The sequence below is a fragment of the Haliotis cracherodii genome, unplaced genomic scaffold (assembly GCF_022045235.1).
Source record: "Haliotis cracherodii isolate W230 unplaced genomic scaffold, xgHalCrac1.p SCAF_18, whole genome shotgun sequence".
Taxonomy (NCBI): Eukaryota; Metazoa; Mollusca; class Gastropoda; order Lepetellida; family Haliotidae; genus Haliotis; species Haliotis cracherodii.
Genome location: NW_027266273.1, coordinates 9,875,827 through 10,020,005, shown reverse-complemented (window position 1 = coordinate 10,020,005; position 144,179 = coordinate 9,875,827). Strand labels below are relative to the sequence as shown.

At 40.6% G+C, this 144,179-nt stretch overlaps 3 protein-coding genes across 5 annotated transcripts; 1 reads left to right on the top strand and 2 right to left on the bottom strand.

Annotated features, from left to right (window-relative positions):
* Nucleotides 1-37,298: 37,298 nt before the first annotated feature.
* Nucleotides 37,299-37,838, bottom strand: LOC139466031 (uncharacterized). The gene has a single exon (XM_071248047.1). It carries the CDS (start codon nt 37,836-37,838, stop codon nt 37,299-37,301), a length of 540 nt encoding a protein of 179 aa, XP_071104148.1.
* A 27,845-nt stretch (nt 37,839-65,683) lies between these two features.
* LOC139465247 (contactin-like) lies at nt 65,684-107,087 on the top strand. Its single transcript, XM_071246923.1, has 24 exons — nt 65,684-65,747; nt 66,899-66,993; nt 69,959-70,044; nt 70,729-70,883; nt 78,408-78,518; nt 79,019-79,351; nt 80,494-80,589; nt 84,274-84,507; nt 86,075-86,180; nt 87,420-87,607; nt 88,869-89,141; nt 90,780-91,073; nt 92,132-92,292; nt 94,122-94,248; nt 95,421-95,585; nt 96,349-96,489; nt 98,523-98,617; nt 100,418-100,501; nt 101,118-101,265; nt 102,281-102,402; nt 102,879-103,062; nt 103,510-103,625; nt 105,731-105,905; nt 106,948-107,087. The coding sequence occupies exons 1-24, from the start codon at nt 65,684-65,686 to the stop codon at nt 107,085-107,087; spliced, it is 3,693 nt and encodes a 1,230-aa protein (XP_071103024.1).
* Nucleotides 107,088-111,179: 4,092 nt separating this feature from the next.
* On the bottom strand, nt 111,180-134,682 carry LOC139465758 (UDP-glucuronosyltransferase 1A8-like). Of its 3 annotated transcripts, none has more exons than XM_071247627.1 (2): nt 134,622-134,682; nt 111,180-115,770 (listed from the first exon to the last, which is right to left on the bottom strand). In XM_071247627.1, exon 2 carries the CDS (start codon nt 115,762-115,764, stop codon nt 114,163-114,165), a length of 1,602 nt encoding a protein of 533 aa, XP_071103728.1. In that variant the 5' UTR covers nt 115,765-115,770; nt 134,622-134,682; the 3' UTR covers nt 111,180-114,162. The 3 variants fall into 3 exon arrangements, with proteins under 3 accessions (XP_071103728.1, XP_071103727.1, XP_071103729.1); XM_071247626.1 differs by lacking the exon at nt 134,622-134,682 and adding an exon at nt 128,460-128,581; XM_071247628.1 differs by lacking the exon at nt 134,622-134,682 and adding an exon at nt 121,193-121,276.
* Between the last annotated feature and the right edge of the window lie 9,497 nt (nt 134,683-144,179).

The window sequence follows — 144,179 nt, the reverse complement described above, 5'->3', positions numbered from 1 at the left end:
CTTCCGGCTTCGTGTTTATCTTAAATGAATATATCTGCCCAGGCAGCCGAGTGATAGCCTGGTAGAATTACTCGCTGCACGTATATTAACAACTAATCAACTAGACACTGAACAGCTTTTATATGCTTATCTTGACATTTTCCTATTTTGACTTACGATACGATCCCGTATTTGTTCAGGTGAACAATTGACTTGCCGTTGCATGTGTTTGTGAAGGGTGCCACCGGTGAGGCAGGATAAGATCAATCTTTTCTCGAACACATGTTAACCCTTTTTGATAAAAATTCATAATTTATGCACATGCTTAATATGATTTAGTTGGAATCGTACAATGGACTCTGCTTTTAGCAGGGTTTCTTATGATTAAGGAAAGTGTTTCGTTGCTTTTATTTATTATCATAAATTCACAGATATTTAAAAGAAAGGCGAGAGGAACAACATTGTTACCGTTATCTAAAGTTGATGAAGCTACTTACAGAATATATGTATTGGTGGGAAAAAAACCTCACATGGCTCGTCGTTTCCATATACTTACATACATGTACGTCACTCGGGTGTTACTCGGATAATGATATCCCTTGATTTATTTGAGGTAGTACTGTCTTAAATGAATGGTACATCGTGAAGGACCCGTTAAGATCCGGGGTAGAATATGTCTTCAACATCCCATGCTTGGCAGAAAAGGCGACAACGCTTGTCGTAAGAGGCGACTAACGGGATCGAGTGGTCAGGCTGGCTGACTTGGTTGATGCATGTCATCGTATCCTAATTGCGTGGATCGATGCTTATGATGCCAATCACTGGATTGTCTGGTCCATATTAACATATGTTACAGGATAAAAACTGTTGTCAAATTTTAGTTATTGAATATAATGAATAAGGAGCCAAGAGACTTTCTTACTTTTCAGACTGACAATTAAGGCTTGCCTAATATTAGAGACTTGCATTGGCTGAATTTAATACATTAGGGTCTGTATGACAGACTAGGTTTGTTTGTTTTTTCCTTTGTTGTTTAACAGCGCAACATTCCAGCAGCATGTGCATAACTTCTGAAAATAACTGAGTGTGGACCAGACAATACAGTGATTGATCCCCCGAGCATCGAATCTATAGTATTCAATATCAATCACCGGCACACCTATAGTATTCAATAGCAGGCACCGACTCAGATACAGTGTTCAATACAAATCACCTGCACGTATACACTATTCAATCAAAAAGCACCGTTATAGCTATAGTGTTTCAATATCAAGCACCGGCACATCTATAGAATTTCAACATCAAACACCGGCACATCTTTACTATTCAATATCGACAACAGGCACGATTATACTATTCAACGTTTAGCACCGTTATATCTATAGCATTTAACATAAAATACCAGCACATATATACATGAAGTATCAACAGACTAGCTCCTTCACATCTATATATTCAATATAAAACATAACTGTTTAGTTGCCATCCCTTCTTTAGTGTACATTTCATCCCAGACACAAACGCCTTTTAAGCTCCTAATCCCATGTATTCTTATCATTCAAGCATTAAACGTGATCCAACATCACCCTGCCAAGCATAAACATTTATTTCCTCGGGGCTTAATGGCATCTATTTACAATCCAGTAGCGGACATACATGCTGCTGCGGGAAGAGACCTGCGCGGAGCTTGGCCAGCTGCATAAATTCCATTCGTGACCAACTCCCCTCTCGTGGACATGTTTGCGACTTGGTTCCGTCTTTACGCAAACGGGCATACCTTAAACAATTGTCATCTCGTTGCGTAATGGATCACATAGATACACTTAAAAAAAAGAAACTTGACATAGATGTAAAACCACTTTTTGCCCAATATCCAAAATAATTACATTAAATGAGAACCAAATAAGTCAAACACAAATATGATGTGTCTATAATTCGCGAAAACACATGCAAAGCACATAAACGTAGCGTTTGGGGATCAATTTTACAGCTTCATCCAAACGCAACCGCCTGTAAAAAACGTGCAGCACAGGATTCTGCATTTAGGCATGCAGCCCCCCCCCCCCCCCCCCCCCCCCCACACACACACACGTGATGATGGGCGCGCACGTGTCTACAGACGTCGGGTTGAACGTTACGCCCCCAACTGTGTGCAACAGGTTGTCCCATTTGGCGGCGGGGGTGTCATGGTATGGGCCGGAATTCATCACGGTGGTAGGACGCCTCTCGTGCATGTGGCAGGTGCATTGACAGGTGTGTGTTACAGAGACTTGATCCTACAGCCTTACGTTCTTCCTCACGTCAACGTTCATGGCGGACAGTTCCAGCAGGACAACGCTCGACCGCATATTGCACGTGTTTGGCAGGACTTCTTACACCACAACAACATCCAGACATTACCTTGGCCTGCCCGGTCACCAGATTTGTCCCGATTGAGCATCTGTGGGACCGACGCGTTCGCAGAAGGAATCCAACGCCCCAATCACTTCCTGCGCTTCTTGATGCATTTCAGCATGAATGGCAGCACATCCAACAGCGTGTTATTGACAACTTGATTGCATCTATGGGTCGTCGGTGTCAAGCGGTGATTGATGCGCGTGGTGGGCACAACCGATACTGACATTTTCTGTACCCCTGTATCGACATTAACTGTATCGTGTAAAAAATAATAATAATAATTTTTTTATCGAGATTTATTGTAAAAATGTCCATTAGAATTAAAAATGCTAGGTAATCACATGTTGTTATTAATTGCCATCTTGTCTGCTTTTTGTACATATGCATGATTATTTATTGTAATATGCTCTTGTACCACCTTTTGTGGTTTCTGAGAATAAACTGATTTTGATTCTGATTCTGTGTACGTGTGTCTGTCTAGGTGACACGATTAATGTTTTTGTTTTGTGGTTTGAACATTGTGTACATTGATCTACGAACAGTGTTTCAATTATGGTTTCTGTGTCCTATTTTGAAACAATCGCATTATATTACATTTTGAAAGTCAGTGTCAAGTTTCTTTTTTGGAGAGTATATTTTCCCATGTATTATATATATTTCAGATGCAATTTTAAGCAAATCGGGACGTGCGGAATTATACAGTATGATTGAACACATTTAACTGTGTCTTGGTTATATGTTTAGATGCAAGACATACGTAAAATCAAAAATTATTTCTGACGGAATATTTGACAAAGAACTCGAAATCATACGCGCATTCTGATTGGTTTGTCGTATTTTCACATAACATAACATTCATCGCTGAGGTCCAAGGGTCCAAGAGTCGATTGACATCCATTCCAAGAACAGTTCCGAATTTCTGTATTAAATATTTTATATGTATGTAAAACATTCTTGTTGTCAAGATCATGACAGAAAATCCAATTAACATTTTCCATTTTTGTAAGAGGTGTGTATTTGTTAGGTTTAGTAATGTGCATGTATTTATGTAAGATCAAACTCTGTTATAGTTTTAGTTGGGTTGGAGGATCTAAAGATCATCTTAGGACATTAGCTCATATTTGCCGCAGCAAAGGGTTCAAAAGTTCTCAGGACAGACATGTGGAGGACATAACCATTTGACGAATCAGTGACAAAAATTATCTCCGATGTTATTCACTATTTTGACTTGAAGGATATATTCCAGCAAATGGTGACCAGGTGAACAATTGACTTGAGTTTGCATGTGTTTGTGACGATGACATCAGTGGGGCAGGATACGCTTACCATACGCCATCACCTGGTATCATCACTATTTGATAGCGGTTCATAAGGCCATGCTTATGAAATAGTGGGAATGGTTATGAAGATTTCTTATGATGATTCTTTTACACTTTTAAATTTAATTTATTCTTAATCATTTTGTTCCGACTGTTACGTTGGTTCTATTCCCTAAATAAGCTGACACGCCTTGAAATGCAATGATTTACGTAAACCCCACTGTCCCACAATTTCGATTATTCTTGTGTGGACTATTACGCACTCAATATTTCAAGAGACTCTTCAGGTCCAGAAACATCTTCTCCGAACAACGCCTGATAATGACATCGATTTGCTGTGACGATATGCTTTGTACATTCTAATATTCTCAGGAATTACATGAAATTCGACTTTTTGATTGCATTTCTGCCTGGAGATGTTATTGCATGCATACGTGTGTCAGAGTTATATATCATTGAATATTTCCCGAAGTAGGCGAATTCTGAGAATGACTACTGCAATGATACGTCTTAAATTGTAATCAAAGGAATACAAACATAAGTGATGTATGGTAACTTCAGTAATAAATGTGACTTTACAGAATTTTAATCTGACAAATGTACATGATGCATTTAACATTTAACATTTAACATTTAACTATTGCAAGTAATGATTCAGCTATTCTTAGACACTTTGTAAACAGATGCAGTGGCGGCATTTAAACTTTAATAACTATAATGAAAAAAATTTCTTGACTTTATTTTGCAGGTTGCGCAGTGTGGTATTATGTATATGTTCACTAAAAGGGCCAGCATGATGATTGCATCTGTTGTCTGCTTGAGACAAAACGTATGAATGTATTGAGCGTATGTTGAACGAGGTTGACACTGCCACACATTTGGTGCCAGGCAGTCGGTGGACACTGTCCGAGATTTTGTAGTGTTTCCTCCATACAGTTCAAGGTTTTCAGTGTAGCTTTGTCGGGATCATCAAACACAGTGGGTAATCGGCATCGACATAGTCATCAGTCGGTAGGGTGAAACTAGTTCACTGCTCCCCTTGTGTACACGGAATCTTTACTTCATTACATCAGCGTCAGATAAGTTAACAATTAGTGGTCGGTTATATTCTAACATACTCTCAAAGTGGGATACACATGTAGACATTCACCCGTGAAGATACAGATAGATCTAAGATTGGTTGGTTGGTTGGTTTGTTGTTTAACGCCGCACTCAGCAATATTCCAGCTATATGACGGCGGTCTGTAAATAATCGAGTCTGGACCAGACAATCCAGTGATTAATATCATGAGCATCGATCCACGCAATCGGGATCGATGACATGCATCAACCAAGTCAGCGATCCTGACCACCCGATCCCGTTAGTCGCCTTTTACGACAAGCATAGTCGCCTTTTACAGCATGCATGGGTTGCTGAAGACCCATTCTACCCCGGAATCTTCACGGGCCGATAGATCTAAGAGGCGACTAACGGGATCGGGTTGTCATGCTCGCCGACTTGCTTGATGCATGTCATAGTATCAATAGCATAGATCGATGATCATGATGTCAATCACTGGGTTGTCTGGTCCAGACTCGACTATTTACAGACCGCTGTCATATAGCTGGAATAATTCTGATTGCGGCGTTAAACAACAAACAAACAAACAAAGCATATAGACTTGATTGCCAGTGAGTCAACTTGCGCTGGGGTAGCCTTGAGGTTAAAGTGTTGGCTCGATATGCCGATTAACTCCATTCCAGACAGGGTTACAATAAAACACCCATGTCATTTCAGGGAATGTTGGCAAAAATGGCGTTAAACCTAATCTAACATTTTGTCCCTGACAAACATAGTTTGAGAATCGTTCGTTCCTTCGTTCGTTCGTTCCTTCGTTCGTTCGTTCACTCTTCTCCTTGCACACAGAGGGTACTGACTCCACGGACTCAAGAACTGTCTCATTGCTTGGTGACATCAGTGAGCCATTCATATGCCAAATTTCCCGTTAATCCATGCCCGTTGATGTTTCACTGCAGTTATCACTCTTCAGATTTAACTACATGTAAATGTAAAATGAAGACATTTCATACTAAAGCCGAAGCATTGAATACTGACGAAACCAATGGTCACGGGATGATGACTGAAATGACTCGGAGCTATTTCCAGATGATCACTTCAACAAAACCAGATGCATCAGCAAGTGATACTTCTGCATGTAACTTCAGGCTAGTTGTAATCATCTCTGACCGAATTGGCAAATATCAAGGAAATCACGGGCACAAGAACTGGGACTGATTTCTGGAGATTTTAACAACACTTTAACGTTACGCAATCAGTTGGGAGACAGGTCGAACTTGAAGCCAGATGAATGAATCAGAATTATGCCTGTGAGAAACCACATTATTTATGACAGTTGAACAAAATTTCAAAAATAAATTATCACTGTGGCCCCATTGAGCGATGTATATTGGTGATGGAATAATACCAATTTTGTATTCTTAATTTTTTTTAATGTTTTTGACCATTGTACAAACAATACCAATAGCATCCCAAAGGGGAACATTTTAGCAGCAAATGTCAAAGGGCGAAAACCAAGGCTGTTGTTACATTAAACACATCTTTACCTGTAAACCTAAACCCAATCTTCTTAATGCTTGCTGTAACCGTCCCTAAGCGGATATAAATACCTTGTTTACTGTGATTCCGTGGCTACCTTGACGTTTGACATATTCGAGGTCAAGTGAAAAAGTCGTTTAACGTCGCGTCAAAATTACGGCACTTACATAGCGACATGCATACATGTGTGTGTGTGTGTGTGTGTGTGTGTGTGTGTGTGTGTGTGTGTGTGTGCGTGTGTTTGTATTTGTGTGTATATATGTATTATTTATATTGACCACATGGGTAGTATATATGACGAAAGAAAGTATACAGACATGTTTGATAGTGGCAATTTTGAAGTATTACAAACTTTCTTTGGCCCGTCAGTTTAAATACCAAGGACACCATCGAAAGGTGTCATTATTTCATATATTAAATTACGCATCAAAAGAAACACAATGACAACTGTCATATAATTCAAACAATGTAATATTGGAATATATTCTGAAGGTATTCATATTTTCTACATAGTCAGCAATACTCATCACTCAATACATTCTCATTGGACACATTCACAATGAAACCTGACCTTAAAATAATATATTTAGCTCCTTTCATCTGTGAGAACTCCACTTCATGTCTTTAAATGTGATACTACACCTGAATATATATCTTAAAGTTCAAATGAAATCAACATAACACCTTTGCAGTGTCAACAACTTATATTACCTTAGTAACATCCCTGAAGATACCTGATTAATCCCTGACGGGTTTTTATGTGCGGAATAGGGTCGAGGGCAGCTGATGTTTTATCATCCAAACAGGTTTTTGTGTTTTAGTAATTTATGCAACAATAACACAACAAGATGTAAACTAAATTATGATTTATTAAGATGTACATATATACAAGTTTGGCATACATGGGGGGCTGTATGCAGGAAAAGTGAGATGGTACCCTGGGACTAAGTGGTAACGCGCCGGACTGTGTCCTAGGGTTACCCTGTAGCGCGCCGGGTACTTGTGAATTTTTTTTTGGGGGGGGGGGGGGGGGGGGGGGGGAATGTTTTGAGGTCCATATCTGCATACAGTCCCGAAGTAGGAGGTAGTTACAAGAAAATGTGAAATGAGTAATAATAAGATGATGGTGCTGGCTGCTGCCATGAGTGCCCAAATTAAGTAGTTGAAATTTGGATGGAGTAGAATGGCAAGTAGTAGATGCATAGTCGGAAAATGAGAGTTGTAAGGTTTGAATGCTGTCGGCGTCTGGTACATGAGACATGTGTAGAAAAAGTGTAAAGTTGTAAGGGAGGTGGGTGGGTTTTCAAGTGTTAGCAGCGTACGTATAGACAAGATGGCGATGTGAAACAACAATGGAATGTGAAGACGAGGCTGGAGGGAAATGCAGTGCATTATGGGACAATGTTCCAGTGTAAGTATTTATTAATAGAGACAGGAATACAAGAAATATTAGGCCATAGTGAATTGTAATGTACATGATGCATGTGGCATGAAGGTAGATAAAAAAGAAACTCTATCTGCAATGTATAAACAAACAAGTAAGTTTAGTACCCGACGGAATGGGGTAAAGAAGGGACGTAACTCTATGTGACACATGTGGTTGAAAGTAAGAAAGATAATATGGCAAATACGAAAGTATAGATGCAGTAGGAATGTTATTGTTGCATAAACTACTAAATAACTATATTGACATTTAAAAACGCCAGTTACCGATTCAGGTCTTTGAAAGTCTTTTAGAAGTGATACACATAATTAAGTGAATTTATGGATGTCAACTTGTTTATTTTGAGGAAAAATATGTATATATATGCTCTCTGCCTCGTGGCATTCATTCACCTGATGAAGGAGTAAGCATGTACTCCGAAACGTCGCGTTCCTCATAATATAGAAGTTGACATCCATAAATGTTCTTCCTTACCGATTGTTTATTGTTATTTTAATCATTCACAGTGTCAAGATCAAAGGTCGTTTCATACATTAAACAATGTATGCAATGTTATGTTTGTAGGATTAACAGACAGCAGACACAGTATATTGATTATGGCTATGGATTACAAAGTAGATACACGCGGCAAACTATCAGCCAATGAAAACAGTTGTCACTGCTGCGCCGGTAGCTCTAGGTCACTCCCCGCAATGAGTTTGTTTTGGAAGCCGATTACGGAGCGTTTGATTTCAGCACATGGGCATTTAAATACTGTCTACGAATATTATGAATTTTGAACCATCGGAAATTAACAAAGTGTATCTTGGAAAATCTATATTCGCAAACAAAATCGCAAAAAATGTTTTCACTTTACTTGCCCTTTGAGTTAATTTATATAGATGTGTGGCCTGGGTATTTAATGCTGGGCAGTGCACGGGTGGCCTAGACGTCGTTGTGTAGAATTGCGTACCAGAAACTCATGATCTTGATCTTGATCATAATACATATCAATATAAGAAATACAAAATCGAACATGATACTCAGTCACCATACACTATCGTAATACATATCAATATAAGACATACAATATCGAACATAATCGAGTGAATAGGTGGGTCGGGGATGGGGGAACATTGTATATGCCTGTATAAATACGATTAGTGTTTTTCATATGTGTGGAATTGTATTTGACCTATGTGGAAATAAACAATATAACTATATATAATACTTAATCATCATACTCTATCATAATACGATATTAATATACATACAATATCGATCATAATACTCAATTAGTATAATTACTCCATCATAATACGATAATTATATACATTCCATATCGATCATAATACTCAATGAGCATAATTACTCCATCATAATACGATATTAATATAATTATATACCATATCGATCATAATACTCAATTAGCATAATTACTCCATCATAATACGATATATATATACTTACCATATCGATCATAATACTCAATAAGCATAATTACTCCATCATAATACGATATTAATATACATACAATATCGATCATAATACTCAATTAGTATAATTACTCCATCATAATACGATATTAATATACATACCATATCGATCATAATACTCAGTGAGCATAATTACTCCATCATAATACGATATTAATATACATACCATATCGATCATAATACTCAATTGGCATAATTACTCCATCATTATACGATATATATATATACATACCATATCGATCATAATACTCAATAAGCATAATTGTAGAACCATCCACTGTTCTAATCCAAAATGTTCCCTTTCCTTGTGTTATCATTCGACCCGTTTTACAACATTCGCCATTCAGCTCTCGTAGCACCTTTAAAAAGAATTATCACTGTGACGTAAGTACTTTTAAGTAAGTTACACACGAAGTTCTTATTTCCTCAGATAAATATTGTTGAAGAACTTGAACTAACTGATTTTCCAAACCGTATTACTGCTCATGAAGAAGATGGCATTAAGTACACTGATGGTTGTTTTCGAGAGAGAGAAAACAACATCTATAGGCAGCGTTTGATCTTTCTTTTATCTACATGTTGTAGATAACCTTTCATGGCGATGGCCATGGAATCTATTACAGGTACAATGACCGCCTAAGCATTACTAATGCCCACAGCTTCCCCTTATCTATATAGGCAAGGTAGGCGTGGTTTTTTCACCAAGGACGTTCGGCTATGCCTTTGATGTAATTCTTCTTCTTTTCCAATTTGCCACAATGAGAGAATTCAAAGGATGTACTCGCTACTGTAGCTCGCCTCCTCTTATCTACATCCACTGGATCAGATGATAAAAAAGGATGCCCGTAATATATTGTTTTTAAACGCAATGCCCCAGAGTTAATTTTCTATATTGTTTCAAATAGGATATAGGTATTGTAAATGAAGTCGGAACATATATATTGTATGCTCATGGTGTATTCAAATAAACACCTCTAACTAGGTTTGACCTGGTGACTCTGGTATTGAAAGGGCAAGAGTAAATGTTTTTCTCGTGGTAAAAATAACAACTTGATTATACGGTTTCATTTAAGCTGTGTTATGTGCTTTAAATCTTGACATTCTTTTCTCTGAAAACAAAACAATATTTCACAACGTCCATCGATTCATCTTGGGGGTATAACTTAAGGACGATTGATTATTTTCAACCATTTTCAGGAACAAAATGTCATTTTCAACGTCCCAGACCCCCATCCCTAAATACTGCACGATCGACCCCTAATACTGAATTATTGTGTGTGCTCGTACAACACAAAGACACGCATCATATTATATGAAGAAGCAATCTATGTCTATGGTGGCAATCCGTGTATGATGTAAGACATAACAGTTAACCAGTTATGAAATACTGCGGGCATTCATTACCGAGCTGATCAGTCAAAGCAGCTTAACACACATGGACCTGCAATGATCTCCATACTTACCAATTCCCGACAATGTGTGAAGCCCATTTGTGGTGTCCCTCCGCCGTGATTTTGCTGGAATATTTCTAAAAGCGGCGTAAAACCAGACTCACTCACTCCATACGTACCAGCTGCTGTGAAGATTGATTGATTGATTTGTTGTTTAACTCCGCACTCAGCAATATTCCAGCTATATGACGGCGGTCTGTAAATAATCGAGTCTGGACAAGACAATCCAGTGATTAACATCATGCGCATCAATCCACGCAATGTGGGATCGATGGCTGCTGTGAAGAAAACTGAGTAGTGTCTTCTGTACGGAACTCCTAGAAAGGTCACTCATTCAACGCTACCAACTCCTAAGCTTGCCTAGATGTTTAAACAAAATAAACGCGACAATTTCCATAATCATAAGAAATGTCCATTGTACGATCCCGACGAAGGATGTGTTTATGAATCACTATCAACTAGTGTTGGCAAAAAGGTGAGCACCTGTCATTAACATATGAAAAGCAAAGTCAGTTGTTTACCTGAAAAAACAACAACACGGGAACAAACGGTACAATTCAAAATAGGGAATCGCATCAGACATCAGTCTGGTCAATGATGGCAAAAAATGGAAATGTCCTGCATATGTCACAATACAACTTTGTGAAAGCTTCACACAGGCCTCGAATGAAACAAGTTTTGAGCAAGAGTCGCATGACGCTCGTTGAAATCTAAACATAACATTTAATCTCCTCAAAATGAGACTTTGAAACATGACCCCGTTCTCTTTTCAAACATAATACTCTCAATGGTTTTAATTATCAGTGAAATTTGGAAGATATATTTTATTTATCTTGTGTTGTTTCAATTACTGATATTGATATCAGTATCAACATTTGTCTTAAATTGTTCTGTAAGTTTTATACTTTACATATTAAATATATATTTTCATTTGAAATGGATATGATAAAAAAGATTACCTGAAATTAATTGACCGTTTCTCATATATAACTACATGTACGTAAGAACTTTTCACGTCATTAACACAAGTTACTCGATTTTGTTTGTTTCTTTGTTACATAACGCCGCACTCAGCAATAATCCAGCTATATGACGGCGGTTTGTAAGTAGTCAAGTCTGGACCAGGCAATCCAGTGTTTGGCATCATGATTTGGTTGGTTGGTTTGTTGTTTAACGCCGCACTCAGCAATATTCCAGCTACATGACGGCGGTCTGTGAATAATCGAATCTGGACCAGACAATACAGTGATTGATATCATAAACATCGATCCTCGCAATGTGGGATCGATGACATGCATCAACCAAGTCAGCGAGCCTGACCACCCGATCCCGTTAATCGCCTTTTACGGCAAGAATGGGTTGCTGAAGACCTACTCTACCCCGGATCTTCACATCGATCCACGCAATTGGGGTACGATAAAATGCATAAATCAAGTCAGCGAGCCTGACCACCCGATCCGTTAGTCGCCCCTAACTACGACAAGCATTGGTTGCTGAAGACCAATTCTAATCCGTGTGTTCACGTTTGTGATGTTTTTTGTCAAATCCAAGTTCTAAGTGTATGCTTTCCTTTGACCGACATGCTCTGATTAAAGGATTATGGCCTTTCCAAACACAGGGTAGAAAAAGTCATATTTCTTTATTTCAAAACTATAACTGTATCACAATTTCTTTTGTTGTACCTGTAAACGTAAGGATATCGATCACTGGATTGTCTGGTCCAGACTTGATTATTTACAGACCGCCGTCATATAGCTGGAATACGGCGTTAAACAACAAACAGACAAACTCACTGTTTGGTCAGTAAAGTCAAAGACTTTTCTTCTGAGCTCTCCCTCTGAAGAAAGTTTTATCCTTGTGTTGGATTCAGGAGGGAACAGTTTTTCAGTTATATCACGGCGTAGTCAGCTTGGCGTGGGAGGAAAGTCCAAAGAGACGCATGTCTCACACGTTTACCACTCTGTTGAAACCCACGAGCACGCGTGCTGAAAAACCTTGAAACATAATCTGGGAGAACAGGGAATTCAAAACGCCAGGATCAAAGGTTTTTGACACGCCAAATGGACACAGCTCTGTACAATGAGAGGGAAGCCAAACAATATTTCAATGAGAAATAATAGATATTCTTTTTGTGTGATAAATCCTTAAACAGTAAGTAAAAACAAATGCTTACATAGCCAAGACGCTGCATTGGAACAGAAAGAAAGAGAACTATTCGAAGGAAAAGACCTTTATCAAATTAAACAGGAAGTCACGCGTATCTCAGACAGTTGAAAAACGTACAAAAAATGCGAAACGAAATATTCCTAGATTCAGTTTCGGTGGTAAATGTAAGTTCTCAAAGTTCAAAGACTCAGGTTGTAACTCCTGTCATGTGATTCCATATTATTCAGATAACTGAAATTAAACTGTCAAAGCAGTCAACCGATTTGTTGTGTGTAGAAGGGAGGCCTCGACACACTCCATCAATTTGACGTTGAGGACTAGAAAATGCCTACCCAGAGGGATATGGTGTATCTCGTCTTACTTAGTTACTTGATTTCAACTTAAAAGCATCGAAGATACATGGCATTACCAACAGACTCGCTGTGTGCTAAATCTCTGAGCTAAGGGAAAACGCATCAGGTGTATAATAACAGATTGCATTAAAAGCCACCGTTGTATGGCAGGAAATCGGGCAAAAATCACTTACTGTATTCGACGTAATAAGCGCCCACGGCGATATTTGCTAATATATTGGCTAGTGAACAATCCCAATTAGCACCCTTCCGATTGATCAATGTACACAAGACTTATTTATTCGCGTATAGTACGCACTCGTGTGTTATATGCACCCTCAACTCTGGGCAATTAAATTCTGGAAAAATATATCTCTCGTATATAAACATTTCAGGCTGTCAGCATACACCACGAACTGTATCTTTCAAATCTGTTTTTTTTCACCAAAATAATATTCTAATAAGAGCCCACTATTTCTAATTTTGAGAGCGCCCTTATTACGTCGAATACGGTACTGTTTTATACAAATTGTGTGAGTGGTGGGTGCTTCCGGTAGAGCAGGACAAACTTACCCTTTTCGCGAACACCTGGTGTCATCACTATTTTCAGTGATTCATTTATACCATGACCACACTGTTTTGTCCTTTACAACCGGTAGGTGGATAATAGAAGCGGACTGTTCCCTGACGTTGAAATTTTGAATTGATTTAAAAAAATTCTCGAGATCTTGATTATGTACTTTACAGGACCACAACGAATTTATTACGTGTTATTAATCAACGATTTCACACATCGTAACCACATGCATGGAAAATGGATTTTGACTACCCGGCAATCCCCAAGAGGGTTTAAAGCCAGGGATGGATTATTGTAATATGTATGTGATGCAACGCTCCATTGAGCTTAATCCAGTCGTTACTTCAGGCCTATATCGATGTCTGATATAACTGCAGTTTGAAGCTGGATAATTAATTTAGTTTTGACGTGACCTTAATGCCTGCAGTTGAGCGGATTATTTTCCAACACAGCTAATGATATGACACAAAACGTTTTTAATCTGCAGTCTGCGTCAGATCGCCATGTTTAATATGTTTGCATCGATACCGTTCTTTCAAGATGCCTGCAAATACCATAGTCTCTCATTGAATGTGTGCTTGTTTGGGGCTCAATGACTCGATAACAAATTTGCCTGTTTTCAATGTGAAAATGTCAATGACTCATTTCAAGCGTTTAATCATTCAAAATGTACTGAGTATAATTATACCCTCGGCGTGTAAGTGTCGCGCATACGAAACGTTTTATTGATGTGTGCTCTAGCTTGCCTTCTTCTCTATAATTCCAAGATGATTCTACTTCAGCGATTGACACATGGCATTTGGTACATTTCACGCCATCGTCAATATTTAAGTAAAACATAACAAACGTGAAAGGGTCTAATTAGTATGAAACTGCTACGATGGCGTTCCGTCGTATTCCTGGTCAACAAGAACAAGAAAGGACCATAACTACAGTATTTGCAGGTCCTGTTTACTTGGATCCCTAACCGCGTTGGGGATGCTATTAGCACGGAATTAGCTACAAAACTCCAAAACAGCTTCATATAAACAGAGTGAGTGAGCATAGTTAACAATATTTCAGCAATATCACATTTTACCCAGATGGGGAATCAAACCCGGGCCTTTGGCGTGGCGATCGAACGCTCTAACCACTAGGCTATCATACCGCCCCCACCTAGAAGTTACAGCGCAGTCTGTTACTAAACCTCACCTTACATTCCGTAAGGTCGTATGGGTCGACTTATTCAGATATGATGTTTATACGTACTATAACCGACCGCCTCCGTTGTGTAGGGGTTGAGCGCCTACCCAGAGAGCGGAAGGATCGGGGTTCGATCCCTGACTGCGTCATACCAAAAGACGTCAAAAGATGGTACTTGTTGTTACCCAGTCTGGCGCTTTATATTAATGGGTATATAACAAGGACTGGTCGACTCGGTGTCGGAGTATACTGTGTCCGAGTGTGGTATTTTAAACTGCGGCATCTTATATCGATGGGCTAGCGCTATTAAATCGGCATTAGTCTGGACTATTACAATCAGCCACCCACCCCACCCCCACCCCCCACCCAACACACACCCCACACACAGACACACACGTGTACACACACCTCACGTACTGTTACCAGGACGATGGGTTCTTCCACACACCGACTTGTCGATCTTGTTATCGACAACCATATTCCTAATCCAGACAGTTTCTTACCCTATTCGCGAGCAACTGGTGTCATCACTGATTTTATTGATCCATTATAAAACTTTCACCACTGATTTGCCTTTAATGACCAATGGAATCTGTTTCGAATGATAATCGAGACTGGTTATTCTCTGGCGTTGGCGGTTCTTGTTCATATTTACAAGCCATGATATACTATAATATCGGGTGGTCTGGCTCGTTGATGCATGTCATCGTATCCCAATTGCGTAGATCGATGCTCATGATATCAATCACTGGATTGACTGGTCCAGACTCGATTATTTACAGACCGCCGTCATATTGCAAGGATATTACAAACAAACAAACAAAAACGATGTAAGCCCTCCATAAAGATGTCGAGGAAAAGACAGTGAACTCCTGGTTCATCAGATCATACGAAGAACAGACCAAGTTCTCTGAGGATCAGACGTGTGTCACGTCCGTAATGGTTACAGTGTCACCAACTGATTTCATTGACAGCTATCTTATTCATTCCACTCACATCTTTTGGAAATTGTGTCCGCAGCTAATTGTGCCTACATTCTCCATTTGCCTCCACCGTCACAGCAGCTGGTGACAACAGCTGGATATCCGAACCTGGATTATCCTGTGAAAGTGAAAGCAAAGCGACACCATGAGCGGACAAATTGAATGAGGTGAGGTGAAATTGGGTTTAACGTCGCGTCCAAGATTATTGCACTAACATAGCGACGTGCATGCACGTGTGTGTGTGGCTGCTTGTACTAGTCCGGGCTAATAGTGCTAGCCTACTGAGATACCATGCCACTGTTTAACATGAATACCCTACTCAGATACAGTATACTGACTCCGAGCCGACCCGTCCTTGTTTAAGCCCTTAATGCCGAACGCCAGATAGGGTAACAACAAGTACCATCTTTTAACGTCTTTTGGTATGACGCGGCCGGGGATCGAACCCCGGACCTTTCGCTCTCCGGGTGGACGCTCTACCACTAGACCACGGAGGCGGTCTTATTTCAAAAGTAAAACTTTAAAGTTGTTCAATTTCTGTGTTTGTTATTCTGATACACAAAGTCATTTAGCCACTAGGGGCATGGGTAGACGTCTAAGGCGCCGCAACTCGCCGTGCACGCCCGATCCATATGGTCGTAGGTTCGAATCCCAGTTTGCCCCGATTATGTTATTAGGTTTGACAGCACATACTAGTGCTCGTGGGTTTCACCAAAGTGCTAAACGTCTGAGACCTGCAACTCATTAAGCTGACACGCCGTCATATAACTGGAATATTGTACTCATCGGCGTTGAACTCATCTTCCCGAGGCAAGGGAGTAAACTGACTATAAAAGTCCAGTTTCCACCCTTGCCGAAATAGGCTGGAATTTCGGAGTTATAGTTTGGTTGGACTAACGAGTCTGTGCACAGTCCAATCTAAATCGTGTGACGAAATCGAAATCCGGTTCGTTAACTGCCCTGCAGATCTCGGTGGATTGCGGGATTTTCAAAGCACGTGTACCGTCTACTCGGCGTCGACAGATATTATCCAAATCTTTTCATGTCTTAAATCAAGGTGTTCAAGTAAGTTAGTGCACTTCGCGAGGTAAGAGTCGTTTAATCACAATATCGATCTTGATCATCGATAAGATCGTTTTGACTTATCTGACAAGTGATATGAGTGGAAGCTGATTGATCAATAGGAGGCACAAAGAGAGGGGGATAACAGCCACTGGAGACACTACGATCGAGCCACGACATTCCAGCGTAGGTTCTACTACACCAAATCAGAATCACTCGTTCGACAAGCAGTTTTCGTAGATAACAGAAATTCGCATGTTTAGACACCTAAGAACATTAAAAGAAAGAATTTTTTGAGTTCCTGAGAGTATTTCAAAGTCTTAACAAAATGAATCTATAGACTTAAGCGTAATTTTCTTTCACGATGTGGTTTCAAAGCGCTTTCTTCGACTTGAGGGGCCTTTTCCCTTCCTCGGCTTCGATATGGTTTACTGGTCAATGTTTGAGATTGCTGGCCACAATCCACCCTTTTACTACATACTTTCTGGTGAAGTTCATTACATGGCCTCACGTGAATGGGGACTTTAAGGCAGCTTAATGTGTTTCTTCCCAATATCTGGCCTGAATTCCATGCGCTCTGTCCACCTTTGACTAATGTCTCTGGTTCCTCACCGTGTGTACTCAAGCCATCAACTTAAATCATAGGGGCATAAACATTTGATTTGGGGATAGTATACATAATGCAGGGATGTAAGTTCGAAGTAGGAATGTAAGAATCATATTCCATGAATGTAACGACTCTGGTATGATCTGCTGATATCAGCCCAGGAAGGCAATTAATGAATTATGTATTGTCATTGGTTTTAGAGGTTTAAAGATTTTTTCATTTTATATTTGAAAATATATTTTAGGATGATGTGATCTAGGCAGCCTCAATGACCCCCTTCTTCTATGAAACATAAACTCCCATGGTCTGTGTATGATTGTAGAAACATCTTTTTTAAAACAGAACATTGATGAAACATCCGGCATTTAACTCTTACAGCTCTTTTGGTGCATCAAAACATTGTATTCTGGTGCCATATTGACATGTTGGATAGGAAATAAGTATTGAAGTTATGACCAATTTTCATTTTTGTCTCCGAAATTGCATTTATATACAATACATAAATAACAGGTTCGTCAGACACAGATGTTTTCTAATTTGTCTAGAGGTTCCACTACACCAAATCAGAATCAGTTTTCGGTGCAGATTGAATCATTTGGCAGCTGTGATTGGATTATTTTTATGATTTATGAAGGTACACCCATCCAGTAATTACAACTGACCCTGTTTTTATGATATTTAGTGCTGTCTTTTTAACATGATAACTTATGCTGAATGTCACCAAAGAGATTTTCAAGCAAGTGACATTTGGTGTGGAACTGGAGGTGGTGTGTTTAGCTTCCTGGACTCGGAAAAGGAGCCAGCTAGGCTATAAATTATTTTTGTTTTTTTATTGCTGCTTTAAGGCAAAACAGTGCACACATTGTTATATGGCAGTGTATTTTATTTTGTTTCTGTTGTGATTCGGTAGACGCTTTTTGCATTGTGTTTGGACAGTGATAAGTCAGGAATGTAGTACTATTAAATGTAAGCAGTCGTCAGGAAGTTACTATATTAGGATGCTAGTGTGGTTTGTAAACTTCCGGTCCAGTATACCGCGGACGGTGATAGTGTGTTATAGAAACATGTGAAATGTTCTCGTACCGTTAGGCTGGTGAGGGCACTGTGTAGAAATTTCCAGTACCTAGTTAGGCTAAATATAAGGGCACACGAGCTTGTTTACGCACCTCTCACACTTTTCATCACAACAAGACCAGCTTTCGTGCATGGATCACTCATCACCCCTGAATCCCTGGCTATGTCCGTGGCGGAAGCTTGACCAGTGTCGCCGCTGGGTGAATATATAGTATTATCACTGACTTTTGCTATCACCACTGTATTTTGATATTTGATACTGACCACTGACATCATTTTATGTTTTGCCAGGAAAATTGTTCTACCACTCTATTGTGTACTACCATTGTAATTGATGAAAACTATGAATATGTCGTTTAGAAAAAAGCATATACGTGAACACTAGTAACAGTTATACAACATGACAAAGATTACAGAAAAAAATGTAGATTCAACGAATATGAAAGCCTCGTTTTAGCATTAAGCAGTACAGTAAACTACGGTTATAACGAACTCAAAGGGACCACTAATTTTAGTTCGTTGTAGCCGTTGTTCGTTATATGCATATATACAGCATAACTACAGCAAATAGTCGGGACAAAAAAGTAAGTTCCTTATATCCGTCAGTTCGTTATAAGCGTGTTCGTTATAAACGTAGTTTACTGTATTTGGAATTTAACGTTCTATGTCTTCCTTTAGAGTCAATGTCAAAACGCAAAGAGTCCTCTCAAAAGTAAATTGAGAATGAGATGTGTGACAAGTCCTTTCGTGAAATCGACAGTAATGCACCGTGGAAAATGTCACGACATATATGAAGTGAGGTACCAACAAACGCCAGTGTTAGTGAAATCGTTGTCCTAACTTACATCAAATACAGCAAAGCAGTATTTCTATGTTGGCGATGTTTAAGAGCTCCATAACAATCCGTACAAAGAGAGATATATTGTTTGGTCAAGTATATGTACTACTCAATTCCTGGCTCAGAGATTAACCATAATCCACAATACAATCGAGGGAGGACTTCTTTCTTTGTATTCACAAAAAGTATTTGAGACAGGTGGAATTTAACACAATGTGGATTCTCAAAAACGCAAAGGATTTGCTTGAGGGTTTTTTTAAGTCTCAAAATAAGAATTCACTTTGTCCAAACATTTGATGTTTCAAGTTTGTACACCACTATTCCACATTTAAAACTTGATTCATGGGACTTTTGGTACTAAACGTGGTGACCATAGATACAGTTACATATCTATCTTCAGAGGTTCAGGACAATTTGTCAAAAGAATTCAATGCCACCTGAAGTTTACTGCGAGAACAGTGTGTGAACTGCGGGACTTCCTCATTGGTAACATCCATGTAAGAATTCGGGATAAGGCATGGATGCAAAAGGAAGGCATTCCATGGGCACCATTGTGCTCCCCTTCTTGCGGATCTGTTTCTTTATGCATATTAATCGAAATTTCTGTTCGGATTGACAAAGACAAAACAAGGGAATTTGGCAAAGAAGTTGAACTGAAGATTCAGGTATATCGATGATCTAATATCGTTCAATAACGGTCAAATAGACAATTCCCTTCCACTGATTTACCCACCTGAACTAGAAAAAAGGAGACAAAGGTGACCGCCTCATCTAATTCATATTTAGATCTATGCATAAAAAATTAGAGTGACAAAACACTCTCCACAGTGTGACAAGAGGGATGACTTCAACTTTCCAAAAGTCAACTTTCCCTTAATGTCAAGCATTATTTTCAGCAATACCAACCCTTTGTGTTTACATTTCACAACTTCTGAGGTACAATCGATCATGCTCGTTCTACCAAGACTTCAGAGAACGTCCTACGACTCTTGCTCAGAAGTTGTTTGGTCAAGGTTACACCATTTTTTATGGTTTTATGGTGGTCGTGTAAAGGACATTTGCAAATATGACGCATCAATGATAAAAGATTATGTCCCAAGAAATTCCCTAGTTTGACCGTACCATATGTTCCCGTGTTCCTTTTTCAGGTGAACAATCGACTTGCCTTTATTGTTATTTATGACGGGTGCCATCTGTGGGGCAGGATCTTCATCTTTTCGCGAACACCTGGTATCATCACCATTTGATGGTGATTCATAAACACGTGCTCATGATAAAATCGGAATCTTACAATCGACTCTGATTTCAGCAGATATTTGTAATAATTATGGAAAGGATATTGTGGCTATTACTTGTAAGTGCACAGACAACCAGGAAGGACGGCAAATGTGTGTAGTAAAAAAATGAACGTTTGAGCTGACTTGATTAAAAATGCGTCATGCCCCCACGATTGCTCAAACATTCGGATTGGCATGGTCCCAATTTAATCTCCCAATGACAGTTTGTCTCGTCCACTCCTCTCGCAGCTAGATGCCCAGTTCGGCTAACGTATAGGGCGGCCTTTAAGGTCGGCGTACACGTCTCCCGATCATGCCCGAGAAGTGCTCTATGGGGGAAAGGGGATGGCCCGCGATTCGCTGTGCAGAGCTGCGTCCCTTGTGCACGCCAGAAACCTATGATTGTGGGTTCGAATCTCGGTTCGCCTCGATTATGTTTCTAGGTTTGTTAGCACTATACCCGTGCTCGTGGGTTTCACCGAAGTGGTAAACGTCCGAGACCTGCATCACTTTGGGCTTTTCTCCCACTTTAACCTGACACGCCGCGATATAACTGGAAAACTGTTAAGAGCGGCGTTAAACCCAACTCACTCACTCTATGGGGGAAAGGTCGAGACTCATGGCTTGCCATAGCATTCTTGTGATGTTTTTTCCCGCTGGAGATAGCTACAATACGCGCACGGTGGGCACGGGCGTTATCGTCTTGAAACGCCGGTTGTATTGTCCATTGACTCTTCCATGGACAATTTTCAGTGGCGTTCTGTAAGTCATAGTGATCCTGCCCCGTATCATAACAGAACAACTCCCAAATCTGTCATGTAGCATGATGTCCATTAGGGAAAGTGAACAGCGGTTTTGTTTTGGTTTTTTTGGTGCTCGATTTCGTAAAGCCTGGTTTCAAATTAATCGATTCTGGTTTTAGCGCTCTGTGCAGGGCCGATTAGTATCATTTTATGTTTTCAGAAACTTTTATCAAAGTGTGCAAATCGCAGACTGAGACACATTGCAAACTTCCCCGCGCTGAGTTCTACCAGTCTAAAGCATAGGCGTTCATTACATTGTAGATGATTACGTTCTCAATCTGTAAAAAGTATACTGCATAAGAAAGCAAAAGTAGACAGCATCCTTGTTATTGTGAAATGAACACCAATAATACAAATGGCCCAGAGCATTTTGACGACCATAAATTGAAGTACCAAAACCAAGAATAACTCCCTACATACGTGCACGGAGAAAGTACAATCTCCACGTGCAATGGTTTTGTTTGTTGTTGTTTTTTTGTTTACTTTTTGTTGTTGTTTTTGTGTTGCTTTTGTTTGTTTGGTTTTTTTTGGGGGGGGAGGGAGTCGGTGGGGATTTTATAAGAAGAACGCCTTGCAACATCATAATTTTACTTTTCAAGAACTTTCAGGGTCAATTTAATTTTTTCTATAAAATCCCAGGACAACACACTCCCGCCTAGGAATATCAAATGGTCGGTACCTTAGATGTTGGTTCCGGGCAACATGAACGCTGATCTCTCTTCTCACGACCGATCATAACATAACATTTACATTTTGTAATCCCCTACTTTTTACGGGGTAGAATAGGTCCAAGACAGATCGTGTACAAGTCCCAACACTAATGACATTCTTCTAGAAGGCCATGCATTTAACAGGTTTTATTTCAGCACTTGTTTAATAGAAGAAAAATCTTGTTGTTTAGTCCAAGACTCAAACACTTCCGTAATCCTATAGTTTGCTGCGTTAACATGCATAAATTCTGCTTCCTGGTCCCAAAGGGAAATTTCTACGAGAAGGAAAGTAAACATATTGTAAATTCTGCTCCCGATGCGACGTCATACTACCATTACGGAAACCTATAAGGGCGTGATGCCAACCTCATCAGAGACATGTACCATAATCTTGGTCTTCCAGGCGCTCAGATAGATGATGAGGAACCACGCTGATGACACACGCCTTTATTGTGGGATTATCAAGTTGATTTGCAACCATGCCCGTCCATTAGGTATTATGGGGCTGATACATATGTGTGTTGATATAGCATGATTTTGTGTTCCCTTTCGGAACAAATAGGTGAAATCGTTGTCAAGGTTGGTCAGTACTAGTCTTGGACTAGATCACACTCTCACCCTCACGTGAATAAAGGTATCACCACCCTACTGAACACAAAGTTAAACATAAATGTCTTTATTCAGATAAGGATTCAGGAAACTACATATTGTCTCGTCAAAAAAACATGTTCATGAAGGTAGATTTGGTGTGTAAATTTTATTATACGGAATTGGGATCCCAGATTAAAGATTCAGTTTTCTCATAACGCCTACTTGGAGCCTGGGGAAATACAATTAGCGTACATACAAGCTTTACAAGCGGAATGCGTGTTGCCTTGACGGATTACAGAAATGATGAGAGAGTTGTACTTTTATGCCAGCAACAGCTATTTCGAACTAATCTGGCAACAATGCACAATTTATTAGCTCGATGGGGGCACGGGTGGCCCAGTCGTCTAAGGCGCCGCGATTCGCTGTGCAAAGTTGCGTCCCTTGGGCACGCCAGAAACCTATGATTGTGGGCTCGAATCCCGGTTTGCCCCGATTATGTTTGCAGGTTTGTCAGCACCATACCCGTGCTCGTGGGTTTCACCGAAGTGGTAAACGTCTGAGACCTGTATCACTTCGGGCTTTCCTCCCACATTAAGCTGACACGCCGTGATATAACTGGAATACTGTTAAAAGCGGCGTTAAACCCAACTCACTCACTCACTATTAGCTCGAGATTTGACAGAAAACTCCACAAATCCGCCATTAAATAACATAAATGACGCCCATCAATTCTGTAAGGTCATTAAAACACCGTCAACATCAGATCATTCACACATAATCGTGGGAGAAAAATTGCATAGATGTACTGAATTTAGCGGTAAACACACTTTGAAAGCTTCCATTTAGCTGCATTTCAGTGTTTATTTCTCGTTTAACGCCTCACCCATGATCGCTAGTATTCCAGCTTTATGGCCGCGGAGTGTAAATAATGGAGTCTTGACCTGACAATCCAGTGACTTACACCACGGGCACTGAACAGCCAGTATGACCACCCGATTCATTCAGAAGCATCTTACTCCAATCATAATTTACATTTTTTACCCAGGTATGTAAGCTCGAGGACGTGTTTGTTTATTTGTTTGTTTTAACGCCACACTCAGCCATATTTCAGTTGTATGACTGCAGTCTGTACATAATTGAGTTTTTATCATACACTCCAGTGATTGACATCATGAGCATCGATCTACGCAATTGGGATACGATGACATGCAGAAACCAAGTCAGCGAGCCTGACCACCCGATCCCGTGAGTCGCCTCTTACGACAAGCATGGTCGCCTTACGACAAGCATGGGTTACTGAAAACTTATTCTAACCCGGATCTTCACGGGTAGCAGGGATCTACGCAATTGGGATACGATGACATGCAGAACCAACTCAGACAGCCTGACCACCCGATCCCGTGAGTCGTCTCTCAGGATAAGCATCGTTGCCTTTCACGGTAAGCATGGTTTGCTGAAGACCTGTTCTTACCCGGATCTTCATGGGTGTAACCAAACTGAAACAGGCGATACAGACTCATTCTAAACAAATTCAGCGTCATTATTGGCATATCAAGTTTTTAATTAAAAATGGTTATCAGGGGCGTGGATAGTTTTAACATTGCATATAAAACATGTAATATTATATACAAGACAATGGGTGGTATAGTGATTCGATAACTATCTAGACGGCACGCCCCAACAACAAATCCTCGGAGAGACGATGCCTCACTGGTAGCAACGCTCAATCTGTGTTGTCTTACCAATTCCTAGTCTAATCTGGAAAAGAAATTTAGCGACAACTGTAAGGATAGATATCTCGAACAGCTTAATGGCGCGTACATCACAGTGTGTCTAGATGGGGGATGATGAGAGCGTCCCAATGAGAATGTCTAAGATTATCCGTTTGAGGTGCTTTCACAGCCTCCTCACACGCCGCAGGGAGGTAATGGACTGGCTAGGTACACTGTATTATGTACTAAAGTGAGATGCAGACGCTGCTGCTGATTACGAGGCTTAAAACATCATAGCCATCATATAATCAAAGTGGATGCATAACAAGTGTCGTATTCTCAGTGATAGGGATGCTGAGAGACTGTTGTGGTTAATAAAGCAAAAAGTTTTTTGGTTTTTTTTTTTTCAATCAAACTGTTTCAAGAATAACTCCCTACAAACGTGCACGGAGGAAGTACAATCACCACGTGCAATGTTTGGGGGCGTTGAGCCGTAAGGGATTGGGTTGGGTTGGGGATTTTATAAGTATCAAGTATAAGTTTTATCACCCATCCCACCCACCCCCCTCAGAATATCCAATGGTCGGTCCCTTAGGTGTTGGTTCCAAGCAGCATGAAAACTGATCTCTCTTCTCACGACCGATCTTAACCTGACCTGAAGATCTGGGGTAGAATAGATCTTCAGCAACTCAAGCTTGCCGTAAAAGACGACTATGCTTGTCGTAAAAGGCGACTAACGGGATCGTGTGGTCAGGCTCGCTGACTTGGTTGAAGCATGTCATCGATCCACATTGCGTGGATCGATGTTCATAATGTCAATCACTGTATTGTCTGGCCCAGACTCGATTATTTACAGACCGCCGTCATAGAGCTGGAATATTGCTGAGTGCGGCGTTAAATAACAACAACAACAAGCATGTCATCGATCCCAATTGCAAGGATCGATGCTCATGATGTCACTCACTGGATTTTCTGGTCCAGACTCGACTACTTACAGACCGCCGTCATATAGCTGAAATATTGCTGAGTGCGGCGTTAATCAGCAAACAAACAAACAATGTAATCTACTTTTTTCACAGTATGTAATAAATCCATTGTAGAATAGGTCTTCAGCAACCCATCCTTGCCGTAAAAGGCGACTAACGGGATCGGTTAGTCAGGCTTGCTGAATTGGTTGATGCATGTGATCATATCCAAATGGCGTTTTATTTCCAGACCGCCGTCATATAGCTGAAATATTGCTGAGTGCGGCGTTAGACAACAAACAAGCAAACAAACAAATAATTATCCATCTTTAACACTCTTATTCAACTGTACCATGACATATCCACCAACTACTGAGTATCTATCCACATTATACTGCTTGTATGCGGAGGTTCCTCCAAGACAGATCGTGTACAGGTACCCAACACCAATGACAGTCTTCTAGAAGGCCATGCATTTAACAGGTTTTATTTCAGCACTTGTTTGATAGAAGAAAATTTTTCTTGTTGTGCCCCAGACTCAAACACCTCCGTAATCCCATAGTTTGCTGCGTTAACATGCATAAATTCTGCTTCCTGGTCCCTAAGGGAAATTTCTACGAGAAGGAAAGTAAACATATTGCAAATTCTGCTCCCGATGCGACGTCATACTACCATTACGGAAACCTATAAGGGCGTGATGCCAACCTCATCAGAGACATGTACCATAATCTTGGTCTTCCAGGCGCTCAGATAGATGATGAGGAACCATACTAATGACACACGCCTTTATTGTGGGATTATCAAGTTGATTTGCAACCATCCCCGTCCATTAGGTATTATGGGGCTGATACATATGTGTGTTGATATAGCATGATTTTGTGTTCCCTTTCGGAACAATTTGGTGAAATCGTTGTCTGGGCATCCCCCGCAATGACAAAGACATACATAATGGATATAAATGCATGAACGCGAGCTTGCATTGTATCCTTAATTCTATCCTCTTATGATTTCCTGGGCAGCAAGGGGATAATACTGTGATGAAGCAGGTTACATATTGTTGGTGGCACGACCTTCAACTACAAGACCAATAGCCATTGCGATGTATGGAGATTGGTCAATACAAGTCTTGGGCTAGATCACACTCTCCCCCTCACGTGAATAAAGGTATCACCACCCTACTGTACACAAAGTTAGACATAACTTTCTTCATTCAGATAAGGATTCAGGAAACTACATATTGTCACATGTTCCTGAAGTTGGATTTGGTGTGTATATTTATTATACGGAATTGGGATCCCAGATTAAAGATTCAGTTTTCCCATAACGCCTACTTACTGGAGCCTGGGGAAATATAATTAACCTACATACAAGCTTTACAAGCCGAATGCGTGTTGCCTTGACGGATTACAGAAATGATGAGAGAGTCGTACTTTTATGCCAGCAACAGCTATTTCGAACTAATCTGGCAACAATGCACAATTTATTAGCTCGAGATTTGACAGAAAACTCCACAAATCCGCCAGTAATAACATAAATGACGCCCATCCATTCTGTAAAGTCATTAAAACACCGTCAACATCAGATCATTCACACATAATCGTGGGAGAAAAATTGCATAGATGTACTGAATTTAGCGGTAAACACACTTTGAAAGCTTCCATTTAGCTGCATTTCAGTGTTTATTTCTCGTTTAACGCCTCACCCATGATCGCTAGTATTCCAGCTTTATGGCCGCGGCCTGTAAATAATGGAGTCTTGACCTGACAATCCAGTGACTTACACCACGAGCACTGAACAGCCAGTATGACCACCCGATTCATTTAGAAGCATCTTATTTCAAACATGATTTTACATTTATTTACCCAGGGTTGTAAGCTCCATGATGTGTTTGTTTATTTGTTAGTGTGTTGTTTAATGCCGAACTCAATATATACGCCGAGCAATGTTTCAGTTATATGACTGCGGTCTGTAAATAATTGAGTTTTTATCATACAATCCAGTGATTAACATCATGAGCATCGTTCCACGCAATGGGGATACGATGACACAACCCAAGTCAGCGAGCCTGACCCCCAGATCCCCCGAGTCGCCTCATACAACAAGCATAGTCGCCTTTTACGGCAAGCAAGGGTTACTGAAAACCTATTCGAACCCGGATCTCCACGGGTAGCAAGGATCTACGCAATTGGGATACGATGACATGCATCAGCCAACTCAGACAGCCTGACCACCCGATCCCGTGAGTCGTCTCTCAGGATAAACATCGTTGCCTTTCACGGTAAGCATGGTTTGCTGAAGACCCTTTCTTACCCAGATCTTCATGGGTGTAAGCAAACTGAAACAGGCGATACAGACTCATTCTAAACAAATTCAGCGTCATTATTGGCATATCAAGTTTTTAATTAAAATGGATATCAGGGGCGTGGATAGTTTTATTTACATATAAAACATGTAATATTATTTACAAATAAGTAAGACTCTATGGGTGGCATAATGATTCAATAACTATCTAGACGGCACGCCCCAACAACAAATCCGCGGAGATGATGCCTTAATTACTGGTAGCAACGCTCAATCTGTGTTGTCTTACCAATTCCTAGTGTAATCTGGAAAAGAAATTTAGCGACAACTGTAAGGATAGATATCTCGAACAGCTTAATGGCGCGTACATCACAGTGTGTCTAGATGGGGGATGATCTGAGCGTCCCAATGAGAATGTCTAAGATTATCCGTCTGTGGTGCTTTCACAGCCTCCTCACACGTCGCATGGAGGTAATGGACTCGCTAGGTACACTGTATTATGTACTAAAGTGAGATGCAGACGCTGCTGCTGATTACGAGGCTTAAAACATCATAGCCCTCATATTATGGATGCATAACAAGTTCCGTATTGGGTTGTTGAGAGACTGTTGTGGTTAACAAAGCAAGTTGTTTTGTTTTTTTCAACCAAACTGTGTTTCTTGTATAACGCCGTACATAGCAATTCTCCAGCTATATGACGGTGGCCTTTAAACGATCGATTCTTGACCAGAAAATCCAAATATTGATATCATGAGCAAAGATCCAAGCCGTCGGGTTATGACGCCACGCTACCAAATAAGTGACCGAACCTGACCACCCGACTTAAGTAAGTGCCAATATTACATATTAAAAGCAACAAAACCCCTTCCATATTCGACCCGTAAAGATTCCGGGGTAGAATAGGTCTTCAGCAACCCACGCTTGCCGTAAAAGGTGACAATGCTTGTCGTAGAAGACTCGATTATTTACAGACCGTCGTCATGTAGCTGGAATATTGCTGAGTGCGGCGTTAAACAACAAACCAACCAACTGACCAACCTTCCATATTAGTAAGGATTCTCTGCTAAAAGCAGGGTCGATAATACGATTCCGACTATATCATAAACATGTATTTATGAATCACTATCAAATAGTGATGACACCAGACGTTCGCGAATAGGTGATCGGATCCTGGCCCAACGGTGGCACCCGTCACACACACATACAAAGGCAAGTCAATTGTTCACCTGAACGTGAAGGCATTCGATCATTCCTATCAACACCATAAGGCTGGTGTTCCACTTCGCTAGTTTTCTTCGGATACACTCTGGATAAATATGTTATACTGTCATTTATATATTACCAGGATTCGATTTGGTCAATATATTCCGGATAATAATAGCGACCCATTATCCAAATATGTTGGTTGTAACAGGCGAGTAAACAAATTGGTCTCAGTGACTTATTTGCTTGCTTGCCATCGTTCCCCTACGTCGTGGATCGTTGCTCATAACATCAATCACTGGTTTGTCTGACCAGCCCTGATTATGTGCAGGTCGTCGTCAAATAGCTGGAATAGTGCTGAGTTCGGCGTTAAACATAAAAAGCATCAATCAATACAGCCCGAGTTTTACCAATGCTTGCCACCAGTAATGGGTAACAAAGTCCGAAATAACGTCGAGCGTTCAGTGACGCCGTGCCCTGTAAAGCCTAGAACAGTCACTCTATGTCTGATAGGGAAATTGCCTGTCAGCTGATGCTTTGACTATCTGTGACAGATGATGTCATTGGGCACTTTTGCTTGTTTTTCGACAGCACCGTGTTCAATTTCATGGTGAATGACGTTAAATTGCGGACGTTAAGGATTTCAACCGAATTCTGCTCCACAGAAAACGAATTAATTATCCCATTTCTCGGACACCACGGTGATGCAGCTATAAATACATTTTGTTTATTGGCATTTAAATGATATCAGCTGCAAATTATTTTATTTTGACTAAACAAAGACTTCATATTTCTCAAGCGTTTAACCAAACTGCCACGACACAGACTCCCTGGTCTGCCACTGGAGGCCTCTCGTGGGCAAAATGTGCATAAATTAGCGGAAAGATCGAATATTTATGACTTGGTCAGTGTATTTAGTATGGGCTTCCAACATATCCGACGCCGGTTACATCTGCTAGATGAAAGTAACTGGTTCCGTGGAATGACCAAGGCAACAAACTCCGGACATTCCGCCTCCCAAAGAAAGACTTGAAGGCGAATGGCATGATCTTATGATACAACTCTACATTAGTTCAAAGTTTATGCACCTCTTAAATACGTATTATTTATAAGCTCAACTGTTATGTATGTGGTCTATGTATGTATGTGTGTGTGTGTGTGTGTGTGTGTGTGTGTGTGTGTGTGTGTGTGTGTGTGTGTGTGTGTGCGTGCGTGCGGGAACGCATGGGCTTGTATTGTATTATAAGGGTGACGCTATTTTCAGGGCATTATCATTTGCAGAAGCCCGAGGTCTTCCATTATCTGGAAAGACCTAGGGCTTCTGCAAATGATAATGCCCTGAAAAATAGCGTTACCGTTATTATAGTTTAAATGGGTTGAATTTGTTATCAAATATAAAGAAACAACAATATCGGTTCTGAAACATTTGCTGCAATCAACACGAATGCCACTGACCCACTTTTACAGATATGGAAACGTCATAGAATAAACCAGATGACGTCACTAATGAACGTGACGTCACCTATCCCTATCCTATGGCGTCATCTAACAACGGGCGTGATAATGGCCCGTCGTCAAGCAATATGAGGGCATTATCAAGTTACAGTGGCCCGCTGATTTCTGATAACATGCGGGCGGATTAATGATAAGTCTATCCATTTTAGCTATAATATATTGTATTCAGTATTGTATTGTATTGTATTGTTGTCTGCATCGAACTGCTTTCATTGATGTTAATAGTCACTCATACCCTCTCGGTAGTTATGTACAATTTAGGAACTATTAATCTAGTCTAGTGCCAAGAATAATCTGTGTGACTTAAGATGAGACTTAAATAAACCTCTCTCGAGGTCGACGTCATTTATCTGGAATATAGTTTCCTTCAACGTAAAACAACATTCACTCGAAAGATCAAGAGGCAATAAATGTGTCTAAATGAAAAGAATGCGTCAATTCTAGATTCAACTGCTCTCACAATATATAACTCAAATAAGAAACGTCACATAAACAAATATCAATGAACACCCTGCACGTTTTACCTTTCTCCTTCCCACATCTTCCCCGTTATGGCCCCTGTGAAGATCCGGGGTAGAATAAGTCTTAGGCAACCTATGCTTGCACTGGAGGGCGACTATGCTTGTCGTAAGAGGCGACTAACGGGATCGGGTGGTCAAGCTCGCTGACTTGGTTGAAGCATGTCATCGATTCCAATTGCGTGGTTCGATGCTCATGATATCAATCACTGGATTGTCTGGTCCAGATTCGATTATCTACATACCGTCGTCATATAGCTGGAATATTGCTGAGTGCGGCGTTAAACAAACATAAGAAACAAACCAATCCCCGTTATGAAATGCTGCAAATCGAAGCTGCAATAAGCTGGAAATGTCCTCGAAATTTAAAAAGTCAAGGATTTTTACAATTAGTAATACCTTACATTTCAAAGAAGACAAACGTTTATGGATAACATCTTCTATCTTAGACTGTAATAGCGTCGTTTCGGTGTAGATCATTAAACTGTTGTCAAGAAAGATTTACTTTGTTATCCGTCAACTTCTAAGAAATTTCTAAAAAGTATGTCATCACGTAGATAATTGTTGACTTTTTGACAAATGTCGTTACCTGAGAGAAAAGTATCGGCTGTTTTTTCTTGGTGGTAGAGAAAGCCATGTTAAAACCAAAAAGTGGCGTCCACGATGGACCATGGTGATTCGGCTCTAGCCCCGTGCGTCAAAACGGGTCTTTCAATGCCTTATGAATGAGCGAGTGAATGTGTTTGGTGTAACGCGCTTTTCAACAATAGTTATTTTATCGCATGACTGCATTTATGGACGATGAGCCCGATTGATGAAAAACACAAGCATGAGTACTGACAGATCGAGGTTCAATACCGGGATGAACCAGCGGATCCTTGCACGGGAAGACAACTCTGCATTGTAAATTGCGACGCAGGCGACCAGAACCTGCCAGAACCACGTCTGAGATGACAAAGAATATAGGTAATATAATAGCATTACTATTCAAGTACTAAACCATGACAACAAGTTAAACAAGAGAAATAGAAATAGACCATTGATATGACTTAAAATTCAACTGTCCCAATTATTATACGGTGAAGATCTGGGGTAGAATAGGTCTTCAGCAACCCAGGCTTGTCGTAAATGGCGCCTATGCTTGTCGTAAGAGGCGACTAACGAGATCGGGTGTCATACTCGCTGACTTGGTTGATGCGTCATCGTATCCAAATTGCTTGGATCTATGCTTATGATGTCAATCACTGGATCGTCTTGTCCAGACTCGATTATTTACAGACTGCTGGAGTGCGGCGTTAAGCAACAAACAAACAAACAAACAAACACACAAACTTAATTACCCAGGAGAAGAACAGACGTTTGCTGTGTCAACGCGCATTTGTTGACGGGGAAATTAGCTCAGATTGAAGACGAAGAATTAGAAATATGTCGAGCGGAGATTCCAACTCAACAAGTACAAGTGAAGTCCAGCAAGCAGGCGTATCCTACTCGCGGCTGTACATACAGGTGCTGTCGGAATACCAGACTAACTAACAGTAAGGATGTAAACATATATATACACTATTGGAAAACAATAAACAGACAAAGAGACAATAGCGTTGCCCTTGACATGGGGCTTATGGATGTGATTACAGACACGGCCCGGGGAAAATGGATTAAGGCTATAAATGTCATAATGTGAAATGCTGTGTTAGACAAAGGTTCAACTGACCGCCTGGATTACGCATGGATTACATCATGTTAAAATAGTTCAGATTTCCTAAACGATACTGTACAAAAAAGGGTTGTTGTTCAGAAGCTACAATTCTTTAACATTGCGTTGTCCAGAGTGCAGTTAAGTCACTCTGTGACAATTGCCGCCCTCTCGAGCAAGACATGTCCACATGTCGAGATAAGTCGCTATTCAAATGTTCAAATATAAACGTGAAATTGTCAGTTATCATAATATTGAAAATAATTTTCCCGAATGCGAACGATCTGTTGCACTCTGGCCCGGTGTTCCTGCATGTAGGCCACGTGGGCATCATATGGGGATTCTTCATATGGTTTAGGCCCAGGTACACATTTTTCATTAGTGTCCAGGTATGCTACGGCGACACTGTCAAGCTTAGCCTCAGGGATCCAGGTGTTTTTGTTGTTGGGTAGATTCTGCCATTTGATGAGAAATTCGGGTTTGTTGTTCTTGACTCGCCGCTTAAGAACTCTTTCTGTAATTCGGGTAGATCTGGGTTGGTTGGGAGGCGACTGTGTAGTTGTTTTAGTTTTCAGCACTGACGTTGCAGTTTCCATTTTAGTTGAGGTCTGAGAACCAACACTGGCAAACGAGACCGGGTTCGTCATGGTCCCAGTGTTAACTGATGGGGACTTCTCAGATTGACATGACGTATCACTGTACGTAGCTGTTGTCTTCTTGTTGATACACTTGGCAACTGTACTGACACTATTTACGTTTGGGGTGCTCAGCGAGGGACATTCATCAGCATGGAGTTGGGCACATTTCTCTTCATATAACTGTAATGGCGTTTCCTATCTCGCTCCATTTTGGCCCGCGACTTCATGATTGACGACTTTATTATGACATTACTCACTGTGGCTGCTGGCTGTTTCCTCCACTTTAGGTTCACTTGAAGGTTGTCCATACTTTCTTGGATGGTCCATTCAAGATGAAGGTGCTGGAGATCCATGTTGATCAGGACGCTAGCGATTTCATGGGGTAGACACAGGACTTGGGGATTCATCCTCGATATATATACACGTATGTAGATGGTAGGCAAGTGGAGAGGTTACGGGATCGGGAGTAAGCTCAAAAGTTACTCCAGCCGGATTCTAACACCAGTTGTCAACGCGCATTTGTTGACGGGGAAATTAGCTCAGATTGAAGACGAAGAATACGTTGAGTCCAAACTTTTTTTAGTCGGCAATAAAACAAAATACAATTAGAAATATGTCGAGCGGAGATTCCAACTCAACAAGTACAAGTGAAGTCCAGCAAGCAGGCGTATCCTACTCGCGGCTGTACATACAGGTGCTGTCGGAATACCAGACTAACTAACAGTAAGGATGTAAACATATATATACACTATTGGACAACAATAAACAGACAAAGAGACAATAGCGTTGCCCTTGACATGGGGCTTATGGATGTGATTACAGACACGGCCCGGGGAAAATGGATTAAGGCTATAAATGTCATAATGTGAAATGCTGTGTTAGACAAAGGTTCAACTGACCGCCGTTACGCATGGATTACGCATGGATTACATCATGTTAAAATAGTTCAGATTTCCTAAACGATACTGTACAAAAAAGGGTTGTTGTTCAGAAGCTACAATTCTTTAACATTGCGTTGTCCAGAGTGCAGTTAAGTCACTCTGTGACAGCTGCAATAAATATCGTACATGGCTCTAAGGTATTCTCAGCATCACAAGATGAAGCAGACTGTCTCGTGCTGGACGTTGGTGCTTAAGCAAGTCCATGTGCTTAATCAGCAATAAATGACAGCAGGCACATCTTGGCATGGATTTCCTTGACCAAACTGCACTAATCAACGCTTGACAGCCACCTGCATGTACAGTTTATAGAAGTCAGATGAATTACAGTCTCCATGGCCAATATCAGCGCTGCCTGTATATTGCAATCAGTAACATTCTAAGCAGAAAGGTTTGATAACAATCAAGCTAGTATATGTTTCCGGTGACGTTTTTGTGAGTTGTATATGTATACTACTCAACAGAATTTAAGGACTACCTGATTCTTTCATATTACTTTTACTATGCCATAACAGATTAACTAAAGTAATATAAAAGAATCGGATGGTCCTTAACTTCTTTTGAGCAGTATATTATTTGTAGAGAGAACGTCATCAGCTGTTGGACACGATTTTATTTTTATGTGCAAACATAACGCCCTCGAGAACGAAAGATTAATAGGTTTGGATATATATTTATCATTTATGGCCAACTTTATGTAATTATAAACAACGTTTACATAATTTATAAGTACTGAAAAAGTGTAAATTCATACAATTGATATTTACGACTGTAAACATTAGATAGCTCTACGTGCATACCGTTATACCATCCTAACATGTGTTTTATGAATATATCCTTAAAAAAGACGGACAAAAGAAAATTTACCATAGCTTGACATCACTTTTATTTAAAAGCCACAAAAGATAGATGCATGAAGTAAAATGTATTGAACAGATTCAAATCTCAACGAAATCAACGTTTAAAATGACAGTAATACGTTTATAACATATAACATACGATATTGGCTTGCCAGTTGACCGAATTGAATTGTATCAAAAACAAGCTTTCAACGTCATGGACAAAGGGCAATCACATTTAAAATCGCTTATGTTTAATGGCATGTCACAATAATAGAGTGTATGACCACCCCCTGCTTCAAGACAAGCGAAAACTCTCGTCGCCATACTTCTTGGAGGGCTTGAACCACGCTGTCTTCCGTCAGCTCTGAACAGACAGAACCGGCTTTCATCAGTGAAGACGACCCTCTACCAGTCACGTCATTGCCAACGACGTACAATCCGGGCCCCTCTTAATCTCTGACAACGATGTTGCGCTGTCAATAACTGTCCTCTGTGAGGGTTGTAAGCCATAAATCCTTAAACCTAAGCCACCCGGCGGCTGTATGTCGACTAACCATATGCCCGAAGGCATTCGTCGCTAACAACGTCACTGCCGGGAATCGATTCCGAATACGCAAGTATCGGTCTTCATTGGGCGTAGTTATCCTGGATCTGCCTGTTCTTGGCCTGGATGATGTCTGGGTCTGTCTGTAACGTTGCACCAGGTTAGTTACAGCAACACGGGAGCTACTAAAGGTTCCAGCAATGTGGGCATGGGTTGCTCCCGTCGGTATCCCACCCGGGGCCCACTCGCGTTGTTCGGGTGTCAGTCGCGGCAATTCTGTGGTGTGTTTTTTTATCAGTGTGAGTGTCTGACAAGCCGTCCATATTTTTATATGCCCTTATTGCACATGTATAAAATTTCGGCTGCCCACGCGTCACGTGTTTTCCCCTTTTTTACATTTTCTACAAAAATTCGTACCATAGACGTGTATCATTGTTGTGTTTGGGCGATGTGTTTTACATTGATTTAGTTTGAACTTGTATTCATATTTTTTGGCATTTCATTATTAGAGTGGTTACGTTTCTCTTGGCCGTTAGTTTATGTAAAATATGCTATTGTACCACCGTTGTTGGTTCTTATGAGAATAAAGGCTGATGAAGGCTGCGTGGATGTATTGTATTCATGTGTGGTTAGTGTGCTGGATGAACACTTGTTAGCGGTTGCAGTAGTAGCTGTTATATACCTTATAGAGTGGTAGCTAGGCGGCCATGGAGGTGATAGGTTTTGAGACAAAAAGACATCAGAGGGTAATGTTAGTGTGGCACAGAATTAATTTCTAATAAGATAACTTTATTTCCGAGACTAAATGTTAGTCTGGGTACATATACTAGAAAACCTTCACGAAGGACCAGCTGTATTACTACATTATGCTTTCGTGTTGCCCAAGCTATGGTACAGGTGAGATGAGGTTAAATGGGGTTTAACGTCGCGTCCAAGATTATCGCACTTATGTAGCGACATACTTGCACGTGGTATGTGTGTGGCTGCTTGTACTAGTCCGGACTGATGCCGATTTATAGTGCTGGCCCACTAAGATACCATGCCACAGTTTAACATGAATACCCCACCCAGACACAGTATACTGACTCCCAGGCGACAAGTCCGCCAGACAGGGTACCAACTAGTACCATCTTTTAACGTCTCTGCCACTAGACCACGGAGGCGGTCAGCTACAGTATAATGTAATCATGGTACAACAATCTTTTCGGTATTCCCAACTGCATTCACAACACACACATACGTAACACTACCTCCCAGGGTACGACCAGTTTGACAGGCAAAGTTCACACCTAAATAAGGCACTTAGGATCAACGTGTGATACCACTTGATAGTTTACAAAAACGGAAAACGTCATTCGCAATCTAGCCCATTACCAAAGCAGTCATAATCTTTCTCATGGCCGTTTGACTTCAATCACAAAAAACCTACTGACATTGTTATTTATTACTGCCTGCTACTTGCGTAAGCAGGTTCGATTTAATTTCATTTATCGCCAATTGGAACTAAAACAGTTTTCGTGTTGGAGTGATATAACAAATGAGACGTGTTTGATGACAACCATGGTGTTAAGTAGGGAACGCTTTCTGTAAGCTTGCCGTTGATAATTTCCGCTTTTGACGCGTTGTTCTCCGTGATTGTTTCTCCTTGATTGTTTCTCCTTGGTTGTTTCTCCTTGGTTGTTTCTCCATGATTGTTACTCCGTGATTGTTTTTCCTTGATTGTTTCTCCTTGATTGTTTCTCCTTGATTGTTTCTCTTTGATTGTTTCTCCTTGATTATTTCTCCTCGTTTTTTTCTCCTTGGATGTTTCTCCTTGGTTGTTTCTCCTTGATTGTTTCTCCTTGATTGTTTCTCCGTGATTGTTTTTCCTTGATTGTTTCTCCTTGATTGTTTCTCCTTGATTGTTTTCTTTGATTGTTTCTCCTTGATGTTTCTCCTTGATTCTCCTTGATTGTTTCTCTTTGATTGATTCTCCTTGATTGTTTCTCCTTGATTGTTTCTCCTCGATTGTTTCTCCTTGATTCTCCTTGATTGTTTCTCTTTGATTGATTCTCCTTGATTGTTTCTCCTTGATTGTTTCTCCTTAAAGCACACGTTCACTTCCATCCTTTCTCCTTGATGCATCAACTCTAAAAAACAAAAACAAAACCAGCGGTCTCAATCCCGATAACTCCGATACAAGGTGCGCAGCAGTTTGTTTGTTTTCAAGAGAATGTGGGGGCACGGGTGGCCCAGCTGTCTAAGGCGCCGCGATTCGCTGTGCAGAGTTGCTTCCCTTGGGCACGCAAGAAATCTATGATTGTGGGTTCGAATCCCGGTTCGCCCAGATTATGTTTCTAGGTTTGTCAGCACCATACCAGTGCTCGTGGGTTTCACCGAAGTGCTAAACGTCTAAGACCTGCGTCACTTCGGGCTTTGCTCCCACATTAAGCTGACACGCCGTGATATAACTGGAATACTATTAAAAGCAGCCTTAAACCCAACTCACTCACTCACTCATTCACTCACTCACTCAAGGGAATGCATATTTGTGTCAGTGCCTCAGTTATATTCTCCCCGAACATAAAAACATAAAATAACTTTGCATTGGGTGCGTAACCGTTAAGGCTCTGGCCATTGATCGTTGTAAGGTATTCTCAAAGATATGCATTCGCATATTACGTACGTTATTTAGAGGTATCGGAAAACAATATTCAACAATATTCTTTTAATACTTTCCGGGTAAAATTGAATAAAATGGGATAACTGACATCTGTTGCTGTGTGTGAGTGAGTGAGCACAGTCCATCATGTGACATCAAGAACAAATTGAGATACCCAGCCAACCGAGATCATTCTGTGTTAGGTACAGAGGTTGCCCCTCATCTCAATCGCAGTTTCAGCCTCATTATCTTCCTTTGAATTAAGCACCATTGTCGTGCTCTTCGATTTTATCAAAATGGCAAACGGCTTCTTTCACCCCATTAGGCCTGCTCTGCGTGATATAAACAATCAAGTGTTGAAAGCGGCGCAAAAACAAGCCACTGACTCAAATGACTGAATTTTAACAAGTTACATTACAGAGTTGCATTCCTTATGCGTACAAGCGTCCGATTGGGTTTGAATCCCAGAATAAGTTAGTTAGAGGCGGAGATTAAGAACATGGCACTGCTGCTAATTGTCGATGTATTACAGTTTGATATCAACATATTAAACCTATCGTAGAATGGTCTTAAAACTTTCTGGGCTACGTTGTTGTCGGTGATTGGAGTTAACAAAAGGTGACACTCATTCTCCTCATAGACAATGTAAGATATCTTATAAACCTTATAAAGATATCTTATATCTGATCTCTTGGAGTATTGTAATAACTCCCTGTTTCAATATGAAGATAATGTCAGCTGCAGCGGAATCACGCTCACGCCGATCTAAATGTGTAGACTCTACAATCACGGGGAATACGAAATATTCAACACACCAAAAATAATTTAAAAGAAAATAGTGACGTATCGTAAAGCCAGTGACAGTTGTATTCATAAGATGATTTCAAGCGTGTTGCAAACTCACGTTTGGATTTTACAAATACAACCAAAAATGTTTAGCTGTACAAAAGCAAGTTAATTTAGAATGCGCAGTTTCATCAGCAGCTTCAAGATACAGCACCTCAAAGCTCCTTGTACGGTAGCGAGAGTGTCAAGCGTGTTAACACTATTATCAAATACAGCGTTTGTAGACTAAAATATAAAACAGATATTCTCGGCTTGTCCCCATAGTAACCATGCTCGGAACGTAAAGGTCTGCATGACTTTGGGTTCTTCCAACAAGAAGTTGACACGCAATGATATAACTGTAATAATGTTCAAACCAACCTACGTAACTGTAAACTGCAGTTGATCGCCCGTCAGGCAGCCCCAAACCCAGTTTCAAGTATTCGCTTTGTTACTTTTAATCAGTTGTAAAAGAAAACCTATGGTGTCCATAACTACAGTGGCATCGGGGCGTTGGAACTAATTTTGAACACAATTTCAGAATGGCATCGCAGTATCCGAGCGTCCAGTATGTAATTAAAATCACAGCTCATGCATAGTATTGATGTGTTAACGTCATCCCCAGGGTAAAGGCAATAACGACTGGTTGAGATGAGTGACTCCCCAGACCAAGAGGTGCATTCAATGTTCATATCACCAGAAAATGAGGACAATATAGAATTAAAACTATTGTATAATATTTTCATATTACCACTCCTTGCATTGTTAAAAGTTTAGATCAATTTAAATTCTGGTCATAATGCCATATTTTGCAGCTGAAAGCTTGTTTTAACAACATCCATTAACGGCCTTTGATGATTTTGAATTGTCCTATTTTTATGTTATACTTCTTCATAAATGGATCGTAAATCCCATAAGGGTGTTTTGGCATAATAGGCATTCGTTTGATTGTGTTTAACTGACAAAAAATAATAATACTGACACTGTTGAGTTTTCTTTTTTTTATTACCAGTGTTGGCTGTCTGGAACGTCTGTCTATCTAATACAATCGAATTGGAAACAAATCGTTATTGTGCATCTCATGTCAGTCGAAATGGAAAGCATATGAAGGAATACAAGTAAAACTGTTGTGGATTTTATATAGTTTCCTTTGAAGAATTAAGAAAGACCATTACCACACATTTCTTTGTTGTTACGTTAATCAGTTTTATTGTTGATTGTCATTTAAATGTTTTCGCAAAATGTTCTTGAACGTGGGAGTGATCCCGTAATGTAATACAAAAATGTTACTATCGATGTTGCGATTCATACTTTCTAGCAAAAATACATGATTATCTCATTGTGTGATTGGGAAAAATCCCCAATAGCAAGAGTTCCCAGCCATGTTTGCAAGTGTGTACCTTTTCAAATTCCAGAGAAGGTATGACTTTTTACTTGGCACATACTTGATTGTGTGTTTGTTGTTTAACACCGCACTAAACAATAGTCCAGCTATGTGACGGCGACCTGTAAAGAATCGAAACTGGACCAGACAATCCAGTGATTGACATTGCGAACGACCTACGCTGTCGGGCCATGCTTCAACCATGTCACCGTATCTGGTCACCCGATCCATTTGGTCGCCTCTTGCGTCCGGTATTGATTGCTTGGGACATATTCCTGCCCGGAATCGCCACGCGGGTATTACAAACTCGATGTCAAAAGTTTCAAAACGTGTTGATTGAAGGCGCCTGTATCTAAATGCACCCAACTGGTGAGGTGAAAAGGGGTGTAACGTCGTATCCAAGTTTATTGCACTTATACATGTACAGCGCAGATTAACATGAATACCCCACTCAGACACAGTATACTGACTCCGTGCCGTCCAGTTCTTGTTTTAGCCCCTTCATGCCGAGCGGCAGACAGGGTAGGACAAGTACCATTTTTTAACTTCTTTTGGTATGACCCGGCCGGGGATCGAACACCGGACCTTCCGCTCTGCGAGCGGACTCTCTACCACTAGACCACGGAGGGGGTCAAATGCACCTAACAAAGATGCTAGGTGCTCTCACAACCCATGATGTCCTTAATTGTCCGATGACGTCGCTACGTTCTTAACTGAGGTCATTGCTTCTGTAGGGTGGTCTGGTAGCTAAGTGGTTAAAGCGTTCGCTCGTCACGCCGAAGACCCGGGTTCGATTCCCGACATGGGTACAATATGTGAAGCCCATTTCTGGTGTCCCCCGCCGTGATATTGCTGGAATATTGCTAAAAGCGGCGTAAAACCATACTCACTCACTCATTGCTTCTGCAGGCGGTGCTATCTGGTATCACCGTTCTGCAATGATACGGCTTCGGTGCCATAATTGATTGGGTATCGCAATGCCAAGTATGTAATAAATAGTGTCAATATCGATATGTCGATTTAAAATATTAGTAAAACCGGTATTCATCATAAATAGCAGTAGGTCATGTGGTTTTATGATGTTGTTAATGATGGTCGTATAGATGGGACTCGTGAAGATCCGGGATAGAATAGGTCTTCAGCAATCCATGCTTGTCGTAAAAGGCGACTATGCTTGTCGTAAGAGGCGACTAACGGGGTCGGGTGGTCAGACTCGCTGACTTTGTTGTTGCATGTCATCGTATCCCAATTGCGTGGATCGATGTTCATGATGTCAATCACTGGATTGTCTGGTCCAGACTAGTTTATTTACAGACCGCCGTCATAAAGCTGGAATATTGCTGAGTGTGGCGTTAAACAAAAAAAACAAAACAAATCATTTGGTAAAAGTCATAACCTATGGCAACACGAAATCCACTTCTTCACACAAACATATAGATGGCGCTCTGGGAAGCACCAGATATCCTGGCAACAGCCGGTTACGATTTCGCAGATGTACGTTTTGACAAACGAGCATGCGTAACATTAATACATACTTAATTTATTCTTTTCCCTACCGTCTTTTTGCCGATGACAGTCTAATGATTAGCCGCGCTGGGGACTGGGGCTGATATCTACTGCAGTGCAAAACGTGAGGAGATGCTGCAAAGATTAGCTTGAGAGGTGAGGTGAGTGGTAGCAGGTGCAAGAACCCGATCGACTTATCCTGGCTTCGACTATTCAAGTCAAACACTTTGAAGTTTTTATTGAAATGGTCTAGGGCCTGGATCTGTAGATATTTATCACAATTACTAGGTCACCAGCAGGAAGCAGAATCACCTACATGACGCATTACTACCCATATTTGGTTTTAATCCGCTTTGAAAGGTAGTTCAGTCACGGCATGACAGCTATAACAATTAGTGGGGCACGGGTTGCCCAGTCGTCTAAGGCGCCGCGATTTGCTGTGCAGAGCTGCGTCCCTTGGGCACGCCAGAAACCTATGATTGTGGGTTCGAATCCCGGTTCGCCCCGATTATGTTTCTAGGTTTGTCAGCACCATACCCGTGCTCGTGGGTTTCACCGAAGTGGTAAACGTCTGAGACCTGCATCACTCCCGGCTTTCCTCCCACATTAAGCTGACACGCCGTGATAAAACTTGAATACTGTTAAAAGCGGCGTTAAACCCAAGTCACTCACTATAACAATTAGCTTAGCGGGAGGAAAACCCGAACGATGCGGGTATACGTTTACCAACCTGGGAAAACTAAGGAGCAAGGGGATGGTGATGACAAACGCAGGAACATAGCAACAGCGCGAGTCTAGGATTCGAACAAAATAAAACACAGGTTTAGGGCATGCCACAGAGACACAACTCTGCTCGGCGAATCGCGGCGGCTTGGATAACTGGGCACCTGTGTCCACTACCAACCAGAAGAACTTTCGTGAAGAGATTTTTTTTAATTGAGTGCTATCATACCCAGGCCGCCTGGGTCGTTTGATCATTGAACTATTCCATTGTTCGCCTGGCCCGGTCTCTGTCATTCACAAGTCGGTGTCATCAGCGTAAAATATAATTCACTCTCATAGGCCATGGTATTGTGATGGATATGCAACTACGTAATTTTGTCTTTCGCCCTGATGGATTATATAAATATAATTGGAACAGCGTGTAATATTTTCAAAAGTACTTCGACTTTCTAGGGGGGCACGGTTGGCCCAGTAGTCTAAGGCGCCGCGATTCGCTGTGCAGAGTTGCGTCCCCTGGGCACAGCAGAAGCCTATGATCGTTCGGTTCGCCCCTATTTTGTTTCAAGGTTTGTCAGCACCATACCCGTGCTCGTGAGTTTCACCAAACTGGTAAACGTCTGAGATCTGCATCACTTCGGGCTTTCCTCCCACATTAAGCCGACACGTCGTGATATGCATGTAACTGGAATACTGATCAAGCATCGTTAAACCCTATAATGAAGTAGGAGGTGGTGAAGTTAAATGGGGTTTAACGTCGCATCCAAGATTATTGCACTTATATAGCGATGTACATGCACGTGTGTGTATGTGCGTGTGCTTGTAGTTGTCACGACTAACTATTTTATACTGCTAGCCCACTGATGTATCATGCCGCAGTTTAACATGAATACCCCACTCAGACACAGTATACTGACTCCGAGCCGACCAGTCATTGTTTTTGCCCCTTAATGCCGAGCGCCAGGCAGGGTAACAACAAGTACCATCTTTTAACGTCTTTTGGTATGACGTGGCCGGGGATCGCACCCCGGACCTGCCGCTCTCCGGACGGACGCTCTACCACTAGATCACGGAGTCGTTCATCAATAAATAAAATAATGTCATTTATTATTAGAGGTGAGGTTAAATGGGGTTTAACGTCGCGTCCAAGATTATTGCACTTATATAGCGATGTACATGCACGTGTGTGTATGTGTGACTGCTTGTACTGCGTGTCTGCTACGATTTATAGTTCTAGCTCACTGAGATATGCTGCAGTTTAATAGGAATACCCCACTAAGACACATATACTGTCTCCGAGTCCTTGTTTCGTCCCCAAATGCCGAGCGCCAGACAGGGAAACAACAAGTACCATCATTTAAAATATTTCGGTACGGTCTTTGTGATGGAACCCCGAACCTTCTGCTCTCCGGGCGGACGCTCTACCACTAGACCACGTAGGCTGTCTGATGGAGTAGGAATAATTGTGGACAATGACAAACAGATTGTTTATGTGACTTTGTCACCTGTCTCCATCACGTAACAGAACACCTGCAAGAAACAGGCTAAATAGCGCAACGCCAAGACATTGCGTGCAATCTTCACCATTGACAACACATGTAAAAAATGCAGTTAAGCTTCTTCCACACATAATCATCTTATAATTTTTTAAACCATAGCCCGAAGCAACCACTGACATCTCTTATCGTGTATTTTTTACCGATGAATAATTATAACTGTTCTCTTTCGCCTTCATTCATTAACGTTACACGAGAAAATAAAAGCCACAATCCACGAGGACGATGGTGCTCAAGCATTTAAAAGTATGGGTACACATGTACCTGTTAGGCTGAGAAATTGCAATTGATGAATCCTCTTGAATAGTGATGCATGGAGACGATCTTGGAAAATATATTGTTGAATAGTCTTATGACTATATTATAATTGTTGTGTACTTAAACTCTGGTACTTTGCTGGGAGGTTGTTGTTTTTATCAATGAGGTGAGGTGAAATCAGGTTTAACGTTGTGTCCAGGATAATTGCACTTATATTGCAATGTGCATGTACATGTGTGTATGCTTGTAGTTGTCACGACTAACTAACTATTTTATCGTGCTAGCCCACTGATATACCCTGCCGCAGTTTAACATGAATACCCCACTCAGACACATTATACTGACTCCAAGCCGACCAGTCATTGTTTTTTCCCCCTTAATGCCGAGCGCCAGGTAGGGTATCAACATGTTCCATCTTTTAACGTCTTTTGGTATGACGTGGCCGGGGATCGAACCCCGGACCTTCCGCTCTCTGTGCGGACGCTCTTCCAATAGATCACGGAGTCTTTCATTAATAAATAAAATAATGTCATTTATTATTAGAGAGTAGTTGCAACGCTGTTTTCGAATAGTGCATTGACACGCCGTGTGATTTAGTGCTGTTTTATTATATACTCAAGCGCAAAAGAAACGCAAATATATTTCTACTTATTGAACTTATACATAACGTAAAGAATCATACAACAACTATTCACAGCACTTGCAAAGTCCGTACCACGGCTGGCCACAATTTGCATCACAACAAAAATTTCTTGCAAAAGGAGTGACCCCTTGAGAATCCGGGTTAGAATTGGTCTTCAGCAAATCCTGTTTGCCGTAAGAGGGCGACTAACGGGAACGGGTTGTCAGGCTCGCTGACTTGGTTGGTGCATGTCATCGTGTCCCATGTCAGTTACGTAGATCGATGCTCAGGATGTCAATTGTCTCATCCAGACTCGATTATTTACAGACGTCCGTCATATAGCTGAATATATTGCTGAGTGCGGCGTTAAACAACGAACAACAACAAAGAGTGACTGGTGATTAATGTGGAATACTGGGACAAGGAGCCATGTCCGTGAAATGGCGGCATTTCGGCTTCGTTGGAGATCATCCCCATTTGTGTTCAATATATATTGGACGTGGTGTCGTTCCCGATGCTGTAGGGCGACCAGTAAGATGGGCCATATCTGTCAGAAAGACGTATTTTAGTGTCGAGTATAGATGAACACAACATGGGCCCTGAGGAGTGACGCCATTACCATTGTCTGGGCCAATATTCTGGAAGATAATGGGTCCATTTCGATGTCTCGGATCAACTGTACCCCATGTGATGATGCTTGGAGTACCCTATGGAGCTCTGCAAGACAAGCATCAGCATACCAGTAGCCAGAGCCAGCTCATGTGTAAAGATACTATCTGTTCTCATCTATGAAAAAGGGCCCTTCTTCTCGTATGTTGTATGTGTGTGTTGCGTGACGACGGCCATTAAAATGGTGTCTCAATAGGAATCATTAGCCTTGTGAGTTTTTTTCATTTTTTTCAAAGTAAATGGACTAGATGAGTAATATGTTGAGAATATGTAAGATAAAAACACTTGAGCAGGCATCAGTATGTTGTGCCTTATATATTTATATTGGAATTATCGAGCACTGGTGGCCAAATTGGGTAGTTGTTCAGGGTTGCGTCCCTTACATTGTCCAGGAACCTAAGATTCACTCCGACTATGATTCCTTTGTTGTCAAGGTGGTCGATGACTGCTGTCGGTCTTTCCTCCCACATTAGTCCAACACGCCTTGCTATGACTTAAATTATCTTCAAAGAGACGCTTAACTCACTAACTCACTCACTCACCCACCCACCCACCCACTCACTCACTCACTCCTGGTTTTTTTCAAGACAAAATCGCATCTGAGGAACCCGGGTTCCTACATTGTGAGACAAAGTATCAATGATTAAGTGAGTGAGGTCGCTGTGAAGTTTTCAGTTATATCACGATGCGTCATGTTGATGAAGGTGTAGAGCGCGAAATGATGAAGGTTTCTCGCTTTGGTGAATCCCCCGACTACGTGTACGGTGAAAACAAACCGAACAACACAGTCATTGAGGAATAAGAATTCGAACCCGCGATCACAGGTTTCTGTCACGCATAAGGGACGCAACTCTTCACGGTAAATTGGGGTACCTTATAATTTTGCTTCTAATGGACGGATGGGTAGCTTAGGGGTTAAAGTGCACGTCGTATGGGTATATACAACTTTGCAAATTTGGAAAGATCGTTACATCTTTGATGCAAATATCGTAATCAAAACATCGAAAACGGCGCGTAAATAAGGTTTATTTGGACTTTAGTCCGGTCTACAATCTCATTAAAATCAGATCTTAACAAAGATCTGAGGACATCCCATTACGGGTCATGTCAGACCGACTTTTCGCGAACTTTGGAATGACTGACAAGAAATCGACATAAGCCAATCAGGAGGCAGTTTTCTCGTGCCTTACGGCACTAGTTTCAAACTGGCGACTACGCTTTGAAACATATTTTGGCAAATTCCCGATTACAAATTTGGGAACGAAACAAACGAACATTCTGGAATGGCTAAAAGGTTGATTGGATGGATTCAGTCATGAAGCCCGTCACTCTCGTTCGGAATACGCAGTGTTAACGCTTTCAGACAATCACATGCCAACTGTCACTTTCATGATCTGGTAGGCGACGCTCTGATTGGTCGGGTGGTCTTGTTGGGGGAAATTACCTCAAACTAACACGTTTGACTGCACAAGCTACCTCCAAAATTACACGCTTAATCGCACAACAAGACTATCCCTCTGTTCGCACTCTTGCAGGAGACGGGCTTTCCTCTCACATATAACTGGAATACTGTTAAAAGCGGCGTTAAACCCAACTCACTCACTCACTCACTCACTCACTTTATCAGGCAAACATCCGTTCACGGTCATGGTCGACTGCACACGTTCTCGGCGAAAGCTAGCCTATTCATCATCCTTTTAAACCGTTAGACATCATCCTTTCTACAATTAGCAATGACCATGTAAAATGTGACAACGGCCATTTATATCACAAATTGTCATGGAATGTGACATCTTTCCGAGGCAAGAGAGTTTTCTGACTTTAAAAGTCCAGTTTCCACCCTTGCCGAACAATGCTGGAATTCCTGGGCTCGATCGTAGCGCCACCATTGGCCAATACGAGTTATGTCCCTTCCATGCCTCTCCTATGGACCAATCAGATTCCACCTCTCGTATAACTTGCATTTGCTTCATACAAAACGGCGGCACCCTGTCAAGACGATCTGATCGATAATCAAGTTTTATATTGTGATAAAACGGGTCTTACATCGAAAAGTGCATCAAATCACGTGAGTACCTTAACTAAAACATGGAAAGAATTGGCAAATATCTGTTGACAACAGAGACCATATAATAGAATTATATGGTCTCTGGTTGACAACGAGTTGGCTGTGCACATGCTTTGCAAATCCTGCAATCGACCTGCATGACAATTAACGAACCGTATTTCGATTTTGTTGCGCGATTTTGATTGGACTATGCATAGACTCGTTAGTCCAGCCAAAACATAACTCCATAATACCAGCCTAGTTCGGCAAGGGTGGAAACTGGACTTTTATAGTCAGTTAACTCTCTTACCACGGGAAGATGGGAATGTGCATGTTTTTCGGAAGATGAATTGGTGATTTGTGAGGAAGACGTACAAGCGAACCATGCTTGAACCGTAGACCGACAATAGTGACGAAAATTATCAGGATGATCCCCATATTGGGCGCATGGATTACAACTGATAAAACACAGATTGATTCGTTTGTTTAGTTTATTTCGTCTAAATCACAACATCCCGTTGCAGTCTTAAAATAGCACTACAAAGATGAATACGTACTTATAATTAAACCCAGCAGTGCTTAGTTAACGTTTTCACACCCATCTTATTGTACATCATACCATCTTCCCGAGGCAAGAGAGTTAACTGACCACAAAAGTCCAGTTTCCACCCTTCCATAATGATTTCAGAATAATCTATTACTTTTTTTTCATGATACTTGCACTTTAAAACGTTCGCCTGGCACGCCGAAAGACCCGAAATATTTGAGCTCACTGGGAGACATTAAGGTAGGCAGTGTACCATGTGAAGTATAACGATGGTTATTTATGGTCAGATTAACAGACTGCCCAGGTAAACATACACTTCATGACGACTTTATTAGTGTGCAGGTCGATGACATGTGTAGTTAGCTGGTAGTTTACTCCAGACTTGCTCTATAAATGAGCTACATCTGAACCAGTAATTTGCCTCACTAAAGGCTAGACGGGGAAATTATAACCACTTATCGATACTTACTTTCAGTGCTAGGGGATAGTCCATTTTATTTTCAGGGGAGGGAGGTTGAGAATTTAGAAGCTAATCAGTTTCATCTTTCTTTCTACGCATAATTTGTTTTTGTCCATTTTGACATAATTATTTTGCATCCATTATCAATTTATGTAAAAAAAACATATAATCCTGAAGTGAAACAAAAAGGCTTGCTTGACAACGGTAAAAAGATCTATTCCGAAACACGCCATTGTCTTCTTTGCCATGAGACAACTTCTAAAAAATGCCTGTCAAACCTTTCGTCAGTTGTCAAGCATTATATTTTATGGATTTAACAATCCAATTGTTTTATTGGCTCTTAAAATGACTGACACGCAGAATTTAAAGTGACTTGCCGATGCCCGAGAAAAATTCCTGTTTTTAGTCTAAATATGACGGGTATACTGCGGTATGAAATGCTATCAATGCTACGGCATTATCGCTACAGGTCGTTCGGGCTGAAGAAGGTTACAGAACCTGTTTGATCAGATTTGCTGGGTTGGTTAATTATGTAGTCAGGAATATTCAAGCTGTAGCACGGCTGTTTGTCAATTATCGAGTCTGGACAAGACATGAACAACTGTCTACAATAATTGGATATGATGACAGGCATCAACCAAGTCAGCCAGCGTGACCACCCGATCCCATTATTCGCCTCTTACAACAAACATGGTTGCCAAAGACCAATTCTAACCCGGATCTAGTCCATTTGGAGACACGGGGGACAAATTGGTCGAAGGTGTTGCAACTCACTGTCCGGAGTTGCGTCCCTTAGCCGTAGCATCATCAGCAGAACCATACTCGTTGGTTGCTGCGAGGGGAAGATGTACAGCTATTGTCATTCAGAGCGTTGCCCAGTATCACCGACAACTGCAATATGATTAAGAGGAGAGTTTAACTGACACCTCTTTTCCAAGACGCCGTGAGTCCACGATGCTTCTCGTGAATAGGCGTGATATCTTTAACAACATGCATGTTCATTCTTAGCGATAATATATATACTCACACGCAAAAGAAACGCAAGTCGAGTATGCAGTATACATGTTATTTATTTTCGACAGTAAAGACAAGAAATACTATTAGGGCAAGATTGACTAAATTGTGACTGAAGACAGTTAAATGGATTAAAAGGCAGATGACACAATTGGTTTTTTTTCAAATGTTCAGGGCTTAGACAGTTTCGGATCAATACCCCAAATGTCAGGTGTGACTACCATTAGCATTAGCATTGATCACTGCCACACATCTGTACATTGTGTGGATCAGACGATTTGTGAAGGCCCCAGGGATGCTCCAGAGCAGCTGTGCGTAGTTCATCGGCAGTTGTAGGGACTGGGCGCACATTGTGCAGACGCCTTTGAACCTCATCCCACAAGTGTTCGATGGGGTTCAGATCAGGGCTCAGGGCTGGCCACGGTAGAACACGGATGTTGTGCTGGAAATTGTGTTGTTGATGTTGTGCAAAAAATGGAACAACGTGGGGTCTGATCACTTGGTCGATATACCGCTGAGCAGTGACGCCGTGTCCCCGACCTTGACCAACATTCAGAAAAGACATGGGTCCAAGTCTCGCATTAAGTCCAATCCCTGCCCATATCATGACGCTAGGTCCACCCCATGGATCCCTTTCCACAACGTTTATGTCAGCGAAACGATCACCTCGACGCCGCCAAATTCTGACTCTTCCGTCTGCATGGGAGACACCAGAGAAGATGACACGCATCCACTCACGATGACGCCAATTGTGATGACCCTGTGCCCACTGAAGTCGTGCTTGTTGATGCCGTGGATAGAAAACAGGACGACGTGCTGGCCGGCGACATCTGAGGTTGTTGGAACGGAGACGTCGGATCACAGTGTCCCGGCTAATGTGTCGATTATGTGTTCCTATGGTCTGTCGAGCACTTACACTTGCAGTAAGGAACGGATGTCGCTGGTAATGTAAACATATAGCATATAGCGGGAAAACTAAAAAGTTGCCCTTTCCACATGCATCTAAATGTTCACTGAGTGGAATCGTGCGGTTGTGTGCCTGCTTTATTTGTGAACGGAGAAGGTTCATTCTTCTTAATTTTGATGCAGTAGGAAACTCTTCAGTTCAGCAAGGCGAGTAGTTTTAACATCATTCCCGGAAACAATGGTACAAATACGTCTTGCGAGACAGTAAGGGATATTACATTTTGTATGATACGGGTGACATGATCCAAAATCCAAATATTAGTGCGTATCAGTATCTTTATAAAAGATATCAGTTTGTACAAATCTCCCAGACATAAAATTGATTCTTACATAGAGAAAGGTTAAACTGGATTTGCTTTTTTCCAAAGTGAAATTGAGTGACGCATTTAGTGAATTTAAAATTTCATGAACAGCTGTAAGTTGACTGATATATATATATGACATTTTGAAACAAGGTTAAAGATATTAACGTTTTAGTAGAGGAGGCAGACAGAAAAAGCAATAACTGACATTTTTATGGTGCTGTTAATGTTTATCTTCCCAATTATATTTAGTTATGAGGTCATTCTAAACAGTCATTTAATGTAAGGACCAGAATGGCATGGGTTGTAATCCTATCCTGATTATTTTATTTGTTTATTATTATTTTTATTTGTTCGGAAACACATTGTCCGTGCTTCTGGCTTTCACTAAAGTCCATAATATCTACTCAAATCAGAATCCATTGCACGATTATAACTACACCATAAGCACGTTTGTGTGAATCACTAATAGTGATTCTACCAGGGGTTCGTAAAAGGCCATCGATGCCACCCGTCACAAACACATGCAAAGGCAACACAAGTATTCTTCTTTTGCTATGATAGATAAAACCAATTACCAAATTATAAAAAAAGAAGTCGCGTTGCATTTTATTGCGCACGGTGCGCTAGCTAAACCCTTCGCCAACTTGGGTAAAGCACACTTTCTCATTTATTGAAATGATGGCTATAAATTGGCACCTATCCCTCGACATCCTTTCAACATACACCGTAGGGGTAATAACAGTTAGTGGGTGATTAGATTTATCAACATTCATCAAGAAATAGATACAGATCATTTGTGGTAACGAATCATATTTCAGCACCAATGACAACAGACCTCACACCTATGGCGAGTAATACATACAAGCAGTCATTAATTGTTTGAACTGTTGCCATGCTTCAGGACATAAGGAACAAGTCACTATCCAACTACAGGGTGACGGGGAAAATCGAAGCTCGTGTAAATATGGTTTAAGGATGTTCGTTGATCTCCATTTGAATAAAAGGAACAAAAACATGTCCATCATCATACAAAATAGACTGGTCTTTTTCTAAACAGGTTAAAACAATCACCAAATAAAAAAAGGGAGAGTCGCTGTGAATTTTCGTTCTGCACACTTGAAAACCACTTCATATATATTTTGCATAATTTTAAAATAGTGCCATATTTTGTATTAATGTTTTAACAAAACTGCTCTACATGTTCTCTATATCTTAAGGTGAACATTTACGTCATCCCCAACATTCTAACGTGCAGCGACATTCCATTGAAGACGTCATACAATGTTGTGACATCCCACAACGAGGCTATAAATGCGTTTTAAAATGCTGATGTACGGCAATTACTTTTACTTTGACGTGTCGTAAATTGAGAATTAATTCAGTTTATCTTGATATATGACGACGTATATACGAGTATAACCTTTAGGCAATGATTCGGGTTCGTACGCCTACATATTATCGAACCGCCGTCATAAAGATGGAATATTGCGGTTTTAAAAACAAAACACAAAAAAGATATGGACGATATATTACTTAAATTAACGTTCAATGCCTCCCAAAGGCAACGGTCAGAGATAAAGAGTTACAATCCAGAAGACATCTTCAAATAAACGCAGTTTTTTATTTGCTTACTTAACCACATAATCTTCATGCAGAGATGTAAGAGGTGTGAGTTAATGTGGGATAGTTTCCCTCTGCCTCTTACCTACATAGGGTGCACGGGTGGCCCAGTTGTCTAAGGCGCCGCGATTCGCTGTGCAGAGATGGGTCCCTTGGGCACGCCAGAGACTTATGATTGTGGGTTCGAATTCCGGTTCACCCCGGTTAAGTTTCTAGGTTTGTCAGCACCATACCCGTGCTCGTGGTAAACGTCTGAGACCTGCATCACTTCGGGCTTTCCTCCCACATTAAGCTGACACGCCGTTATATAACTGGAACACTGTTAAAAGCGGCATAAAACCCAACTCACTCACTCACTCACTCACTCACTCACTCACTCTTACCTACATAATACCCCGAGTAGGAAAGTCTCTCTGAGAAATGACATGATTTCACTGTAATTTAAACCGTATGCCGACCAACCCTTCCGCATATAGATGTAATTCACAAGTAACACAACAGTCAGTTTCTAGAGAAACTTGAAATTTTCGGTTGATAGAAATAAACGCAATTAAAGTATGGCTGACTACTCACGCCAGATAGTGTCGTGTGGTGTAATAGTCACGCGGACTAGTGAAACTAGTCAATCAAGTGACAACATGGAACGCCCACAATGCTAACCGAGATGACTCATGGGATTGTGGTCAGCCGAATGAAATGGAATAGTGACTGACATTACCGTTAACCGCTCCCTACTGACCCTAGCTGTTCTTCAATTCCCCACCCAGCCACGCACTGCTTGGCAATGTGTATATCTGTGTGATCATCACTAACGAAGAACCCAGTCTGACACTAACATATACTGAACAACAAACGTTCCTGTGACATTGAATAAGATATGTAATGCAAAGTTAGTGAAATGCATGAGGCTTGTATCATGGACTGTTATGGGTGAACAAAACCTTCCAAATGGCGTGCTGGTTGGCTGCGACAACATTTACTGGTACTGACTGATAATCCTCTTCATATTCAAAGGTGACTGACCAATGTGTTATCTGTGTGTCGGATTCTAAGTGATTGACAAAAGGTGTGCAAATATCCTCAGTCTGAGTTGTCTGTGTGACCTGTGTGGATGAATAGGTGTTTGGCAAGATTGTGGTACTGCTAGTTGATTTGCTTTGCTGAGTTGGAGTTACTGAGAAGACGGTTTTCTCAGCATCTTCTTCTGTCTAATCTTTACAGTTAATATTTTCCTCATATTCCCTACGTGAGAGAGCATCGGCATTCCCATTGGCTTTGCCGCTGCGGTGAACAATGTCAAAAGTGTAGGTAGAAAGTTCCAAAGACCATCGCCCTAACCTACCCGGATTCTCCACCAAATTATCATGGACTGTTATGGGTGAACAAAACCTTCCAAATGGCGTGCTGCTTTTCTTGGGGGAATTAGTCAGCAAAGAGCCGGAGTCACAGGAGACTAATCACAATTTAATTTTACAAGAACAAGTAACAATGAACAATTTACGATTACTTAGAAAAAAGCTGAGGGTGCCACAGAGAGTCGGTACAACCCTCTGGGCTGTGGGAGAGAGGTCGCTTGGTAAGAGAGTCAAACCCCTTCTCTGCTAACATTTTGCTACAGTGTGTATTTAACAAAAATTTGAACAATAAAAAGGAATGTGATTGGTTGATACACGATCGGTTGTGCCCTATGCTAAATGAATGGCTAGACGGAGGGAAATACTTGATACTTGCAAGGTATCCTCTAGAAATTCAACTAAAAGTCAGAATGACTGCATTTTGGGGAAAGATCATATTAAATTCTGAAAAACTGTCCAGTAGAATGTATGGGCTTCTTTTTCATATCAATTCCACAAATAATATACATTTTGGATGGTTAACAACAGTAAGAGATATTTTGTATAAGGTTGGTTTGAATTGGATTTGGGACACCAAGTCCTTCCCCAGTTTAACTTGGTTAAAGGCAAATACTAAAGCCATATTGTTAGATAACTTTTATCAAAAATGGAATGAATCTGATACTTTATCCTCCAAGGGTAAATACTACACAATGTTCAAAGATAAGCCTCGCCTTGAGGAATATTTATTATCATTTCCATACAACTTAGCGAAGTGGATAATCACAGATTACCAATTGAAAAGGGAAGATGGTTCAATGTTAATAAAGATCACAGGTTCTGTACATTATTCAACAGTTATATTGGAGACGAATTCCACTTTCTTCTACAATGTCCATCACTTCATGATTTAAGAAATAAACATCTCCCGAGTTATTATTGTAAGTATCCCACTATTGAAAAATTTAACCAGCTTATGGTTTGCTCCTACAAACCTCTTGTTATAAAGCTGGCGAAATACTTAAAGGATGGTTTACAACTTTTAAAGTAATAATTCAGTTGCTGTATATACTATGTTTGTAATTACTTTATGTTTATGCACACTGATACACGTCTGTAAATATAAATATGTATATCGTATGCTCTATATCACAATACGTGATTAATGAGTAATAAACTTCTGTTCTGTTCTGTTCTGATCCTGTTAATCCTGTTGGACTGGCACTAATCTTGTTGACATATTTACTGGGTGCTTTGAAAGACATTATGGTATCACTATAGACGAGCTTGTATTGGGGCTAATCCTTAATGCACTATAGACGAGCTTCTACTGGGGCTAATCCTTAATGCACTATAGACGAGCTTGTATGGGGGCTAATCCTTAATTAGTCTAAATTGAAGTAATTGCTGAATGTTATTCTAATATAGGTGATGACAGATGTACTTAAATAAAATAGTTCAAGGTAATATGTAAGACTATGTAGACATATCTTTTGTCTGGGAGATGGGATCTTGATACCTTAGGCTAGTATTTATCTAAAAGCTTCAAATTTATTAAATTGCTTAGGCAGAAGGCGACCTCTTAATCACTTAATGCAACAACAACATTTATTAAACTATGGAGACATAACTCTTGTCTTATTGAATAGTATGTCTAGGAGATGTGCTCCCGTTACCTTAGGCTAGCATCGTTATCATGGTATAACATTTATACTAAGTTATCCTATAATGATTAGATCCACATCAAGTGTTTTTATGAGTTATCATGGTGTATTATTTATACATCATTTCATATAATTATAGTTTAGCAAAGTAATACTTATCATCAGGTAAAATGCATATATAAAATATCACTAGTTTCAGTTATAGCTTTTTAGATGCTAGCTAGCCTAAGGTAATGGGAGCGCATCTCCTAGACATACTATTCAATAAGACATTTAGCATAGGGCACAACCAATCGTGTATCAACCAATCATATTCCTTTTTATTGTTCATTTTTTTGTTAAATACATACTGTAGCAAAATGTTAGCAGAGAAGGGGTTTGACTCAATTACCAAGCAGACCTCTCTCCCACAGCCCAGAGGGTTATACCGACTCTCTGTGGCACCCTCAGCTTTTTTCTAAGTAATCGTAAATTGTTCATTGTTAATTGTTCTTGTAAATAAAATTGTGATTAGTCTCCCGTGACTCCGGCTCTTTGCTGACTAATTCCCCCAAGAAAAGCAGCACGCCATTTGGAAGGTTTTGTTCACCCATAATAGTCCATGATAATTCATAAAGGCACTTGATGTGGATCTAATTATTATAGGATAACTTAGTATAAAAGTTATACCATGATACTTGCATAAAAGTCAACTTTTGTATGGAATGCATGCTTTTCTGTAGCAGTTGCGTTTTTGTGACTTGATTCCATACATGTTCTACAATATTGAAAAACGAACTTTATTTGTTTGAAAAATAAAATAAATTATTGGTGTCACAGGAACTTTTGTTGTTGAGTTTACAATACACCCATACAACAGGCGGCACAGCACGAGTAGATACCTCAAGACAATCTAGGCACAGTTTTATAGATGCAATAAAGGCCCGTTAAACCGGGCTGGATTAACAAATGCCCCTGGATTAACGAATCTTGGGTAATTTATAAAGTTTGTATACTGAACCGCAAAAGAAACGTCACCATAGAGAGATATATGAGGAACCTTATTTGTCCAAACACTGTAAACATACTTTGAGACATATTAAAAAGAAGAAACTTTGCAAATCAAGGTTGAAATTAAAGTGTCAAATGTTCTTAAAGGGAAACACAACACTAGTCTCTGAGAAAATGGCATCACAAGTCAGAATCTCGTGTGTCCGCCGTGTGCATTGATGACTGCCGTGCAACGTCGATACATGGAATTGTTGAGGCGGTTGATGAAGGCCATAGGCACTTGAGCCCACACTCTGAGGAACGTATGACTCAGTCCAGCTGCAGTTGTCGGCCTTGGTCGGACGTCATTCAGCCGTCTTTGAATCTCATCCCACAGGTGCTCAATGGGATTTAAATCGGAACTGAGGGCAGGCCACTGCATGGTTCTGATGGAGGAAGTCTCTTGTTGCTCTCGCAGTGTGGGCACGGGCGTTATCATGCTGAAACTCGTGGTTCCGGCGACGTGCCAAATGAGGTATTGCGTGTGGTCTCAAGACTTGATCAATGTACCGAGCTGCTGTGACACCATTGCCTCTCGCTGGACCGATGTTCTGGAAGACCTTTGCGTTGTTTTGTTGTCATCAAATTTCATTTTTCCGGACATCGTAATGTTTAATTTTAGAAACTTTGACAAAAATTACCCATATATGTAAATGACAACTTTTCATGCAATGTTACTTGGGGTGACGTTTCTTTTGCGGTTCAGTATATATCATAATATAATAATATATATAACGAATCTTGGGTAATTAGTAAAGTTAACGAGCCGACATTTCTACGTTAACAGAGCATCATATTAATCTACCGTATGTAAAACGGACATTGTAAATTCCGAACACCGGCTAGGTTACATGTAGGTAGGGCAGGGCATGCCAACCCGTTTTGCGAACACCTGGTGTCATCACTGGTCTTCAGTGATCCATTCATATAATGTTCACGTCTATTTTTTCTTTTACGCCCAATGGAATCTGATTCGGAGGGTAATCGAGACTGGTTATTCTCTGGCGTTGACGTTTTATATTTAGTACAAACGTTTGGCAATAAGACATGAAATTAAATGGACATGTCGACTGTGCGGATTTCAGCAATACATTGCACGAATCTTGCGTATATGGACCGTTGTCCAAAGAGGCCAAACCCAAAAGATGAAGAAACAGTTAATAAATTGCAAGAGTTTTTTGTGTCATTTGATTGCTAAGCCATATTTTGCGTTTATGTTTCGAAGATATAGCCTTCGACCACTAACAGACTGTTGTTTACTGATTGGCTGATAATGGAATGGGCGGGCCATGTGTTGCATTGTTGCGCCGAACGACGTCACTGATGTCAGCAGTATTTTTAGTATTAATGATGAAATAAGCAGTTTGTGAAAATATTATTATTGACGTATTTTGTTGGTCCAAAAGTAAAAGACTGCATCCGTGGTCCAGTGGTAGAGTGTCCGCCCGGAGAGCGGAAGGTCCGGGGTTCAATGTTCTCTGTGGACCAGAGCTGTAAATCGGCATTAGTCCGTACAAGGCTCGGAGTCAGTATACTGTGTCTATGTGGGGTATTCATGTCAAATTGCGGCATGGTATCTCAGTGGACTAGCACTATAAATCGGCGTGAGTCCGGACAAGTACAAGCACGCACACACACACACACACACACGCACACACGCACACACACACACACACACACATGTATATACACGCGATGCACGTCGCTATATAAGTACAACAGTCTATGCCGCTAGACGTTAAACCCCATTAAAAGTTAAGAGCGCTGTGCACGCTTTGCGTAAATATACAGTATGTACATAGCTTTAACGTTTACACATTTAAAACCGCAAAAAAACTGCGTGGCAAAAGAACGTCAAATATTTAAAAATTGGATTTGGCCAAAAGAAATATTTTAAAAAAACATAACAAAGCTGAAAACAGTCGCCGAAACATTGCAAACGGTTCCAAAACACAGCAAAGATGCATCTATCCAGTTCTTGTTTCCTTCTTTTTTTTAGCAAGTTGAACCATCAAACATGGGTGTATATCGTCTTTTGCCGGGCAGTTTGTAGTGAATTCAGTTCTTAATTCCACTTCATGAACGCGCATTTTGCTTGGGATAGATTTCATTTTCCCCAGTGCAATAGTCCCACATTCAATGTTAGACAGTCACACACATAAACGTGACTGTTCATTTCAGTCACAAATCTTACACCCAAACCCCAGCAGTGCGGCGGAAGGGAGCTAACTCATGCGACAGTGATCTCAACAACTGCTCTTTTTTTCGCGCCCAACGTAAGAGCGTGGGTTCGAATCAATGTTTTTCAACTGTGTTCGCGAAAGCACTCACTTTTAGGATATGATTAATTTTCTCTGTACAGGTTGAGTTAGGGAAATATGCCGTACAGTCAGAACAGTACGTTGGAACAATAATACACCTGCTATAAATTGTTTGTCTTCTCTTAAACTCAAGTTACCCCGCCCTGAAAAAGCTGAAATACTGTTCAAACAGCTTTGAACCCAACTCACTCACACTTTTGTGATGTAGTTCACAGGCTTTCAACCTTCACATGGGAATTGAAAAAGTATCAAATAACAACAGTGAAAGACAACAACGAACGAAGGTCACATTGACCAGAGCTCTTTTACAGACGATTAAATTGTAAAAACAAAATAATCATTCATTTTCTTGCTTTATAGTGTGAAAAGGTTGAGACAACATGTCGATTGGATATATTGCGCATAGTGAGCTCGCTCTTTCCGAAAGATGTGTTCTATTACTGTCACAATATTGTAGAAATACGTGCAAACAAATAATGTACTATTGTCAGTATGAGTATTTTGTATTTGATTTGTTTATTTGCTTGTTTTTTGTTTGACGACGCATTCAGCAATATTACGGCAGCCTGTAATTAATCACATGTCTACCATAAAACCACTGACACTCACCGGCTTACCGTGGTAGACAAAGCTGTGGTGAAAATATTGAATGACACAGAATGACACTTTAATCAAAATCAACGACTGGTCAATACCGAATTGATAAAATGGGTATTTCGGGGACTGTCATTAGCAGGATTCTATACTACAGTTAGATATATCACATGAACTTCTTGGAAGGAAATATATGTTATTAGTTTCGCTTGTATACCGACGGATCCTAACTCGTTTTGACATCAAGTATTGTACAAATGTTTGTTTGTTGGTTTATTTATTTGTTGTTTAACACCGCACTCAGCAATATTCCAGCTATATGGCGGCGGTCTGTAAATAATCGAGTCGGGATCAGAAAATCTAGTGATTGACATCATGAGCATCGATCCAAGCAATTGGGATACGATGACAAGCATCAACCAAGTCAGTGAGCCTGAACACCCGATTCTGTTAGTCGCCTTTTACGGCAAGCATGGGTTGCTGAAGACCCATTCTTCCCAGGATCGTCACGAGTCTTGTCAGTATGTAGTTTATTAACATCTGCATGATGTCTTCTTCCTTTGTTACGACGGGGTGCTTTGAAGACTTTGTATTTACTTAGCACACGTATATAAATCAATAACACCAGTCACACAGAGGACGCCAGATCGAACATCATTTCTAAAGGTAAATATGTACACTCTTCACAAAAAAACGCACAGGTAGTATGCAGTTCATTGACCCTGACTACACAAAAAATCCGGTATAGAAATCGAATGTACATGTATATACCAATGTAAATATAGCACGCCGACGCCAGAGAATATGAACCAGTCTGGATTATACAATGTTGACATACATAGTGAATGAGACCTTCTACCTCAATAATGATCTAGAATTTCCATTGTTCATGTCATTCTGTCTGTTCGATACTGACAGTAGCTTCAGCGATGACGTCCTTTATCCGCCTGCGGCAAACCCCGTCCTTCGCTCTGTATCCTTAACAATGTAGTCAATGCATGCTCAAAACAATAGCCAGCGATCCATATTACATACACTGGAATCAGTTATCGTGCTGATCAATCTCTGCGTCAAAAACACTCACTATTTACTTTGCTGTGCTATCTACAAGTATCTATTTAAATATTTCATAAAAGTAAAGCCTTTATGAAAAATTATTGATTTTTTATTATTATTTTAAAATGTTTCTTTTAGATTGTCGGGATAGACATTAAGGTTTCTTGGTAAGTCGATTTTGGAAAAATCCTCATCCCAGCAATTAAGAATTCGTAAAATTACATTCATTAGGAGAATGTCCCCGCGTCCATCCATGCTACGGTCGTTGTGTGCTGCTGTATAGTAAACAGGACATCGTATTGTCACCGTTTCATTTGCCCCGTTACAATCTAAACGCTTGAGTTTCCTCCCTTTGTTCATGTCACAATGATCACGATCTATCCTTCGTTGAACACCTGTCCCATGGCAAGTGAGTGTGTTGTGCTTGACGATGCTTTGCACAGATTTCTTCCAGAGACATAAAGACCATATATATATATATATATATATATATATATATATATATATATATATATATATATATATATATATATATATATATATATATATATATATATATACATACAATAAGATAATGTTGTTGTACACTGTAAATATTGGACACTTGTTAAGAAACAATATATATATATATATATACAATAAGATAATGTTGTTGTACACTGTAAATATTGGACTCTTGTTAAGAAACAATATAATTATATATATATACAATAAGATAATGTTGTTGTACACTGTAAATATTGGACTCTTGTTAAGAAACAATATATATATATATATATACAATAAGATAATGTTGTTGTACACTTTAAATATTGGACTCTTGTTAAGAAACAATATAATTATATATATATACAATAAGATAATGTTGTTGTACACTGTAAATATTGGACTCTTGTTAAGAAACAATATAATTATATATATATACAATAAGATAATGTTGTTGTACACTGTAAATATTGGACTCTTGTTAAGAAACAATATAATTATATATATATACAATAAGATAATGTTGTTGTACACTGTAAATATTGGACTCTTGTTAAGAAACAATATAATTATATATATATACAATAAGATAATGTTGTTGTACACTGTAAATATTGGACTCTTGTTAAGAAACAGTATAGGAGTGTAAGCTTCAGCAGATGACACTTGATGATGCAGATAGAAAAACTAGTACACCTTTAAATGAGTGAGTAATATATATATATATATATATATAATAAAATGATAAAGTCTACGTTAGTCCATCGACATTGTCAGTAACACTGAAGAGCTGTCATAAGACAGCGAACGTACTATGTATGAAACTGATATAAAGAAGATGATGGACTAACGTGGACTTTATTATTTTATTATATATTACATGTACACCGAGTGAACATTTATCTCATATATATATATATTTATTAAAAATAAGAAAATAAAATAAATGAGTGAGTATGGTTTTACGCCACCGTTAGCAATATTTCAACAATATCAAGGCTGGTGAATCCATAACTTGGCTTAACACATGGCACAAACACGTGGGGAATTGAACCTGAGCCTTGAACAATATAACAAAACTTTAAAATACTTGGAAAAGGAGCAAGTTCAGCACTTGTTTAATGTTTTGAAAACAATTTTGGAATCAGTGAATGGCCACACACGATCAGTTGTTCATTAACAAATAATACTGAAACTAAAGGTAGATAATCAAAGCATGCAAAACAATGGGTGAAAATGTTGTCAGCAGCAATAAGTATAAGGCTTTATTATAACACGTGTATGTCAGTGAACACGTGAACACCGGAATGTGTCACTGTCCGATATCCTGAAAGACACCCATGCTCCGTTCTTGTATCCAGAACATGGTTGAAAGCTAGCAGGAATTCGTGGTATATAATAGTGAGTGTGTGAGTATGGTTTTACGCAGCTTTAAGCAATATTCCAGCAATATCACGGCGGGGGACACCAGAAATGGGCTTCACTCACTGTACCCATGTCGGGAATCGAACCCGGGTCTTCGTCCTGACGAGCGAACGCTTTAACCACTAGGCTACCAGACCACCCCGTATATAATACAATAGTGAGAGAGCGAGTATGGTTTTATGCCACTTTTAATAATATTCCATCAGAAATAGATATAATACAATAGAACAATGATACAGTCGCATGTGGTTGTATCGTAGTCTGTGATTTTATTATGTTATCTTGTGCCCTCTGGTGTTTTTTTTTGCTGTTTAATGTTGATTAAAGGCGACGTAAAACCAAAGTTGTTTATTCAGGTTATCCCCGATGGAGCAGGATACCCTCATCCTTTCACGAAAACCTTGAATCATCACCAGTTGAAGTTATAGAGAATCTCACCCGAGTGTCTTTTGATATCAAATATATCAACACGAGTTGATAAAAGTGGAAGAATTCCGAGGCTTGCCGAGGATTTTTGCCACTTTTATCAACGAGTGTTGATATATTTGATATCAAAAGACACGAGGGTGAGATTTTATATATCATCCAACATCATTCTTCCAACTTTTTCAATTTGTAGACAATAATTAGCAGTGTTTTCAGTGTAAAAAGTACTGCTAACAGCTTCAGTAGCAGAGCCATTAGTGATGTCATTTGATTGTGACGTCATGGTAACCAGTGACGTCACAATGGTCTGCAAAGCATTGTGATGTAATTTCACTGCAGCGATATCTACAGTTTAGATATCGCTTGATCTCATTCAAGCGATATCTCCTGCGGGAGCCAGTTTTGGATGATAAAGTGTTTTCATAAACACATGCTTATGTTAAAGTCGGACAAAGTTGGACAAGAGAATGTTGACACTTACATCGTTCTAGATATATATGATGTCGCAAAACGCCCTAGTTTGCGTTATTGTGGAGATATTTTAGGGGATTGAATTATTTTAGTGCTATTGAAGTGGTTCACGTGTGTGCATGTACATGCAAAAATGGTCAGCATCATTGATGGTTCATGGAAATTCCACTCTTATTTCCAATACCGCTACTTCACAGAAGTAAGAGTACATCCATTCCGTGTGGCATCAGCTGTAAAGTTAAAGTTCCCATGAACTTTAGGGGGAAAGGGCATGTATGGATGAATGAAAACAATGGATAATGCAAAATGTGTTAGTTAATATGTATCGAAGATGAATATCATTATTTCCTTCTGATTTGCGCCCAAATACTGATAAATCATACCTCTTCCTAAACCCCAACATTTCTAACTGTTATGAATACAAACTCCATATACTTCGCCACATATACCTGTTTGTCCATCAGGAATAGCAAATAATTGATTGATTGGTAGAACTACCGTAGTCATACTCCCAAAACTAACTAGGCAATATCTTACACTCATTTTCAAAAATATCAAACAATCAAAATTGTTCATGTCAAATATGATAATATACAACAAACTATTGCATTATCAGTGGTCAAGTTGATAAAAAAAAACGCCCATTCTCAAACACATTTCAATAACCATCTTAATTTTTATAGTACAGTGTGTTTTGGCAGTATTTTGGGCGCGTGTATGTCAGCCTAGTTACGCTTTGATAACATTTGTAAATATTCCGTTAAATCCAATTTTCAAGTGTTTACTTTCTTTTGCCCTGTAGTTCATTTCTTTACGAATCATAAGGAAACATCTCCTACTCCATGTTCTAAACAAACTAAACCCAAACCTAGTTTGTATAAGAATGTCTACACCAAGTTGCCGATGTACGAAATCTACCAATTGTTTCCAGTTGATACAACGAAAAAGAGCAGGCATCAAATTGTCATAGTATTGCAAAGTGAACGACCCCTGTTTCAGAACCAGAGCATAAAACAGGTTTAAAACATGCAGTCAAATATCTTGAACAACTGATATAACAAGCTTCTTGAAATTATTAATAGAAAATATTGCTATGTTATAGTGTGACAGGTTTTGGCTTTTCTCGAAATTAACTTAGGAGTTAATCCAAGACCCAAAGTGTTGATGAAGTTTCGATAGGTTTTCAATCATAAACACAATTTTCATGAGAATTCAAGGGACAAGCATTTCTAAACACTATAGCCCCAGTGACTTTACAGGGCGAGGCGTTTACGACTTAATAACACCATAACGTTTTATGAGAGTACACCACCCTGTCGATCGGTTTTTGCACCACCTACAACAGAATAATGTCGTCATAACCTACGGTCAGTAAAGCATGGGCTAGAAATGATTAACACATATTACACTATTTGACATATCAATAATTTCTCACTACCACTGCAAAATTCCTGTTCTGATTTTGAAACAAATACATCAAGATGGAGGAAAGCGAAATGCATTATGGGAAAACTATGTCAAGAGTTGAAACTGCTGACGTCTGGTTGTAAACCTGTCGATGGAGCAATAAAAGAGTATTTTTAAAAATGATCTCAGACCAAGGCTGTGGGATTTCTGACTAAATAGGAGACTAAATGTGACCCTCACGGTAAGCATGTTCACACAATATGCCTCATGTAATGTACAGTTTTCTGTATTCGTTAACGATAAAGTATACAAGAGTCGAAAAAGGTTTATACGGTTTTGATGTGCATGTATGCTACCCAAAGTGAAGCCATGTTTCCGCCATTTTGTTTTACATTGTTTTTTTAAATTTTGTTTGATATGGCATGAAGGTGGGAAGGTAATAATCAGTATCCATAATCATAATAAATATATACAAAAGCAAAGTCCACTGTACGATTCCGCGAATATAATAAGCCAGTTTTATGAATCACTCCTAAATGGCGATGCAATGTGTTTGAGAAAAGGTGTAGTCGATCCACTTCCTACTTCCCCTTTTCAGATGTTGCTGAATGCGGTCATTGTTTGCGGGATTATAACGGTTGGATTTGGCGATGTTATTTTCGGTAAGTTGCTTATCATCAACATATTAAGGCAGTGAACGTTTCCAAAGTCACCATGAACCGACTGAATATGATGATTATTACTAGCATCGAAGGGAAAATATTGGCCCATGAGTTTTGCCTACATCCAAGTATATATATATATATATATATATATATATATATATATATATATATATATATATATATATATATATATATATATGCCAAGTAATAAATATACAAAATATGCCAAATATAATCTACATAAATTGAGGGGAAAAAGAAAGTATACCGGGTCTGTTTTTATGTAATTAAAATTGATTTTGATTATGTCTTTTTAACCATCCCCCATTTCTGCAACAGTTTGTAAATAAATAATCTGTGACTGGGTAATTGTGTGTAATCATAATTAGGTTCAATGAAGACAGGGGTAAAATGTATTTGCAACCAAATGACCCACACCGTGTTTGAAATGTAAATTTGTGCCGAAAAAAAACAACAAATTTATATTGATTTCCAGTGATAACATTTCTAACATTCCCAGAGCAGATCCCAAGCAACTGTGACTGGTCGTAAGTGGCGACTAAATGAATATATTAGGGTGATATTGCTGGGTGATTACATGTCATCGTAGGGGGCATGGGTGGCCCAGTCGTCTAAGGTGCCGCGATTCGCTGTGCAGACTTGCGTCCCTTGGACAGGCCAGAAACCTATGATTGTGGGTTCGAATCCCAGTTCGCCCCAATTATGTTTCTAGGTTTGTCAGCACCATACCCGTGCTCGTGGGTTTCACCGAAGTGGTAAACGTCTGAGACCTGCATCGCTTGGGGCTTTCCTCCCACATTAAGCTGACACGCCGTGATATAACTAGAATAATGTTAAAAGCGGCGTTAAACCAAACTCACTCACGCACTCACATGTCATTGTACCCCGACGGTGAGGATCGTTGCTCATAATATCAATAACGGAATTGTGTTGTCCAGATTCGATAAGTTATAGGCCGCCTCCGTATAGTTGAAATATTGCTTGATGGGGTATTAAACAACAAACACACATCTTTAATGTACCTTTTATGTAAAGTTAACCCTGAATCTATCAAGTCTTACGTAATAATATAGTTTACAATCATAGACAAACAACAACTTTTCAAAACTGTTCCTTTTTTTCCCCAGAATGTCCGGACGAATGGCAGCCTTTTGCAGAAAAATGTTATAAATTTGCTTTTTATCCTTCTCTCACATACGAGGAAGCCAAAATGGACTGTGGGGTAGGTTAATGTATAGTATAGTGTGATAGCTTGAATCAATAACTGATAAGGGTTTAATTCGAACAAGGCATTCATTATCAATGCGCTTTTAAATCTCTGCATAATGTGATTTCTTAATCAGTTGGTGGTGAAAGGAAAGTGTTACTATTTAATATTTATTTATTATTGGAACACTACAAATGTAATGTCAGTGTAAGGACATCTACTTCACCGTTATCCTTCAGGCAACTCCTCTGACATCAGTAGTGAAGTCAGGAGTGTGGGGTAGCCTAGTGGTTAAAGTGTTCGCTCGTCACGCCTAAGGCCCGGGTTCGATTCCCGACATGGGTACAATGTGTGAAGTCCATTTGTGGTGTTCCCAGCCGTGATATTGCTGGAATATTGCTAAAAGCGGCGTAAAACCATACTCACGCACTCTGGTGTCCCCCGCCCTGATATTGCCTGAATATTGCCCAAAGCGGCGTAAAACCATACTCACTCACTAGTAGTGTAGTCTGTTCGTTCAAGTATTGACGAGGAAACAACAATTGACAGTTCAAGACTCACAGCAATATGAAATCCATTATGTCCAGATGGATTTGTTGACAGACAGATCCTATCACAAATCAATGGGCGTCATTAGGCATTCAGCAGTTACAGTAAACTACGTTTATAACGAACACGCTTTTAACGAACTGACCGATAACTTATTTTTTAGTCCCTACCATTTGTTGTATAAATTTTGTATATAACGAACTACGGTTTTTACGCACCACAATTAGAGGCCCCTTCGAGTTCGTTATAACCGTACTTTACTGTAGTAACCATACAGTGATTATCAGTACGATATCGGGGGCACAGGTGGCTCAGGCGTCCGGGGCGCCGCAATTCCTTTTGACACGCCAGAAACCTATAATCATAGGTTCAAATCCATGTTCGCCCCGATTATATTTCTAAAGCTTGTCAGCTTCATATCCGTGCTTGTAGGTTACAACAAAGTGGTAAACATGGTAAACGTCTGAGACCTGCATCACTTCGGGCTTTCCTCCCACATTAACCTGCCACGCCGTGATGTAACAGGAATAGTGTTAAAAGCTGCGTTAAATCCAATCACTCACTCACTCAGTACAATATGTTCGCGTGAAGGGTCACGTGGCTTCGAACTCTTCACATAATCTAAGCACAGCAGACGCAAACAATGGAGCCATAAATCATGCAATGATTCAGCGTCACTTTTATCTTTATAGTATTCCGATACGTAGACACTAAAACTATAAATCCTTCCCATATCCCACTCCCGAGCCAAGCACCAGACCTAGGGCACAGGAAACAGCCGGTTGTGTCGGTTAAACAGCGCCAGGGTGAAATGCCATACTGTGTGTATAGTCATGACACACCTTCCTCATTGCAACCGACGTCAAACAATTCATCTTATAAAGTTGCACGAAGATGTTTTTCCTGACATCGAAGGCAGAACAATCTATAAAGAATGTAAAGCTTTGTTTTCCGCTTGTTTTTCGTTGTCATGATGACGACACATAATACAAAAAAGCAAACATTATCTATCGAACTATCATTATTTGTGTTGTGTTTTGCATTAATTCAATCCCCGTACCGGATACATTTCGTCATTTTACATTAGCATGTTTCCGTTAACCACTTTCAGGATTGTAGACTCAAAACATTGCAAGGTTTACGTGGGTTATTTCACACTTTTATATAATGTCTGTGTGTATAAAGTTTTATGCACGGAGACTAACTCTATCTGTTCTGTATGTTTCTCGACGTCTTTCTCTATATAAATGTACGTTGACTTCTGTTTCTACAGGGGGCACGGGTGGCCCAGTCGTCCGCAGAGTTGAGTCTCTTGGACCTATGATTGTGGGTTAGAATCCCGGTTCGCCACGATTATGTTTCTAGGTTTGTCAGCATCATACCCGTGCTCGTGGGTTTCACCGAAGTGGTAAACGTCTGAGACCTGCATCACTTCGGGCCTTCCTCCCACATTAAGCTGACACGCCGTGATATAACTGGAATACTGTTTAAAAGCGGCGTTAAACCAATCTCACTCACTCACTCACTTTGTTTCTACTTTTATAAAGGGGCGGTAGGGTAATCTGGTGGTTAAATAGTTTGTTCATCGCACCAAACACCCTGGTTCGCTTCCCCACATGAGTACAATATGTGCAGCCCATTTCTGGTGTCCCCCGCTGTCATTATGCTGAAATACTGCTAAAAGCGACGTAAAATCATTCCCACTCACTCAGTCTTATGTCTATTTGAAGATGTACGCAGACTTATGTATCTATAATTGTGTACGTAGACTTATGTTTCTATAAAGATGTACGAAGACTTATGTCTCTATAAAGGTGTACGTAGACTTACGTCTCTGTGAAGGTGTACGTAGACTTATGTCTCTATAACGGTGTGCGAAGACTTATGTCTCTATAATTGTGTACTTAGACTAATGTCTCTTTAAATGTGTACGTAGACTTATGTCTCTATATAGGTGTACGTAGACTTATGTTTCTATAAATGTGTACGTAGACTTATGCCTCTATAGTTGTGTACGTAGAATTGTGTCTCTGTAAAAGTGTATGAAGACGTATGTCTCTATATTTGTGTACGAAGACTTATGTCTCTATAATTGTGTACGTAGACTTATGTCTATAAAGGTGTACGAAGACTTATGTCTCTATAAAGGTGTACGTACACTTATGTGTCTGTAACGGCGTATGATGACTTTTTTCTCTATTCATATGTTAAGGCGCTGGTCTGACCTAGCAATTAGATACGCTTCCCTACATATGTCTGACTGTTGAGATTTTGCAAGTAAGGATTTTCAAAAGTTTTTCAAATATATTTGGGTGTAAATAATAGCATATAGTCTATATTTAGTTACACGTGTGTAAACTGCCTGTCTATGTACACATTCATTCATTCATTCATTTATTCAATCATTCATTCATGTGCTTTGTAATTTCAGATTCATGGCGCATCCCTGGTTGGAGTCAACCTACATGCTGAACATGTTTTCATTAGCAACTGGCTTCTCATGAATGACCTCTCTCGGTAATGTTTTATTCTTGTTCAGTGTTCTGACTTGAGTAGCTTCCAGTTTTTCAGCATCGTACCCATGCTTGTGGGTCTCACCAAAGTGGTAAACGTCTGATACCTCACGTCGGGCTTTCCTCCCACATTAAGCTGACACGCCGTGGAATACCGAACTACTGTTAAAAGCAGCGTTAAATCCAACTCACTCACTCACTCACACAAATGACTAAAAAACGTGTTCAAAAATGTTTTCAGTAAAGAAAATCTGTAGCAAAGGCCATAAACCAAAGGTTTGCATAGAGTTAGAAATTCGGCAAACAAACAACAATGGTTACAATTCAACACATAAAAGACATTTGTTTTTGTTAGTCATAAATACGTCACTCGAGCGGGAAGGATTCAAAATATTAATATCATTATTATGATTTTTTAAAATTCAAATATTGAAGAATTAAAAGTACTTTTAGCGGTCAAGTACATGCAATCATGTATTATTATTTGATCTGTTGGGAATAGGGCGGTCGGGTAGCCTAGTGGTTAAAGCGTTCGATTGTAACGCCGAAGACCCGGGTTCGATTCCCGACATGGGTACAATGTGTGAAGCCGTGATATTGCTGGATTATTGCTAAAAGCGGCGTAAAACCATACTCACTCACTCTGTGAGGAATATAATGAACCAGTTATTTCTTCCTGTATCATTAGCGGCACATGGTTCACCTCTGGTATCGTCAACAACATGAACACCGGCGATCTGGTGTGGGAGAGTGACGCCACCGTCATCCTCCCTGACAGGCAGTACTGGCTAAATGAGGAACACAAGAATATGACCGGCAGGAACATCGTCTACATGTATGGAGGTCTGTGCGACAACATTCCGGTATTGTCTCCAACATTCTCGAGCCTTGTTTTAAGTTATATTACAAAGAATCTTAATATTTTGTGTTAAGAATCAGATTTTATGAACATTGATTATATATCACTGTGAAGCATTTGTTCAGGTCAATTTGTCCAAAATGAAAGCAAATGCAATCTGAAGTTTACTTAGAAAACGATATATGAAAAGCTGGACTTCCACATGATAACATTTATTTACAATGTGGGGTTAAGACATTAAGGCAAGAAGTATACATCCCAATGAGTACCCATTATGCTACCATTCATGATGATCTGTTTCTTTATGCATACGCCCAGACTGTCAAAGTCAAAACAAGGTACTTTTGGTCAAGAAATTAGACATTCAGCTTCAGTTATATTGATGGTCTGATATGGTTCAATAAACATTAATAGCCCATTCCATTCCACTGGCCTGCACTGCAAACACGAAAACGTCGTTTTTTTCCGTATATGGTCATTGGACGAAAAAAAGACGTTATTTGGATGCTTTCAAACCATCGTTTTTCCGTCCAAATAACGAGAACGATGTTATTACTTCATTTTTATCTAAAGGCACCCTGTTTTCTGGATCACGGCTCCGTGACTATCCATAACAATTAAGATAAACATTCAGATCAAGTACATGAATGAGTTTTTGTGACGCCACAGTCAATCAAAGACCAATTCGGTGCGGTTTGTTAACACACTTTTACCAGGTCGAACATCGTGGATCTTTATTTTCTACATAAAAAGAATCATAGTTCATATGCTAATCCATCTACGAAAACCGTCTCGCTCAAGATGATCTTACTTGTTGTTAAATCCATCATCTATCCCCCCACTCTCACCCCAACGCTCCCCCGCACACACATACATACATGCACGCACGCACGCGCGCGCACACACACACACACACACACACACACACACACACACACACACACAAGGGATCTAAATAACCTGGACAGGAAATACTTTTGATAGCCTCTTGTCAACACCGCTGCGCTACCACAGAATGTTCGTCCAACTCTGCAGGGGGCATTCTCAGTAGCTTCAAACGCGCCGAAATGTTTTAGCCTTGCATCCAAGATGGTGGACAAGTGAAATCGTATGATTTTTGGCTATTTTAGGTCGATATGTCTTCTTGGATTACCCAATAAAGTCAATTCATGGTTACACGGTCGTGAAGAAGCTTTATAGAGGTTATCACGCGAGTGTGTTTGGGGATGGTAAATATCCTGCATTAGGAATAAACATTGTGTTTAGCGAGCCTTGGCGAGCTAAATACATAGTGTTTATTCCTAATACAGGATATTTACCATCCCCAAACACACAAGCGTGATAACCTCTTTATCATATAATGTCATTCTTTAATTCTGTGCTTCAAAATCGCTTTCCCTCTCTCACAAACATAACCGAAACATTGCGAGTTTTCCTGGAATGCGCGCATTAATAATTATTACGTCACAGGGTAAGTGATGTGTCTGTCAGACAGTGACAGTAGCCAATATAGTCCAACTGAAATAGGTTTCTTATACAGAGGCGAAGCAACATATACGCAAAACAACAATTGTTTTTAATTGCCTTTCGCGGCAATCCATCGGTCTGTCCGCTAGAGTAACTGCCCTTTGTCAAAGGGAAGCTACTCTAACCCTATACTATGAGACGTCACGGCCACGGTCAGATGTTGTTGACAGTCGGTCTGTCCTGTCATAACGATAAGAATTGTAGTCAAATGTACACACAGCGACAAAACGAAACAAGGTAACAATTCAAACATATTTCCGCCAAATCCAACTATTTTAATTTGTGGAGGAGGTTTTAAGCCGCAGAGGTCTACAAGCACAGATATGGCTACTGATCCCACTTGGCTAGGCCTCGTGCCCTCGCCAAATTGTTTCGAAATTTATATCTCCAAAGTTGCCAAACTTATAAAATGCCTTAGCTACGTCACAGTTAAACACAGATTTTCAGTATATTAGACTGTTCTTTTGATAATGATTAGCAATTATCCCTGTAGTTTATCCAGATTCACGATGGTTAATTCTGACTCGATCGCCGAATGACAAGTGCGACGCCATGTTTGTTTATAAACACTGAAAGTAGTCCCTACTTGACCTTTGGTATTTGCATCTCTATCCGCATATGACCCCAACGGATATCGTTTTTATCCGTTGGCTTTATCCTGCCGAGAAACCTACCCATTGTATGATAAATAACACTTATTCATCTCCATCTCCAATAAAGCTACTCGTACTCACATAAAGTTGTAGTCACTTTTTCATTTCCTTAAAAATATATTACGTGTTCATCAATAACAATTAAGATGAACATTAAATTTCCGATACAAGTAAATGAATAAGTGTGTTTTACGCCACAATCAGTCGAAGACCAAAGTTGTCCGGTTTGATGACACACAATCTACCAGGTACCGCATTATGTTAACCCGATCCCCATTTAAGTCTCCTCTGTGTGGAAATTCCTGCCGAAAACGCCCCATGTACCTGGGAATCTCATTGATACATTCATGCGCGGCATTCTTTACCTTAAGAAGATCATAGTAAACATGCTTATCCAACTCGAACTACCATCCCGCTCAAGATGAATGTTTTATGTAATATCCAACAGACACACACACACACACACACACACACACACACACACACACACACCTCGAGAGTCAGTAAGAAACTAGAAATAACTGCCTTTGTTCTGTAAATCTCACCAAGTTTCAGCTTTCGCCTCTTCCTTCGTGGAGAAGGAATACGCCTCTCCTTCAAACCAGAATCATAAGTTATAATGTGCCTACCACAATAAGTTGTGAATACGTAGCCTTGCTGTGGCCAACACACACACACGTGCATGCAAATCGCTATAAAAGTGCAATAATCGTGGACGCGACGTTAAACCCCATTCCACCTCTCCTCACTGTGCAATTTATAATTGCGACCACCATGTTCCAAATAGTCTCAGTGACCGAACGATTGGGAAGTAATTGAAACTTGTGTAAACTGCCGGGCAAAAGTAAGTATACACCCATGTTTGATGCGGGTTAAAAATGACACAAACAAGAAATGGTTATTCGATGGAGATATATTTGCTTCGGGTATCTTAGGCGATACTACATGCAACATATCAATTAGTGTCTCACAACAGGTGACGTGCACATGACCACGGGGATCGCAATTTCACTGGACACAGGAGTGATATTAGAATGGCAGGCATTTTCTTTTGCCCGGTTGTGTGTGTATATATATATATATCCTGGGAATATAATTTTAAACAGTTTGAGAATTGGTGTCGTTATTGTTTTTACTGTTCTAATATATTTGATACTGTACAGCAGTAATGAATAGTTTCCTAGACAGAAAGTATGATCTATGAAACGGTTTCTGGTAGTTCGTAACACGATTTGGGCGACATCCACCTCGTGTCTGCAATCCGACTATCCCCTCTCCCTGGTAAGTTACATCATGTCAAGATGTCTTTGTGTGTCAAGGACGTAAGAAAATCAGCTGATGCCCGATGCTGAAGAACCGTGTTCACAGCTGACCGACTTGGTATATTTCTGCACTGACAGAAACTGGATATACTGACACACAGCCATTATAGATATTTAAATAACCCCTGATCAAATAGATGCCCTTCGTTAGCCTCTGTGTGGAGTACCGTATATACCTGTGATAACGATACGGGTGGCGATGCAAATGCCGACCAAGGTTCTGCAGATGGCACCGGAGTATGTCAAGATTCAACTCTCGGTTGGTCTTCTTACATTATATCTCACAAGGTGGCACTACTGGCCTCGCTAGGTCGTTCATTCATCCACAGGGCTGTGTACATGAATGGCGGCACTTTCTTAAAGCGGTTGTCAAGTCGGGGTTTATGTCATAGGAATTTGACCTCAACCGATTCCAGCAGTCCTGCTTTTATCTGATCCATTGACCGAAGTTTGTGGCTCTGTGACAACACGTACAACAGAAAGTCTTTGTACAGGAGATGCAATGGGCTATTCATGACATATCACAGGCTTTTACGGATTGTGAACCGGCCTCGCGATGTCTAATCCGTTGTCCTCGCATAAATATTAACATATCTTCGAGATCTGTCTGAATGAATGGCGTGACAACATTCAAGAAGTTCTTTAACGGTTATGAGAAATATTTGAATGATTCCTCCACAGAAGCCAAATCTTTAAGTTGTTTGATTCTTCGGTAGCATTTTCAATAAATGTTGTTCACGAGAGGTTCCTGAATACATTAATCGAGATTACGCTATCCGCATGGATGACCTATTCCTGCATAGATATATCTAGATCGGTTACGCCAAGCCGGTGACCCGTACCCAGATAGATCCGGACATACCATTGGAACAGGCACTCACTCACTCACTCACTCACTCACTCACTCACTCACTCAACAATCAATTGAACAATCAATCAACTTAATGAAACAATCAATCAACTTAATAAAACAATACAATCAATATAACAAGTAAATCAATCAATAAAACAACTCAATCAAACAGTTTAATAAAACAGCTCGATCAAACAATTTAATAAAACAACTCAATCAGCTAACACAATCAATCAACCAATCAATTGACTTACTCCAACAATTTATCAATCAAACAATCAATCGTGCTTTCTAAATGCAAGAAAATGGAAATCGAGTGACGGATGCTTGACTCATTATAAGTCTTTGTACGCCATTGTATCGTTGCTAGTGGTACCAGTTACCAGTTTGGGCGAGACGAAGCATTGACGAAGCAAAGAGTTTAATCAGACGTCTCCTTGAGGGGGCATGGTATCACACCTGGTACCTGTGATCCCTGACTAACGGGATGGGGTGGTCAGGCTCGCTGACTTGGTTGATGCATGTCATCGTATCCCAATTGCGTGGATCGATGCTCATGATGTCAATCACTGGATTGTCTGGTCCAGACTCGATTATTTACAGACCGCCGGAATATTGCTGAGTGCGGCGTTAAACACCAAACAAACAAAACAAACAAACAAACCAGGCCAGCAGTTAGACGTATCAACGTATAGTCGTAAATTCTCCTCAGCGTATTATATATCTTGTAAGTGTGTAAACAGGGTGTGTTTGGTAACTTGAGTAGGAAGCACAAGTGCACGAAGGGATGTTATTTCAGATGACAAATAAAAGAGGACAGAATGATTGTGACGCAAATTTAGTGACTGGTGGCCGTGTTGGTTTTCATTATTCGCCAACACACACACGGGTTGAGTCCCGTCGTGATGTGAACCTACACTGTGAGTGAGGCACCCAAACACCAGCACACAAAGTCAGCGATCTAATCCAGCCACCGATGCTTTCACCAAAAATAAAAGTCAGACAACTGTTAGTCCAGATCACGTACTTTGTGTACCCCTCTGACAAGTGAAAAATGGCACGGCTCCCATGACCGAAAGCTTCGAACACACAATGCCATTAAAAACGTGGTCAAATGTAACAAATGTTATATTTGGATAATACTTTCTCAGTAAAGCGTAGATTCTCGTACTTTTTAAGGTTGAGATAATAGACGTTGACGGTTGATTATCAATGGACAAATTAAAGCCAAAACATATCTTATGAATTATTGGTAATGGGCAATGGACAATGGGCAAACGGGAGGCCGGGGTAATTAGCGCCAATTACCTGTTGGCTTCCCTTGTTACGTTCCCTCCTTTGCTATCTTTTTACTTTTGTTGTTTTTACAGGTACATATATATGTTAATTCACCTGATGAAGGAGTAAGTTTTTACTCCGAAACGTTGTGTTCCTCATAATAAAGACCTTGACATACATCCATTTTCTTACTTGGGTGTTATCACTTCTTAATGCCTTCAAAGCCCCCTTGTTTTTAAATGTGGAGATATTTGCGTGGAATATAATATGGTCAGGCTTATAAACTGGGTCTTTGTCTACATGAGCATTTAGACATAAATTTTAAAGCTAAGGAAATTGCTATATCTGCAGTGATGAAGTACACTTTATAGCAAGCTGTTATTTACACTTTAGATGTTCGTAATGGAGATCTGTAACTGAAGTTTATCGTAATTTTCCGCAACTCTCACCTCTTGACCTGCTGAACGTCTTAAGTAGTGCATTCTGATGCCATTGAAAAATTCCAGGCTGCCCTTCTTTCTGTGATGTTTTGACGGATGAAATCTATTGCGTTATAATACTCTCTGTTTGCTGATATTTAATATGTACATATTGTAAAATATTTACGATATTTTAAACGTGTAATTCGATGCATGCAATACAATGTGAACATGAGTGCGGATGCATGGAGGCGGTTATAGTTATAGTTATAGTGCGATGGATGTAGAGGGTAGGAGGGTGTATGTATGTAAGCACGAATTCCGATACATGACGGCGGTTATAGTAACTGTTATAGTTATAGTGCTGTGGATGTAGGGGGTAGGAGGGTGTATGTATGTAAGCAGCACGAATACCGATACATGAAGGCGGTTATAGTTATAGTTATAGTGCGATGGATGTAGGGTGAAGGAGGGTGTATGTATGTAAGCACGAATTCCGATACATGACGGCGGTTATAGTAACTGTTATAGTTATAGTGCTGTGGATGTAGGGGGTAGGAGGATGTGTGTATGTAAGCACGAATACCGATACATGAAGGCGGTTATAGTTATAGTTATAGTGCGATGGATGTAGGGTGAAGGAGGGTGTATGTATGTAAGCACGAATTCCGATACATGACGGCGTTTATAGTAACTGTTATAGTTATAGTGCCATGGATGTAGGGGGTAGGAGGGTGTATGTATGTAAGCACGAATACCGATACATGAAGGCGGTTACAGTTATAGTTATAGTGCGATGGATGTAGGGGGTAGGAGGGTGTATGTATCTTGTTTTAGCAGGGACTTTTTATGAATATGGAAAGGGTTTTGTCGCTTTTATTGTATTGTTTTATGTGGCACAGTGAAGCAGGTGTTGTCTTACAGCACATAAGTTATGAAACTTATGTTGTGTCATTACACAATGAGGCTTGTGAACCGCTAAGATTCATTTGTCAAACGTAGAACGTCCTATACGCACAGTGTGTTAGTGTGCTGTATACATACCTTCACATCTGGTTACACCTGATTCAGCTTTAAATATATGTTTGAATACTCTTGCTTTATGTTTGTTTGTTTGTTTGTTTGTTTGCTTGTTGTTTTACGCCGCACTCTGCAATATTCAAGCTATATGACCGCGATTATATAAATAATCGAGTCTGGACCAGACAATCCAGTGATTGACAGCATGAGCATCGATCCACGCAATTGGGATCGATGATATATATCAACCAAGTCAGTGAGCCTGACCAGCCGATCCCGTTAGTCGCCTTTTACGACAAGCATAGTCGCCTTTTACGGCAAGTATGGGTTGCTGAAGACCTTTTCTACCCCGGAATCTTCACGGGTCTCATGCTTTATACTTTATATACATGCAGCAGTTAGTGCTTTTGTGGAACAATGTGTCTTACCATTTCAGTGACCCAGTACGGTTGGAGCAGGGTTCAAGGGGACAGCAGCCAATCCTCCTATGTGTGTGAGATACATCTGGATGAAGCCTACCGCATTGTGCAGGAGGAGAGAGACTTTGGTAAGCTAATTAGAAGCTTATATATGTAAGGCTTTATTAACAAGCCAAACATTCGTTAATGAAGGCATTTGTTAATCCAGTCCGGTTTAACGGGGTTAACGTTTGTCATATTCATAGTTGGGCACGGGTGTCCCAGTCGTCTAAGACGCCGCAATTCGCTGTGCCTAGTTGCGTCCCTTGGGCACACCAGAATCCTATGATCGTGGGTTCGAATCCCGGTTCGCCGCGATTATGTTTCGAGGTTATTAGCGCCACACCTGTGTTTCACCAAAGTGGTAAAGGTCTAAGACCTGCCTCACTTTGGGCTTTCCTCCCACATCAAGATGATAGGCCGTGATGTAAGTGGAAAACTGTTCAAAGTGTTAAACTCAACTCACTCACTCACTCATATTCATAGTAATATTTTCACAAATGTTCATTTCAGTGTAACGGTGGAGTATTTGCCATGCATAGAATTACATGTTTTCTACTCACATTTGTTTTTCTCACACATATATCAGATTATGGTACGAACATCACGGACCCTAACGATGTTCCCCGAGGGCCCCGACTTATGACGGAACCTTACGATCTTGTGGAGATCGGAGATGCGGTGACAGCCTCCATCGAGTGTGTAGCTACGGCTGTTCCTCCACCTATATACCGAATGTATCACACCTTACAAAATGTCACCATACTGATAACCCCCGATCTCGATGACCGGTACTCGCTAACCAACGGGAAGGTAACAATCGCTGATCCTCGCGAGGACCCGGATGGAGGTCGATACCACTGCGAGGCTGAAAACGAATTTGGAATTGTTGTCAGTAAACAGATGCAGCTGTCCTTCGGCAGTAAGTTTTCGTTGTGTCCTTAAGTTGACTATAATTTTTTGTTTAACGTTGCACTCAGCAATATTCTAGCTATATTACCACGGTCTGTAAATAATCGAGTCTGGACCAGACAATCCAGTGATGGATATCATGAGCATCGATCCACGCAATTAGGATACGATAACATGCATCAGCCAAGTCAGCGGGCCTGGCCCCCCGACCACGTTAGTCGCCTCTTTCGACAAGCATAGTCGCCTTTTACGTCAAGCATGGGCTGCTGAAGACATACTACTTTTAATTTCTGGACGAAAAACATGAAAATAGAAAAGTGCGTGGATCCAGATGTGGGGGTGCGGTTTGGAGGGGGCGCATCCCCATCCCCATCCCCTTTTTTTAAGCATCCTAATGATGATGAGGTATAACATACATCTAAAGCATTTAGTGACTGATGGCAGCTCTTTGGCTAACAAACGCAAAGTTTTCCCAAAATATTTCCATTCATTTTTTTAAAATCTTTTCCCCGATTGGACTTGTACCATATGGTCCCATTTCTGCCCAGGTGAACACTTGACTTGCCTTTGCATGTGTTTATGACGGGTGTCATCGGTTGGCAGGATACTCTTACCCTCTTTTGCGAACACTTGCAATAATCACTCTTTTATAGTAATTCATTAACACATGCTTTTGTTAGTATTTGGAATTTATTTGGATTCAAGTTGGAACCGTACAATGGACTGTGCTTTTAGCAGATGGAGCAAATTCCATATACATTTCTCATAATTATGGAAAGAGTTTTGACCCTTATTTGTACAGAACTAAGATTTCATCCCGTCAGTGACAAACAGGATGTCGAATGCAATTCCCTATTTTGACTTGTATCATATGTTCCCGTGATTTTTCATGTGAACAACTGACTATCCCTTGTGTGTATTTGTGTGAAAGGTCATTTTTTTCGCGAACACCTGGTGTCATCTCTATTTGATAGTGATTAATAAACACATGCTCATAATATAGTTGGAATTGTACACCAAACTTTTAGCAGAGATTTCTAGTGATTATGGAAGTAAATTTGTCGGACTGTGCTGTTAGCAGATGGAGAAAGACATTTCTTGTGCGAAGATTGTCCACGGTTGAATAATTATAATAACTTCATCTTATTCCAGACTTGGCCGAGTTTTCCAACATTGGAAGGGAGCCTGTCCGTGCAGTACGACATAGTTACGCCATAATTAATTGTGTACCTCCCTTGGGAAAGCCAGGTTGGTTAACAGTCTGGAGCTGGGTGTCCAACGATTGTATATTCTGAGTTTTCTGGGTTTTTTTGTTGTTTGCTGTTGTTGTTTGTTTGGAGTTTTTTTGGTTATTTATATATTTATTTATTTATTTATTGATTTATTTATTTATTTATTTATTTATTTATCTATTTATTTATTGGGGGGGGGGGGGGGGGGGGGCAATTTCCTTTTGTTTCAAGAAAGATCCTTATTAGAGTTTCAGTGCTGGAAATATTGGGCTGAAACTGATTTTCAAAATAAATTGAAAAATAAACCTTAATCATTCACACTTACACACAGACTAACACATTCGCACCTAGAAATCATACATGAGTGCCATGAGACAACTATGCAGTACACAAGATTTGTAAAATACAAAATTCAGTAGTTAGTTGGGGAAGCAGTACATAAAGTTAACCAGCAAAAAAACAGTGATACAGTGCCCACTTAGTATGAAATTTCGAAAGAGAATTTTTACTTACATTATATTTCTTTAATGTAATATCTTTCATTCAATTCCTTTTTGAAATGTTTAAAAATTGGTTCTACCTTATTACATCTGCATTTATAAATGTAAAGTTTTGATAAAAGTAAAATCAGATATAATGATATCATCAGTATTTATAGCATTACTACAGCCAAATATTATCGGATCACAATTATCAGTTAACCAAATAAAAAATAATTCCAAAAACATTCCATATTTCTACATTCCGAAAATGAAATGGTTCAGATTCTCTTCGTTTTCTTCACAAATAGTGCAACAAAGGTGGTTAGCAATGTACAGTTTATGCACCCATTTGTTGTCAATATTATGTGTTAAATTCTAAACTGAAGCCATCTAAGCCTAGTGTCCTGTATTGTCTTAAAATAATTCTTATATTCCGTTTAAATTCACTTTGAAATTGTCCTTTCCCTTTTGGCCTGGTAATACCAACAACACGTCGTAGATATATTATGTGTAATAATCTACTTTAGGTCTTTTTTACATGAAAAAAGCTTCCTTTTAGTAGGTGTAAAAACATTGGAGTACTTGCATTAACTTAATCAATATGTAAATGCTTCAGATAACCTTTGATTCAGTTTAGAACATCATAAAAGTCAAGAAAAGACACATTGAGTTGAAGACACATTGTGTTGAATCTGATAGGGACTAAAATTCACCATTCTCATCAATCTATTTCTGTTTGATGGTAGTAAAGCGTCCCTTGAAGAGAGTGTAAGTACATTAAATATGTTTGCTTGAATTCTGGACTGAGGATAAAGTTTGATAAATCCCAGGTTGTTTGGTTGGGTTCCATGAAAAAATAGTCACGTGCGTCTTTTACATGACTGCAAACTTAATGGAATCCGTCGATTTTTAAAACATTTGGTGTTATTTTTAGTACAAATATGTAAAAAAAAAAATGGGTGAACTGAATTATGATAAGCTCCGTGCGATAAATAATAATAATAATAATCATCATCATCATAATCATAATAATAAGGGCATCATCATCATCATCATCATAATCATAATAATAAGTGCATTTATAATGCGCCAGATTCCATTCACCAAGTGGATGCTCATAGCGCTACACTATTATTACCCCGGTCAATGGATCGATTACACAAAATATTAATAAGTGGAAGAGGAGTATCATTACCCCGCTTGGTAGAATAGCAATAATAAGGTCTCAGTAGATTTCAAAATTGAATTTTTTACTGTTAACTCTTCCTAACCCTCTGCATGTTTTTCTAAGCAACTACATGGGCGCTTGTTTAAAATTCTGAGGAATCAAAAGAAAGAGAAATTATTTGTAAACCTGTTCAAAAAGGTGGTTGGGGAATGGTTATTTTTTCATCATGTCAATTAAGGCTCTGAAGGTTTCATTTATCCGAACAGATTTGAAGAATATGCCAAATGGCAAAAGATGCTAGTGTCCTAGTTTCCAACTTTCAAAGACATTTTGTTGGACTTTTTCCAAAAAAACATATAAAGTAGTACGAATTACATTTGTTTGGAAGGATTGTTTGGTGGCATTCCATGAATTTGGTTGAGCAGTTGTTACTTGTTTTCTTACAGCATTTTCTGGCAGGACGAATAATTCTCACGTTCCCATAAGCAAATGTCCATTTTTCAAAACAAAATGGGTAGAGAGAGGTATTTTACAAATCTGTATATTCTTGGCTGAAAACATAACGATATAATTGTTATTGTAATTGTCTTTCCCAAGAACAGTCCTGTCCCTACAACCAACAATGCGTGCGATACCGGTTGGCCTATTGTCTCTACATTTACTGAAATGCGAATGGCTGCATATACGTGTATCTGATTCTGTTGCATTGCTGTTGCAATGTTTACCGGGGCGACGGATGACCCAGTTGTCAAAGGCGCCGCGATTTGCTGTGCAGAGTTGCGTCCCTTGGGCACGCCAGAAACCTATGATATGTTTCTAGGTTTGTCAGCACCATACCCGTGCTCGTGGGTTTCACCGAAGTTGTAAACCTGCATCACTTCGGGCTTTTCTCCCACATTAAGCTGACACTCCGTAATATAACTGGAATACTGTTCAAAACGGCGTTAATCCCAACTCGCCCACTCACTGCAATGTTTAACAGGAGGGATTCGGGTCGCGTTAACGTTGGAGTGAGTTGGGTATTACGCCGCTTAAGCAGTATTATATCAGTATTCCAAAGGTATTGCAAAGGCAAGATAGATAATGAAACAACTAATATAGTCACCAATTTGGTACGATCCATAAAAATGATTTGTTGAAAAGGTAGAAATAAATCCTCTGTTGTTGGTGTTAACCAGACAATCAGTGACAGAAGCTCAGACTCTAAACATTCACACCATGCAGTACTATTGGAATCAGTCAAAGTGCACTGTTTTTACTCAGAACAGAATGTACGACCCAACAATAAACGTAGAACTTTATATTTCTTTGTTCATACATGATTATGCAACGGGTGCCACCGGTGGGGCAGGCTACGCTCACCTTTTCGCAAACACCTGGTATCATCACTATTTGAGAGTGTTTCATAAGCACATGCTCATGACATAGCCGGAACTGTACAATCGACTTAGATATGTCTTATGAATATGGAAAGGGTTCTGTCCTTTTTCTCATGATCTGCATGCTGTATGAACTTAGCAATACACAACTGTCTGTATGGATTAGAATACAATTTTGTTCAGCTCAACATCAGGATGTTTTGGACTTATAACACCAATTTGAATAAGACTATAAGCTCTCAAAATAGCGGGTTTTAAGAACCGTTTTTTCTCTCTGATATTTGAATACGAGCAAGTCTTTGACCCAAGTTAATTCTGTGAGGCGATGAAGATAAAGGCAGAACTCAAACATAGTGAGGCCTTATTTTGGGTCACGGTCTGGCTCGAAGTCTTTTTGGGATTTATTTGTTTTACCAATAATCTGATCAAGCGAAAGGTCCAACACTTACACGTGTTAAAAAGACAAAAAAAATGGCTAGTTGTCACCCAGTTGAACAGGTCCGATGATGCCCATGCCAATATATCACAGTTTTTCAGACATTAAGTCTTTGACATTTCCAGTTGGCCAAATTGTGCTCTTATCCTACCGTCCTTTTGGGAAGAAATGCTACCATAGGGTCCTTATTAAAGAAAGAATGAATACTTCATAACCTTATGCATATTGTTTAAAGCTGTAGCCTACAACTGGCTGAAAAGCAGCGGCAGTAACTTCATCCGCACGGACATCAACCCTCACATCTTCATCTCCTACAACGGCAAGCTGTACTTCAGTGAAGTGACGGACACTGACGAGACGTACTATAGGTGTGTGGTGAAGCTGATCTCTGACAGCAGTGCCGTCATTGGCTCCCACCAGCCTCCCAGTCGACTCAGCATGCCTATCGATCTCCAGCTTATTGATGACTGTAAGTTACATCGAAATATTCACCCGTGAAGATCCAGGGTAGAATAGGTCTTCAGCAACCCATGCTTGCCGTAAAAGGCGACTATGCTTGTCGTAAGAGCCGACTAACGGGATCGGTTGGTCAGACTCACTGACTTGGCTGATGCATGTCAACTTATCCCAATTGCGTGGATCGATGCTCATGATATTAATCACTGGATTGTTTGGTCCAGACTCGATATTTTACTGACCGTCGTCATATAGCTGGAATATGCTGAGTGCGGCGTTAAGCAACAAACCAACCAACCAACATCGAAATATTTACACAAACTCCATGTTGATGAAGTAGTAATTACATACAAGGGCAGTGAAAACAGGCTATCCAGTTCATAATCTTATGGTTCTGAAGCAGGAAAGTGTGTCTGTGTGTGTTGTCATGGAGTTGAGCTCCTGAGACTAGGGTGTTAATAAATGTAAATACAGAAATGATATACAACGTGGTAAAGGTTCACAGTTGTATTATTTTCAGCTAGATATGATTAACGAGAGTGGATGGAGCCCAATACTCGCAGTCAAAGAACAAAGATAATTAACCAGTGAACAAATGGGCAGGATCGTTGATCGTTGTTGTTTAACGCCGCACTACAATATTCCAGCTATATGACAATCCAGTAAATGACATCATGAGCAATGATGTACACAACTGAGATACGATGATTTGCAGCAACCAAGTTAACATGAGTTGCTGAAGACCTATTCTATCCCGGATCATCACGGGGCTTGTGTGTGTGTGTGTGTGTGTGTGTGTGTGTGTGTGTGTGTGTGTGTGTGTGTGTGTGTGTGTGTGTGTGTGTGTGTGTGCCGTGTGTGTGTGTGTGTGTGTGCCGTGTGTGTGTGTGTGTGTGTGTGTGTGTGTGTGTGTGTGTGTGTGTGTGTGTGTGTGTGTGTGTGTGTGTGTGTGTGTGTGTGAATGTTTGTTTGGCTCAAGCGAAGGTGAGGGATCCATAATACGTGAATTTTGTCATATCAGTTTGATACACACTTGAATGCAATACCATCAATAGTTTATATACTTTAATATAAGCTGTGGTAACAAGGTAATGTATTCTGTATTGTATAAACAGTGTCCAGAAACCAAGAGGGTAAACAATTATAGCCGGTGGCGTCATTCCTTTGTGACGTCATTATAAACTGCAGAATGATTTTTCAGTTGTGGAGCACTAAAACATCAGGCTCAATCAGCCGCATGACCGCACTATATAAGTAAAAAAATCTTGAACGAGACTTTAAACCCAATTTCACATCGCCACACCTCACCTATATTCTATACAGTTTGCGGGGCGGTTGGGTAGCCTAGTAGTTAAGGCCTACACTCGTCACGCCGAATACCCGGGTTCGATTCCCCACATTGGTACAGTGGGAAGCCAATTTCTTGTGTCCCCCCGCCGTGATATTGCTGGAATATTGCTAAAAGCGGCGTAAAACCCTCCCTCCCTTCTATACAGTTTGCATTTAATGTTTCTTCTGTATGTATGTTCATACTCTTCAATAACTGGTTACACATATTGGTGCATTTACATTTCTTTCAGTATCAACAGACTGGGGTCCGGAAATAGCCAATGACTTCGTGGCATCCTTCCCACGTCTTCCCAAGCGAGGGCAAAGGGTCCGTCTTGAGTGCTTAGCTTATGGAACGTGAGCATGTTTTTCAAATGAACATTATGTAGCTATTCGATTATGACATTATGACATTATGACATTTTTCGGCGTTGACGTTTGACATTTCCAACTCGTGAGTGAGCGACTGAGTTGGGGATGACAGTATGTCATGTATATCACGTAGTGTTTCATTCATGTGATTGCACAACGGAAGACAGGTCATAGAAATGTACCACTAAGCACGGGTATCATGCTGATTTATCAATATTATTATCCACTCGGGTCGACTCCGCCTATTCCACTAACTGCATGTACATAACATGTCTTTATATGCATTTAGAGAGAGTGAGTTGGGTTTAACGCCGCTTTTAACATTATTCCAGTTATATCACGGCGTGTCAGCTTAATGTGAGAGGAAAGCCCGAAGTGATGCAGGTCTTAGACGTTTACTACTTCGTTGAAACCCACGAGCACGGGTATGGTGCTGACAAACCTAGAAAAATAATCGGGGCGAACCGGGAATCACAATTTGGCCAACTGGAAATTAAAAGATTTAATGCATGGAAAACTGTGATATATTGGCATGGACATTATCGAACCTGTTCAATTGGGTGACAACTAGCCATTTTTTTTGTCTTTTTAACATTTGTAAGTGTTGGACTTTTCACTTGATCAGATTATTGGTAAAACAAATAAATCCAAAAAGACTTCGAGCCAGACCATGACCCAAAATAAGGCCTCACTCTGTTTGAGTACTGCCTTTATCTTCATCTCCTCACAGAATTAACTTGGGTCAAAGACTTGCTCGTATTCAAATGTCAAAGAGAAAAAACGTTTTTTAAAAACCGCTATTTTGAGAGATTATAGTCCTTTTCAAATTGGTGTCATAAGTCCAAAACATCCTGATGTTGAGCTGAACAAAGTCTTATTCTAATTCATATGGGCAGTTGTGTATTGCTAAGTTCATACATCATGCAGATCATGAGAAAAAGGGCCTTTATCACTTTCACGACAGAACCCTTTCCATATTCCTAAGAAATCTCTGCTAAGAAGATTGTACCATTCCGACTATATCATGAGCATGTGCTTGTGAAATACTCTCAAATAGTGATGATACCAGGTGTTGCGAAAAGATGGAACCTGACCCACCTTTTTAGACTGCAAATCGTTAATTCTAAGTACAAGGTAATGCAACTCCCAAGTCGCCTTTATCTTGAACCAGATTTCGTTGTCAGCAATGAGATTTTGTAGCAATATGGAATCGTGTTTGTTCAGGATGCCTATCGCATACTCCTGGCAGCGTGAGGGTGGATTACCGATGCCTCTTTCCACTGTGCTGGATGATCACAACCGGATCTTGTATATCGATAATGTCCAGCTGGAGGATGCTGGGAATTACACGTGTCATGCCAAACGAGGTTCGTCCGGAAGTGATCAGAAGTCCTTCTATCTGAAGGTCGAAGGTACAACTTGAAGTTTAAATGTCCTTTTTTAGCTCTGATTATGATTGATGAAGAGTACATTAATTTGTGAAGAAGGTTAAATGTTTACGCCGTGTTAAGATGCCATTAACATGTGATTTCTCGGACCCGTGAAGATGCAGGGTAGAATTATGCTTGCCGTAAAAGGTGACTATGCTTGTTGTAAGGGGCGACTAACGGGATCGGGTGGTCAGGCTAGCTGACTTGGCATGTCATCGTATCGCAATTGCGTGGATCGATGCTCATGATGTCAATCTTTTGTTTGTCTGGTCCAGACTCGATTGTTTACAGACCTAGATACCATTTATTGCCTGCTCGCAACAAAGCGCTCGTAGCACTGCGACAATCGTAAAACACATTCTTTAACATTGCATTTTGAGTCAGGGCAAGAGACCGGGTGCTAAAGCCCTATGACCTGGCTAATGTAATGCTTTCGTACTCGTATATTGTTCATGCTTCTAGATACTGGTTTACTGGTCCAGATTTGACTATTTACAGGCCAATGTAATATAGCTAGACTCACTGCGGCGTTAAACAACATTCACTCACTCACTGTAAAACAGGTGAGGTGAAATGGGGTTTAAGGTCGCGTCCAAGATTATTGCACTTATATAACGACGTGCATGCACGTGTGTGTGTGGCTCCGAGCCGACCAGTCCTTGTTTTAGCCCCTTAATGCCGAGCGACAGACAGGGTAACAACAAGTACCATCTTTTAACGTCTTTTGGTATGACGCGGCCGGGGATCGAACCCCGGACCTTCCGCTCTCCGGGCGGACGCTCTACCACTAGACCACGGAGGCGGTCCACTGTAACACAGACATACACAAGTCATGGAACTGTGATCGCCTATACATGTGTGTATTTTGGTTCTGGTTAGCAGCCACCAACACATGTTTTCTCTGTAGTCTAGGGGGCACGGGTGGCCCATGAGGGTTCGAATCCAGGTTCGCCCCGATTATGTTTCTAGGTTTGTCAGCACTATACCCGTGCTCGTGGGTTTCACCGAACTGGTAAACGTCTAAGACTAAGACCTGCATCACTTCGGGCTCCCCCACCCCCACCCCAACACATTAAGCTGACACTCCGAGATAGAACTGGAAAAACCCAACTCACTCACTCACTCACTCACTCACTCACTCACTCACTCACTCACTCACTCACTCACTCACTCACTCACTCACTCACTCACTCACTCACTCACTCACTCACTCACTCACTCACTCACTCACTCTGTGATCTAGCTATCCCGTACTTCATCTACCCACTCCGGGACCAGCACGCCGACATCAACAGTAAACTCACCTGGCGCTGTGACGCCCGGGCTGTACCCAACCCAACCTACAGGTGGCTCAAGAACGGCCAACCCTTGAACTCTGTTCCCGGGGACGTCACCATCTCGGGCAATATCCTCACCATCAACTCCCTCGACCCGCAGAGACACAGTGACATGTACCAGTGCTCGGCTACAAATATTCATGGTGTGGCCTACAGCAGTGGTCAACTCAGGGTCCTCGGTGAGTGGAATATACTGTTATGCAACATTTGCTGTAAATTATTTTCTAATTGAAAAATACTTTTCCTTTTATTTATGCACGTATGTAAAGGTAGTTAGTTTAATTCATTATAAAGGTTACAGGCCAAAGTACATGATAGATACATGTAAACAAACGGGCAAAAGAAATGTCACCAAACAAGTTTCTGGTCTAAAACAAAACAGACGCAATATTTAGTTACAGTTGACGTCTGATTATAAGAAAACAATTATTCAAAAACGGTATTTGAAAATGACAAGATCAAAAACCATGTACAAAACGTTCTGCAGACACGTTTATCTTGCTGGGTGCACTGTCCAGTATTCGATCACACCCGCAGAATCGACGTCGATCTCTTTTATAGTCCCGTGCTACACACGTGGCTTAGTATCGGATGTGACCCCCTCCGGCAACGATACAGGCCCTAACACGACGTCGAATTGACTACACGAGTCTCCTGGCATCCTGGGTAGGGACCCTATGCCATTCTTCCAGCAGGGCAATTGTCCCAGATGTGCTCTATGGGTCACGCTGTTGGCGTTCAGAAAGTCGCTAGTGACTCGAGCTGTGTGAGGGGTGGCGTTGTCCTGTTGAAACATCGACCGTGGGTTGCGTTGCAGGAAAGGCAGTACCACAGGCCGCAAAACCTCATCAATGTAACGACGTGCAGTGAGATTTCCGTCGATGATGACCAGATGTGTTTCTCTGCTGCCACTGATGTACAGTCCTGGCCCATCTCAGTCCCTGATGTAGGTGTAGAAACGTTAACGTCATGCCCTTGAATGGTCGATAGGCGCGGAGACCATAGAGGCGGAGTCGTCTAGCAACGGTCCTTCTGCTGACTGGTCGTCCAAGGCAGTTTGCAGATGATGACGTCACAGTTAGGAATCTGGACCTTAGGTCAAGCACCCGTATGTTCCGGTCTTCCTGTAGGGTCGTGACCTTGGGTCTTCCCCTCCTCGGCCAGTTTGCCTGTGACGTGTGACAAGTCTGGCGATGGTGCACTTGAATCAGCCCATGATCCTGGCAACATGCTCTTGTGTCGCTCCCATTTGCAACATACCGATGGCTCTCTCCCTCTGCTCTGCGGTTAGTCGAGGCATGTTCGTTGTTTTAAACGATTTCATGTGATGAGAGAGTACAATCCTGCTCAGGTTTTATACCAGAATTTCATACGGGTAACTTTGTGCACATTTTGTATTTTTTAGTTATTAAATTCACTTTTATCGCGAATCATGTGAAGCACGTGCACATGTTCAAAGGGAATAGGTAAGTTGCATTCGTGCTATGTGTTCCCAACTGTGTTCGTGCTGTTTGGCAAATTTGTTGAAAACTGACGACCATTATTTATTTGGTGGTATTTCTTTTGCCCGCTAGTTTATCATATATGAAATGGCGGTACAGTGACAAGGGGTTAAGAGTGCATTGACATGAATATATCTATTAAATCATTTAACATTTTGAATTTAAACAGAGCTCATTGTCAAATAGCATCCCTATTCAAGCATTAATTTTTGTTACAGTCATAATAGATCGTACCAAATCCTTGAAGAAAACAATGGCTGCCATTGTTGTGAATGTACGAATCTAACAAATGCATTTGTAATTATATGACCTCAGCCTTTGCACCCTCCTTCGTGAAGCATCCCCTTGAACCCACTATTATGGGGTCTGTGGGGGGCAACGTGACAATCATCTGTAACCCGGAGGCTGCGCCATTCCCCACGTACAATTGGGCCAAAGATGGGAGTGACCTTAACCTTCCTGACGGGGATTCAACATCACGTGTCCGGAAGTTGAAGAACGGGAACCTGTTTATCTCCCCTGGCCAGTTATCCGACAGTGGGCGCTATGACTGCACTGCACAGAATGTGTATGGCTCGGCTACCAGCTCAGGTCAACTGACCGTAATAAGTATGTAGAAGTTCTGTTCAGTTTGTATAGTTCATTGGTCACAGTGTTATGTGGATGTGATTTACGTATTAATTTGAAATTTGCCGGAACCATCCCAGCCAAAAACCCATTGTCAGAGCCAAACCCCCAACCAAGTGAACCCTCTCACTCGCCCACTCGCCAACTCACCCACTAACCCATTAACACACTCAACCAGACACCTACTCACTCGACCCACTCTCACTCACTCACTCACTCACTCACTCACTCACTCACTCACTCACCCACCCACCCACTCACTCACTCACTCATCCACCCCCCCCACTCACAGGTGGCACAAGTGGTCCAGTGACCTTAAGTGCCACTACTTGCAGATACGCGTTCAGATTCGTCCCGATTTTTTGTTTCTCAGCACCATGTCTGTGCAGCAAAATATTAAACGCCTGAACCTGCATCATTCGGACCAGACCCGTGAAGATCCGGGGTAGAATAGGTCTTCAGCAACCCATGCTTGCCGTAAAAGGCGACTATGCTTGTCGTAAAATGCGACTTAAGGGATCGGGTGATCAGGCTAGCTGACTTGGTTGATACATGTCATCTATCCCATCAATCTGGATCGATGCTCATGATATCAATCACTGGATTGTCTGGTCCAGACTCGATTATTTGCAGACCGCCGTCATATAGCTGGAATATTGCTGAGTGCGGCGTTAAACAACAAAGCAACCAACCAACCATCATTCGGACCATCTTCCCGGAGTAAGGATGACACGCCGTGATATAACAGAAATACTGTTCAAAACGGCGTAAAACCGCACTCTTCAGTCTGTTCTTTTAAAAAACCGAGATCATAATGAGTCATTAATTATATAAATCTCCCCTTACTATATGACACACATTAGTGATTTGTGATGTGAAAAATGTCTCAACCGACGAACAAACATGTCCGTTCACTCACCTTTATGGCATCTGTATGAGAAGGTTTATTTGGAAAAATATGTTAATTTTGTATGGGACAATGACATGTTAAGGCCATAATATTGAATTAATCTGTGATACCTATGTCCTGCCTTTCCCAGCCGGGTTGACCATCACGAACGCACCGTCGCCGACACAGGTTGTCGTCAACAACACGGCGTTCCTGATGTGCCAGGCGTCCCACCAAGAGGACGTGGAGATGGTGTACGACTGGCACTTCCAGGGAAAACCTGTCAACTTCAACGATCCTCACTTCGAACTCGTATGTCAAACACATTTTGAAAAACATTCAGTACTTCAAGAGATTTTACCTCATATTATTAAGATCAATGCCGTATACATGCCCAAATACGGCAAATCAAACGCACATGCCGCATACATGCCCAAATACGGCAAATCAAACGTTCATGCCGCATAAATGCCCAAATACGGCAAATCAAACGCACATGCCGTATCAGTGTAGTAATAGACCTGTGAAGGTCCCGGATTCGAAATAATCTTCAGCAACCCATGCTTATAAGTGGCGATTAACGGGATCGGGTGGTCAGGCTAGCTGAATTGGTTGATACATGTCTTCGTATTCCATTTGCGTAGATCGATGTTCATGGTGTTAATCACTGGACTCAATTATCCGTCATAAAGCTGTAATATTGCTGAGTAATTAGTATTGAATGTTGTCTGCTTCGTATGTTACTTCAGAAATATGCATTACAATGTTGTCTGCCTCGTATGTTACGTCAGGAATTTGTATTACAATGTTGTCTGCCACGTATGGTACGTCAGGAATATGTATTACAATGTTGTCTGCTTCGTATGGTACGTCAGGAATATGTATTACAATGTTTTCTGCCTCGTATGTTACGCCAGGAATATGTATTACAATGCTGTCTGCCTCGTATGTTACTTCAGGAAGATGTATTACAATGTTGTCTGCCTCGTATGTTACGCCAGGAATATTTATTACAATGCTGTCTGCCTCGTATGTTACTTCAGGAAGATGTATTACAATGTTTTCTGCCTCGTATGTTACTTCAGGAATATTTATTACAATATGGTCTGCCTCGCATGTTAGTAATAGACCTGTGAAGGTCCCGGATTCGAAATAATCTTCAGCAACCCATGCTTATAAGTGGCGATTAACGGGATCGGGTGGTCAGGCTAGCTGAATTGGTTGATACATGTCTTCGTATTCCATTTGCGTAGATCGATGTTCATGGTGTTAATCACTGGACTCAATTATCCGTCATAAAGCTGTAATATTGCTGAGTAATTAGTATTGAATGTTGTCTGCTTCGTATGTTACTTCAGAAATATGCATTACAATGTTGTCTGCCTCGTATGTTACGTCAGGAATTTGTATTACAATGTTGTCTGCCACGTATGGTACGTCAGGAATATGTATTACAATGTTGTCTGCTTCGTATGGTACGTCAGGAATATGTATTACAATGTTTTCTGCCTCGTATGTTACGCCAGGAATATGTATTACAATGCTGTCTGCCTCGTATGTTACTTCAGGAAGATGTATTACAATGTTGTCTGCCTCGTATGTTACGCCAGGAATATTTATTACAATGCTGTCTGCCTCGTATGTTACTTCAGGAAGATGTATTACAATGTTTTCTGCCTCGTATGTTACTTCAGGAATATTTATTACAATATGGTCTGCCTCGCATGTTACTTCAGGAATACGTATGTTGTCTGCCTCGTATGTTACGTCAGGAATTTGTATTACAATGTTGTCTGCCTCGCATGTTACTTCAGGAATACTTCATGAATATGTATTACAATGTTGTCGGCCATGTATGTTACGTCAGGAATATGTATTACATTGTTGTCTGGCGCTCGGGAAAAAGGGACTAAAACTGGCTCGGAGTCAGTATACTGTGTCTGAGTGGGGTATCAATGTTAAACTGCGGTACGATATCTCAGTGGGCTAGCACTAGAAATCTGCATCAGCCCGGACTAGTGCAAGCAGTCACTCACACACGTACATACACGTCGCTATATAAGTCCAATGACCTTGGACGCGATGTTAAACCCCATTTCACCTCACCACCTCACCTCAGTGGCACATGCTATGTATTTCAGGGACTGCAGGGCACGTTTAACGGCCTGTATATTATCGGGGCACAGGCACGATTTGGTGGAGAGTATGAGTGCCTGGCGAAGACAGCTTTCGAGAGAGTCAGCAGAGAGGCCACACTGACGGTTCTAGGTATGTCCTTGATGTTTCCTTGTTTGTTTACCTTCATGTCCACAAGGAGAGGCGACGGGATAGCCCAGTGGTTAAGGCGTTCACTGTTTACGCCGAAAGCCTGGGTTTCATTTCCTAAGAAACTGTACCTCTGGGTACAATGTGCTTCTTATTTTTAGTCATCCGTCGTGATATGGGATATTCCTAAATGCAGCTTAAAAGCAATCATCTTCATTCGACAGTAATTACTAATCTAATATCAGTTGTATAACAGTCGAGATCCAATTCTAACAAAAAATGAACGAAAATAGCAACCACAGTAGCCTTGCGCTACATAGTTACATAACAGCATATGAGAAGAACATATTTTAAGCCGAAGCAAATGGAATAATTGTGATCAGAAAAGACCATCCCATGAGGTTTCGATACGACAGTACTGGTAGTGTGGCCTTGTATTGGTTGCAGGTCCCATTGGGTTTCAGTTTCAATACGACAGTACTGGTAGTGAGGCCTTGTATTGGTTGCGGGTCCCATTGGGTTTCACTTTCAATACGACAGTACTGGTAGTGCGGCCTTGTATTGGTTGCGGGTCCCATTGGGTTTCAGTTTCAATACGACAGTACTGGTAGTGTGGCCTTGTATTGGTTGCGGGTCCCATTGGGTTTCCGTTTCAATACGACAGTACTGGTAGTGTGGCCTTGTATTGGTTGCGGGTCCCATTGGGTTTCACTTTCAATGCGACAGTACTGGTAGTGCGGACATATAATGGGTTGGGGGCCACATACGGTTTCAGTTTCAATACGACAGTACTGGTAGTGTGGCCTTAGTACGGGTTCAGGTCCAACCTGGGATACAAGTTAATGTCAGCGCCTGTCAGTGTCCAACAAGGACTTCATTCAAATGTTATACCTAAAAATATGAGGAATACACATAACCCATATAAGGCAAGGTTACGAAAAGAGCATTATTTATAACATCTGTCAAATATTTGAATTGAACGAAATCCTTACGTGGATTACAAACTATCGATAGCCTTAAACAGAAGTATTATCTTCAATTTCTGTACCACAATGTCCGTGCTAAAAGAGTCGTTGTTTGAGAATGTTTATGAAAAAAACAAAAATGATGATCTTAGTCATATCAGCAGTTGTTATCATTCCTGCAGTTCCTGGAATGTTCTTCTTTGCCTGCAGGACCTCCTGGAGAGCCATCTGGGGTATTTGTGGAGTCTGTCCTGACCACCCATCACTCCATGGTGCTGTGGTGGACAACAGGGTCGGAGAATGGACGGAATATCATCTCATACGCGGTGGAAGTGTCTACAAACTTTGACCCGAGCTGGATCCTTCAAGTTGGAAGTATGTGATGTTCAAAACGGCCTGATCTGTCTCCGCATGTTTGTTCGATCATTGCAACATTTTGTATTGAAATGAAATACACGATATGGGACATTGTAACATTTATTTTTCGAATGAACGCCAATTCTGGAACAACATATATGACTGACGCGTATGCTCTAAAATTGATACACTGTTTGTTTATTGTTCTTTAACGCCGCACTGAGCAATATTCCAGCTGTATGACGGCGGTCTATAAATAATCGAGTGTGAATAGACAATCCAGTGATTGACATCATGAGCATCGATCTACAGATACTGGGATACGACATGCGTCAACCAGGTCAGCTAGCCTGACCTCCCAATCCCATTAGTCGTCTCTTGCGACAAACATGGTTTTCTGAAGATCAATTCTCACCCGGATCTGCACGGGTACCCTTCAAATGTATTGGATTTAATATTGAAACTATTATTGGGACGGTTGGGTAGCCTAGTGGTCGAAGCGTTCAATCACTACAATTAGTGGTCCCTTTGAGTTCGTTATAACCGTAGTTCACTGTATTTCGCGAGTGTCCTGCCTACAAGGGCAAACTACCTACAAAATATATGGGATCGTTCCGAGCATGTGTAGCGCCCACCATTACCACACGCATCAGATCTATGTCTACCAACTCGTATTTTAACATGGCGCTTCCTTTTCGTTCAGTCGTTGTTGGTATTCTTGTGAGAATATTACAGAATACCCATACCGGGTAGACAGTATAGGTGTTGTTTGTATTACCAGATATTCCCGATAGGGCAACAATCGTCCAAGGGAGGAACAAGCGGAGGTACGAGGTTGGAGGACTCAAACCAGGCACTGGCTACCAGTTTAGGATAAAGGCAACTAATTTCTTCGGCGTCGGTCCACATAGTTCCGCGTCAGGTAGGCATGTTCATAATAATGTGCTGTACATACACCTGACATAAAACAAAGCACCGCCTTGTAGGGATGGGTTTTGGAGGTTTAAAGTGTATCACAATATGTTTTGCAATGCACAAGGGCGTATTGCGATACGTATCACGATATAGTGTAAGATTCTATTTTTTTAATTCAGAAGTAATCTGAATCATTAAGGTATGAACTGAAGTTCATTAATGGAACAATCATGTACAACATAATGTTTACTCAGTCAATACAAACGCAGTCATCTTGGGGCCCTGGATGCTTGCTCCTGGTCAGCGAAGACATTTGGCAAGTATATAACATTAAGCACTTACTAAAAATCCCAATTTGAAATCACCCGATACATCGAGCATGAAAAAATTACATTGATACATATCGTGGAAGAATACACCTCAACTTACCGATATACCTGTAAAACCTCACACCCTTACCGCCTCGTGTATATTTCCCAAAAAATGTTTTTTTAGTTTTAAAATTCTTAGATTACTTTTAAGGATGGGATCATGTATTAACTTTCTGATCAAAGTCATTTATGTAATGACATATTTTGTAAATGTTCCATAGTATTGACTTGCCTTTTCATGTGTTTGTGATGGGTTACACCTGTGGGGCATGATACGCTCAGATTTTACGAACACCTGGTATCGTCACTTTTTGGTAGTAATTCATAAATACATGCTTGTGATATATAGAGGATATTTCAAGTGTCGAGTGAAATATCACGTTTCTCTCATGGGGTGACGGGGGAAAGGGATATATCTCCTTTTCCCCTGTCACGAGATGAGAGAAACATGATATTTCACGAGACACGTGGAATATCCTATTTATTTTATATCTATACATATATCTGCGACATAAAAAGTAGTTTCCTGTTTGCAAAATCCTAAAAACTATAAACAAAAGTATCAAAAGATATTAAGGGTCACGAAAATACTTTATCATACATTTCGATTGGATAATATACAAAATCAACTTTAAAAAAAATATTTTTGAAAAACTAGGATACCGCTTTTGGAAGCGAAAGAATGCACGCTGGTCAAGTAGCAAATTAAATGGCCATCCGTCATTATTTTGCCTTGTCAATGGGGAAGTAACATAAATAGGACGTCAACCGTTTATGTTCGGGCTTGACATTACGATAAAGGGGGACAATAGTTCCTTCAAAGTGTTATGTTCACTGAAGTGAAATATCAAGTGTTGTGTTCACTGCACTGAAAAAATATCACTTTTCTCAACTTCATAAACCTCAGTCTTTCACACTGAAGTATATAATAAAGTATTGGTGTAGGAATTGTATAATCGACTATGCTTTTAGTAGAGATGTGTTATGCCCATAGAAATGTTTTTTCTTGCTAATCGTTATATATATATATATGACTATATATATATATAACTATATATATATAACTATAACTATAACTATATATATATCTATATATATATATATATATATCTATATATATATTAATTCCCATATCCTGTAAATTGCCTCTACTGCTTCGTTACATTATATGATAGTGTTTGCGACCATCTGGAGAGACATAGTTTTCGTTTCAACCTTCCAGCAGATAACGATGGCATCTTTGATTTCAACATAGCATTGGTACCATTAGGCAGTTGTCCAAAGGTTATACATGCATAGAAGTTCGGGACATTACTTATTTCCTAGTGTTTGGCTTGGTTCTAATGTTGAACTTATTTAAAAGTGTATATTTATGTCATGCATCTCATCTACTCGACAGAAAGTGTAAAACTCTTCATTGATATGTTGAATGGCGTCACTACCGGTCGTCAAGAAATGTACTATAGGCTTGTAACCTCATCAGTGCTGAAATATGAGATTAAAATACGGTTACAGTAAACTACGTTTATAACGAACACGCTCATGACAAACTGGCGGATGTAACAAACTCTCGTCCAGATTTGGGTCCGTTTGATAATATAAACCTTTTCGTGCCTATCATCATCATCATCATCATCATCATCATCATCGTCTTGCGATCTGTATCCAGATGTGTTCCAGACCCCTACAGCTCCACCAGCACTGCCCCCAGAGAAGGTGGGAGGGGGAGGAGGAAGCGTGGGGGATCTCACAATCACCTGGGAGGTACCTAGACTATTTATTGTTCAAATCCCAAGAGAAAATGTGTTTGATAGAAAATATGCATTCAATCTACAAATCATTTTCAATCATAATTTTGACAATAATTCTACATAGCATTTCTTCTAGACGAAGCCACATAATCTTATAACCCTTGGATATAATACAAGAATATATTTATGAACGATTATCAAGCTTTGTTAAAACGGATGTTGACGGATGGGTGGTGCCATAAGGAAGAGTTGGTTACAGTTATTGATGCATGTATACTGTTTACCGAAACAAACCACAAGTTTGATGTTAATAGAGTCGTTACAAGATGATCCAGTAGCAAGATCTTTTCAGAACATTCTTATTTGACTTGCTCCAACATTATGAGAGACAAATAAATAACAAAGGCACATAATCGTTAACATCCACAGTTATATTTATATGATTATCTTCCTGCAGTGAAGTAAACATGTGAAATACCTTCCCAGGAAATATTTTGTTTTGCAGAATGGTTTGAACATTTTGTACTTTCATTGAGTTAATTCAATTAGTTTTAGCAATGTATTTAGTGCAACTGAGGTAAATTATGCTGAAGATGCTGATGATATGATGTTGCCACTATTGGTCTTGATGGGAGTGGTGGAAACCAATGTCTATGTCCACACACACACACACACACACACTCACTCACTCACGCACACACACATGTACACACGCACACATATACACACACAAACACATACACATACACACAAACACACACACACATAAACTCACATACATACACACGCACATACACAAACATGCACGCACACATACCTTTATACACCTACCCGCGCACGTACACGCATGCACACACGCACACATATACACGCACTCATATACACACACGCACAGACATGCACACACGAACACATATACACACACGCACACATATACACACACGCACACATATACACACACGCACACACATACGCAAACATGCACAAATATGCACTTACACAAATCATACACAAACATGTACGCACACATACATGTATACACCCATCACACGCACACATATACACACACGCACACATATACACACATGCACACGCATACACGCATACACGCACATACATGCACACACACTCGCACTCAAACACATGCACACTCCCGAATACACAAACACGCACACGCACGCGCACACACACACACACACACACGCACGCACGCACGCGCGCGCATTAAATGGAGCGTCCAGAGCGAATATGCAGTTTTAATGTGTACCAGGGCCAAGCTCCACAAAGCGATTTTAGCGCTAAGGCGACAGTAACTCACGTACTTGAACATAGACTTACGACAGTCGTAGCGGTACTATCACTTTGTGTAGCGGGGCCCTGGTGTGTAAGTGAAACATTATAATTGCAATGACCTAATACGAACTTGTAGGGACCACAGTTGACCTGAACGTTGTTACCCTGTAATTGTTTAGAACTGCGATCGGGCGTTTGCAACAGTGGTTTCCCATGGTAGTGTTGGCAACCGTTTCTGGAATGTTAAATATATACTGATGGAAATCAATAAGGGAACACTTAGTTTCAGACAGCAAACTGATACGCTATCATGGGTTCCCAGCCTGGAAACTAATAGCACACAAACATATCCCAACATTTGATTCTGACAAGTGTTGAATTTGTATGCGCGCTATCAAATGTACTGACAGTAAAGCTTATTTCCCTATAGTTTTCATTGTTCCCTTATTTGTTTCCATCAGTATATACATGTATGTGGGAATGTACAGTTCACTCAGCCGTGAATATTTCTCTTCCTCAGCCTCTTCAAACTGGGGATCATGGAGGGCCAGGATTTAGTTACATAGTCTACTGGCGACCCCAGGGCACGGATCGTTGGGCGACGGTAGTCCTTACAATATTTTACTATTATTGTTTCACTTTTAAACACATCATTGGACGCAGTGAAATATTAAATATAAAGCATTACATTTAAATAACGATTACACGTGCAAATAGGAACCAATACCAGTCAACCCGGAGAGCAGAAGTCCGGTGGCCAAAATACTTTTTAAATACAGTAAACTACGGTTTTAACGAACACGCTTATAACGAACTAACGGATATAACGAAATTACTTTTTGGTCCCGACTAATTGTTGTAGTCATGCTGAATATGTACTTCTGACGAACTACGGTTATTACGAACTAAAATTAGTAGTCCCTTTGAGTTCGTTATAACCGTAGTTTACTGTATGATACTTGTTGTCACCCTGACTGGCGCTGGGCGTTGAGGGGATGAAACAAGGACTGGTCGGCTCGAAGTCAATGTACTGTACTGTGAGTGGGTTATTAATTTTTATACTGCGGCATGGTATCTGTTTGTTTGTTTGTTGTTTAACTACTCTAGTGCAGGACCTTAGCCATTCGGAGCTGTCCTCACACAAACCGTGCTTCCTTGACCTCTTCATATTTCAATGCATTAAGTCAGATTGTGCGTTAATAATTACTTTCTGACTACAGGCAAACGTTGGTGCTGAGGAGACGAAGTATGTGGAGACAGTAGGTCAGGCACTCTTCTACAGTCTGTACGAGGTCAAGGTTCAGGGAATCAATGAGAAAGGTCAAGGTCCCAATTCATCTGTGAGTGTCATCTATTCTGCAGAGGACAGTAAGTGCTTCCGCCATATGTCTACTGACGTTTTGTGAACACAGAGATTATAGTCAGTGAGTGAATGAAGTTTTACGCCGCTATTAGCAATATTCCAGCAATATCACGGCCGTAAACACCAGACATGGCATTCACTCGCTGTACCCATGTCGGGAATCGAAACCGGCCCGTCTTTGGCGTGACGAGCGAACGCTTTAATCACCAGGCTACCCGACCGCCCCACAGAGAGTATAAGAATCAGTAAAAACATATTTCAATGACTTTAATCTTGCAACAAATCTTATGTCAAGTTAACTCCCTTGCCTCGAGAAGATGATCTTATGTGGTTTAATTCAAGCGATTAGATCAAATCGGAAGTGGCCAATTAAACTAAGGCGCCGCAATCTCGCTGTGCAGAATTTCGCCCCTTGAACCCGACAGAAACCTGCCATCGTGGGTTCGAATCCTCTTTAACTCCGATTATGTTTCTAGGAATATATCTGTGCTCGTGTGTTTCACATAAGTGGTAAACGTCTGAGACCTGCATCACTTCGGGCTTTCCTCCTACAATAAGAGGGGGCACGGGTGGCCTAGTCGTCTGAGGCGCCGCAATTTGCTGTGCAGAGTTGCGTCCCCTGGGCATGCCAGAAACCTATGATTGTGGCTTCGAATCCCGGTTCGCCCCGATTATGTTTCTAGGTTTGTCAGCACCATACCCGTGCTCGTGGGTTTCACCGAAGTGGTAAACGTCTGAGACCTGCATCACTTCCGGCTTTCCTCCCACATTAAGCTGACAGGCCGTGATATAACTGGAATACTGTTAAAAGCGGTGTTAAACCCAACTCACTCACTCACTCCTATAATAAGACAACACGCTGTGATATAACCAGAATACTGTTCAAGCGGCGTTAAACCCAACTCACTCACTCGCTTGAATACATACAAGGGACCCGGACCATATACATGTGGACAGATATTTCATTATTCGCCAAAGGTTGATTTCAAATAAGACGTAACATTATGTTTCCCCTTGCAGTGCCAGTAGGTGTGCCGGGGAACATATATGCCTTCCAACACAACGCTACTGCCATCAACGTCACGTGGTCCATGGTCCCGAATACGCGAGAAGTCATGAAAGGAAAAGTTTTTGGCTACAATGTGCGTTTATTTCTTAAATTCACCGTATATATACATGTTTATAACGAACACACTTATAACGAAGTGACGGATACAACGAACTTATTTTATTTGTCCCGACCATTTGCTGTATATATGCCGTATGTATGCTTATAACGAACTACGGTTATGACGAGCTAAAATTAGTGGTCACATTGAGTTCGTTGTAACCGTAGTTACTGTATGTGTGCTCTGTCTGACGTTTTTGTCGACGTCCGTACCAGTCATATTCATTGACGATTTATTAGAATAATTTATGAAGACAGGTTGATTTGCTATATTTTGATAATGATTTATCTTAAAACTAAACGAATCACTGTAGAGAATGAGATAATGTTGAATACTGTAAGTTAAAACATATCAGCACAAGGAACGAAATTTGACATTTTAATTTTCAAACCGATATTCGTCGAATTGCGTATCCAGGAATTGATAATGATTTGATGTCATTCAACCAGATCAATTACCAAACTATGGAGGAGGAACCGTTCGCCAATACTCTAGGCCTCATTGGTCAGATTTCGTCAGGATTGGTCATCGGGCTTGAACCGTACAGCTGGTACATATTTGACGTACAGGTGGTCAACACAGGGGGCATGGGGCCAGTGAGTGAAGTGTACAGACAGAGCACGTGGGGGTATCGTAAGTATTGGGCTACGCCCTCCCATCCATAAAATTACTGTCGGCCCTAACACGAATGCAGAGAAGAGAGGGGCGCAATCTAGTCGGCGAAAGTCTCAATTCTCCGCCCAGAGAGCTATAAGCGTGGATTCGTATCCTGGTTCGGCCTGATTAATATGTTTCCAGATTTGTCAGCACCGTATCCAGGCTCGCGGGTTTCGGCAAAGTGGTCAGCGTCTATGATTTAAATCACTTGGACATATACTTGTATAAGCTGCCTGCTGGTGTTTCAGTGCGGTGGGGTAGTCTCGTGGTTGAAGCATTCACTCGTCACGCCGATGACCCGGGGTAGACAAATGTGACCCGAGATAGGTACAATATTTCAAGCCGATCTGTGATGCCCCCCTCCCTGATATCAGTGGACTATTGCTAAAAGATGTACACTATTCAACAGTATTGTGGTTTCAGCGCCACAGCTCTACCCGACGGAGGTCTACATCTTCTCACACGGTCCGGACAGTGTTCGTGTTTCCTGGAGGGGGATTTCAACGACCACGTACGAGGAACCCCTGATAGGCTACAAGGTAGAATCTGCATGACATTGTACATATTGTCAACGTGCATGTTGACGGGGAATTAGCTCTTGGGGAAATCAAGGACAAAATCGGCATCGTTGCCCAGGAACGTTTTATGCACAACATATAAACAATAAACAACAAATACACAATGAGCGGAATGCCTGCTCTGACAACACAAACACAGCAATGCACGGACCTTCCAGCTCAGGCATACATGAGGTGGACGAAGCTCCAGCTCAACCTCAGGACGTTTCCTACGAGCGGCACATCCTGTTCGAGGTCGTCCCCACACCAGCACTCGGAATACCAAGCTGACTAACAGTTGTTGTTGCTGTTGTTATTGTTGTTGTTGTTGTGGTGGTGGTGGTGGTGGTGTAATGATAACAAATATATAGTAATTAACAACAATGGATAGACAAAGAGACAATGACGTTGCTCTGGCAATTAACGTATGGAGACATATACATGTCATGGCTACAGGGTAACTAGCCCTTGGAATCAAATGTTCTTCCGACAGTGGTTGTCCCAAATCAGTCGCTATGACAATACTGGCATATGGATATATTGATAACTGGAAACTAATAACGTTTATGACCATATGGACTTTAAGGAAGAGAATTTATGGATGTAAACTTTCTTATTATGAGGAAGACAACGTCTCGGAGTATATACTTATTCCTTCACCTGATGAAGGAGTATGTATATTCTCCGAAACGTTGTGTTCCTCATAATAAGAAGGTTTACGACCATAAATTCTCTCCCTAATGTGTATCACTTCTAAATGTCTTTCAAAGACTTGACATGGGCTGTAGGTGGTATAATGGTTTTCCAGATAGATCAGTCATCTCGCAACAAACCTGACAAAGATAGACCGCGTTTGAGTCTGAGAGTGAGTTAGGTTTAATGCCACTTTTAACAGTACCCAGTTATATCACTGTGTGTCAGCTTGATGTGGGAAGAAAACCTAAAGTGATGCAGGTCTCAGACGTTTACCACTTTGGTGAAACTGACGAGTACGGATATGGTGCTGCCAAACCTAGAAACATTATCGGAGCGACCCGGGATTCGAACCCACATGCTACCGTTTGAATGGTTTTGTGATGATAAGTATCATGGGGACTCACACCATATCTTTCTTGATGAACCTAACACTATATGGGATGAAATAAATAACCATAACATTTGCAAAGACTACATATGGAATTTGAATGCGTTTGGATTTTAAATATAAAAAATAAAATTCTCAAAAAGACCACAGAGTTTTATGTTCATTATTGTTGTTGTTGTTGTTTAACGCCGCACTCAGCAATATTCCAGCTATATGACGGCAGTCTGTAAATAATCGAGTGTAGACCAGACAATCCAGTGATAGAGCATGAGCACCAATGTACGCTATTGGGACACGATGACAGGCATCAACTAAGTCAGCAAGCCTGACCACCCGACCCGTTAGTCGCCTCTTACGACAAGCATGGGTTGCTGAAGACCAATTCTGACTCCGATCTCTATGTGCAGTCCATATAATTATAAATACCACTGCATTTTGTACCTTCAAGGAGTAAGAAATGAATTACTCTTGTAGGACACTCCAACGTGGTAAATAAGAAATATGATCACAGTTGATTTGGTATTTTAAATAAATTTAGTTTGTCATGAGATCATGTTTGCGTGAGTAAGTGAATGTCGTTCAGGGCGCGGTCATTAATATGTCATCTAGCGTACGCGTACTGTAAATAAACGAGTCTGGACGAGGCAAACCCGTGACTGAAATTATCAGTGACGATCCTCATCACGCCATGAGCCAAGCTCAGAGCATGGCTACCTAACAAAGAAATCGAATATTACGACCAGCAGTGTGATACTTTGTGCATATTACAACCCGGGTCAAAGATGTCACATCGGTACATCTATTGTCATTCGTCACCACTCGCATTGTTCTGTAGCCTACACGAAGGCTTGTCTCGAGTTGGTTACGAATGCGCCTATCATGCGTTCAGTAATAAACACGTTTTATTTGAGTGTTTTGTTTCTATTGTAGTACAGCAAATATTTCATTGTACTCTAAGTGTGTAGTTTTCTTTGGCTTCAGTGGATATTTATTTATCTGTTAGGTGCGCCACTGGGCTGCTACCGACGACATCCGAACAGCTCGCGACACCAAGGCCGGAAAGACGTCGGAGGTGGTGATCTACGGGGTGTCTGCAAACTTCCTGTACAGGCTACGAGTGTTCGGCTACAGTCGCGGTGGTGATGGCAAGATGAGCCCGGATGTGTATTTCACGCTCGGTGGGTACTCACGTTATGTATAGAGGTGAGGTGAGGTGAAATGGGGTTTAACGTCGCGTCCAAAATTATTGCACTTATATAACGACGTGCATGCACGTGTGTGTGTGTGTGTGTGGCTGCTTGTACTAGTCCGGACTGATACCGATTTATAATGCCAGTCCTTAACCCCCCTTAATGCCGAGCGCTTGACAGGGTAACAACAAGTACCTTTTTTAACGTCTTTTGGTATGACGCGGACGCTCTACCACTAGACTACGGTGGCGGGCCGTTATTTATAGTGAATTGTTGTGTTGTCATTACTGGTCAGATGTATCAAATTTGGATGCGGTGTGCCATATAACTCATTGTATACAACCCTTAATACGGCCATGTGAGGACATCTGTGCCAAACATTATGTCCGTTGCAATTCCTTATTTCAAAGACCGCCTCCGTGGTCTAGTGGTAGAGCGTCCGCGGAAGAGCGGAAGGTCCGGGGTTCGATCCCCGGCCGCGTCATACCAAAAGACGTTAATAAAGGTACCTGTTGTTACCATGTCAAGCGCGCGGCATTAAGGGGCTAAGACAAGGACTGGTCGGCTCGGGGTCACTATGTACCATGTGTTCCCGGTTTATTTTTAGGTAAACAATTGACTTGCCTTGACATGTGTTTTTGACGGGCGCAGGATATATTCACCTTTTGCGATACCTGGTACCACACTTTGATAGTGATTCACAAAGACATACTTATGATATAGTTTGAATCTTACAATGGAGTGATGTGTTATGAATATGGAAAGGGCTTTATCGTTTTTATTTATTGAAAGACCTAACCTGATGTGAACACGCAATATTGTAAGAGACCAGCCATTTTGTAGTCGTGGGGTCGGGTGGAGTGGTGGTGTGGTGGAGTTTTGTTTGAGACAGGTTTTCTCTGTAAAAAACACACAATTTATTCAGACAGAAGCCTGGATTAGACAGAAAAACTACTCTAGCAAGAGTTACGTCCCTTGGTGTCTCATTAATATGAAGACGTGAAAAACAATTTTTGGGTTTTTTTTCCAGGAGGTTCGGTGAGGATTGACTCGGACACTTCTGAGATTAGAGCAGCTGCCACAACAACACACGCGTCACTGACAACATTGATGTGTTGTGCCACAACACTGGTCCTGAACACACTCCTGGCTCCATCGACTCCATGCTAACATATGGAGACTCACACTACTGGTGTAACAGCTTTGGACACGATCACTATTGGAAGCTGAAATGTTTGGATGCACATACTGACCAAACCATCATCGTTATCTTCAACATCATCACCACCATCATCAACAACTTCATTGTCATCCCTTGAATTCAACTTTATAATGTTCCTTTCGTCTCCGTAAGATTCAAGATTAATAACAAATTTAATATTGTCATGATGGTATGCCTTTCCTATGCAATTTATGATTAAACGTATGTTTTCTTATGGTGAAATAAAACAAATACAACAATATATCTATATCATGTTATATTTGAAATATTAACTTATTCTATCAGTGAATCAATGAAGGTCACCAGGCGGTGAGGCGAAGGTGAAATAGAGGTCAAATGTCGCGTCAGAGATTATTGCTCTTATATAGCGACGTGCATGCACGTGTGTGTGCGCATGCGTGCGTGCGTGCGTGCGCGCGCGCGCGCGCGTGTGTGTGTGTGTGTGTATGTGTATGAAAGAAGACCAATATAAGTAATTACAGTGTAAACCTTACCGTGTTTGAATGAAAGGCTTTGTCATGCATAAATGAAAGAAGTGTTAGTTCAGTGGCGGTCTTTGTCCCAACTTGTCAGACATGTGGAGGACATTATCAAATTTGACGCATCAGCAACAAAATGAAGTCCGATGTAATTCCCTATAATGACTTGTATTATATGTTCAGTGTTTTTGGAGGGAGTGAACAGCTGATTTCCTTTTACATGTATTTGTGACGGGTGCCACAGGTGGTGCAGGATATGCTCACCTTTTTACGAACACCTCTTATCGTCACTACTTGAGTGAGTGAGTGAGTGAGTTGGGTTTACCGCCGCTTTTAACATTATTCCAGTTATATCACGGCGTGTCAGCTTAATGTGGGAGGAAAGCCCGAAGTGATGCAGGTCTAAGACGTTTACCACTTCGGTGAAACCCACGAGCACGGGTATGGTGCTGACAAACCTAGAAACATAATTGGGGCGAACCGGGATTCGAACCCACAATCATAGGTTTCTGGCGTGTCCAGGGGACGCAACTCTGCACAGCGAATCGCGGCGCCTTAGACGACTGGGCCACCCGTGCCCCCCGTCACTACTTGAATGTGATTCATAGACACATGGTCAGCATAAGGTCGGAATCGTACAATTGACTCTGCTTTAGTAGAAATTGTTTATGAATAAAAAAAATGATATCTGTCCAATTTAATTGCTTTATTGGCATTACTTTTGCCTGTACACGAACATAAGACCACAACAAATAGCTACTTCTGTTTTTTGTAAACCCTGTTTCTAGGTACATTCTTAAAAGCATCGCATAACAAACCGCTTCGTCTGCAGAGTGCCCGGACGAATGGCAACTCGATGCTGCCAAGTGCAACATATCTGTGTTCTACAATGCAGCCAAGGTGAGCGTGGATATGTCATCTCCTAGGAGCGAGACATGACGTTTCAACACGCACATTCAGTTATTTAATATTATTCATGAGATCATTCCCTAAATATGCCAATTTCTGATGAATCGTCAGTAGACAACACCCACTATTTGTGTCTCTTACATTACCTCGCACAGCCAACCTACTTTCTCTTCCGTCTTGTTGAAGTTGGACAAACAATACCAGACAAGACATTAACCATATTTGTATAACATGTGTACATGCTTGCTAATATGACCCAAACAACGTTCTTTAAAGACAACTTAACTGGTTAAAATTAGATGCAGTGCCAATGTCATAACAGCATCGTAACCCTGAGATCAAAGAGGGCCATGTTTGTCCGGATCCCGTTAATCAGGAAACCCTGTCTTTGCAAACATAACTCTTACATGTACATACCGTTACATTAGTCCGTAACCCGCCGGAAATTTATCAAACCGGTCGATTTCAGTTGCCACAATTTGAATATCGCTATTATTTTATATCACAAATATTGTTCAACATTTATCAATGATCTTTCGTGGAAATATATACAGGATACATAATGACTATGTTTTGTTTGTTTGTTTGTTCTTTAACGCCGCACTCAGCAATATTCCACCCATATGACGGTGGTCTGTAAATATCAAATCTGGACCAGACAATCCAGTGATTAATATCATGAGCAATTGGGATCGATGAAATGCGTCAACCAAGTCAGCGAGTCTGACCAATCGATCCCGCTAGTCGCCTTTTACGGCAGGAATGGGTTGCTGAAGACCTGTTCTACCCCGGATCTTCACAGGTCCTAATACTAGTCTGAGATCAAAGGGTCAGACTAGTTTATGACGATACAAAATAAGATTTGGGTTATGGCCCGACAACATGGTACATTAGCAGGATTGACACAATGCTGGCGACTGCAGCAGTGGTAGAGAATAGCGCCGCGTGGAAATAAACGCAAAAATCTCTACTAAAAGCATAGCCGATTTTACCATTCCGACTATATCATGAGAATGTGTTTATGAATCGCTGTGAGACCGCGATGCCACCAGGTGTTCACGGAAAGGCGAGCGGATCCTGCCCCACCTGTGACATCCGTCACAAACAAACACATGCAAAGGCAAGTCAATTGCTTATCTGGAATATAGACTAATATTGTACGAGATTGTACCTATACCTCAGATTGAAAAACTTCTGACACTTCGCTTTGTCTCTGTATTGGCGTCTTACTGAAAACAGAACCTGACCCAACTCAAAATCTTGGACACCAGCAAATTTGACAGATTTTTGCAATGTAATTGGAGAAACTACAACTGACGTTTGTTTTCAAAATTGTTGCATAAAAACCTTGTAAAAAAGGTGATACGTTTAATCGATTGTAGATGTGTACGAAATTAACATTAATTAGGACATAAACCTACATTTTGGAACTTGACGTAGTCCGACTAAGGTACCGAGCGCTTTAGATGATATAAGTGAATTGTTCTTAGCGGCGTTCGGGGCGGTCGGATAGCCTACTGATTAAAGCGTTCGCTCGTCACGCGAGGGTTCGATTCCCGGGTATAGGTACAATGTGTGAAGCCCATTTGTGGTGTCCCCCGTCGTGATATTCTTTGAATATTGCTAAAAGCGGCGTAAAACCATACTCATTCACTAGTAGTGTAGTCTGTTCGTTCAAGTATTGGCGAGGGAACAACAATTGACTGATCAACAGTTCAAGACACACAGCAATATGAAACCCATTATGTCCAAATGGACCTGTCGACAGTTTGATATTATGAACTTCAATCACACCAAACTCTTACTGATATCTAAGGTATAGAATTAATGATATCATGTTTTATAACCCACGATAATACTTCAAATACCATTACCACCTTTTCTCATAATGCGCTATATGCTAAATGTGACACCAGAACAAATCTTCATTTGGGGATAGCTGGCTTATGCACTCACTCACTCACTCACTCACTCACTCAGCGGCGTTCACCCATCTCACTCGCTCACTCTTTCCTTAGAACGCTGATACCGGGGCGTCGACGTATGTAGAGACACAGGCAGTGTTCTACAGTCTGTACGAAGTCAAGGTTCAGAGATTCAACGAGAGAGGTTGAGGCTCCAGCTCATCCGTACAAGTCATCTAGTCTGCAGAATATAGTAAGTGCGTTTGTTTTGCATGTACTTCAGTGACCCTTGGGTTATTGAGTATAAGCGTCTGTAACATACAGATAGTATCATCACAGGTTGGGAGGGATAAAAGGTTTCTACTTGAGCGCAAGGCAATAACACTCATCCAGGACCATAAGTAACTGTTACAGCAGATACTAGACAGTCGCTGTGAAGAACTCATTGTTCACTGGACCCTGTGAAACATTCCGTTTTCTTGTCCACGTATCGCGTCAGGAGATTGATTACTGATGCAGAGATACAGCTTCGTGACAAAGACTTTATGGGCCGATTATTTTATCTTTTTTTCTTCTGATCTTCCTTTCGTGAAAAAAATACCCATCTGGTCCAATTTACCCATGGTAATTTACTATTGGTCTGGGAAATACTTCTGTTCGATGAAAATATAAATTGTGTAACTTTTCCAAATGTTTTATTATTATATAAGTAAATTATGAAACATGTAGAAATTCAACTGAGTAACGAACAAAATTACATGTGAACTTCCGGGTAAAATAAAGTAACACTTGAAAATTGGATTTGACCAAACAATCACATTTTATCACAGCGTTACATATCAAAAGGTGCAATGCTATACTGTCAATGTATTTTAGATAGCAATGAAATCATTCTTACATATCTCGCGGTAGAGGCAGTGTATGTTCCACAACGTCTTGTCAGTAAACAAGTATAAATGTCTTTGTTAGCACAGGTTGCGATCTTGAAACTCCAGACAGTCATTTTCGCTTGATGTAAAATATTTACCACAATGAGAAAAAATGCCGTTCCTGTTATGTGAGTGAGTATGGTTTTACGCCTCTTTTAGAAATATTCAGGCAATTTCACGGCGGGGGACACTAGAAATGGGCTGCACACATTGTACCCATGTCGGGAATCGAACCCGGGTCTTCGGCGTGACGAGCGAACGTTATGTGATTGGTTGATACGAAGAGAAGTTAACAACCACTACCTATTTCCTATATTCTCAAATACACCACCATTTCAAGAGACAAACGTTAGATCAAGATCGAAATAAAACGTAAATTCAGTTACGAAATGTAAGGGGCGGTCGGGTAGCCTAGTGGTTAAAGTGTTCGCTCGTCACGACGAAGAACCGGGTTCGATTCCCGACATGGGCACAATGTGTGAAGCCCATTTCTGGTGTCCCCCGCCGTGAAATTGCTGGGATATTGCAAAAAGCGGCATAAAACCTTACTCACTCACTATGAATTATGAATCACTCGACTGTCGGGATTACGGACTTTCTGTCCCACATTTGAAGGTCGATCGCCAAGGCTCGGGATTTGTACATTTTGAAGGTTAATTTCACTCGGGATTCATCGGCAAACCCTCGTACATATAGCTAGTGAGTACATCTCCACATGCACTGTGTTGAGTTGTCTGTTCCCTCCAAGTTGTGCTTCCAGTTGAAGGATCAAGAGCGGTTCAGGTCTTCCGAATGCGACTTCAGCTGTCTTGTTCGTGTCGCAGAGGATGTGGGATAGCCTATTGGTTAAAGTGTTCGATTCCCCACATGGGTATAATGTGTGAAGCCCATTTCTGTTGTTCCTCCCGCGGCGTAAAACAATACTCAGTCACTCATGAGTGGTAAACGTCAACTGATTGTCACATCCTCCCCTATCGATCGACACGCTGATATACAACTCAAAAGCAGTTTAAAATGGCGTTTAGCTCAATTTGCTATCTTTGTTGGTACAAGTTAATAATAAGTAGATGCAATTTTATCAATTATCTTTCGTAATTACAAACAGATACTTGATTCGTAAATATTGTCTCTCTTAAACAAATACGTTTTGCAAGAAAATTGCGGCCACCTTGCTCACATTCTCGTTCAGCGAGAACAAAGCAATGGCAGGTTTAATATCCCTATATATATTGTTTTAGATGTTGCCCTTAATCTTCAGAAACAAAGTGGCAACATATTTGAATTTTGCAGGGCAGAATGAATGAGTGAGGTGGGTTAACGCCGCTTTGAACAGTATTTCAATTATATTACACCGTGTCGTTTTAATGCGGGATCAAAGTTCGAAGTCTTAGACATTTACCACTTTTGTGGAACCGGGTATAACGGGTATGGTGTTAATGAATCAAGAATCACAATCAGAGCAAATCTGGTATGCGAACCCAAGATTATAGGATTCTTGCTAAGCGAATTCCATCCCTTAGACTAGGCAACCTGTGCCCTCCCGTAAATAAAAGCGATAAAACCCTTTCCATATTTGTAAGAAATCTCTGCCAAAAACGAAGTCGAAGAACAGTCAGAACGTGCATTTAGGCAAAACCAGGTACCACACGACGTCGTACAAGTTGATGATTATCACTCTGATGATATTCAGTATTCTAGGTGTGATACTATAGGGCCACGGCGACATCCGCACACAATCTACGACTGCACAGGTGAAAAGAGTGAGTGAGTGAGTTAGGTTTAACGCCGCTTTTAACAGTATTCCAGTTATATCACGGCCTGTCGGCTTAATGTAGGAGGAAAGCCCGAAGTTATGCAGGTCTCAGACGTTTACCACTTCGGTGACACCCACGTGCACGGGTATGGTGCTGACAAACCTAGAAACATAATCGGGGCGAACCGGGATTCGAACACACCATCATAGGTTTCTGGCGTGCCCAAGGGACGCAACTCTGCACAGGGAATCGCGGCGCCTAAGACGACTGGGCAACCCGTGCCGGGTAGTGACTGTATTGTTTTGTTTTCAGGTGAGCACTTTACTTGTCTTTGCATGTGTTTATGACGGGAGTCCACAGCGGGGCAGGATACGCTGACATTTATACTGTTTGATATTGATTCATAAACACATGAATATGATGTGGGAATCTTATAATGGACACTGCTGTCTAGAAAGGGTTCGATTGCTTTTATTTACGAGACGCTGGTCCACCAGTTACACTGGAAAGTCTGTGCTTGATAGTGATAAAGTGATAGTGCCTGAGTAACATAATTCTGATACATGATGTGTATTGATGGCAACGCTGGTAGGAAAAGGTCTTATTCAATTTTTTAAGAATGTTTCATTAATGGAGGGACTTCTAATCCCAAATGTTTAACAGCTGAAGCCCCTTCAGCCTTCATATCAACCCTTCTGGTCTATCATTTAACATAAGCTGATTGTTGAAAAATGTATAACTAACGACCAAAGATACATTCTTGACGGACGCCACTAATACATTAAATGATATAAATATTTACATAAACATTAATATTCAAGCCTAGAAAATTAAATAAGCAATACGTTATGAAAGATCATGGCATCAATAATGCGAGAAACTCGCCTTACGCGTGTTTATAAATCTAATGTATTTTTCCGAAATAGGAAATATGTTCGAAAAAAAAGCACATTGATAGTACTACTACATGACAAAACGCAAACAAAAAAGCAAACAGCGCGACAAAGTTCACTGGGACGGTTTAAATTCACTATTACTTGATAAAATATTATTCAACTTTCGTCTTATGTTTGCATACTTTAAAGAAGAAATTTACTATATAAATCACAGATTTGTATGAGGAATATAAGAACACCATCATCATCGCAACAATGAAGCTTAATACGTCGACACACATGAACTGATACCATGTAAGGTCAAGGCCAGCTGACCGGAAATAGCTGCCGCCATATTTGATCACGTGATCTATCCAGTACGATGCCTCCTGTCGTGGTGTAAGAGTTTTGTCTCTAAATATCTTCGAAGCTTTGACAACGTTTTCCTTGTATATTGGGGAGTCAATCACAGTTATTATTGCTTGAGCCAGTTCTTCAGCAGAATGTTTGTGAAAATCCATAGCAAGTCCATACTTCTTCCACGCCATTCTTCTACTATTGTAATGTTGTTCAGCATAGACAGGCATCCCAATCATAGGCACGCCATGATAGATACTTTCATATTGACTATACGCTCCACAATGGGTAATGAACAGCTTTGTTTTTGGTTGACCCAAAAGGTCATTTTGAGGTATCCAATCAGATACAAGAAAGTTTTTTCCAATCGATGAGGTGATATTGGATCTCCACACGAAAGAATATTTGGTTAATGTAAAGGCACGAACGAGTTTGTCCTCAAATTGTGTCGGTAACGCTTTCACACTCCCACCAAACGACACCACAACAACCCCGGTGGTGGCATTTTCGTAGAAAGTCTTGAAGCGTCCTTGTAACGGCTTAGAGTTGTGAACTGACAGACCGCCTACAAACTTAGTATTGGGCATGGCTGATCTTGGAAAATCTAACACTGTGTCTTGTTCAACCAACCACAACTCGGCCTTGCTCACCAGGTTCGTCAGGGAAATATACGGTTTCTCAGAAGCGTAAAGGGACACCATAGATTCGGCCATGAGAGGGTTCGCTACCATCAGTAGAATGTGTTGCAACGTGCTAACAACACGGTCCTTGAAACCCATAGTATCGGATGCGCCGAGTCCTATTATGGGAGAGAAGGAGGGGTATGTAGGGGCACCTGTTCTCCAGGAGTCGTAAAAGGGCCCAATGAAACAGAAGGGAATATCAAGTTTGTAAGCAATGATTGCGTATGGCATACCAACCGTCCCGTCCACTAACAACAGGTCGAAGTTATGACTCTTTATAGTGTCCAGTAACTTGGCGTCTCTTAACACAAGCTCATTCATTACGTTTGCGCTTTTAAACATATCGATTGGAGGATGAGTTGGATCGACGTATCTGAGAGCTCGGTTAACAAGATGGAAGATGCCAGTCGTTATACTTCTGAAGTTATCAGGATCAAGGTAAAAATCCACAGCTGGTTTGATGTAGTAATTGTCCGGGTCCACATCCCCAAGGCTGTCATACTTGATGAAGTTGAAACTAGGATCATTGAGAATTCCTCGGGATGTTAACACATCCGGGTATGCAATCCACAGGTCATGGCCGAAATCGTTTAGGTCATCCCTGAGCCACGTGACTGTCTGAATGTGACTGTAGAGAGGGAACGGAAGGTACAGGATTTTGGCACAATTTGTCATGGAGATCTCACAGAGAAAAATCACTTTCAAAATGGTCGTGATTGTGATTCCGCTCGCCATAGCAAACTGGAAAAGGAAAACATATGTTTAAAACCATTAACGTATATGTTACAACAAACACAAAATGTGTAGCCATTGTCTGTCGAGAAATTACTGAAACATGCTAAGGACATGTTAAAATAATTAAATAAGGTTATAATATCTCGTGATCATGATACGATATTTCGAGGCAATGAAATAATTATGCCACGATTTAACATATAGAGGCCACCTCTCAATACATGGAGGCGTGGGCATAATTTTGAAGTCAGTGAAACAATATCCAGATGCCATGAAATACTATTATATAAATGTGAATTTTAAACGATATACGGCTTTTCCTATGGACGAGGTGTCGATGACATGACCGCGAACCTGACATTATGAGTGTATAAACGACCCTTAATATCGAACTCAGCGATTTAGCATACATGAGACTGCATGATCGTTTTTACACATCTTTATAATGACATTTTTATGATCGCCCACCTTTTCAATGATCAACCTTTGAAACCTCACCAGTCACGTTTATCGTGACTCTTTGAAGATTCACACAAGTGAAAGTCAATCCTTTAATGTCTGAAATTTACGACTTAGTATTCAACGCCATGTCTGAATATATGTTTGTCACGATTTAATATCGTGAAGTTTTTATTAAGAAGTTGAAATACGTTAGCCATAATATATAATGTTGTGGTCCCAAGACATCATCGCTTAAATCTATCTTCACCATGTCCCTTCTGTTGTCTTATATGACATTAATATTTATCGCTACTTCATCGTTCTACTTTGAACATACACACTGATATCCATGGATCGATTTCCTGTTTGAGAATTACTTTTGTATATGAAATATACTGTTCAAAACAAGTGAAAGAACACACGATGCATTCATGCCATAACAATTTAACAATAGTAATATGAACTAATCGAATGTTCTTGAAGTGAGTGAGTGAGTATGGTTTAACGCCGCTTTTAACACTATTCCAGCAATATCACGGCTGGGGACACGAATGTTCTTTAACTTCTTTTGTGTTGTCTACCAAGTTGTTAAACATGTTATTCTCCGTTTTCATGCATAAACTTGGGCAAGATCTTGGATTGCTTTAGTATTAATCACAAAGCCATGCAGTCGTGTATTTAATGTAAATCATGGACGAAACTTTAAATTTCAGACTGAGTTCAAAAACAGTATGCAATGACGGTATGCAACACCGTCAATATTTCCGGGGTTTGTATGCACTACTTTCCACCCGGTGATGGTATTGTCGATGGATATGCACGGGTTTAGCTTTGTTGTGGAAAACGTGTACACTGTACCTATTCGATAATCCAACAACTGCAATACAAACATGGTTGGCTGGTTGGTTGGTTTGTTGTTTAACGCCGCACTCAGCAATATTACACCCATATGACGACGGTCTGTAAATAATCGAGTCTGGACCAGACAATCCAGTGATTAATAACTATCATGAGCATCGATCCACGAAATTGGGATCGATGACAAGCATCAACCAAGTCAGTGCGTCTGACCGTCCGATCCCGTAGTCGCCTCTTACGACAAGCATAGTCACCTTTTACGGCAGCATGGGTTGCTAAAGACCTATTCTACCCCGGATCTTCACGGGTCCCAAACATGGACTCAACAGTATCCAAGTAGCTGCTCAGCCTATTGACCCAAAGCATTTAGTAGTGGTAACGGAACTTTCGAATGACAAAGAGGGATGTCTTCAACTTTCATGCTTTTTCGGCCGAGATTTCAAAGAGCGCCATATGACTCTTGCTCAGAAGTTATTTGATCAAGGTTACAATATTCTAAGCTACTGTAAAGTTTTCAAAACGTTTTACAGTAGACATGAGGACATTTCCTAAAATGACCAAAATTATATCCGATGCAATTCCGTATTTTGACTTGTACCAAATGTTACGGTGCTTTTCGAGTGAAGCGTTGACTTGCCTTTGCCTTTTTGACGGGTATCCTCACGTATTTAATATTTGATAGTCATTCATAAACATATGTACATGATGTAATCGGAATTGTTCAGTCACTTTTAGCAGTGATTTCTTATGAAGATTGAAAGGGTTTTGTCGTATTTATTTAGTTAAGTATGAAATTCCACACCAATGTAAGAAGTAAGAACTTATGCAACCTGGCATGATCTGAAACAATCAATTATTACTTCTGACGAGAAACGTACTTTTTCGTTGAAAAAACATATAGTTCATGTTGTCACCGGACAAAAAAATCATACTTCCACCTTTAATTTCATAGGGATCGAAAATAGAGAGGGTTACAAGATGATGCTCTATGACGCTGATTGTACAAATATTCCAATTTGGAGAAAACATTGTACCTGGGTTACAAAATCTCTATCGGGCTGACACGTGATATAATTGGAATACTGTTAAAAGCGGCGTTAAACCCAACTCACTCACTACAAAATCTCTTAGTGATTCTAGGCCATACTAAGTCCTACGTAGGAGATACTAATCCTACGTAGAAGATAATAAGTCCTACGTAGGAGATACTTAGACAAACAAAATTTCACCGTGGCCCTACTACGCTTCCGTAGGTATCTTTTGACAGACCTTATACTGAAAAAATGATCACAAAGAAGAGCTAACGGGCGGAATAAATCAAAGAACCAAACACTGATTGCCAACTCTGTGTGATGGGTGCAACTGGAAGAGCAGAAACCCTGTTGCGAACACCTTGTGTCGTCACTGATTTAGTGACCCATTCATATGATTTACATTTTGGCTTTAACGCCCAGTGGGGGCAGTCGGGTAGCCTAGTGGTTAAAGCGTTCGCTCGTCACGCCGAAGACCCGGGTTCGATTCCCGACATGGGTACAATGTGTGAAGCCCATTTCTGGTGTCCCCCGCCGTGATATTGCTGGAATATTGCTAAAAGAGGCGTAAAACCATACTCACTCACTAAACGCCCAGTGGAGTCTATTTCGATGTAAACTTGAGACTGAGTATTCATTGTCGTATATGTCAACATTTTCTTTTACATCAGATTTTTTCTGACAATTATAAGAAAAATACACATCTATATATGGATGATTTATATAAATTATTTTATCTGTAAAACTTGAGTCGATCGTTTAGTGCTTTCAATTATGAGACTTTTCCAGAAGAAAAACGTGATACATGAATACTTGTACCAAGAAACCACCTTAATTCGGACCCAGTTAATCCGGAAACCCCGTATTCCGAACAATCATTGTTGAGGGCGTCTATTTATAATAAAGGCAGATAACCCATAACAGTGATTGGATAATCCGGACGAGATTGAACTGGGAACGGCAATGTCCGGTTTAAGTGAATTTGGTTTAAATGTATCTGGTATCTGCCATTGTTGTCATGGTGACATATGTAGACTTGTAAGTTCCGTTACAACCATGCCTTATCCAGGCATCCTGTCTAACATTCAACAACACATCAAGATAATTGGAGTTGTCGTATGAAGATCTATCTGGGAGAAATATATTGCAAATGTTTACTTTTCCATTTGATTAAAATATAATCACATAGTTTTGTTATTATAATATAAATACAAATTTCACATCAATTGAATTCCGAGTTGAGTCGTTCAAATGTTATGTTTACATGCTTCGCTATTCTTTAATCAATACCTTATACTGATAATCAATGTTGAAAACGTATGTTTACAACAAAATGTATGCATATTTTTGTCAGAGATATCAAATGTAATGATTTTGTTTAATATTATGACATTGTGCAATGAACAGGTATATTGAAGTAAAACTGAAATAAAGAAAACGACTATTGATTTATTTGAGTGGGAATATGAAAAAGAAAGGATCTTTTTAGGGCATGAAAATATAAACGGCTACTGTCTTTTTCAAAATGACATTCATCTATGGCAACCGTCTGATCATTGTCAAAACAAACTTGATGAAGTCACTGTAAGGCTGTGAAATTTAAATCCTTTGAGAACTACAACCCTGTACATTACGAATGCCATTGATAACTTGCACGTGCATTTTGCTTTACTGTTTTCCTCTATGACATTTTTGCACAAGTGTGAAAACAATGCCGTTTGAGACATTGCAAATCGACAATGGCTGCGTTTTGACGCACCGTTTGTCGAATATCAGGCCACCAGCATTTTCCAATAACATATATCCTATTTATATACCGGATTGTTTTGTGAAGTCAGGTTCAATGAACTACATACTACCTGTGCGTTTCTTCTTCTTTTTTGAAAAGTGTATTCCCATTTTTTTTTAGGTGAACAACTGACTTGCCTTTGTATGTGTTTGTGACGGGTGTCACTGGTTGGGCAGCATACGCTCACCTTTCAGCGAACACCTGGTACCATTACTCTTCGATAGGGGGGCACGGGTGGCCCAGTCGTCTGAGGCGGCGCGATTCGCTGTGCAGAATTGCGTCCCTTGGGCACGCCAGAAACCTATGATTGTGGGTTCGAATCCCAGTTCGCCCCGATTATGTTTCTAGGTTTGTCAGCACCATACCCGTGCTCGTGGGTTTCACCGAAGTGGTAAACGTCTGAGACCTGCATCACTTCGGGCTTTCCTGCCACATTAAGCTGACACGCCGTGATATAACTGGAATACTGTTAAAAGAGGCGTTAAACCCAACTCACTACTCTTCGATCGTGATTCATAAACATATGCTCATGGTATAGCCGGAATCGTACAATCCACTCTGCGTTTGGATTTAGGAAAGGGTTTTGTGGTTTTCATTTCAAAATTCAAAATTACATGACATGCGGGTGACAGCAGTGAGACATTTGCATTTCGAATACCATCACTTGGCCGAAGCACTGAAATTCATGCGTATAATCAGTGATGATATAACGTAGCAAGTGCATGTTTACCTTTACATGTGCAATATATTAATAATTTACAAACAATTTATAACATAATAAGAGTGAAGGTCAATCATCAAGGATAATACTTAAATTGTGGAATGCAAAGCTACCTGGAACGAACGATGAGCTGATGCCACCGCCAGGCTTCGGTGGTTTACAATACTGATAGAAGGAACTCAAAGGGACCACTAATTCTTGTTCGTTATAAACGTAGTTCGTTATAAGCATGTTCGTTATAAACGTAGTTTACTGTAATATAAATTACATTGTTAGCAGGCGAGGCAATCTTTGGTGGCTCCCCACATCCCTGATTCGCGACATGACAAGAATTATTAAGTATAACTGTAACAGTAAATATATGCGACAACATTTTTTTGCTAAAAGCAGAGCAGATCGAATCGTGAGCATGTGTTTATGAGCCAGGTGTCCGCGAAACAACCACACATCACATGCGCGATCAGTTAAGGTTGGACCGGCTAAGTTAGTGAAAGGAAAAATTGAGAAAAATCGCTAAGTGAAATAAAGATCTTATTGTAGGGTATATTAACCTGATAACAGTAAAAAGAAAGAAACAGGTGACAATACCTAATGTTATCAATGCCGCTGCTTTTCCGAAGGTGCTTGCTCTGTATTCTTATCTGGAGTGTTCCAGCAGTGGTTGTTTTTCCGATTCCATCATTACGTGTGGATGCGGAATATGTTTCCCCGCTGCGATTGAATCCCACTAACTCCTCCTCTTGTTTGGCACTGGTGTATTATGGTGACCTTGTTTTATAACAGTGTCAATGAGTAATGGCTCTTGTCCAAGGTCACAACACGCATAGCTCAGTTGACTTTCCCTATTTAGATTGTTTGTTTGTTTGTTGCATTGTGCAACAGTCAGCAATTTTCAAAACATGTTATAAAGGTCTTTACATAATTGAATCTGGAGACAAACCGGTGGTTGATATTATGAGAAGAGACCCTCGTCGGGGTACGATGATGCGCAAGCAAACAAAGTCACTGAGTCTAGTGGTTGAGCGTCCGCCCGGGGAGCGGAAGGTCCGGGGTTCGATCCCCGACCGCGTCATACCTATAGACCGCGTCATACCAAGGCGGTACTTGTTGTTACCCTGTCTGGCGCTCGGCATTAAGGGGCTACAAGAAGGACTGTTCGACTTGGAGTAAGTATACTGTGTCTGAGTGGGGTATTTGTTAAACTGCGGCATGGTATCTCACTGGGCTAGCACTATAAACTGGCACCAGTCCGGACTAGAACAAGCAGACACAACACACGTCGCTATATTAGTGCAATAATCTTGGACGCGACGTTAAATCCCATTTCACCTCACCTCACCGAGTCGAACTATTGGATAGCTTATGTCGTCTCTGAAGACTTCATAGGTTTCTGGGGACCAAATTCATCATGTAATAACCACGAGGTTCTCCGTCAAGAGAGCATATGCTTCGAGGCGAGGATATTGCATTCAAGTTCAAAAGATTGAATTGGATAAAAATGTACAACTTACATTTAAGTAAGCGAGTGAGTTCGGTTTAAATCCGCTTTGAATAGAATTCCAGTAATATCACGGCCAGCTTAATGCTTGAGGAAAGTCCGAAGTGGAGCAAGTCAAGCACGGGTATGGGGTTGACAAACCTAGAAACTTAATCGGGGCGAACCGGGATTCGAACCCTCGATCACAGGTTTCTGGCGTGCCCAAGGGACGCAACACTGCACAGCGAATTGCGACGCCTGTGCAGACTGGGCCAGACGTGTGCATCCACTATCGTTTGAACCGAAACATGAGGCAAACGGTAACAGAAACTAAAACAACACTGGAAGAAACTTCTCGTAACGATGAAACCAAGTGTGCGCCTTGGCATGTCCGTTATTCCCTTGTTTGTGGATTTTATCAAAGTAGTAAACTAAAGCTAAAGTTAATAGTAAATCATTCAGTCATCATCAACACTAAGCATATGTATTGTGTGTGCAAGTCCTGGTTCGAATGTTGTATATAGAGAGCGGGGGTTATTCCCTAAATGCCGATTTCTGTCAGGTTAACAACAAGTACCATCTTTTAACGTCATTTGATAAATAAATGGTCTGATTATCGAACCACCGACCTTCCGCTCTTCATAACTCAGTTTATGAATCCCACACACATATCCTATTAAAAACAACCTTCCAATTGAGGTCGTAACCCTGTTTATGAATTCCACGCATAGGTACTAAAACTGGGCGGCAAAAGAAAGTATAGGTCGAGTTCCATGATCGATAAAAAAAAGCAAGAAGAGGTTTTGTTGTGAATTATAATATAATCTATTGAGGGGTAACAAATGGTTGATCAACCACAGTTTGAATGAAATTGTGCAATCACAGGTAATGTAAGCCCAAGGTAAACAAGGGTTGGGTAAGAAATTTCATTTTCAAAAGTTGTCTGAAATGTCACCAAACAATTGTCAGACACACTACAAGTTCATCGTCGACACAGTTGCCTTCAATGTATGACCTCCAGCTGCCTCAATGCATGCTGTGATACGCCGTCTGGAATCCGTTGCCACTCGTCTCTCAGGGCCTGCTGCAATTCTTGTCTGTTGACGGGAGGCGTGCTCTAATCTGTCTGTCAAGATGGTCCCACAGATGTTCAATAGGATTCATATCGGATGAGAGGGCAGGCCAGAGCAAAATGTCAACGTTCTGCTGGTTTAGAAAGTTCCGAGTCAGTCTTGCAGTATGGGGCCTGGCATTGTCGTGTTGAAACAATGTCCCCTGCTGTTGGTTTTGTAAGAACGGAAGCACAACTGGCCGCAACACTTGGTTACCCTGTATCATCACCAAATCAGTCTTCTGATCTCCACAAATACCGCCCCACACCATGACACCTCCCCCGCCGAATGGATGGACGTCTCGAATTCACGCCGGAGCCAAACGTTCCCTTCTGCGTCGATAAACTCGTTCTCTGCCGTCATTTCGAAACAAGTTAAACCGACTTTCATCAGTAAACATCATTCGACGCCATTTTCTCACTTGCCAGCATCGAACCTGCCTCGCCCATCGCAGTCTCAGGCGTCGATGTTGAGCAGTCAGTACCATTCCTCGGAAAGGACGATACGCTCGGATTCCAGCAGCCGAAGTCGTCGTAGCACTGTACGTTGGCTAACGGGATGTCCCAACGCTGTTACTGCCGTCGCCCTGACGAATCTGTTTCGCAGGTGAATGAGCTGTATCTGACCGTCTTCCAGTGGTGTTGTCACTCGGGGTCGTCCGGTTCTAGGCCTGTCCCGTGTCCTCCCTGTCTGCCTGTACCGTTGAATCAGCCTGGCTACTGTCAATGATATGGTGTACAACCAAACCTTCTGGCAATTTGGACCTGTGTTGTCCCCATTTCGGCCATACCGACATATCTCTCTCTCTCTCTCTCTCTCTCTCTCTCTCTCTCTCTCTCTCTCTCTCTCTCTCTCTCTCTCTCTCTCTCTCTCTCTCTCTCTCTCTCTCTCTCTCTCTCTCTCGGGTTAGGTGTTTTTTGGTACCTGTACCTGGGCAGTCATATTCCCAATACCCCCATTCTACTAGTTATCGCTGTTTTTAGGAAAATTAAAAATTGCCAACCTATACTTTCTTTTGCCGCTTAGTTTTGCAACAAGCTGTCAATAGCGGACATGCCCTGTTATGAATTCCATTATAAATTTAATCGACAATTTTCTGCTGAAACTATAGTCCATTGTACGATCCTGACTCTCTCATGAACTTGTTTTATGAATCCCTAGGGGCGGTCGGGTAGCCTAGTGGTTAAAGCTTTCGCTCGTCACGCCGAAGACATGGGTACAATGTGTGAAGCCCATTCTGGTTCGCGTATGATACCAGGTGTTCGCGTAAGGATGGGTGTGTCCTGCCCCACCAATGGTACCCGCCACAAACACATGCAAAGGTAAGTTCACCTCAACAATCCCGGGGACATGTCCTCCTCATGTCTACCATAAAACATTTTTAAGCTATAGTTAGGCCTTCAATGTTGTAACCCTGATGGAAAAAAATGAGCAAGAGTCGTATAAAGCTCTTTGAAATCGTCGTAGAAAGAGCATGTCCTATTGTGTCTTAAAAATTGTGGACATGGAGACAACAAAAGTTAGAACTGATGGCATAATGCTCGACTTAAAGCGAAACCTAACTATTGTAAAGTCATCCCTCTTGTCATACAGTCTTATGGGGGAGTATTTTGTCACTCTGAATCTTTGTTCATAGATTTAAATATGAAACAAGGCGGTGTCCGGTAAAACAATTCAATCCACCTGTATTATAAAACCCTGTTGTCAATTCCACCACATGTGTATTATTCCAAACAACCTATCAATACAGAGATAAAACCCTGTTTTTAATTCAACGCATCTGTATTATATAAACAACTTGTCAATAGGTGGTAAAACCCTGTTTATCACTTCCACGCATCTGTATCATATAACCAACTGGTCATTAGGGGGTAAAACCCTGTTTATCACTTCCACGCATCTGTATTATATAAACAACTTGTCATTGGGGGGTAAAACCCTGTTTATCACTTCCACGCATCTGTATCATATAAACAACTTGTCATTAGGGGGTAAAACCCTGTTTATCACTTCCACGCATCTGTATCATATAAACAACTTGTCATTAGGGGGTAAAACCCTGTTTATCACTTCCACGCAACTGTATCATATAAACAACTTGTCATTGGGGGGTAAAACCCTGTTTATCACTTCCACGCATCTGTATCATATAAACAACTTGTCATTAGGGGGTAAAACCCTGTTTATCACTTCCACGCATCTGTATCATATAAACAACTTGTCATTAGGGGGTAAAACCCTGTTTATCACTTCCACGCACCTGTTTTATATAAACAACTTGTCATTAGGGGGTAAAACCCTGTTTATCACTTCCACGCATCTGTATCATATAAACAACTTGTCAATAGGGGGTAAAACCCTATTTATCACTTCCACGCAACTGTATCATATAAACAACTTGTCAATAGGGGGTAAAACCCTGTTTATCACTTCCACGCAACTGTATCATATAAACAACTTGTGAATAGGGGATAAAACCCTAAATCGATTCCACACACCTGTACTTTTTAAAACACTCTCTCAATAGGGGGATAGAACTATATTTATCTACTCCCGGTCTAAGGTACTATATAAAACATCTGTCAATTCGGGAGTGACCCACTTGTGATTAAAAATCTACTACATGTATATTCATGGCGGAAACAGGGGGAGGGGTGGGTGTTTAGAGGCCGTCATCCTTTTTTAACATTATACGCGGCTCCTAATAAATTGAGCAACAAATAATACTTTGTTATACATAATACATATGTTTGTTCATATAATTACTCCTGTACCAAAACGACTGAACTTTGGAATTCAAAACTCGACCATTTTCTCTAAAAGATCCTGGATCCACCTCTTAATAACTTGTTTATTAAATAAAAGAGACAAAACCCTTTCCATACTTATAAGAAAAAGGCAAAACTGCGGTGAATGGATCACTGAAAACCAGTGATGACAGCAGTTATTCGCGAAAACGGTAAATATAAGTGACAAACCCTTTCCATATTCATAAGAAAAAGGCAAAACTGCGGTGAATGGATCACTGAAAATCAGTGATGACAGCAGTTGTTCGCGAAAACGATAAATATAAGTGACAAACCCTTTCCATATTCATAAGAAAAAGGCAAAACTGCGGTGAATGGATCACTGAAAATCAGTGATGACAGCAGTTGTTCGCGAAAACGGTAAATATAAGTGACAAACCCTTTCCATATTCATAAGATATATCTGCTAAAAGAGTCGATTTTACGATTCCGACTATATCATGTGTTTGTGAATATCAGGTGTTCGCAAAAAGGTGAGGGTATCCTGCCCAACCTTTGGAACCTGTCACGAATACCCACAAAAGCAAGTCAATTTTTCACTTGAAAATCTATGCCTTGACGCTTACTTACTTACTTACTTTGGAGATTTAACGTGCGCTTTCCGACTGATGCGTATTTCGCACACGGGCCCGGCCAGGCCATTTAATGTGTTTCCGAAAGGGGCGAAAGTGGTGTGTGCAACCCAAGAGAGGGCTTTAGGGGTTGCTTATAGAGAATTTGGGAATTTTGAGATTTGGAATAGATGCCGATGGGGAGTAGAACTAAGGGAGCTGGGTATGGTGGATGTTTGATGTTGATTTGGTAGATTATAGCGTTTTTAGATGCGTTTTATTAGTTCCGTTTTGATTAAGAATACGCCTAAGGCCTTGAAGTTTTCTAGTTTATTTTGTGGGTTTAGTATTGCTTCTAGAGTGAGAGCCTTGTTTAGATTGAGGGTGGTTTGTAATGCGGTTCGATGTGTTAGGTAATGTGTGCAGTGGATGAGTGCGTGTTCTGGGGTTTCTAGTTGTTTGCAGTGTGGGCAGTTACCTGTTGTGTGTTTTTTTAATTTTTTTATGTGGTTTTTTAGGTTGGTGTGTCCTGTTTGGAGTTTAGTGATTACTCTGTCGATTTTTTTTATGGATGGAGAAGTTTTGGTTTGGTTAGTGGTTTGCTGAGTACTTTTTTGATTTGGCTATTTGAGTTTAGATATAGGTTATGCCATTTTTTGGTGATTTTTTGCTTGTTTACGCTTTTAATTTCTGATTTGAAATGGGTAAGTTTAAGCTTATTTCTGGGATTTTGAGGGATAGTTTGGCTGCCTTATCGGCGTTTTCATTACCGTATATTCCTACGTGGGCGGGTATCCACAAGAAGGTTATTTGTTTGCCTGCCTTAGTTAGGTCGTTGGAGCTTTTATTCTTGATGCTGTGCACAGCAGTTTAAAGTAGTGAGCGAATGAATGTGGTTTTACGCATCAGATAGCAACATTATAGCTTTCTCATGGCAGCTTGTATATACTATACTCTTAGCCAAAAGAAAACATATTCCGCCAAGGAATCCAATCGGAACACTCTGAATGTGAACGCCTCGTGAATATGAAACTATATCTACGGCACGGCATCAATTTCCTATCATCCGTTTTCAGAAGCAATTACGAAGCCCTAAATCAACAGCCGGTATTTATCTTCCGTCCATGGTCAAGTGTCCCACAAATAACGGATGTCAGAAGAAACATTATCGCAATAAGATCAGATATGATTACTAGGCGATAAGAAGACACCTTGTCGCGGTGACTTCGCTGGACAATTGGACAGTCAAACAACACATCAAAGAAGCATACATGTATGTCAAGGCTGGTACAGCCCGATCGCCTGACTCAGTCGTTTTGCTGTCTACTATATATCATTTGCCAACAATCAAGGCAATCTGCAAAGTTCAACAAATCTTATACTTTACATTCTCATTAATGGAACTTAAAAAGCTATAGAAACTTTTTAGCGGTTCAGTTAATTATTTATAAATTATTTAATTATTGTTATTATTCGACTTATCATTACTTCCGTCATTATTATTATTATCATCATCATCATCATCATCATCATCATCATCATCATCATTATTATTATTATTATTATTATTATTATTATTATTATTATTATTCCGTGAAAGAATAGGCCGTAAGGGTCAACTAAAATGCGATGATTTTGTGATCTGGCTGATTGTATGTCATCGTAACCCGACTTGTAGTTGTTCATGATATCAACCACTGGTTTCCCTGGTCCAGACTCGATTATTCGCAGCCGGCCGTGATATCACTCGAATCGTTCCACCCACTAGTCGTTCACTCTACACCTGACATGTAGACACCACTTATGGTAGTGCCCTGAACATATGAGTGATCACTGTCTCTTTGAGAAAAGTATTATATATTTTCAAACGTAATGCAATTAGAAAGGCAAACAGAAACTTGTACTTACATTGCTCGCAAGAACTACACCAGAAAATACCTTGCTATTGACCGAGTCCAGATTGCCACGTCTGCATTTAGAAGGTATAGTTTGCGCCGTGTGTACACCTCGAAATGTGACCGACTTTTCAACAAAAGTCGGTGAGAGAAGTAGATCGGATAGTCGTGTTTATAGTACATCGCAACGCTTATCACAGATTATACAATAGCTTCGAAATAGGCTGTGCTAAGCGCGGGCAGTATGTTGGATGTAGATTTATATTCGTCACGGTGTATACGTAGCTCACAACGTCGTTGCTCGGACGCGTTCCTGTACATTACCTAACATTAATATTACATTTTGTGAATGTCATGTCGTAGGCGTCGACAATTGTATGCTTGGTTCACATACATTGCGCAAGCCTCTCCCGATTTAGAATGTACCATAAAGGATGTTTTAAAATTAATTCCGTACTTGCATTTTATATGCATGTAAAATATGCAAAGAATATAATCGAAAAAAATAAAGTCTATTTTTTACGACTGACTATTCTTAGCAGGGCTGGATGTGTTTTGTAAACATGAATTTGTACAACGAACGTGCACAGGCAACTGTAACACTGAGCGCTATTTTTGGGTAACGGCTCCCGTTGCCAAGGTGAGTCTTTTTCGATCAGGTGCAAGAATAGAAGCTCGTGCAGATCTGTGAGTGAGTGAATATGGTTTTAGCCGCTTTTAGTAATATTCCAGCAATATCGGGCGACAGCAGAAATAGGCTTCACATAGTGCACCCAAGTGGGGATTCGAACCCGGGTTATTTTCGTGACGAGAGTACACTTTAGCTACTGGGTCACCCGAGCGTCCTAAAGCTGGATGCTCGGGTGGTCGGGCTCGATGACTTGGTTGATGCATGTCATCATATCCAAATTGCGTGGACCGATGTTCATGATATCAATCACTGAATTGTCTGGTCCAGACTCGAGTATTTTCAGACCGCCCTCATGCTGGAATATTGAGTAGTGCGGCATTTAAAAAACAACCAAACAAACAAACACAACTATCCCCATCATCTGTTGGTAGAAGTTTGTATGTTTATTCATTACTGACTTTGCCGTTTCACGGTCACGTCATTTTGGGGGGAAAGGGTTGCCAGTCGCCCATGGTGCTGTAACGTTTTGTAGAGTTGCGTCCCTTAAAATGATAAGCACACTGTACCCATATGGGATAATGAGTGATTAAATGAGTGGGGTTTTACGCCGCTTTTAGCAATATTCCAGCAATATCACAGCGGGGGACACCAGAAATGGGCTTCACACATTGTACCCATGTCGGGAATTGAACCCGGGTCTTCGGCGTGACGAGCGAACGTTTAACCACTAGGCTACCATACCGCCCCCAATATGGGATAAAGAACCTATAGCTATCTTTTCGATTCAGTATGGGGTTGATTATTGGGGGATGGACATTTTGTTAGAGACGTGTTATCTTTCGGTCACAGATTCACCAAACACGCATTTACCCTGGCTTATTGAAAAATAAAAAATATTAAAAAATATCCCTCAAAAAAAAATAATATCTTTTTCCAAAAAAGGTCCACTCTCAAGAAGAGCAAATAGTCGTCCCCTCTTACCTGCTTTTGAGTGTAGGTATATCCTATGCCCAAGGCTAAAACGCTCCTTAATTAAGCAAAATGGAATCTGTTTCGGCGGATAATCGAGACTGGTTATTTTTCGCTGCTCGTTTAATGTTTTATGACCCTATTCGAATATGGAAAATGTCATAATATCCATAATCCAGACAAAACTTTTGTGGACGCATCACGGCAAAATGAAATATCGATACTGCATCGATTTAGTGATAAACGATATCGTGCAAACGTTTAACGCAGTTAGCACCCAGGCATCCACAGAACATGTGTTCTCATAAATAAGGTTCACCGTTGACGCATAAGTTTGAATGGAGGCCAGCTTATATCATCAGAAATGCGTCCTTGAGATATAGACTTACACGAGGTCACTAAACTTTGTAATGAATGAACGCCAGAGAAGAACCATTCTCGTCAAAACAGACTCCACTGGGAAAAGAAAAAATAGCGGAGAAAATTATATGAATGGATCACTGAAAATCAGTGATAACAGCCGGTCTTTGTGAAAACGTAAATAAAAGTGAAAAAAACACTTTCCATAATCATAAGTAATCTCTTCTAAAAGCAGAGTCGATTGTACGACATGTGTTTATGAAGCAGTATCAATTAGCGATGGTGTTCGAGGCAAGGTGAGCGTATCGGGTTCCACTATTAGCAAAACTGGATGTCAACACTCAACAGTAGTACCCGATATATGATGTATAAAGAATATAAAACAGTGTTTGAACCTGAAAGATGTTTGAGCATCTACAATGGCAAACATGTACGCAGTGTTTTTATTTAAATTAAGATGTAACGTTTTACCTTTACGACAGGACGAGGGTAGATGGCAATCTATTGAATCATGTTTACGTATGTGTCCTGTTTGCAATATGTCTGTTGAAGATGAATATCATTTCGTATTGATCTGTAAACATTATACTGAGCTGCGTAAAGTTTGTTAGCCGGAATTGTACTGGAAGTTTCCAACGATATATAGATAATCTCACCCGAGTGTCTTTTGATATCAAATATATCAACACGAATTGATAAAAGTGGAAAAATTCCGAGGCTTGACGAGGATTCTTTCCACTTTTATCAACGAGTGTTGATATATTTGATTTTGATTTCAAAAGACACGAAGGTGCGATTTTATTTATCATCCAACATCATTCTTCCAACTTTTTCTATTTGTAGACAGTAATTAGCAGTGTCTTCAGTGTAAAAAGTACTGCAAAAGCTTCAGTATCGGAACCGTTAGTGATGTCATTTGTTTGTGACGTCATAGTAACCAGTGACGTCACAATGGTCTGCAAAGCATTGTGATGTAATTTCATTGCAGCGATATCTACAGTGTAGATATCGCTTGATCTAATCCAAGCGATATCTCCTGTGGGAGCCAGTTTTGGATGATAAATACATTCTAAAACTTATTGTGTAAAGTTCAGGATGAGTTATATTATATTATATTATGTATATTATGCGTATAAACAAAGAAATGAAATCGCAAAATCTATGAAATGGGCTTCACATTGTATTATTGGCACTGCATTTCTTGTATATGGGCCTAAGGCCTACACACAAATAAACTAATTTTGACTTTGACTTTTGACACATCTAAACCTAAGGCAAGTCAGTTGTTCAACCGAAATCCGAACATATGGTACAATTCAAACTTGGGAATTGTATCGGACATCACGACGAGTGTTTCATTAAGGTACGTCGAGGGCAAAATTCAGAAAAGCAAACCACGGCGCTATAAACTACTTGGCCACTCTCATCCTTCATTGGGAGTCAAAACATGGCGGGCCATTCACGCCAACTTTTCTCTCAGGAGATGCTCCAACAAATGCATGATATCTATACACTCGCTGGGGTAACGTGTGGCTTGGTTGTTTAAATGGGCGCCGCAATTAACTTGGCGGAGTTACGTCCCTTGGAGTCCGATGATCATACGTTCGAATGCCAGATGTGCCCTGAGTATGATTTCTGGTTTGTGAGCACACTACATGTGCCCGTCGGTTGTAAATAAGTGTAAATTCCAAGTCTCGGACTTGGAAGTGAATCGTTTTCTTCGTGAACATGTGACGGTGTTGTTGGATCTACCGAAACGTCTGGCTACGCACAATGCACACATGGCGTCACGGTACATCAAATCTCTCGACACTGCTGTCATTCATTTGAATCAAAACTTACATACATTTCGTGCGGTATCTATCTATCTATTTTTATCATAGTACGAGGATTCTGTACGTGATGACAAACACTGGATGCACATATCTAAGCTAAGTGGATACGGTTGTGTGGCTATGTTAGCCCCCGCTGTTGGCTGGGGTTAGGGTCAGTTGATGAAAGTTCTTTGAACTACTGACTCAGTAACGGCTAGTGCCATAGTTATACGTTACGGTTAGTGTCATAGTTATACGTTACGGTTAGTGTCATAATTACACTTACCTAGTCTTATGGGTATACGTTATGACTAGTCTCATAGTTATTGGTAACAATTGGCATAGTTATACGTAACTACTAGTGTCATAGTTATACGTAACTAGTCTCATAGTTATAGGGAACGACTGGAGTGATAGTTATACATCACGGCTAGTTTCATAATCATGCGTAAAGTGTAGTGCCATATTTATACGTAAAGAATAGTGCCATATTTATACGTAACGAACAGTGTCATGGTAATATTAAACGACGAGCGTCAAAGATATACGTTACGGCTAGTGTCATGGTAATGTATTGGTTGGTTGGTTGGTTGGTTTGTTTGTTTGTTGTTTAACGCCGTACTCCAACCATATGACGGCGGTCTGTAAATAATCGAGTCTGAACCAGACAATCCAGTGATTGATATCATGAGCATCGATACACGCAATTGGGGTCGATGACATGTATCAACCAAGTCAGCGAGCCTGACCACCCGATCACGTTAGTCGCCTTTTACGACAAGCATTGTCGTCTTGTACGGCAAACATGGGTTGCTGAAGACCTATTCTACCCCGGATCTTCACGGGTTCTTGGTAATATGTAACGACGAGCGTCTAGTTATACATAACGGCTAGTGTCATAGTTATACATAGCGGCTAGTGTCATAGTTATACATAACGGCTAGTGCCATAGTTATACTTACTGCTGTGATCACGTGACCTGCATGCGAGATTCGTATTGATTTAGATCACACGGATTAAGCAATATATACAAGAACGGTCTTACCATTGTGTCCGCAGTTGCGAGGTGTAAAGTGCCCTGCGATCGAAGGTGAGACGCGTTAATTAAGTATGACGTGTACCGATGATGCAACGTTCTTTTTCGCATTGACGTATTGTTTTATGGCCTATTTCGTGTTTCAGTTTGACAGGAAAAGTAGTCCTGAGTCTAAGAAGGGTAAATAGTACACCATTAACAGACTGCATGGATGAAGTACAATACCTTCCGTGCTTACAGAGTGGATTAGAGCCAAATACACAAAAATTTAGCATATTTTTGCAGGCATCAAAGTGACCAGATATTCTCTATTGTAAAAATGGCCATAGCGCTATCGTCAGCTATCTCCAACTCAAAGACCCGAGAGAGAGAGAGAGAGAGAGAGAGAGAGAGAGAGAGAGAGAGAGAGAGAGAGAGAGAGAGAGAGAGAGAGAGAGAGAGAGAAACATAATCGGGGTGAACCGGGATTCGAACCCACAATCATAGGTTTCTGGCGTGCCAAAGGGACGCAACTCTGCACAGCGAATCTCTGCGCATCAGACGACTGGGCCATCCGTGCCCCCAGAGTTCCAGAGGAATCCTAGTGGTGGACTACCTTCTGAAAGGTCAGACCATTTCACTAACACCCACAAGTAGGTGGTGAGGTGAGGGGAAATGGGGTTTAACGTCGCGTCCAAGATTATTGCACTTATGTAGCGACGTACATGTACGTGTGTGTGTTTGTAACTGCTTGTACTAGTCCGGACTGATGCCGATTTATAGTGCTAGCTCACTGAGATACCATGCCGCAGTTAACATGAATACCCCACTCAGACACAGCATACTGACTTCGAGCCGACCAGTCCTTGTTTTAGCCCCTTAATGCCGAGCGCCAGACAGGGTAACAACAAGTTTTAACGCCTTTTGGTAAGACGCGGCCTGGGATCGAACGCCGGACCTTCCGTTATCCGGGCGTACGCTCTACCACTAGACCACGGAGGCGGTCCCCACAAGTAGTATCATGACAGTGTTTGGTAGTGATTCATAAAACATGCTTACTCGGAGTCTTTCAATGTAATCGTACAGTATTTTATGATTATGGAAGGGTTTTGGTCTTACTATTCAACCTGAGAGCAGAGATCTACCGCAAATGTACTCTCAACTTCTGACACAGCACACCTCCATTAAGAAACATACAATCCCACTGACTTTATGTACTTTAATATAGGTAACGGTTGCAATGTTTAACTCGTTTAACATGCTCTTTGAGACTTTGTGCATTGGCGTGATGCGTTCTCCAGATATATTCCTATTTAAGGTACCCCGGGTACCTCAATAGAAACCAATACAAATTCAACGTTTGGAAATAATCTGTAAATACCTTACCTCAGTTTGTGATATCTCTCAACTGCTTATGTAAGCACGACCGCAGCTTGCTTAATCACACAAACCCCTGTATTCGGGTGTGCTGTTTTCGTATTCCATGAACACACAATCGATAACACTTCCTTGATAAAAAATTATTTCTATATGGAGTTTACCACTCCGGTGAAACCCCCGAGACGGGTATGGTGCTGACAAACCTAGAAACATAATCGGGAAGAACCGGGATTCGAAACCACATAGGTTTCTGGCGTGCCCAAGGGATGCAACTCTGCACAGCGAATCGCGGCGCCTTAGACGACTGGGCCACCCGTGCCCCCTTATATAGAACAGCCAATCTATATATATATATATATAGAGAGAGAAAAAAATAAACGATGAGAGTTGTTTATCGTACAATAAAACAGTGCAGGGAGAATAAACTATGATATATCGGGAAACACCAGCAATAGGCTTCACACATTGTACCCATGTGGGGAGTTAAACCCAGACGTGGGAACGCCTTAACCACTAAGCTACCCAATCGCCCTTTAACATGATGAATACATGTGGAAAACGGGTGGTCCAGTGAGCTAATGCGCCGAAAGTGGTCTGTGAAAAGTTGTTTCTTGAGTACCAGAATGCGTTACGTTTGGCTTAAATTCCAGGTTCCCAAATGTGGTACGCGTCCACGATCCCGTGAACATCCAGGTTACAATTGGTCTTCGGCAACCCATGTTTGGGAACGGGTGGTCAGGCCACCTGACGTGATTGATGCATGTCATCGTATCCCCATTACGTAGATCAATGCTCATGCTGTCAATGTCTGTATTGTCTTGTTCATACTTGAATATTTACAGACCGCCGTCATATAGCTGGAATATTGCTGAGTGCGACGGTAAACTAGAAAAGGACATCATTCATGCATTTGTTTATGGGTTTGAGAACATTTTGAGTGTATCGCACGAACGCGGATCATCAGTCAGCCCGTCGGTACAGCAAGCTGTTATGTTGATATAGCACGGTAGTACAATGATTGGTCTAGACGATGACAGATATGACGCGTACGCTGACATACATTTCGACCATATCAAAATACACTGTGTGCGACACAGTTCAGCACAGATTTGAACCCCTGTATATCGAATACGTTATGTCGAAACATATCTGGCTCTAACTTTAACGATACACAGGAAATATTCATTATCTTGATTTGAATTTGTTAACCTTTCATTCAAAGACAAACACTGTTTATTGACCTGGAACACTTTCCGCAAAGGAATCGGTGACGGCAGAGTATAGCGGTTAAAGTTGTCATTCGTCACGCCAAAGACCCAGATTCGATTCCCTATGTGGGCAGATTTATTATCGCCATTATTGGTGCTCTTAACGTGATGAGGGTGGAATATTGCTGAAAGCGGCGTAGAAACTCGTGCACATAACCCACCGTGAAGATCAGGGTTAAAATTGGTTTTCATCAACCCGTGCTTGTCGTAAGAGGCGACTTACGGGATCGGGTTGTCAGGTTTGTGACTTTAATGATGCATGTCATCGTATCCCAATTGCGTGGGTCGATGCTCATGATGTCAATCACTGGATTGTCTGGTCCAGACTCGATTATTTACAGTCCGCCGTCATATGGCTGGAATATTGCTGAGTGCGGCATTAAACAACAAACAAGCAAACACACACTTTCCTTTGTTCTATTTGTGTCGAGGTACTGTGGCATAGCCTGGGGCTGAATGGCTCGCTTGTAGCTTGAGTAGAACCGAGTAAAGTGGGAGTACAGTGGGAGTAATATAGGAGTAACGTGGAAGTACAGTGGGAGTAAAGTGCGAGGAAAATGGGAGGAACGTGGGAGTACAGTAGGAATAACCTGGGAGTATTGTGGCAGTAAAGTGCGAGTAAAGTGGGAGTTCAGTGCGAGGAAAGTGCGAGGAAAATGGTAGTAAAGTGCGAGGAAAGTGGGAGTTCTGTGCGAGGAAAGTGGGAGTCACATGGGTGTAAAGTGGGGGTAACGAGGGAGTAACGTGGAAGTACAGTGGGAGTAAAGTGCGAGGAAAATGGGAGGAACGTGGGAGTACGGTAGGAATAACGTGGGAGTATTGTGGCAGTAAAGTGCGAGTAAAGTGGGAGTTCAGTGCGACGAAAGTGCGAGGAAAATGGTAGTAAAGTGCGAGGAAAGTGGGAGTTCTGTGCGAGGAAAGTGGGAGTCACATGGGTGTAAAGTGGGGGTAACGAGGGAGTTACGTGGGAGTACAGTGGGAGTAAAGTGCGAGGAAAATGGGAGTAACGTGGGAGTACAGTAGGAATAACGTGGGAGTATTGTGGCAGTAAAGCGCGAGTAAAGTGGGAGTTCTGTGCGAGGAAAGTGCGAGGAAAATGGTAGTAAAGTGCGAGGAAAGTGGGAGTTCTGTGCGAGGAAAGTGGGAGTCACATGGGTGTAAAGTGGGGGTAACGAGGGAGTTACGTGGGAGTACAGTGGGAGTAAAGTGCGAGGAAAATGGGAGTAACGTGGGAGTACAGTAGGAATAACGTGGGAGTATTGTGGCAGTAAAGCGCGAGTAAAGTGGGAGTTCTGTGCGAGGAAAGTGCTAGGAAAATGGTAGTAAAGTGCGAGGAAAGTGGGAGTTCAGTGCGAGGAAAGTGGGAGTCAGGTGGGAGTAACGTGGGAGTTACATGGGTGTAATATATGAGTAATGTAGGAGTAACGTGGAAGTACAGTGGGAGTAAAGTGCGAGGAAATTGGAGTAAAGTGCGAGGAAAGTGGGAGTTCAGTGCGAGGAAAGTGGATGGGGTTTAACGTCGCGTCAAAGATTATTGCACTTATATAGCGACGTGCATGTACGTGTGTTGTTTATGTGGCTGCTTGTACTAGTCCGGACTGATGCCGATTTATAGTGCTAGCCCACTGAGATACCATGCCGCAGTTTAACATGAATACCCCACTCAGACACAGTATACAGTTGCTGAGCAAAAGTTTGTTACATTGCTATGTTTACATGGCTATGAAGACTTTATACACATATTACAAGGTTATTAATACTTTTATTGTAGCGCTATTTGGTATCAGAAGAAAGTACATTCAATAAGGAGTATTACCCCCTTTTGCTTTTCGTAGTGCCTTTATTCGTTTAGGCATCGATTCCAAGAGACTACGACAGGTATCTTTTGAGACAGAATACCAATATTTCTTTACCAAATTCCGGAGCTCCTGGCTTGATGTAGGCATTTCCTTAGCAACTCTCTTGCCAATTACACTACTGCCTAGAAGTTCATTCCCCTTACACGCATGGGCAACGCGTTACGCAACCAGTGTGCATCGGGTTGGTCACGCGTGTGATACCCGTGTGCAACGCGTTGCACACGGGTGTGCACCCCGTCCGCCACTCGTGTGCAACGCGTGACACACTCATTAGAGGGGGAACAAACTTTTGACCAAAGAAGGACCCGTCTTAAGCTGAACCTGGAGGTGGTAACAAGGAGAGAAAATTTTGTTATCCTGACGAAAAATGATAATGCACATGTATTTCCTAATGTCTCCTTTCTTTATGTGATTTTGTGGGAATAACATGAATACTGTTGTGATCAAATAGATGTGTTTTGTTTTATACGACCATTGCTTCTAAATCCGATGGTGTTAAGAGAATACATGGTCCTGGAACATGTTATTGCAATTGAAATGCTTTTATTGTGATTTGACATTAACCGTCTGTAGTACTACTTTCAGTGATAATATGTAAGAGGTTTGGCGGCGCATTGTTTTTATTGGACCCTAATTACTTTATGATGACTTGGACTCTTTATCACAGCTCCATAGCCGTGAGGCTGGAAAAGAGCAGCATGTAATTAATGAGGGTGGGTTATATCATTGAGGATACACTTGAGGGAGAGAATACTAATTACCGTACTACAGGAAGAGACCTGTAGACGTAAGCGCGGGGTTGTGTTTTAGCTGGCCGTTCGATAATGGCCGCCAGGAGAAGTGAGCTTTGACTGCGTCATCTAAAATAAATGATAAGATACAGCAGTGTTATTTTCACGATCTGTTGAATAAACTCCCAGTGCAACGGTCAATGGATCTTCTACTTGATCCTTGATACATCATTTTGGCATTCACAATATATAGTATTTCAACGTACAAAAGAGCACTGATCTAAAGCAATTCCGCGGGAGTAGTTGTTACCTGTGCATTACTGTATTTTCTCAGTGAGTACCCGGATGATATAGTAGAAATCTAGACTTGTTCGCGACCTGTGCTCGCCATTCGTAAGCGCATTTTTATTGAAAGTAGAAGGACATATGGTCACACTGATCAACAAAAATGAAATACAGTTTTTGAAATGTAGGTATATTTGTGGGGAGCATCGGTAATGGTGATGCAGTTTTGATAAGTCACTTGCTTCGTAATTGTGCGATCTTTGTGTACACTATTTTGACTTGCAACACAAAGTAAATATTTCATCTGCACATTGCTTATTTTACCGTGTGTATATGTTTACATTCAAAATGTAAACAGATTTCACTAAGGAAATGTATTAAACGCCTAAATATTCAGCTTATTTTACAAATTAACTGAAAAATATGTCCATCTTTATTAATATGATAACGAATTCCAAATATTTGTTTATGTTTAATATCATCACCAAGTACAGTTCTGTATTGTTTGGCTTCTTTTCTTAGCATAATTAATATATTGTGATGTGTTTAAGCTCTTTTGGTCGTCTTTATCATTTTTAGTCAGTCGGTTAAATAAATGAATGGATTATTCAGTCAATTTGTAAAATGACTGAAATATTTAGATATTTAATAAATTGCCTGAGTGAATCATATTTTACACATTGACTGTAACATATACACGCTTACAAAAGAAAATACTTGTGAAAACAACGTCTATCGCGCATCGAAAAACTTCCCAACCAAACGGAAAGGAACAAGAATGATTCTGTTCAAAGCTGCAGCGAATGAATGAAAACAAAATGCAGATATCATTATTACAACCTACCAAAGTTATAATGTATCCGGGAATATCAACATAAAGGAACAATATCCATTGCGTCTGCAGCTGTACAAAAATACTTATTCGATGTCAAATGTCTATGTGAGAATCAAATACTTTAATAATAATTATTTGGAAACAATATTTGGAATATATATGAAATATATTACAATATTTCAATATATCGTTTTTAAACGTTATTTAAATGTATCGAATATTATAACCCGTGTCTGTTTCTTAACTGATCACTTAGTTTGTTTCAATTGTTTCACATAGGTGCCAAGTTAGCTGAGAAAGCCCACGTGACAACTATTTTTATAATGTCCACGGTTCTTAAAAACATACATTGAGTTAGATAACAATGAACAACCAGTCAGTGTATTATCGGTTACCCTTTGAACAAAGTATGTTGTTTTTACATCTGTACTTCACGCCATGATATGAGTGTATTCCCTAGGTTTAGTAACCCTACCTTCACATGTAAACACTTACTTTTGACATATCCACTGTGCAAGATAACAGTAATTAATCAATCAACATATTTCCTGTTGATCCTTTGATGTCTGGGAATGATCAGTTGATTTACAAAAAAAGTAAATCAACTGATCATACATCTCTTGCTGGGCTGCCACGTGCTTAATTCACATTCCACCTCACTTCAAACCTGGATTTAGATTAAATAATTACCCCAGGTACAAGAAAGACCAAATTTGAACCTTTATCCGGTAATCTGAGTGGTGCTACAACTGAGTATACATAATATAAATTCATTAACAGAGCAGCATGTGAATTACGACAAATACAGAAGTGTAGGGTTATACCAGAAAATGTGGATGACAACAAGGGAGTAGTAATTGTATCATCCACGCAATCCGAAATCCGCAAATGCTTTCACTCAGGGATACTTTTTTTATTATCAAACTGTAACAATCAGGGGTATTTCCAAATAACGACATCCGATGAGCTTTCGCCGTTATTTGTCTGTTTGTTTAGGCTGAAGAAATTAATTACCATGCGCCCTTTGTTGAAATCTTCATAGATCACGGGTAACCAATCAGTTTTCAAAAATGCGTAAGTTTATTTAGCTGTCCTTGCAGACTGGTAGCCCAGTCTCTTGTCACGCTCGATTGCGTTAACGAGCAAATTGACTCACGGCAGCTAGTAAGCCCAAGCGGAAATCCAAAGGTCGTTTTACCTGAAGAATCAACCTTCATTTGCGAAATATCTACTGCTCTTAAAATCAATATTTCTCCCAATACTAAAATTCAGAACTTTCTAACCAAGGATTACCAGTTGAAACTGGTCGATGGCTGAACATTCCCAGGGAAGACAGCCAGTGTCAACTCTGTGATTCTATCGCTGTGGGAGATGAATTGCATTATTCATTCCGATGTGAAGCTTTACACCAACGGCGATATGAACTCTTAAATAAGCAATATCTTAAGTTTCCAAACATTTAAGAAAATTATGACCACTAACAGTGTAAGAAATCTAAAAGGCCTATCTAAATTCCTTAACAATGTGTACAATACAATTGGTAAATTGTATTAGTATCCACGTATCCTATTTTTATTATTTTTGTTAAATTGTACATAATAAAAATTGTAGATAATTGTATGTCATGTTATTCTAAGAATAAATGAGTTTGAGTTTGAGCTCGACACCCGAGAAGAAGCCAGAGATTAGTGCTCCTTTTTGAATAGTTTACAATCATGTGTTTTAGGGTTAGCTGTGTTGGCTTAAACGTATTTTTATTTCAAAAGAAATCTGGATCGGTAAACAAGCAAAACTTGCTTATGTAATACCTCTCCAGGTAACAACTTAACAACAGCTGGATATATATATAAGAGAGTGATGAACATAAACATACAAAATGCACAAATGAAATACACGAAGCCAGTACACTGAAGCAAGTGGTGTCTGTGAAATAAGGTAATGCAGTTTTCCTTTACTACATGCATAAAATTAAGCTACTCAAACCTTTTGCTTTTGACAATGATGTCATGAACTGATTTAAGAAGAGTCATGTTTGTAGAACTGCTTAACTACTGCCATGTAATATCATGTTTAGACCATACCCATGTGTGTAGAAATACACAGTGTTTCTGATATTATCGTATTTTTTAACAGTTATAGAAAAAGGGAATTGCATCTTCAAGGTGATATCCACAAGTGCAGTCTGATACATGTCGTCTAAACTTATCAGCGTTTAAGTCACTGCAGCCGAGTCTAAGGCGACAGTGGACAATTTGGCATGATCTATGAAAATATTTGAAGTCAAAATTATTAATTATTGCATCAGAACGATTAATTAAGGATTTTATTTCTTTTAATGAGCGAGCATTAGTTACTTCATCGGATAGAGGGTTCCGCAGGTTGATCATATCCAGAAGAAATGATAATAAGCATAGGTCTGTGTTCTACATTTGATTGTTTGTATGTTGAATCTTTTTCTAAGGTTATATTTGCTGTTATCAGAGAATTGAATATACACTTTTCAAATATTTTGGCTAAGCAACTTGTGAGTGCTACAGGTCTATGATTTGGGCATTCATGTTCATCGCTGACACTGACACCGCATCAGCCCGGCAGTGGACTTGACACAGTTATTTGCGCACTGATTATATAACTCCTACAGACAGGTGGGGTGGTTGTTCAAAGCGAAACGGACGACCCCGTCTGTTATCTAATAAATGCTGTGCGGCGCCTTTGATCTTGCCTCCAACCATACACCTTATAGTAGTAAACGACGATCAGGATGGCCTGGAAATAAACACAATTCTGTCTGCCCAGTGTATCCACAATTAACTAGAATGCTTCATATCTACAAATATATATATAGAAAATTGCATCAGTGTGGTTTATCATGTACAATGCTTTCTTACGCTTGGTGAGGCAGACTGAAATTGAACATTAGGATAACGTCAGCAGGGATAAAAGAGGTCATACCAAAGAACTTTATTTACTAGTGGAAAAATCAGACATTCCGATCAACCACTACAAGCCCCGGCCGGATCTCAAGGTTGACCAGATCAACACCCCAAAGGAATATCTCTACGCCAAACAAGGAGTCCCTTTTGTCATGGTGCACAAGAAGGGGGGACAGGACATCGAGTAAGACATCACAAACTACACAGATTTGTACCACTTCTTCCAGAGTAGTGGCGTACCGACCTCAAACCACTTCGTCGCCAATACCGCCGCCCTCCTTGCCAAGAGTCTCTACCAGAATCCCGACCCCCAGGATGAGAAGCTGACCAAGAGACTACTACAAGGACTAAACTTTTTTCTTTTTTTGGGGGGGGGGGGGGGGGGGGGGGGGGGGTGGGGGTGTGTGTGTGTTTGCACTTCTTTATTTAATCATTACGCTTTTTTACCCTAATAGTATAAGTGCTTCCCCGTGTGCGAGATAGGCTAAAGTCGGAAAGCGCACGTTAAATCTCCGAGGTACCTATCTACCAGAACTTTATTTGCTGTTCTGGTCATACATAAATATATGTAAGTTACGTACATGGGGAGGCTAGATTATTTACAGCTTACAGCAATATAGTGCAAATATTATGTCCAATAAAAGAAAACGTTGATAGATCTATAACACACTTTTTGTACTTTTAAACAAACTGTGGACTTTTAAGACATTTTCGCTTATTGTAATAACATCTAGCTAACCAATCATGTCTATCTATGAAATCTACAAGCATAGTTGCTGTCAAACCTAAAAAACATATACAGGGAGGTAAGTAACTGTCAAAAGCTATTGTCCCTTCAATACTAGTATAAGTCTGGAAGCTGTCTCTCGGACTGTTATGAGTTATGATGTATTTTATGATATAACTGGGGAATGTTCAAATTAGTTACTGTCATTTAATCCAACGTTCTAACTGTCAACTGTCTCAACAGGATCATAGGTTTGGTTATATATCTCCTCCCTGTCTCTATGTCTTAAGTTGGTAATCGGTAACTGCGGTCAAAATGTATCAACTTATTCATCTATTGTTGCAAACTTGACTGATTTAAACATATCTTATTGATCATGAACTACTCAGTCAGTCAAGCACCTGTATCAGAAATGTAAAACCAGCCATGTTTCATGTAGTCCCAATATCACTGAAAAATGCCGATGTAACGTGACATATAAATTTACTCACAGACAATATATTTTTCGTGAGAGTGAAGCACAATTTAATTAAAGTTTTATTAACAATTTCATAAACTATAATAATATTAATATTAAAATTCATCATCACTTGCCAAGTTTATGAAAATGTCCCCATTTGGGAGATGTCACATATAAACAAGGATTCGAACTAAATTTGATCGTCTTTGACACTGAGGTTTATCCCCACTTTGCCAGCAAACTGCAGAAGATTAACAGTGAGTGAGTGAGCATCGTTTCTATGTTTATACAAGAAAAGATGTCATGCCAAAAACGCTCACAGTAGTTAGTGAGTAAACTCACGACCTGTCATGACCTGGTTGAGTGACTTCCTCCAATCAACATGAAAGGATTACCCACAGAGAAAGAAAGGATTAAAGTCACCCATAAATCTTCTCCTAACGTAGTACTCCAACTTCTAAATGCC

Excerpts from the sequence above, each read along its gene's own strand:
- LOC139466031 (XM_071248047.1), bottom strand. The coding sequence starts at position 37,838 with ATGGAAGTGAACGTGTGCTTTAAGGAGAAACAATCAAGGAGAAACAAT.
- LOC139465758 (XM_071247627.1), bottom strand. The coding sequence starts at position 115,764 with ATGGCGAGCGGAATCACAATCACGACCATTTTGAAAGTGATTTTTCTC.
- LOC139465247 (XM_071246923.1), top strand. The coding sequence starts at position 65,684 with ATGTTGCTGAATGCGGTCATTGTTTGCGGGATTATAACGGTTGGATTT. Across the intron at positions 103,626-105,730 it reads AACCCCTGATAGGCTACAAG|GTGCGCCACTGGGCTGCTAC; the intron begins GTAGAATCTGCA and ends TTTATCTGTTAG. Across the intron at positions 105,906-106,947 it reads GGATGTGTATTTCACGCTCG|GAGGTTCGGTGAGGATTGAC; the intron begins GTGGGTACTCAC and ends TTTTTTTTCCAG.